At 38.0% G+C, this 144,179-nt stretch overlaps 3 protein-coding genes and 1 long non-coding RNA gene across 7 annotated transcripts; all 4 read right to left on the bottom strand.

Annotated features, from left to right (window-relative positions):
- Nucleotides 1-13,511: 13,511 nt before the first annotated feature.
- On the bottom strand, nucleotides 13,512-32,750 carry CCDC34 (coiled-coil domain containing 34). 2 transcript variants are annotated; one of them, XM_086895607.1, is made up of 6 exons: nucleotides 32,528-32,749; nucleotides 28,699-28,831; nucleotides 26,309-26,416; nucleotides 15,773-15,931; nucleotides 15,181-15,322; nucleotides 13,512-14,018 (listed from the first exon to the last, which is right to left on the bottom strand). In XM_086895607.1, exons 1-6 carry the CDS (start codon nucleotides 32,713-32,715, stop codon nucleotides 13,804-13,806), a joined length of 945 nt encoding a protein of 314 aa, XP_086751733.1. In that variant the 5' UTR covers nucleotides 32,716-32,749; the 3' UTR covers nucleotides 13,512-13,803. The 2 variants fall into 2 exon arrangements, with proteins under 2 accessions (XP_086751733.1, XP_086751732.1); XM_086895606.1 differs by having other exon boundaries at nucleotides 13,956-14,044; nucleotides 32,528-32,750.
- Nucleotides 32,751-39,292: 6,542 nt separating this feature from the next.
- On the bottom strand, nucleotides 39,293-111,133 carry LGR4 (leucine rich repeat containing G protein-coupled receptor 4). Of its 3 annotated transcripts, XM_023928501.2 has the most exons (19): nucleotides 95,653-95,736; nucleotides 94,777-94,854; nucleotides 79,145-79,216; nucleotides 65,643-65,714; nucleotides 64,094-64,165; nucleotides 54,674-54,889; nucleotides 53,977-54,048; nucleotides 52,497-52,565; nucleotides 51,838-51,909; nucleotides 51,680-51,751; nucleotides 50,927-50,995; nucleotides 50,447-50,518; nucleotides 49,260-49,325; nucleotides 48,591-48,662; nucleotides 47,659-47,730; nucleotides 47,245-47,370; nucleotides 45,926-46,047; nucleotides 45,291-45,365; nucleotides 39,293-42,272 (listed from the first exon to the last, which is right to left on the bottom strand). In XM_023928501.2, the coding sequence occupies exons 3-19, from the start codon at nucleotides 79,204-79,206 to the stop codon at nucleotides 40,996-40,998; spliced, it is 2,658 nt and encodes an 885-aa protein (XP_023784269.1). In that variant the 5' UTR covers nucleotides 79,207-79,216; nucleotides 94,777-94,854; nucleotides 95,653-95,736; the 3' UTR covers nucleotides 39,293-40,995. The 3 variants fall into 3 exon arrangements, with proteins under 3 accessions (XP_023784269.1, XP_086751730.1, XP_086751731.1); XM_086895604.1 differs by lacking the exons at nucleotides 94,777-94,854; nucleotides 95,653-95,736 and adding an exon at nucleotides 110,534-111,133; XM_086895605.1 differs by lacking the exons at nucleotides 94,777-94,854; nucleotides 95,653-95,736 and adding an exon at nucleotides 110,323-110,464.
- An 8,717-nt stretch (nucleotides 111,134-119,850) lies between these two features.
- On the bottom strand, nucleotides 119,851-122,514 carry LOC147652381 (uncharacterized). The gene is made up of 2 exons (XR_015288677.1): nucleotides 122,353-122,514; nucleotides 119,851-121,390 (listed from the first exon to the last, which is right to left on the bottom strand). It is a non-coding gene; the product is annotated as an uncharacterized LOC147652381 (long non-coding RNA).
- A 1,782-nt stretch (nucleotides 122,515-124,296) lies between these two features.
- On the bottom strand, nucleotides 124,297-138,025 carry LIN7C (lin-7 cell polarity scaffold C). The gene is made up of 5 exons (XM_086895602.1): nucleotides 137,867-138,025; nucleotides 131,985-132,103; nucleotides 130,830-130,901; nucleotides 130,263-130,472; nucleotides 124,297-127,751 (listed from the first exon to the last, which is right to left on the bottom strand). Exons 1-5 carry the CDS (start codon nucleotides 137,901-137,903, stop codon nucleotides 127,596-127,598), a joined length of 594 nt encoding a protein of 197 aa, XP_086751728.1. The 5' UTR covers nucleotides 137,904-138,025; the 3' UTR covers nucleotides 124,297-127,595.
- Between the last annotated feature and the right edge of the window lie 6,154 nt (nucleotides 138,026-144,179).

Raw genomic sequence — 144,179 nt, 5'->3', positions numbered from 1 at the left:
AGAAGCCAGGGCTGTAACAGTAGATGTATTACATTTTCTCTGTTGTGCTTTCCTCTGGAGCAGAAGTGTATTATGTTTAATTGTACTGTAGAAATTTTAAGATTAGTGCACAGAAAAAATAGCAAAGAAGTGAGATGTCTCAAAAAATTTATCCTTATTGTAAACATCATCATAATCATCACACACCCAAACTCCTGCAAGTATGATAAATCCACCATACCAAATTAATGCATTCCTTAATCAAATTTTAATTTGATTTAGAGTAACAGTGACAAAAGAGAAGAGTTTTGTGAAAAAAAAAGATGGGAAAATCTCAGCTCTTTATATTTTCATGTGTATTTAAGCACCAAAAGAGTAACTAAGTTAAGAATACACCTTTCCTATGGCATGAGCAACAAGTAGCCAAGGACATGTAGGAGACAGGGGAGAGGGATCCTCCCTAAAATCTTGTTCTGTAGCTTCTCACTGAGTATTTCAGTCTTCCATCAACACTGAAGTGCATCCCTGTGAGATAGAAACCAAAACCAACCACAAGTGTTGGGACTGCAGCATCAAACTACCCTTGAGCAGTTTATTTGCAGAGGCTGAAAAGTGTAATTAAATCCTGTCACATTCCCCAGTGTTTCCACATCCACAGTTCCTCAAACAACTGCATGTTCTCTGCATTTATGTGTATATAACACTACTTTTTATGACTTGCAAGAGTTCAGCACAGGTCTCCCTTGCCTTCTAATATTTCTACATCAGCAGCCTGAGTTTCTACCAATACACAGCTACACAAAATGTACTTCTTTCATTCCGGCATTTCATTCTATTTTCAAAAAACATTTTTAGGAATGAGTCCAAGATAAATAAATTTCCTCAAGGATTAAGCAGTTTCTGGTTTTAAAAATCTTACATTATTTGGATGGCCATCTATGAGCCCCTAGGCGAATTTTCAGTACTGTGAAACAGAGGAGACACACACTCCTTTCAGCACCAGAGGTATTTGATCATTTAAACAGCCATATACATTTTGAAATTAAGCCCTTGAAATTTTTACTCTGTCCTCAGGCGCTTTTTAAACAAAGGGTGCCTATATTTACTGAGTGAAAAGATGTTAGGAAAAACTTCTTACAGCAAAAACCACAGAGAGAAGAAAAACACCAGTTAAAATTTTGAGCTGGCAATCAAATGTCAGCATCTTCAGCAGAAGGGAATCCCTCTTCCACTCCTTATTTATCAAATTAATTACTGGACTTAAACAAGAGCACCATTTCTCCACTTTTGGTTTTGTTTGCCTCTCAATTCTTAGTAGTTTAGCAACAGCTGGTCTCAGCAAGAAAGTTACTCAGGGTTATTATGACCCAAAGTGCCCCTGTTTTCTCTGTGGCTCTTTTACCCAACAACCAACACCAAGCTCTGCTCTTTCCATTACCCAGAACTTAGGCACACTATATTTAGATTAAACAATCCCAGCCCTTGGAACAAGATGTTTAGGTCCTTTCAGTTACTCTAGTCTAAAAGCAATCACTGTCCTCAGCCTCTGTGCACTTTACAACTTGTTGGATTTTTCTTGAAATGTGTCTGATCTTAAAAGCCAAACCCATGGAAAAAAGAACTGAGACCAAATTCCAGGTGATCAGGCAACCAGGAGACAGGAGAGCCCAAAAATAACAGGAGAGATTCTGTGGTAATGTCTGGCCTTTTGAACCATGCACGTGGATTAAAACAAAACAGCTCATAATCACATCTTAGATGGGGCATACTACCAGTTTATCTGTACTTCAGAAGAACTCAGTTTACAGAGCCATGATTTCAAAACTTCATGGGCTTGCTTCAGACACCAGGATCTACTTTATAATTGGAACAAGCTTAAAAAAGGTCACAGTTGGACCTTTTTTTATTAGCTTATAATATTATATTTATATTTATATTTATAAAATTATATTATTATATATTTATATTTAAATATAATATAATATTTATATTTATATATAGATATTTATAATATTTATTGGCTTATAATATAATATTTTATTAGTTTATTAGCTTATATGGTCAAAAACAGTTAAGCAGGCAGTTTCAATGGCTGCAGATTATCTCTTACCATGCTTCCACCTCAAAAAGGAAGGTGCATGAGTGGATTTTCCTTTCTAAACCTCTTTAAACGTGGAGTTACTCAGGCTGACCTGAAACTAGCAGTTCAAAGATTTTTATTTAAGGCATACTGGCAACATAAATTCAACAAGAAGTTCCTTATAGAGGTGTTATCAGCCTCTTTATCTGCATCCAGCCCTTAACTCAAATAATAATGTTTATCAGTTACACTCCAATCATCCCTGTAGAAACTGAGCAATTGTAGTCCTGCTAACCAAATACACAGATTATGTTGCTGCTGACAAGGACATCAGAGCCCTTCATTTAGATCCATATATGCAGAGCATTTTGCCACCAGTGTACTCACCAACAAGAAATAGTAATTTTTGTGAAGATAAAGACCCCATGATAACAGATATGTACAGATATGATCAATAGCTGTTACTGCTATGAGCTGAGCTAAAATTCGGTACAAACTATTCAACCTAAATATTTGAGATGACCAGATACAAAATCAAACTGTACAAATGTCACCTACACTCCAGAGAAAGAATATTCAGGTTTTCTCAGGAATTAACAGAGGTATTTCCTGGGAAAGATTTGTAACAGGCTGTGCAACTGTGAATACCACCAAGAAAGGAAAAAACAGGGGAGAAAAACCCTGATCCCCTTGTAGCTGAAAATCCTTCCACAGCTGGCAGCAACCCAGACCAGATTTTCTTTATGAACAAACCTTTATTTAATTTAAAGGTTTCATTGGAATAAAGAGAGAAACATTACAAGAACTATGTAAGGTAGCTTTCTCTCTCACTTCTTCTAGAAGTACAGAATGTACTTATAGGTCTCCTGTAGCAGAAACTACCAAATATCTTGGCAGAGCTGGCCAAATCAATAGGTAAAAATAGGATAAATAATGTCTGAATTAATGTGTTTGATTCTTAAAAAATAAATGGAGTCTGAATGTTTTCAGTCTAATGACACATGTAAAAATTTAGATATGGAATCTGACATTTAATCTTCACCACACAGACTTAACACATAGAATACAATTTCTTGTATTTCACATGTATATCGACATAGAAAATAAAGCCAGCTCTTTTGCTAGATATTGAACTGCTCTCCTCAGGTGCTTTTAATTTTTGGAATCTCTTTCAAATATGTAGATTAGCTCTTTTGTAAATATTTTAGCCAGTCATAAACATTCAGCAATAGAAAGAACAGCAAGGTCAAGTTCTTGCTTTCCATAGCAGTTTAGTCTTTCCACAACACTTCATAAAATATTTTGTGATAATCAAGCCTCTAACAATGCAATTAAATAAAAGCTCTCTTTCTGCTTTTATGAGATTAAAACATACAGATTGAGATTTAAGCAACTGGTGAAAGGAACCCTCTGCAGTGTTTAAAAGTTGCCTCCTTAATCTGAAGAAACTTGGGAGTATTTTAAAGCACATATACCAACACAAACCTTTACACAGAATATCTACAGGAAGCATACCACTTCCCTGAGACTGGAATCTAAAGGAAGCCCACAGCAGTGTTGGTTATTTAAGCAGTTAAGACCATGCCAAACTAGTTGATATCTCAGAATTGATTGCATATTAATTGTTGCACCCCTGCCTTAAACTGGCCTAGTGACACAAGGAGAAAAGTCTTTTTTATTCCCTTGCCTTCCTGTAACCTGCCTGTGCTATCAAGACTTACCTGGAGGAGGAGAAATAGGAGATAAACAAAATATTATTAGGGGGTTAAGAACTCCAGGAGAGAAGGCCTGGAAGGTTTGAAGTGTGCTGTGCCCCAGAGATGAAACATTTGCATTCCAAAGCACTTGAGGAGAATGAGCTTCCAGCAGGAACAAGAGAACCTAGAGATGCATCAGGTCCCAGAATTAAACTAAATGAAAGAAAAATCTCATTCATTACTATCATATTTTTCATCTAAACAGAATAAATTGAAAGTGTCTTTTAGAGCCAAACTCCTTGCCATTTTCTTAATGCACTGGTTAAGTGATGTTTCAATTATTTTTTATTTTTTTAAAATTTTTATTATAAAATCTTTTTTCTTATTCAAATAAAGTTGAACAATTCTATATTGTAAAAAACTAAGGCTAATGGGAACAGTAACATTATTTTCCACTGTGTCAATAACTAGACAAACATCACAAAACTGCTGCTAGGATTGTTTTGTTTGACAGAATTGTTTTCAGATTCTAAAGGGCATCATCTAAAGGGCACCACCCCTTTTTAAAAAGCAAAATTAGTGCTATAGGGTATAATTATATCCTCATCACAGAAGGCAACAAGGAATGTACATTTTAGATACTTAAATCCAGAGAAGGTTCTCAAATAGAGGGCTGGAGGGAATGGGAGGTTTGCTAATTATAATTCCAAAAATATTGAAGAATCCAATTGTGTCATGTCTCCAGTTCTTTCTCAAGACTTAGTTTACCAAGAATTATACCATGTCCAGAATATAACAGAGCACTAAGACATCTAGTGAGTGAAAAACATATTGCAAGTAGAATTACTGCAGGTTATGTAAACTCAGCAGTGTTTGGTTTAATTATGAGATGTAAGAAATCCAAGGGATAATTGCTGCAGGTTAATTATCACCACATGATTTTTTTCACTGTACATTTACAATTCTTACAGTTCCCAGGGAATGACTCTGCATCAAAACCCACCTGGTGTGGGATCTCATTGCAATGCTCTGGCCTTTTATCAGGTTCTTGCTTTAGTAAAGACCTAGTATCATACAAACTCAGAAAAATCATGTTTACTGGCATTAAGTCCTACCCATTAAACACATACCAGGCATACTTATCACTGCAGACCACGTGTATTTAAATCACAGTTCAGAAACTGGGATGAATCACAAGCACAGGATGTCTAAACCATCCTTCCTAAAGGAAACACAAGTTTTCCACAACTTTATTGACATAAAGTATAACAAAAACCTGAAATTACTTAATTCCTCATTCAATAAAAAGATCAAACTAATTATTTTCCCTATGGCCTTGGAAAACACAGTTCAAAATAAAATTGCCATCATTAGCTTCAAATACATCAGAACTGCTTCTTGGAGCTCATAAAATAAGGAACATCAATTCAGAGCAGATCCCTTCATGTTCTGACAGGAAAGTGTGGAAAAAATATGTAGGAAAGATGTAATATCAAGACATGAAAAATGTTTGAGAAACAGAAATGTACTCCTTCAAACTCAAGTTGAAATTATCAAAGGATCACAACATAAAATTGGAGGGCAAAAAGAAATTGATCCATGTATTGTAACAGGTTAACTATAACTTGCAAGGTTTGGAAATTATAAGAAAAGTTCCAATTCCTTGAAATTGAAAATTTAGGTCAGATTCTTTACCAATTTCCCTTTTTTTCAACTTTTTTTAAAAAAAAGTATTACTTTTTTACACAATAAATAGCATATACTGCATATACACCACATCAACATTTCTTTCCTTTTCACTAAGAAAAATATATTCTATAAAATAGAAGCAATAGTACAAGGATTTCTTTTTCTTTCAAGAACTTCAGGGGAAAAATGTGTATTTTCCCTGTCTGCTGACATGACCTTGCATTACCCTTTGGCTGACAATTTTACTGGCCAGATGTTCTTGGTTTAGGACCCTGCTTAGGTTTTAATTGCTTATGTTTGACCTGGTATTTACAGATTTCTGGGTATGCAAACTTTACTTTTTGTGATGTTGTGAGAAAATTTTGGATTGAAAAGCATGGGAATCCCATAAATCTTGAGTTCAGACAGACTTCACTTATCTAAGAGAGTTTTCTTCCTCGCATTGATCAGGATTCCATCATTATTATTTGATACATTTTTATGTGTCAAATGACTTTTTCACAAATCTCTTGTATTACAATCCAGCCAGAAACTCCTTAACCACAATTTCTCAGAAATGTCTAAACATTTCACTAGTTGCAACATGTCTGTATTTTAAAAGGTGTTTGCACAGCTTCTGGAAAGCAGGAGAAAACAGTTAGGTAAACTAGAAGGATTAGTGAGTCACAGGTTTAGTGATAGTGAACACAAAATCAAAGGTTACTGGATATTAATACTGGATATTTCACTGTAATGAAAGAATATCTTTTTAAAGTACATAAATCAGATTTAATTTAGAAGATTCTGGGTTTTTTTTTCACACACCACAATCTCCAATACTGCAATATCATTACTACACTGTACTCTGAAAATATATGTATATCATCAACTACCTATCTCATCATTGTCTCAGCTCCACAAGCTTCAGAAGTCTCATACAGGTTTCTTCTCAAAATCATCTTCCAGACAATTTTCAGGGAGTTTAATTTAACAGAGTAAAATTTTAGGAGTATTATCTTTTGCTTTTCTTTGTTATGATACTTTTGTTGTGACAGGCAATGATGCTAGGGACCAGATGCACAACCCATACTGTCCACTGATTTCTGATCCATTTTGGTCCTGCTTAAGTGATACTGGAAACTCCTCAGGAACTAAGGATATTTATGCTCCTAGCGAGTCTTCTGTCCTACCCAAAACCTACATCACCACACAGACAAAATTTGTCTTTTTGACTTCCAAGACCTGCTTCTCAGTTTTCTCCATCTGGCTGTGAATTAAGTTTACTATGAAACACTAACAACTAAAATCTGACAGGGGCAATTTATGTCTTTAGGAACTGAAAGTCAAACAAATAGAAATTTAGTTTTGATTGGCCAATAGAGCTGCTTACAAAAAAGCACAATGAGCTGATTCTCAGTAAATTGCTGAAACATTAGTTTACAAATCACAGCAATAAACTTCCTTGATTTTCACAGTATCTTGAGATTTTGTTCTTTGCTTGTTTCTAATGAAGGTGGGATTCAATCCAGGATTGTAAGGAAAAAATAGCAAACGTAAGGCTCAGAATAAAGTTGTAACAGTGATAACAGACACAGTTGATCTCAAGACACAGCTCAGGGTATAAAAGCTTTGGGCTGAAAAGACACAGGTTGGACACCTAGGTCTGATGAAGACTCCCAAAAGAGAAAAAACCACACATTTCTGTAGTCTAATCTGCCTTTCTCAAAGGCCACTGCTGCCTAAGAATGCCAATATGTACTCACAGATATAAAAGAACATAGTGGGAGTAGTTTACAGGTTAGGGGTCTGAAGTGAACCCAAGTAACCTTCACTTTTCCTTTGCCTTCAATTACTTGAGAGAAATTTTAGGAAAGGCTTATCAGATTTACATTGCTGAACAAGTTCACAAAAATCTATCCATTTTGACACATATCATGAATGCATTACCTGAGAAAAAAAATAGTCTTTAAAACCACTCTTGAAAGTACAGAGCACTGCAACCAGTGCTTGATGTTACAAATCAGGCTACATTTGAAATCCATGACACAGACTCTCATCCCTGCCCTCCCTTCTCCAGCAACAGGGAGAACTCGTTTATCCAGAAAGCTGGATTATAAACTGTGCCTCCAGCTGCAGTGAGTCAAGGTTTCATATTAGATTGGTTGAGCTGCTGTTGCTTTTTTCTCCTATGGTTTTTGTTTTTGATTCCCCTAAAAAACTACTGAGGGAATCTGGGGTGGACTTAAAGTGCAGAAAAGTAATCTAAAAGTTATTTTTGATAACTGGGAGCAGAGAGGGAAACTTTAACTAAGTAATAACTTCTCTTTACATGTGTTTATTTGTGTGGTATTGCACACACATAATTAGTTATAATTTACTGCCAAGGTTTTTCTGGGGTTTTGTTTTTGAAAGGGCAATCACTTCTGGCTTTTAATGTTAGTTCCAGACATTGTTTGAAGTTGGTTTATGCTTTACCAGTAAGTTCTTATTATATTATTTTCAAAAGTTCACATTTCCAAAGTGGATTTAGTTGCCTAGCAGAGCATGCCTTTAATCATAATCAACAACAACAACAACACAGCAGCAAAGTAGGAAAAAAATTAAAACAAAGTCATGAAAAACATGTCATGATCTGGATTCTAGATAATATTTAATTGCACTTGCTCGAGACAGTGCCTTTTATAGTGATGTATCACTGGTGTAAGTTCAAGTTCTCCTTTACATGCCATTACCAAAAGCCAGACAATTGAAAGTCTCCCTTATCACTCAGCTATGTGGTGTAGCCCAGCCTCCTACACCCTGCTTCCTGTGTCTGCTCTTCACCTGGCAATCAAAAGTGCTAATTTATGAAAGCTAGCACCTTTCAGACATGCTGTAACTTTGGCAGAGAGGAGTTACTTAACATGTCCTTGATCTAGCAAAGATTCAGATATATAACTCGTGAATTTTAAATCAAGTTCTTTGATTTCATTACAAGGCAGCATTTTCTACCCATTATATATTGTCTCAATGTTAATTAAAGAGCATACTATGTAATTCTATGAACTATACACAGCTAGACAAGAATTCTTTTTTGAGAACATGATTCAAAAGCTCATAATTATTCAATTTACTTCCCTTTTGTGCTAAGAAACTGAAGCAATACTAAAACTTAGCCAAATGCTTTTCATATATTTAAAAACACACACATATATTAAGAGTATGAGAGAAGTATATATGAAATCTTTATGCAAATAAAAACATCATTTCATATATGTTTCTACTCATGAAAAAGTCCCAAGATAAAAGAGAACAAAAATGCTTCATAGTATTAGCAGAAAGGAGAAAACAAACCAATCCCCAGATAGACTTTGCAGATCTTATCATCAGCTCATGAGGTGTGTCTTTTGCTTACCAGAGATTTGGCCAACAAAGTCTAGATTGCAAATCCTTCTTGTATAGGACTTACACAAATTTTACAATGGAATACAAGCAAAATTAAAAGAAAGCAGTAGCACAGTATTGAACTGCATCCAAAACCAACCTTAAAACTTCCCATAGAGAGCAAAAGACTAAAATATTGTTCACTCAGCATTTTACATAAAATTTTTTTAAATCATAAATATGATTAAAAGATTTTTCACAGACCTTCTGAAAAGAAAATCAGAACACTATTTCTCAATAGTCAACTTATTATTTTCATTAATTTCTCCCATGGGTACTGAGGTGAGAGAATATCTTATCTTGAGCTGTTTAATCCTTCTGCTGAAAGTACTTTATTCTGCATATATAAATAAAAGTGGATCAGAGACTGGAACTCACACATCTCATTTTCTAGGCTACTGGCTCTGGAATTATTATTACCTGTAAGCTATTTTAGAAAAACCACAACCATTTCAAGAGGAACATGAAATGTTTCAAGATGTCAAATGTTTCAAGAGGAGAGAGGTCAAATTCTGTGAATTTATTGACATGGACAGTAAATGAACAACAAATCCTGGTCTAACTTAACTAGGCATGAAGTAGATTAACTTTTTAAGTGACTGCAGCAACCATTTGAACTGCTTTACAAGATGATTATGCTTTAAAAGTCTCAAAGGCTGAAAGGTAAGAGGCAATGACACTTTTCAACAGTTTAAAAGGCATAAAGTTGAAGCTTATTGTCTTTGCTCTTTAGCATTTTAATCCTGAAATTTTACACCTCTGAAGGAGTCTTAAAAGAGCCCTAACAATTTTATGTATGAGCAACACACCCAGACCACCTGAAATAACAAAAAAGTATGGAGATTTTTTTTCAAAGATTTGATTGTGTTTGAATCTCATGAAACATGATCAGCACATCCACTATATTCAGGAGATTACATAAAATATTTTCCATTTTTAAGCTGTTCAGCTGAACATGGAAGCAAAAATATGGTCAGCATTTAAACATGGACTATACAAATAAATCTATAATAACATCAGCCTAAAAACCCAGTTAACAAAAAAAATAAAATAAGAAAATTATAAAAAATCAGCATCAGCACCTAAATTCTAGAGTTTCTTCAAATTACATTTTCTGTTACATTTTGTATGACTAGCTGATTAAACCAGTATGAAAATACATTCCTTGCTAAATTCATTGGGGTTATATTACCCATTTTCCCCACACCAAGAATGCTGGTAGTTTTAACCTCCCATTTCCCTTCCAGAGAAGTAAAAGGATTTGGACATGAAACAAAACTAAGGTGTATAAACTTGAGTCTGAAGTACATACAAGGAAGTTTCATACAGCTTATGTCAGCTGCAATGGGCTGGAACCTTACAAACAAGTGCCAGCCAAAAACTTTAATGTTCAACCCTGTATCAGTGCAGCAGCTTTGGCACTTACCTTAATAAACATCATTGTCCAGATTCTACTGATGAGGGTACTTTAAGCTGTTGTCATGCATATTTGGCTTGGGACACCTCTGACAAACTGCAGAGTGGCACAGGAGAAAGTGCTGGATGGGCAAAATAACTTATTTTTCCCAGTTCAAGACTGCATAAATTCTGATACCATGTGAAATAAATAATGCAGCAGATGTATCATACTGTGCCCAGTCACAGCTGCCATCCATCCACCTTTCACCTTTGTTTCCTGCATCCTGGCAGTTACATTTGGTATGGAAATTGTCTTTGCAATTTTGTTTTCAACACCTTTCTAGCTGGCAGTCCAAAGCTCAGCACTGTGAAGACTGCAATGGGGAAATGAACTCCAGCTCAGCCAGACCCAACACACATATTATGTATATCTGTCATTGTCTAACTCAGTGTACTGTGAGCTATGCTCAACCCAGAACAGATATTAACAGATATATCCTAACAAAGAGAGAAACCACTTGTGATCACTGGAAATCAAGTAATTGGCATTAGCCCTTTAAATTAGTGCATCAGCAAGAACAACAGGGGAACTCCTTGGATCCATCCTCTACAACCTGATCAGTTTTGTTAGGGAAGGCTGGTATGTATTTTACCAGTACCTTTGAAGGGCTCTTCAATCTCAGGCATATCACAGCCATCCTTCTTTCCTCCTGGGTACTGATATTCTACATCTCTTCCAGGAACTGATATGTAAAGATGGATATTCTAATGTAAAGAGGAAATTGAAGAGTTTTCCCTGATTTACCAGAAAGGAGCTACACATTACAGATTTTGCACCTGTAAAACCACATATGTTGGTATTGTATAATAAAACCTGAAGGGGTTTTGTTGTTTCAGTCAGACTCAAATTACAGAGAAAACATTCTAACATCTATTAACATCTTGGCATTGCTGGATGAATTAACAACTTGTTGCCTTTGTCCCAAAAACACAAACCTTGCACTGTTTAAACAAATTACCTGCAAAAGTCAATGACCCATCTTCCACAGGACCTATACACAAAAGCACTTACATTTATCAAGCTGGGTTAAGGTACTTTCTGTTGTTTAGTGCTAATAATACTGAAATAATTTTAGTAGTAAGTCCTGTGAAAGAAACCAAAGCCTGAGTCCTTTGTAATGATATCATTAGCATCAATATAACTGAAATATAATTGAATGCACCCTTGCATCTGTCCACAGAAAAGTTCAATAGATTTTAAGAGCTCCAAGTCTATCACTTTCCAAATCCTGACAACTTTCTGTAAATCCATATTCGTCTGTGAATTAGATATTTGCAATTCCTGTTTCAGTCAGTAAACTGGACCAACCAAATATTTAAGTCCATATAACTGAGAAAAAACCTTCACATTTTCCAAAAATGTGCCTCCCTTAACTCCAATTTTATAGAATTGTCCAGTATACCGTTGTAAAATGAGTTGCACATATGAAAACAGAGACATGACCTTACATATGAAATGGAGGCTTTGGTAACTGAACAAGCTTTAGGTCAGAGGCCTCAAATCCCAGACATGTCTGCTTTAGCCCTTCTTTATCAATGATCTCCTCAACACATTTCAAGTTAACCAAGTATTCATGTGCTTTACTAGATCAGGGTGATCAGATTTCCTTTTTGGTATTGAATTTAAATGTGGCTCCTGATGTTGCCCAGGTAACAGCACTATGGAACACTCACCTTCGACCACAGCAGTAAAGGCTGAAGTCTTCCATATTTACTCACATAAATATCCCAGTGAAAGTCATATCAGAACTTGTGACTGCTCTTTCAGTTGACCTTTTAAAGGATATATTAATGAATTAATTTTACAACTTAACATTACACTGGCAAGGGCATGATTATAATCTGATGTTAATGGTTAATTAGTTCAGGTGAAGCCTTGGCTCCACAGCAGAACCAGTAAAAAAAACACCACCAGTAGAGTTGCATTGTGCTACATTAACCAGAAAACTTCCTACAAATGCAACCACAGCCACCTCTTACTCATGACAGGCTCTTTAGAACTTCTGATCTACTTTACTGCATGCAGACTTTCAACCCTGAGACAACTGCACGAAGATCTGCTGTCAGTCACTGGAAAGCCACTTCATTATGGAGCACCTACACAGTGATTTTCAAACCCAGAAGCTCACAGGAGATGTAATCCCTCACAGTGAGGTTGAGTGTGGCATTCTATTTATGACCAACAGATAGAAAAATGGAAAAGCTGTGAATCCTAGAAGGATGCATCAGTCATTATTTTGAAGTGGTCTATGAATTCTTACAACCAGAAGTTCTTATAAACTTTAAGTTCCTATATTTTAATTTGCACTCACCACCTCTTCTCCTTGCACTGGGCACTACTGAGAAGGGTCTGCTCTCTCTCTCCATCCATCAGGTATTTACACATTGTTCAGACATTACTGAACTTTCTCTCCTTCACACTGAACAGTCACAGCTCTCTCAGCTTCTGTCTGTCAGATGCTGAAATCCTTTAATCATCTTTGTGGCCCTTCACTGAGCTTACTCCAGGATATCATCAGTCTTTTACTGGCATGCCCAGAAATGGGCATAGCACCCCAAATGTGGTCTCAAATAATAATGGTACAAGGGACAGACTGCTTTCCTTTAGGGAATTCTCTTCCTCATGCAGCCCAGGAGGCTGCTGGCTGCACTTGTCACACTCAACATCTGTCTAGGTGACTGAGGTGAGGCTGACTACTGGCCTGTAGTTCTGCATATACACCCTTCTTGAAGACTGGGCTAACATTTGCTTTCTTCTAGTTCTCAGGAACCTCCCCTAATCACCAGACCTCTCAAAGATAATTGAAAGTATCCTTACAATGACATTTGCCACTTCCTCAGCATTCTCAGGTGCATCCTACCAAATCCCACAAGAGTCATGTGTGCCATTACTGACCCCAAACTTCACATCCCTGACCAGTTCTCCCTGGTTTGTACATATCAGGTCCAGCAAAAAGTCTGTGTTTCCCTAAAGAGCCTGCATCCATTCATTGCAGTACTCCAGCAATACAAACTATCCCACTGTATCTCTGTAATCCCAGTCACATGATAACCCTGGAACTGATGCAGGCCTTCAATTCCTTCCACATTAAGCCAAGAATTGTTTTAAAATCTGTTACAAATAGCATCTTTAAAATAACCTAGTTAACACTGTTGCCCAAAAGAATAATTACATGTACAAAAGAACTCCTTCAGCAACAAGCAAGGAAAGGAAGAAACAATCCTGTGAATTTATTCATATTGAGGTAATATTAAATAGTGATGTACAGTACAATTACAATTTATCTTTTCCTTTTTTTTTTTTTAATAAAATGCAATATAGAAAAAACATTAAAAGCCTGATTGGTCAGCTAGAAGTAAACACAAAACCTGCTCACAAAAATGGGAAAAATCAAAAAAAAGAAAGGCACAAAGCAATCTGCTTTGGACATATAACTACATAGAACTTCACATTTATGCCCCAGTTTGTTCAAGATTGTAACAACATTTTTTTCTGGACTATGACTTCTTTCTGCACAGGGATCCATTACAAGGGCTACTCTTGGGCTTGGAAATCACTGTTGGTAAAGATGAATGTGGTTGACAAGACACAGGTCTCTTACTCTTCTTCGTGGTAAGAACACTCTCTTCCTTTGGGAGAGGCACGTGTACCGGTTTCCAAGGAATGGGGTTACAGTATGCTGGAGCTGGATACAAAGTTCTATCAGCATTCCCTAAAACATTTAGAAAGCACACACAACTAAGAAAGAATATTTACACTACAAACTTTCCAATGCAAGCAGTTATAATAATTATCTGGACTAAATACAACATCTTCAGAGAAAGATGCACAGGCACATCACATAATTTAAGTGAAAATAATAAATATTCCACTTTTTTGTTTTTTAAACAGTAACTGGGATATTCTTCACCTCTACTTAAAATAATAAGCAGGCTGAATTCTCAGTCCTTTGTGTTCTTAAAAACTGTGAGTGTCTACAAATGGGCTACTTTATTTTACCCAACCACATGATGGATACACTTCAAAGTTTGTAAGACATTATACTGAATGACACGAGTAGACAAATATTTTTCAAAAGTCATTTAAATAAATGATTGCAGCTGTCAGAATGTAATGAAAGTGCAACCAAAACATAAAGGCAAGGTATATCACTATTTACAAATAAATGTAAGCAAAAGAGTAAAGGTTGTTCACCTACTCTATATATTTTCCTTAAACATTCAGAGACCAGAGTTTTGGTCTCAAAACTATTGCTGTTGCAAACTCAAATAGAAGTAACTATTTCAGTTGCATAGAAAAAGAACATGTTTTCAAACAAAAAAAGGAATATGATTACAGAAGCCAAGGAGGTGTGAAAAGCAAAACAGAAAGGAAATTTTAGTTCAGAATATAGGTTGATGCCCATCTCCATTTTCAGACAGGATTTCTGTCAGCTTCTAATGGCTCTTGTGTCAAAACCCCACATCTTTTCTACGGGGGATTCAAGTGTGCAAAGGTGACACAACTTCTGTAACATGAAAAGTAACTTTACAAGGATGCTGACATAATGAATTTGCTTCACAGGACCCAGTGATTTGCTCTAGTGATTCCTATGCTCAGTAAGAAAAATCAAATAAAATCATAATTTAGTACAACACACAATTATCTCAAATAATGTAATTTTCCTCCCAAGTAAAAAAAAAAAGTCCAAGAAAAATATACAAAAGGTCTCAATCTGTTTCCCTGACTTATATCATAGTATAGGTAATCATTCATATGTGCCAAAATTAGATACTAGATGAGTATCTTAAACAGACTTCATTTTACATTAAAATATTGGAAGGAAGGAACCACAAATCCAACTCACTACATATTTGTGTACTGTATGTACAAACCTTTAGAATTCCCATGTGGCAAACCATAACCATTTAAAGCAGGTTGTGGTTTATTTCTAGCATTTTGCAGCCATTCCTGAAAGATTTTCTCTGATCTTGTTTTCTTCTCCTGTAGCTCAGCCTCCCGTTCTTTTTCTTTTTCCTAAAAAAAATATAAATATTGAATGCACTCCTAGATAAAACCTTGTACAATATACACAAAATAGTAAATTTTATTTTTCAGATTTCCAGACTGCTGAATGTATTTCAAATATTTTTTCAAATACAAACACCTCTTCCCAACAATGGAAAAGATGCATTTTTTGGTTTAAATCTGACAAAAAACCAAACAACCCCCAACCTCCATGTTATTCCAGTTTTTCCCTGAGAAAAACATCAAAGGCTATTAACAAAAATGCATTAATATGCATCTTATTTTGCTGACCACACCACAGTGTCTTTAATGCACTAACACTTCAACTCTTGATTTTTTCTTCATGTGCAACACTGCCATTTGATGCCAATACATTCAACGTAAGATCTGAATATATCAAATCTTAATAAATTACAAATTAAGTAACTCCATCCAAATAAATGATCAGTTCATTAATACTTTCTCTTTTTTCTTCTTTTCTGCATCTTCAGCTATCTTCTTCTTTAACCATTCTTTGTACTTTATGTCAGCCTTTTCTTGTAACCGCAATTTTTCTAGCTCCCTTGTGGCTTTTTCTGCCATTTCTTTGGTCAGCTTTCGTTTCCTTTCTCTTCTTTCCTACATGAAACATATCAAAGAAACAGAATAGAATTTTTTAGTATATTTTAATGATCAATTCTTTTGAGGACTACAGTTAATTTCACTACACAATTACAAAGAAAATTATCATAAACCTGAAAAAATATGTGATATTGTAAGCTCTCTGAAGTCAGAACCTATTCATCACTAGATTCCAGGTATGATTGACATATAAACTTGTCAAAAAAGATTATAAAAATTTACTTTCAGCTCTCCTCAGGTTTACTACTGCTCTGTTTATTCAGAGATTTTCTTAAACACTTCAGACCCGTCTCAATATTTCTGAAATGAAATACATGTTGCAGTTCTCAACAATGGTGTGTTAGCTTTACTTGTCAGTGTATCTAGAGCAAACTACAATCCCAAATGTAAGTCAGGTAAACTGCCCTCCTCTAAGAGTCATTGAGATATGCAGATTGTTCAGTATACTTAAGCATAAATTAATAGGAAAAAAAAAATTTCACATAAAAATCCAGTTCATGTTTTGTGGTATTAAGTTTTTTATACTCTTTAGTTTATTCACATAGGGATTACTTCAATACATCAATCCACACATTTCTCCAAATTATGAAAGGGAAAATGAGAAAACACATTCTGTGGTAGGCAAAATGGTAACTTGAGTGTGAAGTGAAATTGCTGCCTGTATGATTTGGAAGACAGAGTACACCAGAGGTGTCATTCACTTCTACATTTTTCAGTGTGTGTATCCAACAACTGATCTTTCTCTAAGCAAACAACCACGTATCCACTGGCCTTTTGATCTGGAGAGGGAGGTATTTTCATTTGAAGAGTAACAAGAGCTGTCATTTATTTTCTTTGTAACCACTATGAAGCCTTTTTAATCTACTGATTTGATACTATTTCTGCTTAAATCACTTAGCTCTTAGGCAACTGCATATACATGCAGAAACAAAAATCTACCAGACAACCTGTGCACATGACTTGGAGGAGAGGCACAAGACTTAAGACCAGTTTCCTCTTAATAGAAAAGAGCTGTTGAAAACATATGTTGTTTTTCTTCTAAGAAATATTCTACTTATACCCTTCCCTGCACACTCCTCTTGGGTAATTTAGCAGAAAATATGCAATTAAGCAGAAACTTATACTGACTCAGAATTATTACAGCTGGCAGTATGGATATCAAATGCCTAGACTACAGCTGCAAAGTATAATAAATAAATGAAATATAAGAAAAACACATTCTCAAGAAAACCAGAAATACATTCCCGTTTCCATTTTCCCATTGTATATTACCATTTTTCCCATTAAAAAAACCAAAAAGGCAGAAAACTACAGCTACAAACTACAAACCACGTGTCCATTCCCCCCCACCTTTTTCCCAGGCTTACTGCACTTGTGGAAAATCCAATTATGCATAATGAATATGGTGGGGAGGGACCACCACCATTCCTTCAGTCTGGTCTAAACAGGATACCTGCTGGTTTGCTGCTTGTCCCCTCATACCAAAACTACCAGCAACCCAATAAAGTAGCACGTAGAGAATAAAAACTTCAGCTTACATTGCTCTGCAACACAAACAATTTCTGCCAGGAAAGAAGCCAGTTTACAGAGCCTCTTGAGTTAGTGTGTCCTGTTCTGTTTGCCAACACCAGAAGCATCACTACAATTTTAACATCAGCAGCTACACTACGCACTGTGGGACTTCCCACCCAAAATTTTACAAGCTATGCTTTATTAGCTCTATCTACCATAATCTCCAAGGTAGATGTTTCTTCATCTGAAATCATAAGGATACTTTCAATACTACTTCTCTGGTATACTCTTGCCAAATATTCTTATTTGACGAGACTCCTTTGTGTACACAATGCACACTATTTCACAAAACAATTGCAACTAGCTTTTTAGCTCTATTTTCTCCTTGATTTTTTTGTTGTTTGGTGGGGGTTTTTTTTCCATTTCACTTCTAATACATTCTAGCAAGTACCAGCTTGATCTGTTTTGTAGTTTAGGGAAAATAGTCAAATATCAATACACTCTAATTTCAATGCATATTCTGGAATGTAAAGCTACACAGAACTATAAAACAATTGGTCTTATTAATATGACTTCACAACAGTGAGGCCTGTACATGTGATAAAACTATTTGCAACAAAGACTAATGAAAATATATGTTTCATTCTGGGAACTAAAAAAAGTTGAGATTATGAACTATTTTTATGCTAATGAAGCATGGAAACGAGATCTTTCTTACCATGAAACAAACATTTCCATATTTTAAATTTTTGAAAAGAAAAAATAATGTATTTTTGGCAAATTATTCAGACATCACCTATCCATAACTGAGAGATGGGGTCATCTGAGTCGAGATCAGAAACCCATTTTATTGAGTATACAAGGTGTTTACATAGGGGTTTATTTGTATGGCACTTTTATAGGGTAACATTTTCACTAACAATCTCCTATTGAGTACACATTCTTCATGACATCACTTCACCTGGTAACATCACAGAGTTCCACAACGTGTTTCTTGGTCACTTATTGCCCAGGGAGCACTTAACTGTGTCTGTCTCTCCCATGGTTTCTGCTCCATCAGGTACCAGGCTCCTTTATCAGTTCCACTGTACTCTGTTTTATTTCCCAATATCACCTTCCTGAAAAAAACCAAATAACCAATTGTCTAAGCTTTCCCTCCTTCTTCATCTAAAATTCATCTCTATCTCTTTTATTCAGAGCTGCCTCTCTGTGTGTTCATTACTAAATACTCCCCAAATGCAGCAACAACTCCTGTTTTGAGACAATGGTTGTCTGGAACACATAAAAAGCATTAATGTAGATGAAATATATATATATGTGAAATCAGTGAGTTAAACTATGGGATAAGGTGATTTACAAAGATTTTGCACGTTTTGTTGTTCGCTGACTTATCTCTGATGTACATGAAAGATACAAAACTAAGGATAATCCAATACTATAAAAGAAAGGCAGGGAACCTTCTTAAATTATGTATCTTAAATAACAATACTTAGATGAGTTTAGCCATCTAGGCTGACTCAAAGTTAAATCAGGTCCTGTGTAAACAATAATATGCCATACACACTACCATGAAAGCCAGAGCTATTACTAAGTTTTACTTGCTGTGACTTTCCCTCCTTAAGACAAGGGAGACTCCCTGCAGAACTGCACTTTACACTGCCTAGAAATTCTTCTGCACACGAATCAGAAATGCTTCATCTTTCTCTCACAATTGGAGATTTTCCTTCCTAGTTAGTGCACACCACATTCCCAGCTGCTTTAGTAACCTGTTTCATGTCAAGTTTCTGTCACCCTGACCATCCCAGCTTTTCTCCCATCCTCGTTATAAAGGTCTATCAAAAATACTATGAATGTGCATAAATTATTAATGCATGTTCTTTACTCCTTCTTTAACTTTCCTTCCACATCTATGTGAGCAAAGAAATTATTTGTTTAAGCTTGGTGTTGTTTAGATTGGGTTTTAAAAATTCTCTTTGAACTCATATTCAAAACAATCATAACCTATTCACTAAACCACTTGTAAATTTACATACACTAAAATATGGCTGTGGGTATTACATAAATTAAGGTATTGATTGTAAAACATTCAATTACTCATTTCAAGAAAGGCTTGTTCTCCTGCCACCCTACCCAAGCACATAATTAAGGAGAAAGGATACAAATCTACCCTGAAGGTTCACTGCTCTGTGCTGTGATTCTATCAAGTCTCAGAACCAAAAGAAGTCTGGGTTAGGTTGGTACTTGGAAATCCCCCACCCAACACAAATCCATCTGTCCTACAAAGCAGTGATGGTGACTCTGTTAGCAGCATGTGTCTGACTGAGTCAGTACTAACTTTTCAAGAAAAATCAGACCTGTATGTATGTGGTGAATGGTCAAAGGATTTTAAAATTTGAAGAAATGCCCCACTTCCTTCCTGACAGAAGGCAGAAATATTAAATAATTTTCCACACAGGAAAAAAAAAATCAAGCTAACTGCTTTTGAAACAGAAGCACTATATCCAGCTGGAAGAAAACTACTAAAATACATATTTCTGTATTTTCACATGAATGACTAAATGAGAGGCTGGAATTTGTAAAGTGCAGAGGTGCTTTCTGTTGTGCATTTTCTATGTAGACTGTCACTGAGTAGAAATATTTCCAGAAACTAATGATGTGATTGATATTTTTAAGATACTTCTCAAAGCAATCCTTTCCATTTATAGTCTGCAGAATGTGAAATTTTTTTTTTCACATGTAAATGTTCTACTTCACAGCTATTTGCTGACAGCTTGCATATTCTAGCATCAGTTAATGCTGACTTACGGCAAAATATAGAAAAAGCCCACATTGCCAACATCAGAACATCCAGATTTACTTGTTCATCCTCATAATAATCATGGACATCAACCACTTTTAGCAGTCTTGGAAATCTGGGTCGTTCAAACAACTGTAATTATCTTTTCAATTTTGCACTACAACACAACTTAGTAGCCAAGGCTAGCCCATACAAATACTTCTTTAATCTCTTTAGAATTTCCAAGTGAAAACAAGAGGCCAGAAAGGAGGTCAAGAAAGGTCTGAGCTGCAGATGTCTCTTAACTTATATCAATTTACTGCTGAAGTTCACACAAAATCAGTGCATACCCCACTGCAGTCTGGGAGCTGGAGAATTACTGGATCTTTCTCCCAAGCTGTATTCCTTTCATGTGGGGACTCAGTGTATGTGACAAGCATGAAGTTTTGGTGTACTCCTGGAAGACTCTTGGGATCTTCAGAATAATCTGGACTCCATGAATGCTGCTGAAATACGTGAGCACTCATATTCACTGTCACACTGAATTCCTCTTCCAAAACTCTGTCTAAAACTCAGTCTAACACTCACCATGAGAAATTAGTTCATTCTACTTAGAGAAATCTAAAGGTAATTCAGACTCAGGTACAAACTAAAATTATAACCATGGCATCAGTCATGCGTGACATCACAGAAAAAACTTCAGTAAAAACTTTTCATGTCCAGAGAGTAAAAGGCCCACAATAAGAAAAATCTTAAGAAATTAAGCCCAGACTCAGAAAAACATTTAGATATGTAAAGACAGACTTAGGTATGTAAACAGAAAACTTTAATTCTTAATGCAGTTGGTTCTCATGACTGGAAAGCATTTCTATTAGAAACTTCCCTCACAAACACACTTCTTGAAAGGGTTCAGTCTTTTAAAAAATGGACATCTTAGCATCTCTTTCAAGTCTAAAGTGTCAGCAAAAACCATACTACATGTGGCTCTACATTAGCAACCAGTGCTTTGACTCAACAGCAGTTCAGCTGTAAGAACATTAACCTAAGACAGGGAAGATCTGGATTTTGTTACATTTCTGCCAGAGGAGATTCCAACTGACATGTCCCCAAGCTGCAGGCTGGGATGACAAGATTCTCCAGCCCTTCTGTGGTGGTGGTACCATTCCTCACAAAACTCACTGGATGAAAGAGAGCATGAGCGCAGCTTCTGAACTGGAAAGTCATGCTCCAGCTGTTGAACAATCTGTGCTCTGCATTAACCATGCTGACATAAAATACACATGAAACAAAAAGCCTTTGGTGTAAGAGCTGGCATTTAGGAGTCTCTTCTGGGGGGAATCAGCACACCAAGAAGGGCAGTCTGCTCCAAGAACACTGTCATTCATTACTATACACTGTGCTGGTTCTAGGCTTTCATGTACTTCTTACTGCTTTTTGCTTCTCACAAACCATCAGCCAACAGCACAGTAAATGGTAAGAACAAAATTTTCAGTGAATAAGTATTCAAACAGAACTTTTCCATCCTGTATCTAGTTTCCATTAAAAATTATATTTTTCAGTAAGTAAAGGGGACTTATTGAAAAGAAAAGAACTGTTGAACATTCAAATTTTATTTTTAATGCCTGCTTGGTGTTACAGAAATTTTGCCTTATTCTCTATTCAACAATTCAGAAAGTATAAGAAATGTTATAGTCAATTTTAGATTGGTATTAGAATAATTGTTTTTCTCCAATGGAAAACTGTAACTTCATTACTTGTGCTCTTACAACTTTGCTAGGTATCACATTATTACAGTATAAAGACTTACATGCAAAGACTAAAAACAAGGATGTTAACAAAATGAGTTTCAGAATTACAGTTATTTTGGAATGCAAATATTCCTCTTTGGGGATTTCTGTTACTTTTGCAAACATATGCATAACATATGTAGTGGGTTTGGATGTAGTTAATTTTCTTCATAGCAGCTCCTGTTGTGCTATGTTTGGATTTGTGAACAAAACAGTGTTTGTTGATAACAAGTTCTCACTAAGCAGGTGTCCTGGTTTAGGGCAAATTTGGGAGAGAACCTCTGAATGGGGTCCCTCCAGAAAGCAAATTCAAGCGGCTCCTCGCACAACTGGCTTGGGAAAAGATTTCCTTGGAGAAAAGTGGAAACAACTGTTTATTAACAAGCAAAGTACCCACTAGCATTAAAAACAAAAGAGTAATATTAAACAATAAAACCTCTTGCTGTTTGAAGAGATAGAAAATCCAAAAAGTCCTTGTTGTGGGGTGGAGCTGGGCTCACTCAGTCTCTTATCAGTTCCTTCTGTGCTGGAAAATGCCAAGGGCCAGGCCTCAGTGGGCCACAGGTGTGAGCTCCCAGGGTTTGTCTGGGTTTTCAGTCCAGAGCAGGTTTGAACAGAACCAAAAAAAAGGGAAAAAAAACAATCTGGAGAACTTCTCTGCCTCAGCTAGCTAAAAACTAACTAGCAGCAAAGGAGAGCTCTGTCATGCTGTCTGTCCATGCTGCAGACAGCACAGTCCAGAGCAGGATGTGGGGCAGTGAGTGCTGTTCTTGAACACAAACTGTGCTTCTTCTTTCCCCCCTTCACTCTCAGAGCCAGTCCTAAAGGTGCAGAACTTAATATCCAGCACAAACAGAACAGATGATTGGGGATACAAGCATCATAAAGTCACCCCAGGACAGCAGTGCTAACAAAGCTTCAAGATTTTTTCTGCTTCTCAGCCCATCCCACCATGCATAGTCTGGGGGTGCATAGGGACTTGGGACGGGCTCAGCCAGAACAACTGACCCCAACCAACCCAAGACCATCCTGCTCAGCAATAAAAGCTGGTGGGAGCAACTGAGGGGCTATGTGAGGTCTCAGATGCCCCCTGGGGCTAACCCACAACAATATATAATTTAAATATTTATATGAACACACAGGTATAAATAGGAATTGATTTCTAAGTTCTATTGACATTGTAAAAATGAAGTAGCTTTGCAGAGTCAGTACAGATAGATTAAATATGATTTGAAGATACCATATTATATTGAAAAGGTAGAGTGTACTGCATCAGAGTTGATTTTTTTAATATGCAATCAAAAAGCTATTGTCATCAGGCCTGACCTTTAATCCTAGTATTTTATTCAGCAATAATTCCTAAGAGGTTCTGACTATGATGACAGTGTTAAAGAATTAAACAGTAATGGCAGTTTACAGGCTCTTCACAGTTTATGCATTCACAATGCATTTCTCAAAAGCTTTTCGTACTTTGATTTGAAACCAGTACTTTGATTGAATCAGTAATTCCACAATTACACACTGTGTAAACACTTACTGAAGTGTTCAATCCCACAGCTGATGATAGGAATGAAAGAGACTTCACATTACAGGATCAGAAGTTCACATAAAACAGGAACTGAACGCCAAATTTACTTCATCAGCATTTATAATCACAACCACTTCATTTTTACACAGTAACTCAGAAATAAGAGTTTTAGTTACATAAAAAATCATGTTATGTTCATTTTTCTTCTGGAATCAAAAGCATTCTTAGAGTTAAAATATTTCAATTGATATTTGCTAAAAAGTCAACAGACAATTTACTGTTTGTCCAAAAATGGCTCAGCTTTAAGAGGGAGACTATTTTTGTCCAGGAGAGATCCAGTATCTTACTGAAAATTGTAAAGGCATTATTAGGTCCAAGATAGTGCCTAAAAATTGATTTTATTGAGCTTTTAATTTCTAGGGAGCTGAAAAACTTTGCCATGAACAAATATTTGCATAAACATATTTCATGGCTTAAAATGTTCTTTGATTGCTCATATTTCAAAATATTATTTCTAGTTCATTTACAACCTTTAAGAACCACAAAAGCTATTTACATAGAAGAATACTAAATAGCTAGGATTCCTTTACTTTCAAAAATAGTTTCTGTAAAATGTAAAATGATTATACAAACATTTTACTTCCAACATAAATGTCTCTAACATTCATATAGTATAAAGACTCTTCCAGCATATCTCCTGGTACTGGATGCTCAAGATGAAGAAGTTTTATGTATACTCAAGTGTGCCTTACTTTCTTTATCACTACAGGATTGAGCAATGGAAAAGGATATGGACTTGTGGAGATTACAAAGATCCCTGGAAGTACTGCCTCCTGCCAAATAAAGCATTTATTGCTTATTATCTGCACTCTACACACAGGGCTCAGATTCAATAATTAACTGAGTTTGAAAAAGGTGAGTGCTTAATGCAAATTTCAGTAAAAAGTACTGCAAGTTTTGCCTCAAGAAACCTCTTTTGATACTTCCAGAGTAAATGAAGTGTTTCTCAAACAGGAGATATATACACTCTTGCCAAAAAAATTATCTCAACTCTCAGTGCTCATGAGACTTACCCTAACTACAGGTGAAATCTTGATGCAATTTTAAACATCTTAGTCACTGAACTGACGTATTTATCCTTCAGTCTGTGTCCACATCCACAAATAATCTTGTGGAAACTTTAAGTGGGACAGTCTGTGCAGCACTAATGTTAACATTCTATAGACAGCTAAGATTTTAAGTTCACTTTATCCTTGATTTGAGTGTAGTTTATAGGAAAGACAAACCAATGAATCATCTGATTTAAATGAAAATCAGCTCACTTTTCTAAACGCTTGGGACATGCTCTAAGAATGACCCTATGCCTCCAAAACATAATATGATGAAGTCCAAACACAAGTATGTTTTTTTCTCTTGTCCTCTGGGCTGGTGTGATTACCATAATGAAGACCACCTAATCCCACTGACAACAGAATATAAGTTATTAACCAGTACATCCACAAAGTTCCAAGCAAAACCCAAATAAGTAATAATTTATGGAAATTGAAGTAGATGGTAGGAGAAGTGAGGAGGAGACAGAAGGAAAACTTCTGGTTTTGAATTGGAACTGTTTTAAGAGGCAGACTGACTTAGTCAGTTACAGACACTCAGAATTTAATTCTCATTTAAATTTCGTTCTGCAAGAGGGAAATGGAATTGTATGTGCTGAATAATATATCTACTTTTTCCTGTGTACTTTAATTAGTAATATGAATCATAAGAAATTAACAGAGCAGGATAGGTTCTGCAGTGGATTTCTGTCAATTATCCAACTAGCATTAAGACTAAGATTGATTAGATTAGATTAGATCCAAATATATGTTATTCTAGTGGTTCTGGGCTGAAAGAGTTCTAATAATCATGAAAACAAATGTATGAGGTCTGCCCATCCAACCCAGCTAGTGCAGTTGTGATATTTTCAGTGAATATTCATCTGATTTTATTCAGAAACAGAAGTACAGAACAATAAACAACTGGTATTTCTACAGATCATAAGATGATGAACACATGAGCCCATGAAGTGCCAGGGGCTGAACATGCCCTGGGTCTCCCCAGTGCTCCCATTCCTGCCATCCAGTGCATGTGGTCACTTGGTGTGACACAGCTACTACAGAGCTCCACTGAGATCATGATTCTGTCTGTTTCTGACCCTGGACTCGGGCACCCCCTCAAAAGAACTTAAAAAATTTTTGATCCCACCCAGAAATTAATTACTGACTGAAAGAATTCCCAATTACTAACTGTGGTCTACTGAGAATTCCCTCAGTCTGGCCCCATACCTCAATTATCCCTCTTAAACCATATCCTATAGCAAATACTCTTTGCCTGTTCGTGGTGATATTTAACTAAATCCTTCTTCTGGCTCACTTGGTGTACAAAACATTGCACACACACTTAACCAAAAATGTTTGGGCACTGAACCTGGGAAGTCTGGGTACCAGAAGGACCAAAACCCCAGCTATAACCAGCAGAAGGCTACTATACAATATGTACACCAATTGTCAGTTATCTGACTATTCAGAAAACAAATGCCTTTGTACCTGACAGAAAAAAAAAAAATTAGCCTTGAAAAAATGTTTAGCTGCTTTAGCATGTTTTTGTAATTTTCAATTCAAGCAGCCATTTACTCAGCAAACAGAAAACATGGATGTCCAAACAGACTGAGTAAATTTTACATAGGCTTACTCAAGCATGGCATGTACTGGAATATTTCCAGCCAAAGCAATATTTACCTCTTCCCTTTTCTTTTGGACCCATTCCTTGTGTTTCTCTTCAGCCATCCTTTTTCTTCTTTCATATTCTTCATTTTGCTTCATTTTCTCAAGCTGTTTATTCATTTCCTAATTACAGAAAAAGTATACATTTCAAATCTGTGGTGATCATTTGCAGCAATACTGGCAATAGTGCTGCAGTTAAAACAATGTAGGCATTAGATTTTGGTATTTTTCCCTCATTAAGATTTTGGAGAAGAATGGCAGTCAACACAGAAATACTATGTAATACAATCAATGAAAAATGTATAATTTTTAGAATATTACCTGGAAATATATATTTTAATTAGGCTTTGGAAGCAATTAAATGTATAAAATAATTCATTGGTTTATAAAAATGCATTTTTAGTCAGAAGACTCTTAATTTGCAGTAGTACTTTCCTACAATATTTAAAATTTACACTGTGTACTGCTCTGCACTGTGGAAGGTATCAAAAGCTAAGTGAAATATTATTCACCTGTGATTTTTAATACCAGAACTACTAGAACTTTAGGGCTTAAGGCAAGACTTACTAAAGCCAAAATTATTGCAGATTCTAGCAAATTTTGAAACAGGAGTTTTATTTTGAAGATGAGAAGAAATTTCAAAGTATACTTAAATGATATACAGTATATATGCAATCATTTGTATCTCTCCAGTGAAGTTAATAAAGAAAAAACATAACTAAGGAGACAATTTGAGATGTCTAGCTTCTCCAACAGTAGCATTAACACAAAGTGCTAATTTTCAATGAAAATTCATACCTTTAAACATAGACAGATGGAATTATTTCCATGAAACTAATTTTATGGTCCCTACACTGCAGTCAGTTTCAAAGAGAACCCCCTTTTCTTACACTGAATTCAGTTTGGTAGGACATCAACAGAAGCTTACAGAAAGCTCAAACACCCACAATAGTTTGAAAATACAGTTGTTGTTGTAGTGAGGCAAAGTTACAGCAAATAACATCTCCTCTGAGTTCCAAGGCACCTGTATTGCAGGGATTCTAGTTTCTGTAAAAGCTGATGGCACTGTAAGCACCCAAGAACACCCAGCCTAATTCCACTCCAAATGTTTATCCACATTTTTGACATTCAGGGCAGGCTTGGTACTAATGTCATCAAAAGAACTGGGACTTCCCAGGTGTTTCTCAGAGTATAAGTTTAGAATACTTTTAATATGCAAATGTAGCAATAATTTTTAATAGAAATATCACCTATTTCATTCTCTTTTGGCATCTTACAAAAATGTTGATTTTATTTTTCCCCCAAATATAAGCTTTTCACACTGTCTTGCTGCAGTTTAAAATCTAATGTTTTCAAAAACAAACTAAAAATATTTACCTATATGACTATTTTCTACATGGCTTTAAGTAATGCTTTTCTATGACTGTTCTTAATACTAAGTTGAGAGACATCTGCTAGCTTACACTTACATTTCCAATCCAGAATATAAATGGGAAGTCATGAAACATTTGGTGGATGTGGATTAACAGATCAAAGCACATTCCTCAAGTTTAACAAACTACTTTGGGGTACTGCTGACCTGTAAAATTCTGTTCCTGAACCTTCCAGTAGTAGGTGTTTTATAAACAACATGAGGTAGCCCACATAAAACAGCTGTATTCTATATTCACTTTACAGATAATCACAGAAAGGCTAGGAAAACATTCAAGGTCAAACAGTTAATCAGTAACTAAAGTGAGAAATTATCTGTGTTTGATGTGATTGTTCTAATCTCTACCCAATACTTCCCATTTGATTTTCAACAACAGTATAATTTAACCAGCTGCAACTACAGAGTAATCAAGAAAAGATAGAGTGCTCTCACTTAATTGTGTCCTAGCCCTTGTTCTCAAGAACTGTTCATCTGCAAGGGGGCAAAAGATAGAATGAGGGGAAAAAAAATGCTGTACAGGGATCCCTGTCCTGGGAAAGGACACCAAACAGTTGTAAAATTACATGCTAAGTGGTTAACAACACTGTGCCTCAAAACTAATCAAGTAGCTTGGCATACTTACAAATCAGCACACACCCTATTTTCTTCTACAACCAACATGCAGGAGTACATACCCATGATGACAATCAAGGCAGTAATTAAATAAATGTTTTAATCTTCTAACATCGAAGCATTACCTGACAGTTGGATAAACAAAATATTATACAGCACCAGTTCAGTGAAGCATAGCATAAAGCAAAAGAAAATGCACATAATATAAATCATGCCAGCACTGACAAACACTATGGAGGCTTAAGACACTAAAATAAAAAGGAAAAAAACAACTCCCCATGTTTCTACAACCAAGGAGAAGAAAATCCTGTGTTTGCTATCTTCTATTAAACTTAGAAGCAAAATAACTGGATGTAATCACCTCTGCAGCTCTAGCTCGTAAGCGGGCACGCAGCTCCTTCTCTTTGCTAACGAACCATTCTTCCCATGGTGAAAGGTTATCTTTCAAAGGTGACACTTCTCTCCTCCTTGCAATTTCAGAGTGTTCAGCTGTCCTGAATTAAAAGCAAGAAACATATTATTACTTATAATGTATTTGAAAAGTAGAACAATGTTACTTTCTCAAAAAAATACTTTTATGGCATAACGTGACAACAATTACATAATTTTTCTATTTGCTTCGTAATCTCCTTAATGGAGAAATGGCATTTATATTGCACCTCTGACCATCCCCCTTGCATTCCACATTTTACTAAATTCTAGCTTGTTAGTTATTCTAAACTGTGGAACAGATTCAAACATTACCTTTAAGGAACTAAACAAAAAGAATACCTTGAACATCAAAGTGCCACTTCTCAAATATGGAAGTCAAGGAAAAACAGAGATTTAACATTAACATCCTATCCTTGGTCACAAGAAGCTCCATGTATCAAGTGGCCTTTAGCAAAATCAAAGCAAAAGCAAGAATGTTATTTTCTTTGCTCAAGTCTAATACAAGTGGATTCATGGTACCAAGCAACCTCAGCATTAAGAATCCACCCATTCAATCCAAAAAGTTTTCCACCTTAAAACACTTTCACAGGAAATGTGCTTAAGAAATACAGCTAGCATACAATACTTGATGGCATTATACAAGGTTCTATTAGACATTTAATAGGATATTTTACGTAAGTTACTCATAACTTCTTTACTCATGAATAATGCAGCAATCCTAGCCCCAGGTCAGAAATATCTTTTATAATATTCTATATATGTACTGTTTCATAAGTAGCAGGGTACATTAGGGTCCAAGTCAGCAAAATCTGAAAACATGCCAAGACATTTCTTTAAAAGGTTTCTTGTCACAGAATTTTTTTCTTGAGAACAAAGCAGTGAAACTAGACTTCACTTTACTATTTCATATAGATGTACAGGCTCTGGGAAAACCTACCTACCTACATACTGCACTACAGTGAGGAGTTCTGTTTGCTGAATCTAAGCTACAGGAGAAGCATCCAACAAGCATATTATGTTAATGTTCCAGAAATCAATTTTTTAAATATAAGATATCTGGATTTTATCAATATAAAAGATCAACATATTCACAGGACACAGCAGTACTCCAATACTCAACTGCACATCATTTTCTGTCCCAGTCATCTTTAGAATACATTCCTGTGGTAGAAAGCATTTGGGGACAACATCAGTGCTATGGAGTTTTGTTCTACTCTTCACAGTTGTTTTACCCACATGTGTTTGTGCTAACAGGACTGTTTGCTGTTCAAGTCAGGGTAACTCATTTACACTGTAACCTACCCAGAACAGGTTTATTTTCCCAGACAAACCCACTTTTACAGTATGAAGTGCACAATAACAGAACTGACAGGGACACCCTGACACACAGACAATGCAAGGACCAAAGTAGCACCAAACAAAAACCCACAAACACAGCAGAATCCAACACATTCTGCTGCACTCTAGGGCTTTTATGCTACAGCATTAATAAACACCAAAAATTAAACAGAGACAGCTTTTAAACTCATATAATAAGAGATGCTGCTTAAGAATGCCTAATAGCACATCTTATAAGAAAATAAGTCTCTGAAAGTTTATTAAAGGATAAAAGTATTATACATTCACATTCAGGAAAAAACCCCATAACTTTGTACAGACTTGACATTTTGGGCAGGGATACTTCCTCAATACATTCTTTTGCTTTGCATGATTTGCATTATGGCATCTAGTGAAACACGACTAACAAATTAAACCAACCTCAGAAGAAGTACTAGGAAAATTAATAAATTAAGAAAAATGGTATTTATTACGTCTTCTATCAGCACTCATGAAATTCATACTGTCAACTTCTCAAAAATTGTTCACAGTAATAGATAAAAAAACTTACTGCAAATGAGTAAGAAATAACAGAAGATAAAGCTTTAAAAGCAGAAAACACAAGCTCAGTATTAAGACCTATTAGGAGAAACACTTCTCCATTAATGATTGAAAGCTCTCAGATTGCACCAGAACCCAGACTTTCTTGGTGTGCATTGCAGCCACCAGCCACACTCTCCCTGGCACACCAACCATGCATTTTAAACCACACAGACCCTGAATTTCACAGGACCATTTTCTGAAATTCTAGCAGTTATGAACGTCTTCAAAATAATTACAATAATAACCTTCTTGAAATACTCCGTTCTCAAGTGCACATTTATTTCTAAATAAGTATCTTAAATCAAACTACACACATTTGGCATTAGACCTGAAGCCTATTAATAGAAAGCAGTGATTATCATTTGCCATATATTCACTAAGGTTACACCATAAAACGTAACAATGGATCCACGATGAAAAGTATGAACATTAGTTCATACTAACATTTCTAACATACTAACACCACTAGCAAGGCCATGTTTTCACTCCTTCTCTTTTGAAAATATGGCATTTCCCACATTATCTGCCTCCAGCTAATTTTTGTGCAATTTTAAGAGGACAACAACAACAACAAGATTCAGAGTGCATGCGTACACGGAAGGCTATATAGTTTTTAGTGGTTTTTATTATTATACTTCTCAGATGTTGGCAGCTATACATAGAAGCTGCTATATGAACACTTAGTACAACACAGCAGCAGTGTTACTCAGAAGCAGTGTCTGCATCAGCAAAGCATGTATTTTTGCCCACAGTTTAATAAGACTGCCAACTCAGGCCCTAAAAGAGGTTGTCTTCAGCTACATCTTAGTGCTGCCAGAGAATATTGCAGCAACAGGCCCAAGAGTTGGGAGCTGTTCCAAGCAGCCTGTGAAGCTGCAAAGACATGTTGTAGCTTGAACAAACTGCAACAGAACTTCCAGGTGCATGAAAAAAATTGCTTATTGGGTAGATGTATATGGAGAGGTAAAAGAATAACTGAAGGAGAAAGGACCATAAACTGAATGATCTCCACTCGGAAGCTTCTGACTACACTTGAACACTTTCCTTAGACTTTTAGCACCTTTTTCAAGAAATGCTTTTAAGTAAAGTTCAGTGTGGTCCATATTCCTACACTGCTCTCCATGGAAATTAGAGAACCATGCTGGAAACCTGCACCCCCATGAAGCTCTGCTGCCCTTCCTTTAATCCAAATGGCACTTTTAGCTCAGTGCAGCCTAAATAGTTACATTCACCACCAGTTAATGCATAAGTCTGTGAAGTTTCCATCAGCAAGCTGTATTCCAGAGTAAGACAGCCTCTCCCTGCTCTTCCCCCTCTTGTTTTTAAGGAATTACTTATTCTCCTGTCAAGCCAGCAAGATCCCAAGTGAAAAGAATGCATATTATGGTTGCATATAATTGAAACTGAGTAAGATTAAGTCACTGGAGCAGGAGCTGTGCAATACACACAAACAAAACTGACTCTGGAGCAGCTATATAGGCTATACACACTACACAAAGCAGTGCTTTAGTCTGCAGGCACTTTTAAATTAAGGCAGGAAAGACTATAGCTTTTTATCACGCTTAGACCAACCGCATATAGACAATTTATGAGCTCATAAAGATATTCAGGTGTCCACTGAGAAGACTTTCCAATGCACTAAAAAAAAAAAAAAAAAAAAAAGAAAAAAAAAAAGGAACAAATCACGCTGAAAACGCTTATCAATAATGCAAACAAGCCTATTTTTATGTGACATGATGTTCCGTCCCCAAGGACTCCAGCGGAGTGAAGAGAGTGCAGGGGCCAACAAAGGGCAGCCCCGGGCCCAGCTCCAGCCCGGTCCCTGCCGCAGGGGTTACCTATCGCCCGGCGGGCTCCGGGAGGCCGCCTCCCGCTCCTCCTCCTCCTCCCAGCCCGGGGAGCTGGAGCGGGACGCGAGGGAGAGCGGCGAGCCTCGGGAGGGGCTGAGGGGCTCCAGGCCCCCAGCAGGCGGCGGGCTGAGGCGGCCGCTCCCGGCGGTCCCGGGGCGCCGGGCGCCACCGCTCATGGCGGGGCCACCGGCGGCCGTTACCGGGAGCGGCCCGGGCCGCGCTCCCAGCGGCCCCCGCGGCACCGGCCCCGGCCCTGCGCGCCCGGGCCCGCCCTGAGGCCGAGACTGGGCCTGGGAGGAGACATCGGGGGTCCCCGATCCGCTCTTGAGCAGGGAGTGGAGTCCTCCCTGCACACGGGATCTGACGGAGGCAGCCCCGCCCAGGAGAGGCAGCAGGCCCGGGACTGCCCTCTGGGCCCACGCCGTGTCCGGGGCGATCACTAACACGCGTATGCAAATCCATCGGAACTCTTCTTCACAGTCGTTCTTTCTTCCTTAACGCTTATGTACGTATACCAGTCCAATAAACTGGAAGCAGTAACCGTATCTGCAGGTGACAATCTCAACAAGTCAGAGGGCGGCATTTTAACATTTTCCAACAGCCAAGTCAAAATTTGTAATCCATGCTTGCATTAAATTGCAAAATCCCATTTCAGTCCTCACAATTACGGTCTTGTTTCTGATTCAAATTTCTAAAGACTTGGTTTTCATACACCTCTGCTAGAAAAACTGTGTCCTTTACCTTCTCCATCAGTTAATTCCCCACTGAGTTTACATCTGTGATAAATAGGTCAGAACATATACATCTATATATATTCCTATCCTTGTTTGCCACTACATTCTTTGTCAGCCTTCTATTTGAGTTCCAAATCCCAGGAACACAACCCCCGTTCATTGCTTATGCTTATACCCCCACACTTTTAGGCAAATCTTAAGCAGGATCAACACCAAACATTTGCATTACCAAAGCTTTTTATTACCCTCAAATTTCATCGGCCAAGTAGATGATTGCTGATCAGCAGTTGGTTCATTTTTATAAAAATTTGAGTAATTTTCTTATGGCTGACTAAGCAGAAGTATTTTAGTAAGCATATTAATACAAGACGCAGAATTTTGAAAATGACTGTAAATTTGGCTGCTATATTAATTGTTCTTGTGAAGATTCTTCAGGTGTGCTTAACAAGAATTTTTTTTAATTTTTTAATTGGATAGGCAAGTTGAAAAATAAGAAACTATTAATGCTTTGTCTTAATCAGGAAAGTCAGTTCGTCTGAGGTAACTGACTTGCCATATAAATTGAATTTCAGTGACTGAATGATACAAAAAGGTTGTCAAATCTATACAACCATTATGTATGTGTACCTAGACAAAAATGAGTGCAGTGAGGCAGGAGATATCCCATTAACAGCTCTAAAAGATGACTAAAATTATCGTATTTGAAAATTTTAAGATGGGGTGTTTGGTGCTTGTGCTGCACTGACAAGCACCCAAATTTCTCTGACAAACAGGCTGCATCTATCTCTCAGGAGCATGTACTTCTCCCTCCCTCTTGCTCATTGGAACCTTCACTGACCCACAAAACCTTACTAAAGTGGTAGAAAAATACTTGTCCAAACAACCTGTGGTCTGAGCAAGCTAAAGCTCAGGGATGTACCAGACTGCTGAGGCCAAAACCAGGCAAGCAATGGGAATACACAGCCACAAAATAAGAGGGAGAGGTAGAGGTGAGGTGTAAGGGATTTGGGATTTCCCCCTTTCAGTGCTGGAGCTTCTGCATTTGGCTTACCATTTCACAAGGAACTGCAGTTTTGACAGGTTGGTATGACAGTATTTGACAGTGTGGTTCCTGTAAAAAAAATAAAATCCAAATGTTATTGCATTGCTGATCACCAGATGATTGTACAGAACTGTTTTGCAGCAAGCTGAAAAACACAAAAAAGGCCTGAATACATCTTTGATCTAAGTACCCCCAGAATACTGAATGCATCACTATGCAAATTGATGTTCATGATGCTTAAATAACTCCATCCACTCGTGGTAGATTATCGAGCTGAATATCATAAAATAGTCAATTATGATTAGCCACAGTATCTAATAAACAAATTACACCTGTTGAAATAATTTGATGATTCAAGCATTGGAGACAACAGAATATCACTAGAATCTAAATTTCACGCCAAGTAAAGTTACAAGTAGAAGAAAATATCAAATTGGTTTGAATTCTTAGGATACAAGTTACACAATCCATTGCCTCTGCTTTGTTCCAACACAAACCACCAGTGGTTTCACAGGAACTTCTGTATACATGCTGCATTCAGCTAAGAAATAAAAGCAGCATACAAGTTGTTCACTCCATGGCTACCCAAGCACTGTGAGCAAAGCTTCACGTCATGGCAAGCAGGAAAACTCCAAGTATTTCAACAGGCTGAAGACCAAGGTAATTTCAAAATGTCTCAAGAAGGCTTGAAAACCTTCCCTGACCTTAAAGCCCATCTCATAGTCAAGACTGGCAACAGTCATAAATAAATATTTATTGAAAATAAATCTATTTATAGATATTTATTTCAATATTTATATTTCAATAGATATTTATCTATAAATATCTATTGAAAAGTTCCATGTTGTCTCAGTAAATTGAGGCTGGAGCTCACTGCACTGGGCATCTCTCACTTCTAGTGGAGGCCCCTGTCACCTGGAATGGTGAGTAACTATGAAACCCATGTCTCAGGGTGATGCAGCAGCACTTTCACCAAACACAGACATTTGAGCTTGTCTATTCCCTTCCTATCCCATCCTGCAGAATATGAGAATTTGTCAGGATGCAGGAGCAGGTATTTGGAAATAGTTTATATTAACAAACCAGCAGAGTTTATGCATCACGATTGCCCGTACAGAGGGTGGCAAAAGCCAGTTCATCTTTTGGGAAATTAAAGCATTGTTGCTGGAACAGCAGAAGCATTCCAACTTTGAAGAGATGTCAAAACATAATACTGTTACTATCCCTCTTACCATTCTGCTCAACTTGTCAAGCCAGCTCCACCAGCCACTGTGCCCTAGTTAACACAGGAAAAGTATAAGCCCAAATAATGTAATTTTGTAAAAAAGCATTGAAACAGAAGTCCTGCAGGTTCAGGTACACAACTCCCATGGCCACAGAAGGACTAACAAGATAAATGGCATATTGCAAGGATGGCAAAACCTTAATTCTATGAACTGAATGCCAGAAGAAGCTGCCCTGGCAAGAATTACATGCCAACACTGCAAAAACCCATAGGCAAAATCAAACTGCCACAATGAAGTACAGAAGTTGCCACAAACAACAGAACGTAGTGCATAAATATATACACACACCTATGGTTGATACCAGGGTGAAAAATCATCCTAATTTCTCACTAAAGAAACTACAAAAACTACATTTAGTCCTTCAGTGCTAGCTCACAGTCATAGACTATAGAATAAGCACTTAAACCTATCTAGCAACAGAGAGAGAGTAAAATTCAGAGTAAAAATAGCACAATGTGTATACTTTCTGTCTGCATGGTCATGCCAATCAGCGTGTCTGAACAACCAAATGCTCATGACAAATTTCTCAGAAATATTCCCTAATAGCCACCCACAGCATTTTAAAAAAAAATTACACATAAAATACCAAGAAAGCAATACCTTAGGTAACAGACAGAAAATATTTAAATTCTAGACACAAATCAACCAGTCTCAATCTCTAAGCACCTTGATTTGCCAACTCTTGTTTATGAAATTGTTCAGTTTTAGAAATACAACTGTAATCTGATGAACTCAGTCTCTGAAAACACAAGAGTCAGCAGAAAGAAACTTCTCACTTCAGCTTGATGAATATTAGCCAGAATTAATGAAAAGAATGAGATCAGATTGCTTGCAGATGTCATGTCTAATTCCCCAACAGACATTAAGGAACACAGAAATATACAAATAATCACATGGAAAAAAAACCTATTAAATTTAGGGAGAAACAGAGGCTTAGACATCAAGCTTTAAGCTTGAAGAAAAGACTATTTTACTTGCAGCATTGAAAAAAGTAGAAATTTTGAACCAAATATAGTTGAATTAAAGTTCTCTTGAGTCTTCAGATTTTCCAGCATAAGGAAAAATAGTGTGGAAGGCACGGGAGCAAGGGAGAAAGCTACTTGGCTCACACTCCATGTCAGAGCTCAAGCAACACTGCCTGTACTTGTCTACTGGCTATTTTTGTGCCTGAATGTGTAGTTCTGCTTGATTAGAGGCTGTGAAACCTGAGAGGTCCTGGATTGCTTCACTTTCCTTCATGGTATGATGTATTCTCATCCTTGCAGTATACACTGCTAGCCCCAGCCCAGATTCTGCTGACTGCAGATGTGGAACCATCTGCTTTAAAGGGATAGGGCCTCCAGATGAGAATTTCTCTCATCTGGGGAAATGTGCAAGAACTCTATGGAACATATGTAGTTTAAAACCACATCTTTGTGAATCACTCAACCTAGCTCTTTTATGTTAGTTGAAGATCACAGCCCTCCTATTTTGAACAGCCTTTGCTTCTTTAGCTAGTTTATAGTTCTGCATAAAGTCTTTCTCTTTTTAAGCATTAGATAGTAATAGATTTACTTGCTCATTTTTGGGCTGGAATTTTCAGAACACAGGTTATGCTTTTGTTACTGGAAACCAGTGAGACACTTCATATTTCGTTACCCTCAAATCAAAATTAGTTCCCTATAGCAAATACCACAGTGACCACAAACCAGTATTTCTTACTTAAAACCTAAACAATGTTACTTTATATTGGAGTAGTGCCAGAAGTGCAACATATGAAATAGTTCTTACAGTATACAAAGATACAGAAAACAGCAATCTGTGACACATTATATCCCATTTCAGAGTTAATTTCCTTTTTTATTGAATCATTTTCAACTGGAGTCTAGTGTTAAATCAGACTCTATAGTACCATATGTGAAAGGTAATATTGAAAAACACTTCCTGCTAAGAAAATAAACTTATGCCAACAGTAAAAGATCAAAAGCATTGATGTAATTAAAAACCATTGAGAGTACATATAAAACAAACCCTTCATTGTGCTTTTAATTAAAAATATTACCCTGTAAATTGAACTGTAAGGCTTAAAAACAGTAATCAAAATGAAAAGAATTATTGAAGTATCTTTGTGTAAGTCTGAAATTTCTGAGTAAATTCATGAATAAACAGGAAATTCTATTGGAAAGAAATGAAAACAGGCAAAAGGCATCTAGATCAAAAAGCTGCAAAGCAGATGCATAATTTTTATGAGAGAATGAAAAAGCTCAGTTTCAAATGAAGAGCTCTCACCAGCATAATGGCACAGAGCAGGCTAATATCCATCTGTAAGAAATTACTCTTAATGGAGGAAAGAGAGGGAATACCTTTGGCAATTTTATTTGTGACCATCTCCCTGGAAAAAGGTGCTTCCTGACAACAGCAGAAGGAACAAAAACAACAACAAAATGCTCTCCTTGCCATATGTTTTTCATTTGAAGTCAACAGCAAAGCCTTTTTTTCCCTTCAATAAATCCTTAAAGTATTTATTTTCTGTGGCTACCCCAGAAGGGTGTAACTTGTGGTTTCACTTGTTTCAGTTTCAAAACTGAAATCAGGAAGCTTTACCTAGCTGAAGAGACTGCTGAGGTGTCAGCTCAGAAAGCCACTGGTACTTAGGTAACAAAAATCCCACATGTTGCTAACTCAAAACAGCTTTAAGGCTAGCTGTCCCCATGTATTTGACATTGCTTTTGGAGTGGCAGCAAATTCTCAGTGGATAAAAACATCTGAACATGCCACTGTGCCCTGGCCTGAGAAGATGCAGCAAAAGTTGGCTTTAAGTACCTGATGGCTGGATTTATCTGGATTCTCCTTATGTGCTCGTCCATGGGTGCCACACACCTGGTCATGTTGAGAGAGGCAGGTTTTGCAGCATTGCTTCGTAACAGGCTGGTTTCAGTAGCTGCTCATATTCCTTCCCCTCTACCAGCAGCAGACAGAACCAGTGTGTGCTAGAAGACACTGGGCTGACTGCATTAAAGAGTTAATTGCTAGTATAACTGAACTCCAAAACCATACTGAGATACAGTGAAATACTAGAACTTCAAATGGATCACATCTGACCTTTTTAAACAGCATGGCACAAAGACTCACTTGTAAAACAGAAGAAATAAATCCATATGCAAGAACATTGAAAATATTACAGCCTTTCTGGAAGCTTCATGGCTGGATTTCCTTCCCTACTGATTATAAATGGCAGCTGACATTTACAGTCCTTTTTGAGAAGCATTCTTATTACCCTTAACAGGTTGGCCAACAGAGGGAATGTGGGACAAGCTGTGACTCTTATACAACGATGGCTTAAAAATCCCCCAAAATTTTCAACATAAAGAAGTATCAATATGAAAATTATAATTTGTATGATCATTCAAAACATACTAAAACATTTCCACTCAAACACAATACATAGCACCTTTAACCAAGAGATGGCTTCATACGAGGGCTAACACTTCTCTTAAGGTTTTTAACCTATTGCATGCCAAGAGTCATCATTATTCTGAAATCATAAATCCATTTGTAAACTGGCAACTTTCTTGTTTTTCTGGCAATTCTTTCCTGAAACTTTCACTACATGTAGCCAAGGAGCAGATGGGACATAATTTATGCTCAATAATTCTACATGTGCACAGTTCTCAGCTTGAACTTTTGAAAAACAGAGATAAATAACCATAGGTATTCATGTACCCTTTATTTGCTTTCAGTGTAACATTTCATGCTAATTGCAGATGTAATATTCATGAGTGTAAATATAAGAATTACCAACTCTTGGATGGTTTTCTTCCCTTTTTACACTTGAATAGTCTGGCTTACAAAATTAACAGCATACAGTAAATATTCCTCCCATACTTTGTACAAACTACATGATTTTGATATACAATGATCCTGTTTTTATTATAGTGACAATATACAACCACATCTATTTACAATGAAAAAAAGTACATAAACCACATTTTAAACATTCTGCTACTGGCAGCCACTATTGTTTAGGAGGTAGCTTTAATTAACAAAATGAACTGAAGCCACATTTCCCATCATGGGTTCTATCAAATAACTTACAATACAAAGATAAAAATTCATTGTATGAACAGTATGTACAGTTTAATTCTCAAAACAGCAATCTAGCTTTAGATCTTAACAAGAATTTCTCCAGAGTAACTGGGATGGCAGTGGATTTGTTCTTATCTAGTGTATTGTCCAAAAACCTTACATAATTACTTAATCATGTATTAATAACTTTGTATTGTTCATATTTCAAACTAAACATTAAAAAATTGATCATTGGTTGTACTTAAATCATTTGGGTCTCAGAACTTTAATGCTTTAAACAGATTGCACTGATTTATGTGAAAATCAGTGACTTTGCACCGTGTACTTCACTGTCAGTAACGTAATTGGAAAAATGCCTTTTTTTTTTTTGCTGCCCAATTGTGTTGCATTTCCCCTCCATTTCATAAAATCTCAGTCTATCCATAGGTATTACTGGAGTGCTGTAACATTTAACAGGCTGCAGAGTATTAGCCAGTCTTATTGCTAAGACATGAGCTGTGTACAGTGACAGCTCTGCTAACACCCCAGGAACACCAACATTCCTTCCAAGGGTATGACTCGACTGCATAATACTGAAGAAACTTGCTGTGGTTCACCTGAAGTAATGCGTCATCGCTGGAAAAATGTGTTTAACCCTATTATTCCTAACAGCTGTTAAAAATTATTCCAATAAATCTACAGAATATTGCAGATTACAAGTATTTTACTGCAACAAACCATTTTGTTTAATTGAACATTAGCTAAAATATGAAACAAACACATTATTCTGATATTGCTGTCACAGTTACGTATGGGAGAATAAATCCCTTTTTTGGCCCTGCAATAAAATGCATCCTGAGATTCAATGCTGAATATACTATACAAAGCTAGCAATAGATTTTTTTGCTTAATTATAGAAAAGTCACATTTAAAAATAATTTCTGTAATATTAAACAGCTGTCCTTTATATTGTGCTTTTGCAGGGGGGAAAAAATAAAAATCAATAGAACTTACCTCACCACCAGATGAAGGAAAGTACAACTGCAATATGATGTGGTAACACACCATTAGCATGTAAAAACTGTATTAAAGAAACCACTATTGTGTGAAAAGAGTAAAAATATTGGGTAACAATTTTGGTTTACCAATTATTTACAGTCAGGGCAATTGATTTATTTAATTTTTTTTTTTAAAATGTATGGCTCAAGAAATTACTGCCCACTTCCCTTCTTTACAAATGACACTAAATAACGATTACAAAAGTGCTTCCTGCTTGAAAAGTCAAAACAGGCAACAGTCTGCGAAACATTATACCTCTTTATTGGAACAGCTGATGGCAGAAAGCCCTTTTCAGTCTTTAATTCTTGGTATGTTGTAGGCATAACGAACCAAAGGGAACCCTCTGCTTTGGTAGAAACACGCACGGCCGCAGGCCTGCACTTGGTCCGAGCTGTCTGACACAAAGGAGTCGTCCTCGTCCGCGTAGTCAGAGTGGGCTGACTGCGTGCCACAGTCTGACCAGTAGCCATCTGGTCTTTGGCAAGGCACCACTGCCAGTGCAGGACAGCTGTGGGATTTTATTAAATGTTTACAGGGCATGGGCTTGGATAAAAGGAGTGATTCGCAACATTCACACAGAGCAACGCTACCCTGCAGGTGGGTGTAAACGCCGCAGTCGTAGTAAAAATCCTGCGTCACGCGGCCCCCTTGAGCACTGACAGCAATTGCTACTGCTCCGTTCTTCCTGGTCAGCTGGCGCCTGAGCAACTTCCAGTCTTCCTTGAACTTTGGGTTGAAGAATACGTACAGGACTGGATTCAGGCAAGCAGGCAATGGGAAAAATATCAAAGTAACAGACTTCATGATTTCAGGGCTGATAGAAATTGCAGTGATCAACGGTGCAAATGAGAAAAACGCAACAGGACAGAAAAAGATGCAGTTCGTGAAGATTAGCCAAGCAACATGCTTAATCGTGCTGGACTGTGAGTTTTCGGAGAGATCCTCTTTTTCCAAGTTGCAATAGAGTTTAGTGTAGATAATGGCCATTAGCAAAAATGCTAATGAATTCAGTAGCACTAAAGTTACCGTGAAACCTAACAAAGGTGTTTCTCCAGTAGGGAAGGGCAAGCAAAGGGGTGATGCCGAGTACTCTGCTTTATAAAAAAGTGGTAAGCATCCCGCTACCAGAGCACACAGGAAAGCAAAAAATGCTGCAATTTGAAATTGTTTTTGGCGATTGCTTTTCCCCTTTTTAATGAACTCCTTTGCAGAGAAGCTCCGTTCAACAGCAGCCAACATCAGGAAAAAAATGGCACTTTCTGATGAAAAAACTGCAAGAAACCCAGCAATTCTGCAACCACTGCCAGTCTCCCACCATATGCCAAATTCAGCAAATCTTCCCCAAGATACAGCATCCAAGAATGTTAAAATACCGGTATAGACTCCCATAAATAAGTTAGAGACAGAAATCAGGCTTATAAACAGCTTGGAAGATGGCAATGTAGTACAGGATGCAAATATTGTTAACATGACAAGCAGGTTGAAGAACAAAGCAACCAAAAAAATAAACCAGACAGTAAGGCGAATCATCCAGCTGCCCAATAAATATTCACAAGGCTTAAAAGCACCTAGAAGAAAACAAAAAACAAACAGAAGGACAACAAATTTAGGAAAAAAAATCTGCCTTAGTAAGTAAGATTTTGAAAAGGTCTTAAAAGCATACTCCTCATTAATTCATGAATAGAATACACACCTGAACTGCTAAATAGGTCAGCTGAAAGTAAACTATTCTGCTGAAGTTATTCACTAATTAATTATGTCTGAAATAACTACTGCAGTGAATGGTCACTTGAGAACATTTTGTATAAACAAGCTAGCTAAACAAACTTAATTACCTTTTAGCTATTCAAAATAGCTTTTATTAGTGCCACCTTAATACTTTATTTTATGTAGATTTCATACTTCATAAAAAAGTTTGGCAAAAAATATAAAAGTGAATGTTCACAATCTCCTTGTAAGGGAAGAGAATTCTTTAGAAAGAACACGTTCTCTCAAAAAATTATTCACAAACCTTATGCCTTGTGGACTAATTTTTGGTCACAAGGAAGTATCTGTAGAACAGCAGACAAATTCAGTTTAATCAGCTTTAACAGGGACAGGCATTTACCACAAGCCCAGTCCCCCAGCCTTGCCACTAAAAGGCACTGTGAGCTTGAAAAGTCATATGAGAAAAATATTTTTTCCTCTTCTTTTGCCACTTAAAGCACTTTATATAATAAAACAATCCAACAAACAAAATAATAGGAGACAAGAAAAAAAGGTCACTACTATTGCTTACCCTTCTAATCCCCCCAACTGCTATTTATTCCATAGGGAAATCCTACTGATTTTAAGGAACAATCAGAAGAATTTAACCTCTCCTATTCCCCCATTAGGCACTGCTAATTGTCCTAAGCACAGTAGCCCAGGATCCCTCCCTGCAATTGAGGACCACTCAGGGAGCTCAAGAAAAATTCCCAACTATAAAGGCTGGAGCTTCTGAGCTGGATTCAGCCTGTGACCCTGGCTCTGAGCAGCACATGCCCTTCCTTTAGGCAGGGGAAAGGTAATGCAGGCAGGAACAGAACTGCCAAGAATGATTAAATGTCAGGGCAAAAATCCCCCAAGGCCTAAAGCAACTTCCAGAAATTAATGAACTGCCAAGCAAAAAAAAAAAATAAAAATAACATTTTTGTTTATTTAAATGATCAAGCTTTGTTTCTGACCACAAAATAATGGAGCCTACTGGATCATCAGGAAATCAGGAGTAAAACCCCTTTTTAGCAGGTATTCCCAAGTAAATCATCAATGACAGAATAATTAACTTTACAATACATTCATGTGACACAGCAATACCTGCTAAGATGATCTACTTAAAAATAAAAACAACTTCCTACTTTTTAAATTTTAAAATGTCAATTCTGTGCTTCCAAAAACTGATTTGAAGCCATTTTTCTAGTTGCTGTGCTTTAGACAAAAGCCACCACCCTTTCCTGTCTTTCTCCCAAAGTCTAGCTATCCTTGGAGTTAAAAGTTACCCTCCTCTCTCACTGATATTCCCAGCCCATGCTGGGAGGGTGCAAAAATTCGTGCTCAGAAGGGTGTTTCAGTGAACTTGAGCTACTTGAGCACCACTGTTCAACAATCCATTCTTTAGATCCACTTTTAGATCCACTTTTCACTTTCTTTAGGCAAAGTGAAAAGTGGATCTACAGGCTGAGCAATGATTCAGAATTTACATGGTGGGTGGAGTATCTTATGACCAGATGGCAGCATGGCATAGAAACTTGTTAGTATGAGAGGGACTAGTGAAAAACAAGGCAAATTGTGAACTTGTAGAACAAGCTCTTTCTTTTAGACCTATTGCAGCATTTCTGGCATGGACAAAAAGAAAGAGCTAAAGACTTTAACCCATGTAACACACCATCTCAATTCTCATTCTGTAAACAGGAGATCAAAATCAAGTAAGCACCTTTAGCAAATTAACTTTCAGATTATATACAATTACATTAATAATATATTTGACTTTCTGACTACAGTTTTTTTTGGCTGTGATCAAGAAATCCTTGTGATATTCTGGATATTACAGCCAAAGCTAGCTCAAAAGATAGACAGATTTTCATAACATAAAATAGTAGTTAGGAGAAGAGAAAGAAATAAGACTTGGAAAATTCCTGCTCATACAGAAGTAAATTCATTGGAAGCATACTGTTCCCCCTTCTGCATGCTCCTGTTTATGCAGACAAAAGGGTACAAGGTGTATGGAAGGAATCCTCTGGAAAGGCTGTGGCAAAGGCAAGAAAGTAAGAGACACCACAGCAATTCCTTTATGAGTTGGGTGGAATAGTGTACAGAAATTTGCAGTTAGAGTAAGAGAAAAAGGGCAGAAACAAAGCTACCTAGAATGAAAATATTGCAAGATCAAAGACATTCAATACTCCTGGACTATTCATGCCTAAATTGGAGCAAATCTGGTATGCCAATAAGAGTGTTCACTGCACAAGTGTGTTTAGCAGTTTAAGATGCTACTGCCTACTCCAGCTACCTGTAACAGCCCTTTGCTCACAGTTACTGAGGCTACAGCAGGGCTGGGGAACAGATCACACCAGTGCTCCTTGTCCTCTCTCCTGGAAAGACATTAAGCTTCATTAAAACCACCAATGATAGCAGTTTGAGTTTTTAGTTAATTTTTGAGTTAAGCTTTTAAAGCACAGGCTGAACTTTCACTGGAACAGATGATACAGTCTGCTCCACAGATATCTCCTTGGCAAAAATAAGGTAGAATTAGGAGGCAGTGCATTAAACACAGTAGACTCCAATTATGAGCATTACAGTCTTGATTATTCTGCTTATGGAAATAAATTTTGGTATTTTTCCTAGCATAGTTCTCCAATAAAGGGCTATGTGTCTAAAGCTGAGTCAAATCTTTGTGATTGCTCATCCAAAACAACACTGACATCAAATCAAGTTTTAACAAAAGCATTGGAGGATTTAATCTTCTGTGTACAGAATGACTACCAGGAATGAAAGATGTAATTCTGCATTCAACTCTTCGCATAACACCATGCCTGAAGTTCAGTGTGGCTAAAGCACATTTTAAGATTTACCTGTTGCTGGTGTACAGTGAATAATAGTCTGTCCCAATTCCTCATTTTTCCCATTTCTTGGCATATCTGCATTAGCTGTAGAAGTGAAAAACATGTTAGTTGCAGGAAGAAAAATAAGTGAAATGGCAGTGAAGCTGCCCAGGATGGAAGTAGCTCACTGACACCTGAGCCTTTTGACAAGTGAAGTTGTTCTGGTTTGCCACATAAGGTCAGATGCTCAGTACTGAAATTGCTGCTCATGTGGCTTTGTAACAAAGCAACATTTTTGATCACTGGGGGAAGATCTAGGGAGCCTGAATTAGACAGTGGAAGGACAAGTCCTGTCTGAATAGAAAGGCTGAAACACTGAGAATAAAACTATGACAGAAGAAATACTTGCAGTTTGAATTTTTTTTAATTTTTTTTTTTTTTTCCAGACAGGCAAGTCTTTCAGTGTTCAGCATATCTTTCAACTGTTTAGAAGGAACATGGCACTGCTGATTTGTAAGCAATTGTAAAGCACTTTCAGAAACTGCTTTTCTATCCCTACAAAGACTTATATTTTTCATATTCCCTCAATCAAAGGCAACACACACTACTACTATTCTAGTCTGGTACAAAACAATACTGCTGGTTAAGTATGATGAAACATTTACCCTTCTCATGATCCATCAGGGCACCTTGATCTTGGTGACTAGAATCTTCAGCATTAGAGCTTAGATAAGAATCACAACCCCAAAATGCACAGCACTGATAAGCATATGGTACAGAGAGTGACCTGAAATACAGGCAGAACAAGGAAGACCATTAAACTTTGTAATGAAAGTTACAATTACCACCTATTAAAAATATTTAAGTAGCACACTTCAGTGCTAAACTCAAATCTTCTTTTTCCTTACAGTGGCTGATAAAAACTATTTCAAACTGGATCAGGTATAACCATTTCTAATGAACTCCTGCACCGAGATAAAGGACAGGTGATGTATACAAGTGAGAAGTACAAAGATGATATTTTGATATTTAGTTCTGTACTATTCTTTCCACTCCATATATACAAACCAAATTCTGATCATGGTTAGTTTGTAGCATTGCTGTAGAAATTAAAATGAAAACTAATTAGATGAGCTAATTAAAGAGTAATTGTTTTCTAAGAAAGATAATTCCCAGATGACCACAACCTTGGGTTACATATATCCTTCTAACTCTTCATTCTCTGATACCAAAATAAGATTTTTATTTTTTCTATGTTTGGCAGAAATGATACATACTATTATACTATACATGGCAGAAATGGTACACACTGTACTGCTATTCTGGCAGAGAAGAAGTACATTTTCAGAGAGTTCTAAAAAAACCACATAAACAAACAATGAGGGGATGGACCAGAATCTATTTTTTTTCACTCAGGACTACAATATCAACTATCCTGAATTCTCTTCTTGAAAATATTTAGGAGGAACAGCAGACTGCTTCTTCTAAATGTGCAGAAAGGTCTTTGTAAAATGTAAAACAGTTCATCACTGTCTGATCCATCTCCCACAAAAATCAATTACAGGTTTCCATGCCAATGATTATTTTTATTCTTATAATTTGCCTCCAAGAAAATATTTATAAAGCATGGTGATTATGTAATCAGACACCTGTGTGTCAGCTCCTGTTTTCCACACTGTGAAAGACAGATGTGCTCAGTTCAGTAACAAATAGAAATCTACCCAAAGCACTACTCTCAAGTCAGATGATATCTTGCCTGAAAAGCTGTGGAGGAAAAACAAAAAAAATCCCAAGAAAATTATCTGCAACTGGCTTTTACACCAGAGCAGTCAGATGCCCTTTATGCAGACCAACACTGAGACACTAGAGGACTCAGCAAAGGGCCTGATCATTTGTAAATGAGTACTAACATACTTATTTATGAACATTTAGTAACACATTGCTTGGTACTGCAAGCACTCTGTGCTGTTATTTACCAACATACCGGAGTTTTGCGAAGTTCTTTGCTGCCAAAGCTTCTTTCAATTCAGAATTGCCTGTGAGTTTAAGCTGGTTCAGTCCACTCAATCCTTCAACTGGAACAGAACTGAGCTCGTTGAAACTTAGGTCTCTGAAATGTGAATATAAAGACCATGTTACAAAGTAAGTTTGAAGATCCTCTGGTGAACATTTCATTAAAGTAGGGAAGGACTTTATCGTATGAGGCTGTGGTCTGGAAATGCCTGTCAGTGCAGGAGGCACTCTAAACAAGTGTGCCATGCATATATTGAGCTAGCAAGAGCCTTCCTGATTCACAGATATTAAACAAATTATGAACACATCACTTTTAAGCTAAAAGTATTTATTATTTCAGCGGTTTGATGATAGAGGAGGTGACTGCACAGAACAGCCTACTTACAGGTTAAGAAGAGCTCCAACAGTGATGAAAGCTCCCTTGTGGATCTGATGGATCTGATTTCTACTGAGGTCCCTGCAATGAATTCCAAAGGAGATTATTTTGGCAGTTTCACCAAATGTAACAGCCAATGTACTGAGGGAAAAAAGCTTAGGTGACAAATATACCCATCTTTTATCAGAAAAGCAGAATATATCCCTTCTCTTCCCATTCAGCCAGGTGTAACAGCAGCCATATTCCTTGGTAGGGCAGCTGTATCCTGCTTCATCACTGAAGTAGAATCCATCTCCCATTCCTGCTCACTTTCCCTTTCTTTCTGACACAGCCAGCACAACCTGTGCACCCAAGGCAGAGGCTGGCTCTGGCATCACCTATTCCCAGCTTGAAGGTGCCAGGATGACCTCTTTGGTGACAACTGCATCTGTAGCAGGATATGTTGGCAGAGATGGGGGAAGGCAACAGAAGAACACGCAGAGGAGCAAAATCTACTCTGCTTTCAAATCCAGCTCCAGCTCTGCTGGACCACCATGACTTCACATAACATTCTTCTTAAAATACCTGTCTATTTATGGATTGTTTTTCCTGCTAACTTAATATAGCTTGAGTTGCAAGGGGAGAAGATAATTTTGTTTGCTTATCTGCTTCCCCTGAGGAAAATAGATAGGATCTCTCCAACAAATATTATATAATGAAATAATATAGTTACAATGCCAAATACTGGACCACTGACAAAATCTCATTTTTAGACTTCATATTTATAAAAATATTTTTATAGGCTAGAAAAATAAGATGGAGAATAGAAGGAACAGGGCTGAAACTGGCTGCTGGCCTTTTGCCATCAATCAAATTTTTAACACCAAACCCTGCCATCAGTTTACATGGGAATCAAAGACATGATCTTGTTTTACTCAGTATGCAGCTATATATGCACTTACAGGACACGAAGGGAGGATAGTCCTTGAAAGGTGTCCTCTGCAATTTCATGGATTTGATTATGCTGTAAGGAACTGCAAAGAGAAGAAGCAGAAACAGAACTTTATTAGCTGATTTCAAATGAAAGGATAGCTTGGTGTCTGCTAATGGATGGCTTCAGCCTTATCAATCACAAGATTTTACTCATTTCCACTTGCAGACAGACTGTCAAGTATTTTGCATCAGCTATGTTAATACAAAGCATTTTCATGGCACCTCTGCCCAATCCCAGTTCACAACTCAGTTTAATTTAGAAGAGACTATTAAGTGTGGACTGAATTAATTTCAAGCTAAAAATAACACTTTGTGAACACTGAAGAGTCATACTGAAATTTCAAACAACACTCCATTCTGCATGGAGTCTTTAAGCATACTCATTCCATTTATGTACATAGCAATACTACTATGAAATGCAGGATTAAGCTGTGTCTTTCATTTCTTTTGTGCCACAGGAATAATTAAGTATTAGCTAATTAAGGAAGACACAAGCAATCTCATATGAGATCGTATTATCTCTCTCTGTCCTTCATTTTCAAAAACTAAGATCAAACATGAAACAAAAAAGTCTCTAGAGATGTGGAGTCAGAATACTAAGGGGTTTATAAAAATAAACAACACTTATTTCTACTTACATTTCTTCCAAGGTGTGGCAGCCCTTAAAACTTGGGAGGTCCTTTATATTGTTGTAAGACAAGTCCCTTCAAAACAGAAAATGGGAGAAGAGTGCTTAGTTCAACTCCTTTCTACTTGAAACATCTCATCACTTGTAACTATTAAGTAGATTGACAGAAAAATCATCCCATTAGTATCATTATGCTGAGAAACAAAGAGCAGTTTAGAGAAAATGACAGAGGGAATCACAGGTGTGAACTCTACATCTTAGTATACACATACCCTAAAAAACATTTAAAACTTGCTCCCTGAATTCTGAGAGTTATAATCTAAAATATTTATTCAGAAACTGCTTTTTTAGAATAAACAAGGTAAATTGTATGTAAAGCACAAATTTGGTGCCAATTTTGTTTAGAGTGCTGGTAATTGCTTAAGCAAAGCTAGGAAAACTCAGAATGCTCTGTGAAACAATGCAGCAAAAAAAGAAACAGAAAAAAAAGACTAGAAACAAACAATCTTAAAATTTCTATTTAAAAGGTAAATGGCTGTTTGAAAATAAATCCCACCTCACCATTTTTTCTCCCCTGCTTTTCTTCTATCAAACAGAACGTATTTTTTCTCCTCCCTTTTCCAGGATTTGCTTTTGTTCCACATTTTCCTGTGTGTATCCTTTGCAAACATGTTTTGTTCCCCATCCTCCTAATGGCTTCAGTTACCAGCCTGGGGTTTTTTGCATTAATTTTAATTTTTTAATTAATTTAATAATTTTAACACATCCTCACTGCTTTTTATGTCTAGCCTTTGTATTGCTATTTCTCATCTCCATTTCTTTTGGTTCCTGATCCTCTCTCCTCTGTCCCTGAACACAAAAAGTCAAAGCACTATAGCTAAACTCTTCTTTAACCTCTAAACACAGATAACATTGTGCTAAGAATGAATGGTGGCAGAACAAATCTGAAGATAAGCACCACCTTACATATCTCTCATAATGCATGAAAGAAATATCCCTATAAAGGGGACTCTGTTTAAGGAATGTAAGGCATTACATCAAATCTGCCAAAAATCTTAATTGGAACAATCAAGAAACCACATTTCCAACTTTGCTAGAACTACTAGGATGAAAAATTCAAACCAACACTTTAAATTAGATTTCAGTTTCTTTCAAAAGATTCTGATGTATGAAGAGGGGCACAATATGTATACTTACAAAGTTCGAAGCACCTTTTGCTCTTGGCATAAATTAACAGGAATACTGCTTATCTTGGTCCCTGTAAGAGTTCTGTGGGGAAAAAATCCCAACAAACCCACACATATAAATGCTTGTTTTGGTTATGACAGATGGCATAACAAGGATACATAAGAATAGAATGCTATTGGGGTGCTAGATACACCCACCAAAATTTTTTTGTTTCTTTCTTTTTTTGGAAGAGGACAATTTTTCTGTTTTTCAGTTCTGGGAGAAGGGGTTAGTATCAATGGCCTTTTTCATAGTCTTTTCTGTTCTTCCCCTACTTAAAAAAAACCCCATTAAGTGGCACCCAGGTATCCCAGGGAGTAAAACCTTATCATCGAATTTATTGACAGAGGACCAGAAGATACATGTGTTTGCTCTCCAGATCCACTAATCATATTTCAATTACTTCAAAAGAGGAAAACCCAAGAATTTATTTCTGCAGAAGACACTTACAAGCTCTCCAGATTTACAGTTCCTGTCAAATTAGGAAACCACTGCACCATGCTGGCACCCCGAATGACCCTAAAACAAAATTCCCCATAAAAATTAGCTGTGAGCAATTATGGCATTGAATTGTGACATTCAGTCTTATTATCAGGTAGATATTTACACCAAGGAGACATTCTAACATTCTTACTGCTTTAAAATTTTACACTTGAATAATGGGTGAAAAATAAGTCTTTTCACTGCTTCTTATACTACTCATTTGCTTAATAAATTACTCCTCCATGAGCAAACAACTGGAATTCATCAAACTGGAAAGAGTGCTATCAATACATGTATGAAAAGTGTAGTTTGTAGCTCAAAGTCACACTCCATTTTGCTTATTATTCATTATCCCCAGAAGTGATATCTTTTAAGAGTATACATGCACTAACCTGAAAAACATTCTCACAATGTACATCCCTGGCTCAAAAAACCACCAAGGACACATTGCAGATTGTTTAATTGAGAATCTGAGCATTTGGCCTTGGGTTATGTATCTTATGAAAGGTAATTTTTTAAAAAAAAAAGTTGGACAGCGTATTTAATAGACCTTAAGAAACTAGCTATTCCCAACAGTAACAATATTTATTAAAACTTACTGAATAAAAAACAGAAAAAACTTCTAATGTAAGAGGGAGTCAGAAAATTTATTTATTTTGAGTCCTTAGCCACAACATTTCATACCCATTTATTGTATGGTATTGTCAAGAAGGTACTTACAGGGAATGCAGATCTGACAGATTCTGAAATGCTGAGTTCCCCACAAAAGACAAAGGATTATCATACAAATGTCTGGGAAATGAAAAACATGTTTCAGTGGTTGTTCTTACAATCACTGACTGCTAAAGGCTAAAAATAGATGGATGAAAATTACTTACATAGTTCTTAGAAGGGGGTTTCCTGCAAATGCACCATCAGGAATTATGGAAATGTAGTTACTGTGAAATCCCCTAAAGATATTAGCAAAGAAAAACCCAACATTTAAAACTATACTGCCAGCAGAATCAACCAGTAGTCATCTTCATCGTATCTACCCAATTCCCAATCCTGCCACAACAAGGATTGCAACAGGACTAAGTCAATCTGTAGGAGTAACTTTAAAGGTATTATTTCTGTCTACTGCACATCAGCTAAACTGAAAATATTTCATTAGAAAGAAATTATTTTGACCAAACATGATGCTGTACTTTCACTTTTCTTACTCATCTCTTAAGGAGGGGACAAGTAAAATGTGTGTCATCAATGATTACCTAATCTGCTACTGGAGGCCAAAACCATCTCATGATTAAGATCTATGCTAATGGTTCTCCTGAATAAATTGCCTGCTTATGTAACTCCAAAACAATTTTCAACACATGCCCTCTTCTAGATGATGATTATATTTTCTTTTAATTGTAGCTTCAAATAGCATAACTTAACATAATTTAGGCTCCTGCACAATGAGACAAGTATTCCTAAATCCAGGAATTTTTTTTCTCTTTTTGTTTATGAAAAGAAGAAAGAAAACTGGTAAAAAGGGAGAATAAGTAATACTCACAACTCCTTTAGATTTGGAAGTGCTTTTATGGCTTCAGGGAACTCTACCATGTTATTATAATTTAAATCCCTAGAAGAAACAAAGCAAGAACATTATAAAATTTTTAACAGTAGCCATGAATTGTCAAAATAATTTTTGCTTAAGACAGTCCAACGAAAAAGAAAAGTTCTCAGAACACCTTTAACTAGACCATAGGATAACTTCAACTTGGATTCAGTCTTCTAATGTTTCACATGCTTATAACCAGCTAATAACTTAGGTAAGATATTTAATATTACCCAGAAGATTATTCATATTTAGTCAAATAATATTTCCTTACAGCAAAGCTCAGTATTTGTCAATACCTCATAGATTTTTTTTAGAATTTACACAGAAATGAACTATGATTTCAAAGATCTTTTTTTTAAAAAAAGTAGATACAAATGACTACTTTTTATTATCATCTTACTAAGAATACTTTTGTCAAGGTTTTATAAAACAAACAGTAAATAAGCCATAATGTAAAAGCAGATCTTGCAGCAAAACTAATTATAAATACTGATTAGAAGCACAGAAAAACCTTATGACAGATGGGTGATGTTGAATTCTTGGTTAACTTGTCACTATTCTAGCAGTAATGTCAGGACCTCTGCAAAAGGGATTCCTTATAAATGGCAGAAATATTCAGTGTCTTATATCAGCTGTATCTATTTACACAGCACCTCATTACTTAATTGAGGTTGTAAGAGATGAAATAAGATGAAATAAGCAGCATTTCTGGACTCATCCAAGCTCCTCGTGTTAACAGAGGTTGTCACTGGCTTGTCCTTGCCCTCCTTCATTAGTTTTGCTTATTTAGCATTCTCCAAAGCATAAAAAAAAAAAAAAGGCACTGCTGAGGGAGATATTGCTTATTAGACATTCACAGAGTGAGCTGAAAGGAAATGGGAAATGTAACCCAAGCAGCTGAAAGCCATTCCTTGCCAATGAAGCACTCAGGAGGTTTAGGACAGGGAACAGTGGAGCAACAGCCCTCTGAGATCCTCTCAGAAAGCTCCTATTGTCACACAATAGCTTTGGCAATATATCCTATATATGTTTAACCTTACAGGAAATCTGAGAAACAAATATTTGTCCTTTATCACTCATGGGGCCACTCAGAACACTTGTGATCTATCCACCTGACTCAGCAGAGTGCTATGCAAAGACACACCAGCTAGACCAGGGCTAGGAACATTAGAGCCACATCATCCAGCATGACATTTCACCCAGGCTAACATTTACTTGCTTCTCAAAGCAGTTCATTCGTTTTTGGTGGAGCAGTGCACTGATACCAGCCTTTAGCTCCAAAACTTGAGTTGGACCTAAGTGTCAGTGGCACGTGTTGCACAGTGCACATACACCTGATTTGAAAAACTTTCACCATACCACTATGGCAACCTCGATTAAGCTGAGATTGAGACTAACACTGACCACAAATTATTTTAAGAAACATACTTACAATGTTTCAAGGTTGTCTAATCCATCAAAACAGTGCTTTCCTATAGTTTTTATTTTATTATTATGAAGATGTCTGAAAAGCAAAACCAAAACAAGTGAATTATTTCATATAAGCTAACAAATCAGCAGACATTTCTATGAAATCAAGAGTTAAGCAGTTTAGTAAAAAACACTGCAAAAGAATATCTTTAAGTTCCAGACAAAATATTTCATCCTCATAGGGAAAAAAATAGATAGTTTGCAGTCAAGACAACTATTTTAAATCTTTAATCCCTATTCAGAAATGTGATAAAAATATGACATAAACACAGAAATCCAACTATTTTTTCATACTACTCCATGGAGATTTTTAAGACTACAGTGAAACAGGTTTTATATAAAAAGAGATAATTTTTTTCTTCTTCTAGTATCCCTGAAAGCTTTCTCTGACAACCACTGCTTTGAAATATTCATTATATAATGAGATGTCAGAAACCAAATCTCACTACCCACAGTCCATTTTTGACTAGGAGAAAGTCTTTAGCAAACCTTCAGCAGGTTCTCTAACATACATGGTATCATCTCATGTCAGCAGTATAGGTTGTTACTAGTCAACTGAGCTAAAACATAGCAAAATAACCATTTTCAGTGCCACCCTAAATTAACAAAACCATGACTGAAGAGAAAGGCAAAGTGACCTATGAAACACAAATACTCACAGGACAACAAGACTTGAAAGGTTTGTAAATGCATGGTCAGGAATGTGTGTTATTTTGTTGAGAGCCAGTGTTAAGGCTTGCAGAGAGGGGAGATTGCTGAGTGGATAGATGGGAACTTCTGTTAAACTGTTGTCATCCAGCCAAAGGTGACGAAGCTGCACAAGACCCTCAAAACTGTCCTCTGGTATGGCAGTAATGTGGTTAGCATCTAAACGCCTGTATTAAAACAGAAAGAATTCATGTAAAAAACTCACAAGCTACAGATCAGCAAAAATACCAGCTGAAATCCTACTATTCATGAACATTTTTTTTCAAGCTTACGTACCTTTCACTGAAATAATTCAATATTGCAAAGCTTGAAGTTTTATTGAAAGATGTGTGAAAAACTTTTCAAGGCAAACGAAGAGCCCGTAAAAAAAAAGTTTCATAATAAACTTTTCAAACATTTTAAATAAAACATTTGAACAAACTGATATGCTTATAATCAGCTAACCAAAATTAATTAATAACTCTATAAGGTATTTCCCACAAAATCCCTGGATTCTAACACTGCAACAAATCTTTAAAACAGCAGCTTGACAGCATTTCTAAGATTGCAGAGGCATTTACTCATTTGAATGGATTATCCCTACATCTACCTCGTTGACAGCATTGTATAGTGTTGTATGCTTTGTTTTGTGGTAATGCTATACAGCAACAAAGCAACTACTTTAGAAAACAAAACTATTAAAAGCTGTTTGTGAACAGAGTTGAATTATCCCAACAAATGAAACATTTCAACTAAAACTGTTTGCTCTCTGGCACCTGATATTTTCTAACATTCTCCACAAAAAAATGCAAAACAGCACATCAGCACTATTAACTATCATACATCACTGGATTTGCCATACTTTTTCCCTAGATGAATGCCAATTGCAGAATTAAATATAGTAACTGTCCTGGTTCCAGCCACAACAGCGTTAATTTTTGCAGTAACTAAGAGAGGACAAGGGACATACCTAGGACCCAGAGTTTTTCAATATCCTGGGAAGAAACAAAACATTAATAAAGTAGTGATAGTCCCTGGACCTTAATGGGTCTGAGAAGGCATAGAGCAGAGAGCACTTGGCAATATTTGATGGCCCTCTGACCTAAAGGCTCTCTCCTTTAGGTCAATAGACAGCTGAACCATGGTGACTTCGCTGACAACACAAAAGAAAGCACCTTGCACAACTGATTTGAAATGACTGCTGCACCAACCATGCTGCACTGTGCTGCTGTGCAGGGAGACAGAACACATTCACCCTCCTCCATCAACATGGATGCTCATTAAGATACAAATCAGCACAGCTCTGGAATTAGGTTAGCACTCTCTGGTTTCTAAAGCCATAAGATATGCTCTTGAAAGTCTAGCTGGGTTAGTTTCAGAAGTAATTTCCTCCAGCCATTCATCCTTGTCCTTCTCTGGGCAGGCAGCGTGGACCAAGTGACTTTACTGCATTTGTCCCCAGGCAGATCTGGACCCAACACTTAAAGCACATGCAGAATTCAAAGGGAGAAGTCTACTAATTAACTAAGAATTAATGCAGAAGGCAAGCCTGATCACAAATTTAACACACTTCATCTTTTTCCTTAAAACAGAGGTTTGTTGTTGCAATGCATGCAGTTTGGATATTTCAAATTATTAAAAAAAAAAGTGATCAGCTGAATTTTCATGTAATAAAAAGTCCAAATATACATCAAATTAAGCAACAAATATACTATTACAAGTGGGAACTTAGAAAATTGTCCACAAAGTTCTCTCCTAAGATGAGTGAGGTGTCATTAGCTCTGAAGCTGTACATCAAAGAGATGATTCCTATGGTTCACATACTGGCATCCCCTTATCATTTGCCCCATGATCCAACAGGTGTGCATGATATTCTATTTGAATGCTCTTAGACTGCACAGACACTAGAACATTTCAGAGAAACTGAAGTTTGATGATAATAAAGGAGGAAAACAAAGAGGTTGGGGGGGGGAGAGGAAAAAAGCCTGAGGCTCTGCTTCAGAAAAAAAAGCAACTAGAAATTACCTGTCTTTCTTCTCTCCTGAATTTACACAGCTCCCTGAAGATCAAAGAATTATTTCCCAATGGAATAAACATATCCAAGTCTTCTAACTTCTCCCTACCCCTCCCCCTGCCTTTTTTTTTTTTTTTTTTTTTTAGTTTTTTGGTTGGTTGGTTTGTGATTCTTTTTGTTGGGGGAAGGGGTTGGTTTGAGTTTTTTTAAGAGAAGCAGCGTACTCAAGAGACAGGCCTCAGTCATTGTCCCTGTTCATCAACTCCATTTGTACTTCCACTGGTGCCTTGCTAAATTCCATTTATGCTAGGAGACTTTGGAAAACAAAGGCACACAAGAAAGGCACACCTCCTGCTCCTCCTCTCCCATCCTTAAAGAAGGAGGTGAGCAAACGAAGGATGGATGCACACACTGAGGGAGGGAGCTGAACTCAGCCAGGGAGAACAAAGATGGTCCTGGAGATGATGCTGGACCTTGAATTTTTAGTTTGATTTGCTAAAAAACCTCTGTCCCCCAGAACAGCCGGATCAAGTGCCCAAGTAACCAGACTTTAAACTAATGACTGTCTACAGCCATTCAATCTGTTGTGTTCATTTTCTCCAGCCCACAGCAAGAAGGAAAAGGGGGGAAAGAATACCACCACCACCCACCACTGACATTGAAAAGGGAGGTTTAGAAACTGGAAAGAGATATTTTTGAGTTATTTGGCCTCATCCACAATTTTTCACATTCCTTCATCTCTTCTAAGAGCCTAATATGCCATGGTTATTTTTTTTTCTCTTCCTAACAGTCAAAGTTTATCCACATGATACTGAATGCACAAAAGACAGCTGAAACACTCCCATTTAGTGTGAAATGCACATAATAAAGCATTTAGTGAAACAACTGCAAAGTAAACCTAAAATATTTGACAACCTTCACAAAATATTAACAATTAAGGACCACAACTTTTCTTTAAGGTAGATAAGGGAATATTCCCTAGCTCCAATAATTAACAAAGAACAAAAAATATTCTTTGCTTGAACTGGACTTCGCACAAGACTGTCTTCTTCCATTATATTGTTAAAGATGTGAGTATATTCTTCAAATTAGAGTTTGCAGCATGTATCTTAATCTTTGAGAAGCTACTCCAATTCCAGCTTTCTTTTTTATGCACTGGCTTGTGAAAGACCTTTTATATTTCAGTCTATAAATTAAGAGTTCAGCTGTGGAGCTGTCATCTTCAGTTTTATTCCTCTCATGTTCCCTCCTCCCACAAACACCAACTCCAGAAGAAGAAAAGAGCAGGAAGATGATAGAAACCTAAACATTCAGCAGCTCTTACATCAGTATTTGCTGTATTGTTAAAACAGGACATAACAAGGTCTTCAAACAATTGGCTGTGCTTTAAGGAAACCAGAACAAGTAAGAATGCTTCAATTCAGATGAATACAAGTTGCAAATCTAAGACACACATATAAATGAAATTTTACATACGAATGTACACTCACTGCTTAGGACAACTGCCCTACAGCCTGTACCCCCTATAGGTAACACTGGAGAGGCCTCCAGGACCAGCCTCACAGCCTCACTAGCTCTCATCTGTGACCACAGGCAGTCTTCCAGGCTTCAGCAAGGAAATTTTAACAGCCTTGTATTAACAGCCTAATTAACAGCCTTGTACAGCAGGAGTTTACTGCTGATGTTAATAAAAGGCAAATCACTCCCAGCTCTTGTGTTAAACCACTTCTGCTCAATGGCAATCATTAAAGAACATTGCTCTTTAAAGTGCTCCTTCAAAAACCACAAAGAAATCACTCCAATAACAGTGGAGTAGATTTTTAGGTCTTGAAGTTGAGTAGCGATAAGCCCGGTACCTCGGAAATCCTGCTACAATGGGAGGCAACAACCCGTGTTAACAGAGCTACTTTAAAACACTCTGGAGAGTTTGCTCACTGTATCAAGCAGTGGCTCTCTGTGCATTACATGTTGAGAACATCAATATAAGGATTTGCTTTATTCAAAGACAAATTTACAGCAGCCCTCAAACTAATGATACGTGCTGGTTCCAATCACCAGTACTGATGTGCCAGGACATCTGTTTCTTCCATCTCAATGTTTAGCTGGTACCAGTCAGAGGTCACAGTTTGCTGCAAAGTACCCACAGAGGATTCAGCTAATTTTGCCTACATGCAATTTAACTTTCACCATCTCATTAAAGTTTCTGATCATTCAATTTTTAAATAATTCCCTGATTTTATTTAAACTTAGCAATTCCGTAAGCAAGGCCAGACAGTTAAAAAAAATTAAGCTACAATAATCCCAGAAATTCCTGAAGCTCTCAAGAAACCATACCTCACTTGAAGAAAACTAGAACACCTTCTAAAGGTAAAGATGGCATATAAAAATATGTGAAATATACAAAGAAGCGTATTTCAAGATTTTTCAGCATAATCAGATATGCTCAGAAGAGCTCTTACACATTCTTAACTAAACATTCCAGACAGGAAAACATATTCAGTGTATTTAAATCTGTATTGGTTTTGCAGGTTGAAGAGAAAATGTGTCAATTTTTTCCATTCCCACTCTGATTAATTCCATATTCTAACACAGACTAAATCTGAGGGCTGATGCCCTTTAACCCCTTAATAACAGCAAAGCAGGAAACGAGAAAACCTCTGGAGACAAACAATTAAAAGTTGCTTAGCTGGAAAGACACCTGTCACAGTTAGGGGTGCATACTATATATAAAAAAACATTTAAAGCTTCTTAGCTTCATCTAGTCACTGCTGTTGATGAACACCTTCCACAGCCTCCCAGACACTATTTTCCCCTATAGATACATCCTTCCAAACCCTATAATCCAGAACCACAAAATTATCAACAGGAGCCCTAAGGCACTCTTTAAGAAGAAAATCACAGAATTAGAAGAGAACTGTATATTTTTTGATATAAAATTATGTTTGCATTGTTATCGCCAAATTCAGGGATCTTCCCTTCTGACACACATTTTGCATTTATGGTTTACATTACAGAAATCGTCAACAACATGAACTGTGGCTTAAAATTGGGCAGTTTCATTAACCACAGAAAGTTTCTAGATTTCACTTTTTTTAATAAATACAGATTTTAACTTGATCTGTATAAGGAATCCTTCCTAAAATACAAAAAGCTAGAAATGCAGCTGATACGTGCTACAGCACATATTTTAAATGTGTCCTGACTGAAATATGCCTCCATTCTCTGTTCCCATGCTTTTACCATACATTTTTACCCTGCAAAGCATGATTTTACTCTCAAACCTTTCAGTTCTGCATAAGGACCCTAGTCTTTCCTACCTGGGCTAAGATGTTTCCCACTCCCAGAAAACATTATCCAATCCCAGTTCAGCACATGAATGCCTTATCCTGCCTCAAGCCTGCTCCAGCCTCCTAACACAGGAAAGCAGACTGAAAAACTGGTTATGATCCTGCTGTGAGCAGATCTGGCTGTTCAGGGAGCCAGAACTGCCACCAGGTACTGCAGAAAATGACTGCTGACCACATGCATGAAGACATTTGCCCGTGCAGCTCAGGTGAACACCCACACAACAAGAAAGGCAGGAGCTATCACAGTTGAGTATCACACTGGCACCATCCCAAATCCCACAGTTTGGGAATCTGGCAGAACAGCTAAGCTGCAGTGCTTTGAACTGTTGCTGCAGAATGCTCTAATATTCCCTGCATGTGGACAAGTGTGCACATGTGCTGAGACAGTAGAACTACAATTATAATAAATCATACCCAATACATTAGCAGATATTGACAGGCTTTCAAAAGACTCCTAGATTTGATGGCAAATGCACAGTGGCAATTAGGTTTGTGGGTTTTTAATTCAAGTGAAATAAAGTTTTCCTTTGTAAAGCATCTGAGAAGCTTTGTTTAAATAGTGTAATTTCAATATTTGTCACACACTGGGGATAGCACTAGAATATTTCAACTAGTCCTGTGTAGCTGAGTTTCCATGGTCACTCAGAGCAAGCCTAAAAACTGCTGCAGTTTACAGACCCATTTTACAAATCCCCAGATTCTGGGTCAAAGATCAGAATAAATAGCTGTGCTGGCTTTCAAACTGGCAAACCTAAACCACTACACTAGTGTTACCAAAAGAAGTCATCACAGTCAAATATGCCAAGGCAGTTAAAGGAGTGACTTTCTTCAATGGTTTCTCTGTCATTCCCAGGTACAGCTGTGCTGCTGCACCTTTTGCTCTCTGTATGACCCCTGGATTGCCCAAAAACCTCACCAAGAGGTTTCCAGATCTAAAATACAAAGTATACAACTTCATGGCCATGTAATAACAAAAACATGCTGTTGATGCTTTGCAGTAATCAAAATGCATCAAGACTATTGTTTACATTTGTGAAGCTCTTTGTCAGGTTTTTCTGCTACTAGAAGAGGCAGGAACAAGCTGGACAACCAGTGGCTTCTCCCTTGGTAGAGCTGTCCCACCTATCACAGCATCTTCCAATGTCAGCCTACATCCTGCCAGTTAAACTTTTCTGGGGTGCTACAAAGCAAGCTTTCACTCAGTAAAACTCCTTAATATTGCTAAATTTCACCTCCATCTAAAGAATCCTATTCTAACTCTCTTTTGGAGGCCAGATATGGGGGAAAATATTCAATGCAAACAGAAAATAAGAGTTGTCATTTAGTATTCTGAACCAGGCTGGCTACTCACCTGCTGTGATATAAACCCTACAGATCACGAAGCTCCTATAACCATCTCCTTTATTTCCACCCAGGTATGTTTACTGGGTTTATTAATACATACCACATTGTGGCAACTGCCTTCCTATGAAGCTAAAAACTGGAGTACATTAAGACAGAAAACAGCTGTAAATGTGTTTCAAATGAAATTATTATCAATATATTATAAAGTTTTATAAGGAAGTAATTTATGCCTTCACCAAGGAAAGAATACCACTGAAGCATACTTCAGAGCAAACAGGGGAAATGCCAAAAGAGAGACAGTTCAGTAATGTTTAAACTTGCATGTTTGGGATGGAGATTTGTGTAACAGTAGAAGCACTTTTTCTAACATGTATTCTACTATGAGTTATTTGTTTTAAAAGAAGCTCACATCAACTCGGGAGTTTCAAATTTACAAAAAATTCTTAGGGAGGGGAATAAATCACTTTTTCCCCCCTTTTTTTTTATACAATAAAGAAGGATACTGACATTTATGTTTCCACGTTCAGATGTAAAATTCAGAGGACCACTCTTACATTCCTTTGCCAGAAGGTGCTATGTGCATTACTAGGGGATATGTGTGATGAGTGTAACTATGCATTAGTAATGCTAACAAAGTTTTCCTGAAGTTCATTAAAATCAGAGAAATGCATTCTGGTGAAGTAAGGAAATTGCATAGAAAAAATGCTTGACATCTCTCACTACACTTGTCTCAAAACCCAATTTATTCTCAAATTCCTACCCATTCTAACAAATTACAGTGGTCTTGTAATGCAGGCAGATATTCTAAGGCATAGAGAGGGACAAACAAAAGGCTGAGTCACATCAGTGGATGGGAAAAAAAAAAGCCAATGATAAAATCTTCCTGAGCTTCAGATTAGTTCAGCTGGTTAGAGCATGGTGCTGCTAACAACAAGACCATGGGTTCAGTCCCTCTGTGACCCATTCAGGAGAGCTGGATCCAGTGATCCATCCAGCTCAGAATTATCTGTGGTTCTGATACCAGTCACTTCCAGACTGGATTTGCCCACCATATTTTCAACAGTTATCTGGAAATCTCAATTTGGTTTTCCTCAGAAAAAGAAGTAACAACCAGCTTGCTACTACTTACTAACCTAATTTCTTCCTTTTTCACCATCCTAAAACTGAAATAGTTTATCATTTGCCCTTGAACATGAAGCTCCTAGAAAGGGAAATCTCACCACATTTTAAATGGTTACTATTATATTTTAATTGTAAGGATGTTTTGGTCAAGTGGCTATAATGATTATATTATACAGTCTTACATAATCATCCTATTATTTTTTTCAAAACTGTTTGCTTTTATAAAAATAGCTCTAACATAGTAATTTTTTTCAAAAGGAGAGATGATGGCTTAATTTATGCATTTGTTACTTTTCTTTTAAATTTTGTTCCTTCCCTTTTGCACATAAAATTATTATCAAATTATTATCTCCAGCAACTGCAGATTTAGTATTTTAAACTTAGAGAACAAACATTACTGTAAATATGTATAGAAAAAAGAAAGTTCACTGAAAATTAAATGGATTATTTGTAGACAGTTTCACTAAAGCAGTTTCTCTTTTTGGCATCAAAGAAATGCTCCAAGCCAGGAAGAAGCTTTTGTTTTGCTTTAAATTAAAATAAAGGTTTATTCATATCATGCAATTTGAAGGACTTTTATTACAATGCATAATATTTGCACCAAGACCAAGGTATTTTCTCTTTTACACACACTCCAAATCAAGCAAATGTGGACATTGAATTCACTGCTTACTGGAATATGAAGGCAGCTACAGGTAGGGCCAAGATCCAAGCTTAGGGAATGCAGAAAATTACCCTTGCAAAAGTCGTGCAATAGTTTGCAAATCTATTTTGCAAAGCTATATTTTTTTTTTTTAAAAAAAAATCCGTAATCTGAAAGTAACATGGTCTTGGGCCAGAAACCTGAACTTTGGCACAGAGAGAATAGATAATTTACACTCTTTCTTCCCATCTCTTTCTCTCTGGAGGTAAGCGGGAAGGAGGAAAAATTTTGCAGCCCCTCCCATCTCCTCCTCCTCACTGTGATAGGCATCTACCACCTAGAGAGCTGTAACTAACTATTAAGGTCAGATTAAGATGCGTTATAAAACATAATAAGCCATGAGATAATATAAACACATATGAAATACCTTATGTGCAACTGGCAAGAATGGCTCAGACATTCATAACTGTCTGAGAGATTTCAACACCTTCCCATAAAACCAGTACTATGCAAGTGTCAAGTAGTACTTCTTCCCAGAAATCCCTTTTCCTGCTCTGGATACAAAAGACTTGGGCACCATTCATTTTTACACAACATTTAAGAATTGCTTAAATACTTCAGGATGTACAAGAGGGTTTAGTTTAACTGCATCACCACTGCATTCATCTTGTACCTGGTGTTTGAGTTTTGAAAGAGTTTGCATTTGGGTCACTCCACCAAAGATGACAAATAGAATTCCTTATGAATTTTAATTATGAAACTTTGTTCCAGTTGCAATTGCACTTTCAGAAACTCCAGGTACATTATTACACATACATTATTATACTTCATAACTCTATAAAATGAAGCAAAGGTGAGCAGAGTGACTTAAAGTGGAACCTGGAGAACAATCCAAAACCAAAAACAAAGTAAGGAAACTTACAAGGACTGCAAGCCACTTAATCCTCTGATGGCCTCGTTAGGTACAGTCTTCAGCTGATTGTTCTGTAAGGTTCTGTAAAAATCTACTGTGTTAATAAAGTAGAATTTGACAATCATCTTTATCAAAGATAGAGGTAACAGAAAAGCCCATAGTCCTGTTATGGTTGCCCAGATTTCTAGGGTAAGTAAATGCATGTAGAATTAGCAAGACCAGATACCCAAAGGCAACAATGAAACAAGAAAATGGTCTATTTCAGTTTAATTTACAACTCATTCATTAACAGCATTAATTTGCAGAGAACAAGCTCTGACACAATATGCTAAAATTCCCTTGGGAACTCACTGAGGAGATTAAACAACAGTAGGACAAATTTGCTACAAGAGATATTTTATTGTTTTCTTGTAGAATTATCATATACATGCTAGAAAAGAAACACACCTCTAATTTTTCCTGAAGTTGCATCAATACCCAATGCATTAACAATCCAATTTACAAAGTGTGCTCACAAGAAAGCACCACTGGGCCAAACTGAATTAAGCCATACTGTTGTAGGTTTCTTAAAAATTCTCTTATAGGAGAATGTATATCATGTGAATTCTTTTATAAAGAGAATATAAATAACTTTATAAAGTTTTACTTGGCTTTGGCACATACTGGGGGGTAAAAATTCAAGTAGACAAAAAAGTTAACTGTTAATTAACACCTATGTCCCACATTTTTCCAAGAACTGCTAGAATTTCAGGCAGCTCCAGTGTTAGTATTGCAATGGATATGTCTTCAAGACATTGACACTTTGCATTCAATTTACAAAATATCATATTAAATAGTACTGCAAATGGGCAATTCCCTAATCTCTACCCTGGCAATAGTGTCTGTGTTTTTTTCTTTAGAACCTCAAGGTCTGCTTTTTTTTTTTTTAAATATGTCTGTAATTAACTACCTATTACCCTGCTAGCATTTAGAAGTATTTACATCATCAGATATGCCACAGTTTTCAAATAGAGATTTTTAAAACCTTAAACAACAGAAAGCTTTTTTTATCCTTAGCTATGGAAAACCAGCTGCCATAAGAATTCTTATGGCAGAAATAAAAACAAAAGATCTTTTTAATAGTAAGCCACTTTCACCTACAGAAGCATCAAACTATAGCAAATTTTTCCACTGCCAGTAGGGAATAATTTAAACAGCATATTAAATCTCTAAGTAATAGTACTACCTGATAATGTCAGGGCACCTGAGAGAGTATGCTGAATGGGTAGAGAACAACAAAAGCTTACATGTCCATTTTAGGATTTTTTCTGATTCTTCTGCTACAAAATATACTTCATAAACAAATAAGTGTAATAAAATGCAATAATTATAGTTTAGTCAAGTTCATCACTGCCATCTTAACCACATCCAGCAGGCTTTGTAAAGAAAAAAAAGGAGGAGAGCTATACTTAAGGAAGACAGAGGGCAAAATATTTCCTCCAGCCTACCAGTAAACAGTCTGGCTATGCAGTAAAAAAGCATACAGCTAGCTATGAAGTGCTAAAACCCAATTACTTACAGAACTTTGAGTTCTTTCAACCCAGACAAGGCCTTTGGATGGATGAAAGTAAGGTCATTGCCAGCCAGTCGCCTGGAAAAAAATTGTAATAATAATTTCAGTCACAAAATACAGTACTTCTACAACCATCTAACAAGGAAAATTACTCCTGTATCAAGTCTTGCAAGCAATTATGCATTTTGCATTCAATTACGTTACATTCACAATCTTCTAAGTTTGTAACAGTTATTTTACTTACAGCACATTTTTAACAATGAGAATGCATTGCCCAGCCTTGTGGATATTCTTTTGCCAATGTGCTAGAAAAAACACACCCTAGAATGATGAAGAACCTTCTTATGGTACTAGGTTTGAAAGTGCATTTACCAACACAAACCCTCTGGCTTTTAGCATTGCTCCACTGAAGCACATGCTCTGGTACCCACATACCTTTAACCTGTAAAGCAGTTTCTAAAGAAAGTATGAAGTTAAGTAAAGACAGCTAGATGCTACAGAAAAGCAGCAGAAGTCTCTAGGAGAATCCCAAATATGAAAACAAAATTCACAAGCAAGTGGTATGTTCACCCAGTGCTGACAGTTGACTTGCTAATATGACCAAGACATAATATTGGTAATATTTCATCTTTTTGGACAGTTATTTGGAGGAACTTTTCAAGAAAGGAAACTCTCTTGGGGCAGAGAAAAATGGAACAGGAGTCTCAGCCATACACACTCTCTCTCAAAATGGTCAAATTTGTGACTGCTAGACATTAACACAAAATAAATTAAGATAATCACTGTGATATTAAAAGTATTAAAGACAGGAGATGCTGCAGAATACAAAGCAGGAAAGCAGAAACAGCAGTCAAAACAGCTGCTTCCAAACAGCTCATTCCCCCTTCCCCCCCTCTTTTTTTTTTTCTTCAATATTTTACCTCTCCCCTGACCCGCAGATCCTGTGCAGTCCAGCCTTGGGGGAGCTGCTAATAGCTATATTTTATCAAGGGTAAAGACAATAATGCAAAACACCTGGTAATCCATAACTGACAAAAGATGCAAAAGTTTCAGCCAAAGTATTTGCTTTTAGACTTGGGTTTCATGTCCAAGCTAAGCAAAAGCAATGCTGGACAAGGTTGTGCAATAAAATAATCTGTGGAAATACTATGTACAATCCAATAAGTGTTAATAATTAAAAAACAAGCAGTGTGTTTTAACAAAGGTTACAGAATATCACAACCCACCTCTGCTGTTACAAGGCACTGTGAAGCAAGCCAGACACAGTAAAGAGAAAATAGTATTTCAAAGAGGCAAACAAAGGAAATAAGAGCAACATCTAAAGTATCAGCTTGCCAGAACACAGCAGTGTTATTACATTTTTATCTTCTTCTTGAACTACATAAAAGAGATTACCAAAGCACTTTATGCTTACATAAATCTGCTTGCAACAGAATTAGTGACTTAATAAAATGCTGCCTGATAGAGAGAGGATGCTAGTTATCTTTATCAAATCCATTCCTCAAATGCAAATGGCTATATTTATAAACCAAGGGAGAAGAGGACAAGAATACCTTCATGAACAAGAAGGTGACAACAGAAGATTCTACCTGTTCTTAAAAAACTCTCTTACTCTTGCATGTTAATGCAGACAGTTTTTAGTCCTGGTATTTTCACACATCCCCCACTTGCTATGGTTTTGAAAACTACAAGCATGTTTCTTCTGACTTGAGAAAAGTTTGCCTGTATGGCTTGAGTATGATCAAACAGCTCTGAAACTAAAAGAAAAATAAGAAGAATCTATGTATATTTATTCTTGAAATTGTCTGTCTGCATGCAACCTCAGAATTTCAGAGCTGGGACATGATTTTTCAAATACTTAGAATTTTTAACATAAATGGAAATTTCCAGATGGCAACTAAACATTCCCCTAAAATTCATTTTGTTGTCAGCAGCTGTCCAAATCAACGTGATTAACTTTATCTGGGGGCATGTGGAGGTAGTTTGCAATATTTCATGTCTTTCTTTCTAACAATTTCTTAAGAAGTTCATTGTAAACAGAAAGAAGTACTGATGAAACATGCTGGGTGTCTAAAGCAGAGAGCCAGTAATCTGCAAACAACATGTTTGGGTTAAAATGTGTTTGAAACAGCGTAATACAAATCCCTAAATCAAACAGAATTTAACTGAGGCTGTAGTACCTAATCATTTTGCATACAAACTCGACTATGATTACATATTACACAATTCAAGGAGTGGCAGCCCTGGTAAATGTGTGAGGCAGCTCTGGCTGCAGCTCAGCCAAGGTTCCCCATTACTCTGGTGTGTGTGAAGTTTGGCATGCATCTGCTCCCTCTCCTAAAGAGACTGGGGATTATTACTTTAGCTTTAAAAAAGCTAAACTAAATACAGCTGAATAGTCTCCCTCAACCTGAAATGTCACTAACAACAACCTAAAGAGCACTGGAAACAAATTGCAGCTGAGCCAGAGCAAGACTTGTGTGACTTCAAACAGTAGGACTTTGCCTGCTTGAGATCTGCAATTGGAACCTCCTCAAGAGCAGCTCCCCACGGCTAGGATGTGAATGATAAATGGATATTTGGCAAACTGATTAGTAAAGCCTTTGCACTCTTCCTGGAACACTGCCAGATAGTGGAGAAATGGAAATGTAATCGATCACAAGGGTTGGGTTTTTTTATGTTGGTTGGAAAAAAACCTGAAAAAGTAGGAGTTGCCTTGAGGAAAGCAAAGATCAGTGTATCACACACTGCTCTCAACATGCAGCAGCTAGAAGGATGGAAATGTTTCTCTTTACATAACCAGGTTCATTTTAAAGGGAGAATTGAAAAATTAATAGCATACAGTATAGCACACATACAGCATTATAAATTGGGATGTCATTGAAATCATCCAGTCAGGTTTTCCATGTTACCTTCTTTCAAAAAGTCTTACAAAAAACAGACAATTGTAAAGTGTCCTGCCATGCTAGAAGGCCACAGAAAACTTCATTTTCTCTTACTTCTCAAAGCACAGACACAGCAGCAGGCATCATCTGAAGTAGGATGTGAGTGTGTATCATACCGACCATGGGTTTTTCTGCTAACTCAGTCCTGACTCCCTTTTTTTGGAGACCTGGCCAAGGACTGCAGGTGTCTGGAATTAGTGGAATTAGTATCCAAGTTAAACCTTGGAGGTTTCTCCAGTGGAGTCACAACTGTAATGTACAGTCATAGTAGGTATCTATCATTCTTGTAATTGCTTAGCTTGAATGTTGTAGTCTTCTATTTTTACTTTAAAAATAGAATTTGAGTGTTTTAATAGTAAATTTGGACAAATTCAAATTTACAGAATCAATTTCAACACAGCAGGATAACAAAGGACACAGAGAACAAAAACCTTCTGCTAGCCTGTCATACCGAGGTGAGCAATATCCTTTAATCATTATTTTAAGTGACACAGTAAATAATCTCCAGATGTGGAGGACACCTTACTGTTATTATAGACATCAGAGTACAATGTAGCTGAAGATTAGCCTTTCATGGTGTATCATTCTCAGAGTACACAGCAAGCCTTGTTTCTTGCACTGAAACTGCAGCTAATATTGCTTTTTCTCTTTTGGGAAATTAAAACTTTTGCAATTATGAGTCTGGCAACCCAGCTGCATGTTAACCAAGCCAAGTTAATCACTGGTGTCACTCCAAAAGTCAGGGAGGGTGTTCCAAGGATACATTTTTGCCTGTAACAATTAAAAACATCACTCTTATTATGACAGGATGCAATAAAACCTCTTGGAAACCTCTCTCCTTGTCTTGCATCCCAGATGTGGTGAATCTTAGGACATTTGAGCAGAGTTTCATCTCCTTCTGTCCATCTGAAGGTCTTTCCTCATACAGAAAATGTTTTTGCTGTGGATTTTGGGTTGCTTTTTCTTTTCCTCTTGGTGGTAGGCTCCTAAACTTTTGTCTATCTTGTCTCTGATAAAAATATAAAGGCTAGTTTCTCCACAGATCAAATTCAAATAGTGACACAGACTGCAATTCTGACATGTCATAATGAAACACATGATTTATTATTTTTACATCTACATTAGCTGTTTTGTGGTAAGATCCAAGACTCCTATTTCAAGGTTTAGTCGACCCTGAACCTTCCATATCTATCACTGTTCTGCCAATATCTACTTTTAGCTATCCAACTTCTACCTTGCTATTTTCATCCCAATGGAAAATACTACACTGCTTCTCCACTGGTATTTTTGCAAACTCTACTTTTTGTTCTGACTTACATTGAACTATTCTGCTATCTTTACATGCCTGTCCCTAACTTCCACTTTTTCTGGGTTCTCTCTGTTTTCCACATACAAACTTGAATTTCACTTTAACTTCTCCCACAACAAAAGTAATCTTTGAAATAGATAGATTTAATCCATGATGCCCACCAAGTGTTTCCTCAAACCTAAAAAAGAGCTTTCCATCTTTTTGGCATTGTTGGCACAGTTTCCATATGTGCCAAAATAGCAGACACTTTGGAACAGAATTTTGTTTTTCTAAACAGACGATGCCTATTTATGTACCACAATTTACTAATCAAGGTTTAAAGCTCTACAGGAGAGGTTCAATCATTTGCAGGAAAATACAGGCGCAAGGAAAATCCCTTGTGCAGGTGCCCTGCCTGGTGAGGGCCTCTGCAGAGAGCTCCTACCCAAGATGGGCAGCTGCAGAAAGGGAGGAGGTGGTAAATGGAAGCTGTCTCCACACTAAACTTGCCTTTATCTGAGTAGCAAAGGGCTGCTTTGGGACTTTTGTCAGCTGCAGCCTGCTGGATTGCTGGGAAGCCAATTATTGCCTACAGGTTACTCCAAATTCCTCCATACCAATTTAACAAAACTGGATACTTTATTTCACTGCTGCTAATAGAAAATGCATTTGTCTCCTCCTTTTCTTGCAGTAGTTTTAGCATTATACAACCTCAACCCTTCTTTATAAAATTGTGAGTATATACACCAAGACACTTCATGACTGAGGAAAGGGGACTGTAACAACAACAGCACTGAAACTGCACTCCACTTCTTGTCATGATTCCCTTTCCAGCATTTACAGCTTTCTCAAAGTTATACTGAGCTTTAAGGTAATTGCTTGCTTTCAAAATGCATTTCTGGTTTAAAAAGCTAAAATATCCAAGTAAACAAAACTGACTGATTAGAAAGTTTAAACCTCACTTGTAAGTTCTATGGTTAAATTATCAGCAAGAGTCACCAGCATCTACCACAAGACAAAATATGCTCTATGGTAATGCTTTTCATGAGCTACCAAAAACAGAAAAATACATTACAATGGATTTTCAGGAAAGCAAGCATTTACAATCATTCAGAATATGCTCTATCCTTTCATTTTCAAGCAGAATCTGTATTTGGGCAAGACCTTGAAGTAGAACCCACAGGCTGCAACACATGCACCGAAACAAATAATGTAACATAAAACAATTATTATACACTATGACATGTTGAAACAAGTGGTCTTTGTAATCTCAACTAGTACTCTGCAGCAAAAAAAACTCAGAAGTTTACATAAATTTTTCATCACAGACATGTATGTCATAAACATAAGCAACAATACCATGGTGTCTTGAAAACTGGTTAACACCTAGTCTACAGCAGAAATGCTGAGTTCTTGAAGAAAGCTATTTTGATTCCTCTCACCTCCAAAGCAAAATGCAGAATATATTTTATATAATACACTCTCTTCTCCCTACTTGCCTTTGCACATCTTGTACCATATTGTGGTAACTTTCCCTTGCTTTAGCACAGGCCAGATAGACCTTTCCTGATATCTCAACACCCAGGTAATAATGCATTTCACTTACCCAGTCTGCACAGCAGAGACACAGAGATGAAAGCCACCATGTTTGGTAATTAATCAATTAATTGAATTGTTGCATTTCAAATAACTACGCATTTGTGCTTTTAGCAGATAGTGCTATTTGGATGCTCAGAAGGTTTCCAAGATCATGAAATATGTTAATGGTCAGACATGAGAGGGTGAAGAAACTGCTGCTGATATAGTAAATCCTCAAAGTTGCTTCTGTCTGTTCATACAGCCTTGTCTCTTGTCCTGGCATTTATTGCCTATCCATGCATGGGCTCTTTGAGTGACCATGCATCTAGCAAGTGACACCTGAAAATGGGGAAGTAGATTAGGCCTACATATATTTGGCAATTTAACTTCTGTTACTGGTTTTCTAACCACTTCAGATGCATTTTGGGTAAATGCAAGACCCAAGTTCTGCAGACACCTTCAGAATGAACGACCTTAGAGAAATGCAGGTAATTTTCAGTATTATTCTTTGATTCAGTTTAGGTTGATCGTTAGCTGTTTTCCAGCTGAAATAAAAGCCAATATTTTAATAGAATCATTTGGAGTTTTATATAAGAAGGGCAGGAAAAAGAACTTTATAGGAGTCTGATTACTATTTCTGTGCCAGGACATCTGCCAAAGCTAATTAGCCAATAGTACCTCTGTACTAATGAAAAAATACAAGAATACAAACATCTGAGCAGAGGGGAGAAAAGGAGGTAAAAGAATGACTTCCATGTCTTCTTATAGTAACATACAGCATCATACTATGAAATTATGACAGTATATGTTAAATTATTTTCTCAGAGGAGAAGGCATTTACCTTCAACATACAGGATTTATTTTTTCTCCTTTTTTGCCTAAGGTTTTCATTGAGCTCATTTGATGGCTATTGAGACCCCAGCCTCAAATTGGCTACCTGATCACTCACACACATGTATCTTTTGTTCCACACTCCAATTTCTGAAACTGAAAGGTGAAGGAGGGAGGACTGCATGGTACAAGCACTATTTGGAGAATTGTACTTGGAGAGACACAGCTTAAGAGCTTCTCAAGTTACTGCTCAGCCTCCAGAAGTTTCTTATCTGGTTTATACCATCAGACAGCCCCAACCTGGCAACTCAGGTAGCATAATAAATAAGGCTTGTAAGACTGGTCTTGAAGTGTAACACCATGAAGTTCAGCCTTCAGGCCATTTAGCTAAGACAGCTTCTGTGTGTGTGCAGGTGAGCAGAACACTGAAACTCAAAAAAACACAACAGATAAGGGAAAAGTTTTGTTGTCCTCTAAAAGTACTTGCCACAGAATAACTAGTCTTGGGATCGTTATACACAACCATGTCAACTTTGGGAATTAACATGTAGAAACAGAAACTGGAAAGAGAGAAACTTCCTTGTCTTCTAAAAAACAATGGAATTTACTCAACCTACTAGCATCTATCCCCACAAACAGGAAAAAACATGCAGCTGTCAAGCAGAGCAAGAATCTTCTACACTACAGAAATATTCTTGTATCAGCATGATTAAAACTCATCCAGAATCAACTTGATTTAGGACTCAAAGAGATAAGAAAACACTAATTAAACACAGGTTGGCCAACATGTTTTGAAACATCATTTAGTATTTAATGCAGACCAAGTAAGTGATGTTTAAAAATATCTTAGCTGACTGTGGTTAATTCTACTTGGGAGTCTTTGCCTAAAGGTTTGTCTTGACTAGAATTTGAAGGTGCAAGTTACAACATGCTGATGGTTTTCTAAAGCTCTGGTGCACACAAGGCAGCAAGCGTTTCTAATGTGAGCTGGCTGGTCAAGTTGTTAGGCTTTTGACTTGCTACCACACGAGAAACCTACCCTTCACATTTTTTTCATTAAAATGTTACCTCTTGGAATTCAGGCTGGATCAACAGAGGAAATCACCTCCTCCATCTGTTCAAATATTCTGAGCTGGCCGATCAATGAAGGGCACTCATTGACTTCCAACTCAATGTCATATGGCTATTTTTGAGGAGCCAACAGCTGGTATCTACACTGGCTGCCTTTGTAAAAAAGCAGGTGAAGAAAGATCTCTGCCTGTTCATCAGACTTCACTGTCTCTTGTTTTACAAGAGAATGTTTAACCACAGTATTAGTTATCACATGTGAGTGAACACAAGGCATCAAGACACGAAGGACAATTCATTCTTACCTTTTCAACTCAAAACAAGTCCATCATCTCCAGTTTCTAAGTATAAACCTTGGGATTTCTCACATATATGAAAGAGAACCATGCAACATCTCTTCAACATTTTCACACTACCTTGAAAATACTGCTCTTAAAAGACCTTGCACAGAAGGACAAGGCAAGTCTTTCCATCAAGTGTTCCAAAGCCAGGTGAGGAAAGACACAGCATCCTAAACTAACAGCCCAGCCTTGGCATAACTCCAAGACATGTCATATTCATAAAACTCAGGTAATAAAAATGACACAATAATCCCTCTCCCTGCCCAAGGGTAATACAACTTGGTGCTGATGAAGAAATTAGGAGGAAGGGCACCATCTCAATTACACTGAAACAGATACTACAAAACAAGCAGCTGTGGCATTTCAGCCAGGTGGTCATTTTCAGCTGCAGTCAAGAGGGAAAATAACTAGACATCTCCCTTGAAGATACTTCCTGATTACAACCTCATGGCAAAAACCCACCTCATTTTCACTGCTAGTATACATTTTAATTACTCCTTATGTTCCCAAAATATACTTTGCCAATTAAAAGCCATGATCAGAGACTCTGGATGGGGAGGGGAAGTGAGGAGATATTTAAGACCTCATAAGACTTGTAACCAACATGGATATAATTAAATAGTCAAGCAAATACTCAGTCACACTATTTATTTTCTTGCAAAAATTAGTTGCGCGTCTGTGGTCTCTTGTTCACTGTTTATTTATCTCTCAAAAAGCAGATTAGCATTGTGTTTCAGAAAAGAGAAAACTTTTGTTGATCTAACTCTTCTTTTTATTACTTTATTTCCCCAACCTTAAATAAGGAAGTTTTGCCCTTGCCTGATAAAATGAACAGTATCTGAAGGTAGTGTCACAGGAGAGAGACTATTTCATACCATGTATGAGCAAAAAACACAACAGATCTTGGTACCAGTACACACCTGGAAGTTAATCAAGCACTCGTGCCTCTTGGTGCTTTGAAAGATTATTCTCCATGCAGTATTACTGAGTGTGATATGGTTTTTATACCCAACAGTCAAAGAGAGAACCCTCCCTAACCCTTGCTGAAGAAGGTGAGGGCCCTGCCCTGAGGCTGACTGGCTGGGAAATTACCTGTGCTCCCCCTTCAGACAATCACATGCCTCTATCAAAAGTGACCTACAGATAGACATGAAACAGATTGCAGTATTCTGCTTCTCACATGGACCAGCAGCCAAACAGCTAAAAGCTTACCATCTAAATGTTGCCCATAAGCACAGGGCAAATAACATGACAATGTCCTAAAGGGTTAAGAGTGAAAATCAAAACAAGCTCAAAAGGTCATTAAGTCAAAGATACTTCTGCTTTATTGGAGGGGTTCAAGTTTCTGAAGACAGATTGGAAAACTGGCCAAGAATAAAGATAATTTTGATTTTGCCTTCCTCAATAAGAGACTGCCTTTTAAATTAACCTAGGAGGTCATTCACAAATAGAGTGTAAAATCCTTCAAACTACTTTAGGTAACTTTACATATTAGAAGGGACTGACACCTTTTAAAAAGGCCATCAAAACATAACACAACCTGGATATTCTAGTTAAAAATTCACACTGGAAAATGGTTTCTACTTTCTAAAGACACTGCATTATCTAGTTATATTTTCTTCTTCTAGCTTTCTATAAATACTTTAGGTGTGGTTAGAAAACCATGGCCAAGTTCTTCAAGAATTTTTAGTTTCCATATCATGTTTAAGGCTGTAGCATATTTATGTTAGCATTTTCTGAAGAATACACATCATTAACTGCTAAGGCAAAACCCTTGGTGGTCTGCTTCTCCCTGACTCTGACCATTGCCATTTCAATAGCTTGCAAATTACTTCCAGATGGGTATCAGTTACACACACATAGAGGATTTTTATAACATTTATAAATAGTGTTAGAATCCTGCTCACATATGGTAAGGGTGCTATACAGTGACATATATGATGAGGCTGTCAGTGAGGGCACACAGAGCACTCAACCCAATGGGCAGATTCTGCCCATGGACAACTCAAAATCCCTCTGCTTGCACCTGTGAGTAACACTCCAATAGGACATTATCACAAAGTTACAAAACCCCAGATTATTTCAGCAAAATTGATTCTTTGCTGCAGAGTCAGTTGCATAACCATGGCCATTTAGTGGCATTTCAGATGTCCTCTTCCACCTGGCCCCAAAAGTGCCATTCACAGCACCCATCAGTTTCCCATCTGTGTCAGACCCGTCAGTCTGGGGCAGGTGTCTTGGAAAATCCAGAACATCTAAGCCTGGGATGCATAATTGAAGCACCTGGATTGCTTCCTCTTTGGTGATGCAGAAGGCACTTCTGAATTGAACAGCCAGCTTTTCCAAGTCTGGTACTCTGCTTCTTCTACTAGTGTTCGTTTTAGGATTCGGAAAATGATTCTCTGAAGTCTCTGCAGACTACCAAATAATTAATTTCAATGAAGAAATGACAACCCCCATTTCAAATGGCTCCTGCTGCACTTTTTAATCTCAGCCTCTCCATACATTCAGTTGCCTAAATAATACATTCTAATTGCCTCCAATTTCCATTCCATTAAATTCTATTATACTATTTTGCAACATTAATTAGCAAACTCTGCCCAGGGCAAATCAAACACAGCATTTGACAACGGCAGGGCTATGGCATGGAATGAAGATAAAAGTGTCTGGGGCTGTCTATTTGATGGAGACCCACCAGACTACATGCTGGTGTGGGTACTTATTGCATTCCCATTAGTTTGTGGGATTTTCATTTTCTTCAGTGTAATTCTTGGGAGAACTTCTCAATGAAAAGTCACTTCTAGCACAGATTCCAACACCACTTCAAGTCTTTTATTTAAATTACTTTTCTTTGGCGTGGACACTAACTCCCAGGTTTGCATGCTGAAAAAGCAACTTTGCTAGGGCCTGGCAGTCAGAATTTGGATCTGTTCAACTATAAATAAAAGCCAGGAAGAAACTTTGACAATCATAGAAAGGAAAAATTGTGGTTGTACACTAGGAAGTATTAGAGTTCAGTTTTTCCTGTTCATAACCAGCAAAAATCAAGAATTAAATATTTTTGTACCCTGTCCCATAGCATAAAAGGAACAGGGAGAACAAAGCAGAAGGGTACCTGATCTGGTGCTGGTCATTTCTGTTAAGCAGGAAAGCTGCTTTTGTTTGAGTCTACTTTATTATATTCCCATTTAAGAGTAACTTGAACTGAAACAAGGGAATCTGCAGTTGACTCGTGGTTTTGTTTTGGACTTTTTTTCACAGAAGTTGCTTTAACACACTAAGTAAGCTTCTGTAAATGTTTTCCACTCTTTTCTTAAATGCTAAACTACCATACATGCTAAGAATGATTTAAAGTTTCTAGGTGTTCATACATAATTCTGAGCTTAATGATAGCCTTTTTTTTTTTTTTTAAATGAAAACCTGAAAGAGTTAAGGGGACAATGAGGTACATGTAGAAAATGACTCTTAGGCAACAAGCACAACAGATGATGGCTGAAGGCTCTGCCTTTCCTCTTTATCTCCTGACACACCCCAAGGTTTATGAAGTTACACAATATGCACACCCACCCATTAGGTTTTATTGCTTAATTACTTATTGGAGGAAAAAATGAAGTCTCCCACAGTCATCTAAGTTGGAAAACTGGAATTGTTTGGGTTTTTCAAATTCTGGTGTGAAATATGCCTATGAAGAATTAAAATTTAGAAAAAGAGTTACAAATATAGTCTAACAAAACATACAGACATACAGAAGCACATATGGAATGTCAGCTAGTATATATTCTGAACCCAACCAAGCCTTCCTAGGCCACATTTTTTCCCCCCCAATTGACAACTCATGCCATAGAGCCTTTCTTAAATTCTGTCAACTACACAAATGCACCATCTGAAAACCTATTCTTCTTCATAAAGCATTCTTGACTATATCACGGATTTAAGCAATACCTAAAATCAGAGGGAATAAACCAGAACCTGTTAAACATGAGCTATCACACACAATTTATCTGACATAAACCAACTCAACTGCATTTCATAGTTGTACTGACCTGAGTCAAAACTATTTAAGAACCAAGTAAAATGGAGTTAATTTAAGCACATTAGTAATGGTAGCTGCTACATTATCAGGATATAAGAGAGATCAAAATTCTAAGGAGCAGTGGAACACCTTTTTAGAGCAATCAGTGAGGCTGAGGTGCAAAGAAGCAGCTTTCAGGAACCCAATTATTTCTTCAGAAGCAAGCAATCCATCTCTTATCAATTTCTCAGTATCTTTGTTCCAGTGAGGTGCGTGGTTGTACTGGTTATAACAGATAACCAGAGTCAAAGGGTTCACAGCTTTATCTACAGTTTTGCTACAGGGTTCATTTATCCTTTTGCCCTTTACAAATGGTTTCCATTCTTTGCTTGTTTCCTCATTGGTAAAGTCAGAACACTTCCCTGTCTCGTAAGGGTGGTCTCTTCAAGGAAACAAGCTATTCTTTCCTTAAGGTGATTTACTGAAAAATCTCTCAATGTGGCATTCATAGTCCTATGAAAGTCACAAGTACAGACATAGCTCTAATTTGTACTTTAAATGCTTTTTAATACAAGAAATCTGACTTTGTCAGTGAAAATGTAAGAGAGGCAAAGCAAATTGCAGGGGTTTTGTCTTATCTATTGCTTAGTACTGGAAGTTCTCAAAGCTCTCTTGAAAAGGTTGAACCATTACCCTTACCCTTTCTTCACAGATAAGGAAACTATAAGGCACACATAAAGCACTTGTCACATAACAGTACTTAAAGTAGTAAGTGAATGTCAAACCTGCCTCCCCTGTTTACTGACTCTGAAACCCAACTTAATTAGAGGACTGTGCTGTTGAAAGCATGCTTCAGCTTTGCAAAGGCATCTTAGTTAAGATTTCAGCATGATACCGAGCACATGAGATCCAGGATTCAGAAATCCAAGTATCAGTTAAGTAAAACATAAAAGAAAGCTAAAATGAGAGTAGGACAAAAGGGAGGTGGGAAGTGAGAAAAAAATTTCTGCCAGAGAAATTAAGAAAAAGAAGCCCTGTACCACAGAATTTCTGATATAGGTCAGAATGGGTTTGTGAGCATTGCATTTGCAGCCTACAAGGACAACGGAAGCCAGTAAATGAAGCAAGATCTATTTTATGGAACTTAAGCAACACCTATACTGTAGCTCCTTCAGAAACAATGGTAATTACACAACTCTTGTGTTATCTTTGGATAACACTGTAATTAGTATGTGTCATCACTCTAGCCATGATTAAAATAATTACCGTAAAAAGTCCCTTGTAAGTAGCATTTACTGTCCTGGTTTCAAAACTTATACAAGATTACATTTTTTAAGTATATTTTTATGTTCACAGCTCAACCTAACAATGTTTCTCCGCCCACCTTCCACATCATACAGCCATATGATATTGTAGCAAAACTTTAACATGTGTAAAATACTTACAGCTCTTCCAAGTAGGGAAAGTTCTTGAAGGCATCTTCTGGTAGTCTTGTGATGTTATTCATGCTGATATCTCTGGAAAAGAACAAATGCAGATTTATCAATAAGTGGGAAAGGATTTTTACACTCTATGAAAAGGATAAGAAAAAGAAAGCCTCATCAGATAGTATGGTAACAGAAAAAAAATATTCTAGTATCACACAGTAACATCTCTTTCTAGAAATTTGCAAGTCACTTTCAAGTCACTGCAATTTGAAAATCTGGTTGCAGCAAAGACCTTTAAAATGGGAAGTTGGCAAAATAAAAGTTTTCCAACACCTCTAAACAAAAATAATTACTGTGAAACTACAGGGAAGGCATACATGGAAGAGGCTCTACAGTACTGTTATGCCCAGTACTAATTTTTACCAACTTACATACAGTTTTAACTCAGATGATTAACATTACTCCAAAACCACAAGCATATGAAAAAAAAAATAAAATATTGTGACCACCCACCACGCAAATTTTCATCCCACAGTGTTTAAAAAAAAAAAATAAAAAATACATGCATTAGGACTTAATAAATAGCTTCTGGCAAACAAGGCTTCTGGAACAACTGGCAAGAATAGCAGAAACAAGTCCTAGCTCTACCAAAGTCTTTTTTTGCTTTGTTTTGTTTTCCTTCTACAAAACCTATAAAGTCCTGGAGGTAAGAGTTTTAAGCAGATTTCATTCTCGGTCCATGAGCAGAGGGAAGCTGGCAGCAAGTGCTTACATGATAGGTATGCAGACTGCTCAGCATTTTCTTTACAAAGCAGCAGTAAGTGGCAAACTTGGTGCCATCACCTCAGTTCACACCTACACAACGATCACAGATAATCCAGTCCTAAAGCAAGTTATTACTCAATGCGAATAAATGCAGCATGAAAACAATTTGGTTTGATAATTAAACTAACTGCGTAACTATTTGTGACATAATCCCAAGTTCTTACTTTCCACTTGGATACTGGTTTGGGTTTTTTTTTTTAGTATGTAATGTTATTACATATTACAATTATTAATGTAAACTTAATAAGCAATTCAGTAACACTTGTTAGTAGAGCCTTCCCTGCTTGCTCTCTTCCACTTGTTTTTCTCTAGTGTCTATATGCCACCTCCCTACATAATTCAGATAAAAAACAAACAAACAAAGCCAAACTCTCCTTTTTATCTCAGTAATGGCCAACAAGAACCACTGAAGCTCATCCACGACATTTAAAAGTAACTGGTGACTGATCTGCTGCAACACCTGTGCAGCACAGACCCTCAGGCACTGCCAGTGTTAAAACTGCTCTTACACTAAATCTAGAGGCAACCATTTCTCTAAAATAAATGTTAATTAAATAGTAGTCCCAAAACTTCATTTCTCATTTCCCAGAATAAACTAAGAAAGTTACTCCTCAGCAGCTGCTATTAGTATACTGAAGAGCAAAGACAGCAAAATAAGGCTCAGCATATACAAAACAAACCCAACTGTGACAAGAGCCAAAAAAAATCCACTGTGGTACAAAAGACTCCTTCACTAAGCTCCAGAAGGAGCTGAACTCAGATGCTTTTTCCCCAGACTCTACAGCCTGCATGCTTTAAGCAGTGTTTTTTGCCTTGGCAGCAGCATGGTCACAGTACAGTGCTGCTGTTGAGGACGTTTTTCTTCTAGTGCAGCAAAGGAAATAAATGTATCAGGTACATGAACTGTCATCTGTCTGCTCCACAGGAGACTGCAATTTCTATTTTCACACATTTTTTCAAACTGATATAGGTATGCTGGGAAGCATTTATGAATAGGGCAGAAGAGTAAGAAGGGAGTAGAGACCCTAATCTTAAGAAATCTGTGCAAGAAAATCACAAGTCTGAAAAAACTGTCCAGGTGATATAAAACCTTACTGTCACATGCACCATAATAAACAGTGGTAGTAAAAATAAGTCTACAGTTCAGAGCATCAGAAAGCACTGTATGAATGCTTATGCATCACTTTGGCAAAGATTTTGGCTGCACCCACATTTGTTGCACTACATGGTAGCTCTTTTTGACAGCTGAGGTAAGGAAATCACATCCACCTGAAAGCAATGATACTGAAATTTCCACAGCTATAAATGCCCAAGTTTAGAAGTGCACTGTGGAAGCCTAAATAAAGTCAATGGAAACCATGCTAATGCATAGAATGGCTGACATCCAAATTCAAAGCAATTTTGGCTTTCTCTGGGATCTGAAATTAACTAAAAATGTTTTTTTTCGCCTGTAGCTCCAAGTATTAGGCTTTACAGCTTTAATTTGGGAAGTAGATTATTTGGATGGAAGCATGAAACAGATCACCTAATAGTGAGGACTTGAGAACCATTACTGATAGTCTCAAATTCTACTGAAATCTGTTTTCAGTGAAGCAGAATTTTTAACAAAGCCAGACAGAAATATACACTGTGATTGTCTTTATCATGTGAATCTTCAGGGACTGCTTATCACGATGCCTTGATAAAAAGATGACATTTTTATGAAGTTTCTGCATTTGCCTTCATTACATGCAATAGTAACTCTTAGTAAATAAATAAGTCAATCTTTATAGCACTGATTTGCAAACTTTGGGGAATATCAAAGCACCAACTCTGAAAGTTTCCTTATGATCATCATACAAGTCTTAAAACAATTCTTGTTTAATTAAGAACATTATGTAAAAGCAGCTTTGCTGATATATATATACATAAAGACATCCATACATAAAATAGTGTACTATTCACTCTACAGAATCTCCTCAAAGAATGAGTTCATAGGCACTATGTACTGGTAATAAAATACTAAGTAGTTAATGAGCAAGAATTTACAAACAATATTAGGAACACCCATGATACTAAAATTAGATTACCTAATAACTAGTCTCTGTAAATTTTACTTAGTAGATTTGGAAAGATACTCTTAACACATAATTAATAAAAGAATTGGTGGAGCACAATATACTATGATAAAATAATGACAGATAATCCCCACAGTCTAAAACAAAAATAACCCTTGCTAAGTTTTTTACTGTTTGTATTATAGAAATAGTCATTTTACTACTCCTAAACTTAAAAAAAAAGGATCAAACCATGCAGTATCAAGAAGGCTGTCTATTTAATAAAAACAAATATTAGTATGCCCCTTGACATGTCAAATCAATCTCCACTGAGAAGCTACCATATACCATCTGTTTCTCTACTAAAAAGCCCTCAGGCCTGTAAACCCAGAAATCATTTAGGGAGCTAATATTAAAAAAAAAAGTTCTAAGAATGAATAAAAGAATATTAATAGTACTAGCCTAACCTCAGTAGTGTTCATGGGAATGATGCTATCATGCAAGAGAAGGATCATGTCAGCAGTTGCCTAAATCCCCTTTTCAGCAGGACTAAGCTAGAAGACCTACTATGGATTGGGTTATTACATCCAGATATAGGTTCCCCTAAAAGCAGCACAGCACCTGGAAACCTTTGAATTGCCACCAAACACATGTGCACACAGAACTCCCAACAAACAAAACACCAAAATCTTCATATGTTTGCCCTAAATTTTATTGATAAACTGAAGTTCAGATTCAGTATCTAACATCTAATTTTCTTGTTCTTCCAGCAAGTCCCCAGTGTGTCTGTCAGCCCAGCAAACTACACCTCTGACAAGTTCAGACCCACATTTATAGTTGGGATATTTTCCCCAGAAAGTGCAAAACAGACGTAACAGCTCTAAAAGATATAAGATTATGGTAATGCCATGGGTTTACACTGCATATTCATCAGGGAAAAGGAGAAACCAGGTTAGACCTGCATCTTTCAGCAGGTAGCCATTAACTAGATTTAGCTGTACTAAACAGCCAGGCTAACTCTTTGCTCACTGACCAATATTAACCAAGGCAGAGGTTGCAGATGCCCCATTCCTGGAAACACTGAAGGGCGTGATGGGGCAAGAAACTGGCATTGAAACTACAATGATGGCCAAGAAGCTGGAACTGAAACTAAAATATGAGCTGCCAAAGGTGGTAACCTCTTTAGCAAGAGGCTGCATCTCAGGGGATAACATGAATCACAGCCTTATAATTACAATTAGTTTCACCATTTCAGGCAGGAGAGATGTAACACACAAAATAAACAAAACTACACTCCCTCCTAGTGCCATGGCTGTATTCCTTTTACTGAATGATAAATAAGGCTTCTTACACTCTGCCAGAAGCTTTGTCCTTCTTCCAAGAAGGTTCTACAGAAAAGAATAAACTAAAATTAGTAGTTTGTAACTATAAATATTCTTTTGCCATCTCAGGTAATGCAGAGATTATTTTTTACAGGCAAAAGGTGAAAAGTCAAGCCACAGTACTCCAGCACTCATTTGCTGTCTCCAGCCTGCTCAAATAGATCCTTTCAGCTTACTCTGACAACTACTTGAATATTCATTTCCAGCAGAGTTTAGGAAAGTTTCCTACTTTCGCTTAACACAGAAACACTTTAAAGTCATTAAAGATACTTATTCTAACTGGCAACGATAGTAAAAGCAATGAAAACCTCCCTCTGTTGAAAACAGGCATCAAATGAGATTTTTGTGTGCTTGTGAATATGAAACAGTTGGGTTTTCCCCAGTGAAAGCTGTTGTGTCCATTTTCCTTGGAAGAGGAAAGCAGCTTCATTGGACACAGTAAAAAACTCACAGCACCACATCTCATCTTGCATAATGCTGGATATTCAATCAGTTTTCAATCAACCAGCACTGGAGACTTCAGAACACTTAACAAGAAAACATAATGCACTTAAAATTTTTATTATACTCCTGCAAGAAATCCAGTTCCTGATGTGAGGTTTTAGTTATTTGGATTTTAGTGTTTTTACCACTAACCAAAGTCAAACATCCCCAGGCTTCAGGATGAGCAGAAATACTTTGTCTCTTGGATGGCAACTTGCTAATTCTCTCATATTTTAAAAACAAACTCTCATCTTTAAATAGTGGCTTCAATCACAGCTTTCTTAAGTGGCATCACACAAAAAACAATTAGATGCAATGCACAGAGTATCACAGTGTCTCCTGCAGGCACAAGTAGCCTTCTCTATCATTTTAAAGTACTGCCTCCACCATAAAGGAGCCTGAACCTTGCTCAATTTCTCTCTTACCAATTGCCAGAGCATGATTCTGGCTAGAGACTAGAGATCATGGAAAGGGAGGAGTACACAATAACTCTTGTGTGAGAAGAAAAGCTGCAACAACAAAAAGGGACCACAAAATGGGAAGTATAGCCTTCCTGTAGGACAGAAAGGACAACAAAATGATAGATAAATTAGCCCAAGATACAAGCACAGAATAAAAGCAAGTGACCCAAAATAACTGATAGATATTGAAAAGGAAAACAATGCCAGTCTCTGTGACCTGAGGGACATTTAGCTGCAAGCCGTTTTTTTTAATGACAATACCTATCATTCCTAACTGCATCTCCCCAAAATATGTGCACATTTTAGGAAAAAAACTTTCCTCACAGCCCTTGTGCATTGGAAAAACCCACAGGAAATGCCAGTGTTACACTTTCTGTCCTAGCTCAATCTCCTCTCTCAACACTTTGGATCTGCACTGAACTGGGGGCACACACAGTTTCCACCACATTCATGCACTGCATCTGAATATATGCTAATCACCTAAAACACACCACTTTGTAAAAAAAATCCAAAACATTAAATACCTAGCTACAGAAAAGCAAAATGAAATCTCAACAAAACCAAATTGAGATTGGCTGTTTAAAACAAGATCAAAATACACCCCTGTGCTTCCCAGCACTTTATTAATAGCTATCTACTTTTTGCCTTTTTGACTGTCAGGTAGAGAAAAGAAGAGAGAAAATGAAGGAGTGAGATAGAAAAAGAGAAGGGAGCCTTGGCTGAAGGAAAGAAGATCATGTTTCAACAAGGCACCTTTAAATTCCTATAAAGTACTGCCTCTGAGCAAGCTTAACCTGTTTGTTGATAGATAATAGCATGTAATACTGTAGGCTCCATTCAGTCTTTTCCAATGTCTGGGCCATCTGCCACTGAGTTATTTAATTATAACACATAGAAAATTACGTAGGCAGAGCTATTTATTTGAATAAAGCCCTCCTACCTACCTTTACAAAACCATTAGGTAATAGGTCTTAGTCTTATATAAAATTGCCCAAGTAGTAACCATGATCCAGTTTCAGCAGTACTAGGAAAAGCTGAGGCTGTTAATGTTTTTAGAAATTACATTAAATAAGCCAGGATATTGCAAATGCACCTCAACATGATGCTGGGAAGCACCCAGCAACAATCAGTCATCTGTTACCATCTGGACCACTGAGAACATGGACATGGACCTATTTACATTAAAACTGGTGAGGATAAAGACAAAGCAAGATAAATTATTCTTAGCATAGGAGACCAAGGGTTCTTCACCAATTAGCAAAACCAAAAAAAACCAGCAAGAACAAAAAACCCACAAATAAACAAAAAGGACTGATTATACAGCTGCATGGCAAATGGTCAGTACTTCAAGGTATTTCCAGGTCATTTCTGTGTTAACCAAGAGAACTTCCTGGTGTTGTGGCAGTAGGGAGAGGCAGAGACACTGGAGTGGGCAGCAGGAGACAAGAAATCAGAGAAATTCAAGGTTAGAGTAATATTAAGCTGTACTACAATGCTACAGTCCCCAACTCCTTGTAGGAACATGTTCACATGATGAAAAACAATGTGATTTTTGTCCAAATCACGCCCCTCGGCAGCCAGTCTCATGGGAGAAAAGGAACTGAACTACATCCCTTGTTTAAATCTTCTTTCCCATTTATCCAGTTCCTTCAGGAACAGGTGATAAAACCACTAAGGGACTGAATAAATGAGTCTGCATTAATACTGTCCCATATCTTAATTGTATTCAGTATGTAATGAAATCATGGAAAGCCTAGAGGATCAGCAAGAAATTTTCAAGTCAATTAAAAAGAAACAAATTTGGTAGTAGAGGTTTGTTTTATTGTATCTTCCTGATGACAAGAAGCAAACAATTCTCTTCCAGAAGCACCAGGTAACAACTACAGCTTGGAATGCTGACTGTCTGCACTATGGATCCAAAGAGCACAGCTAAAATCCAAGGATATGTTACATGCAGACATTTCAACCCCAACAATGAGAAATCATGAACAGGAAGAAAAGAAATAGGCAAAGATGATGTTTACAGAGGAACCTGCACTTGGAAAGTGTTTGAGTTCAAAATAAAATTTAAATAACATGCTGAGAAATTAATTTCTTACCTTTAATATATTACCTACATCTATTACTGCAAGGTAGTAGTATAATAGTACAATACCTAACTATTAGCTAACATGTCTGTGGTGATAAGACCTCAATGTCAGACTGGCAATACAACTGGCATTGCATGTAGAGTTTGCATTCTCTCCATTTCTGACAATCACAACTACCAGTGCCCATCTTCCAGTTGGAAGGGCTCACTGGGTATTCCAACAGTCAGAACTCTGTATTATTAACCATCCCTTATCTCCAATCCTTGCTGCCATGTCCCAATATATTTCCTCCTGATATGTGTCTACCATTCCTTTTAACATAGACAAAGCTGTTAATGACAGAAAGAGAAGATTTAAAACCAACTTTTGCATTAATATAGATTTTTCTTCTTGCTATTCCATCTCTCCCCAGCAATCTTAAGCATGCTTCTACTGCCTCTGATATGATCACAGAGACCTCTGAAGCTTAAAAGCACAGAAACCTGTTCTGTACTTCTAAGCCATTCTGGAGTAACAGAAAGCAAATGAAACATAACATTTTTTCACTTACAAGCATGCTTTATTTTCCAATTCTTCTAGAAAAACACTCTCACAATAAAGGAAATATCCAAATATTTAAAGCCTTAGTCAATACCTGCTGTGATTGCCTAAGTAAGACACAGGTTGCATTCCCACCCAGCAAATACTTGCCATTTCCTAAGTATCCATGCTATCTCACTAATGAGCACAAGGTCTTATCATCTGTTGTTTGTATTGCAAGGAGGAGCCGAGGGCCCTGTTCAACACTGGCAGATTGGAGCTGTACAAATACACAGCTGGAGACACTACTCACCTAGAGGAGTTTGCTGTGTAAATGCACTAAACAAACAGCATGGCAAGGAAAACAAGTATGCAAAGGTATGTGAAGTAAGCTCCAAAATCACCAGCAGAGCCTGAAGTGCCCTCCAGTTGACCAGGGCTACTCCCATGTTCTATGCTCAGCTACCACCTTTCCTAAACAAATTAATTAACTTTCTTTCCCTGTCCCTTTGTTTGTTTAGCAGGGAAACAGGACAGGAGATTGTTCTGACAATTTCTTGTTTGCTAGATATGCAGGTTCTCTCCATTTGGTAGCAGCAGAAAGAAATTATGCTCTAACTTATATGCAACATTTCCATTCACTTTTATGTGGCTCTAACTGGGAGCTATGTGACAGCTCACTCGGGGATGAAGCACTTGACCTGATTTTTCATGGAAACAATCAAACTTCAGATCATCCACTGACCCTGGCTATTAAAGGTTTTGATTATCAGAAGTTTTAGTAAATAGTAGTAAACAAAGCATTTTTTAAAAAAAAAATTCTTTTTTTAAAGCAGCATATAAATCCTGTAGATTTCAGTAAGCTTTTTGCATTTTGCTGAAGTAGGACCTACAACATTTTCACTGGCAGCAACAGAAAACCTGCAAAACTTCAGGCAGGCCTGTTCCTGCAAGAGAAGTAACATCTCCCTCTTTCTCCCACCATACCTCTTATTAAGTTATTTCTCCTGCCTCCTCCTTCGTGTGTCACATCAACCTGTTGTTGGTTTTTTTCTTCCAGTATGGTGCTTTAGCATTCTTACAGACACAGTAACTAGCTCTAATGTACCCTATTCATGTGCCAATCAAGCCATCATCAATATCTTAGAGAGAACAATACCTATATGCAAAGCCTTATTTTGAACTGGTATTTGAGTCACTGCAGGCCAGCTATTAAGCAATCACACATACAGTTAATGGCTTATGTTGACACATGGTAGGGAATTAACCTAGAAAAAATTTCCACTGCATTATTATGAAAGTGATCCCATCCCAGAATTGGAATATAGTGCAAATTAACATGGTCATCAGTTAATTTTTAAGAGCCACACTTTGGGTGCAGATTAGAGCCTAAAGGAAGGGCTTATTGTAAACTGGAGGAAGAAACAAAATGTGTTTCAGTGCAGGAGTATTTCTTTTACACAGAGATTTACACAGTTAGAGATTATTTATAGCAGAGAGTAAAATTATGTATTATTCACTGTTTCATAGTTATTTACTCTGTATAATACAGTAATGCCAGGGAATTGAGTACATAAAAAATCAAACCATTTGAAAGGCACACTAGTCAAGCAATCTGAGGTCAAGTCTGTACCAAGATACTCCTCCTGTACCTATGAGTATTCATCACAAAACGTGAATAACCAATACGACCACAAAGAGGTCCATGAACAAAACCAGGTGGGAACTCAGACCATACACATCCCTGATCTATAATCAATTTGTACACCCTGCTATCACCCAAACTCCTGATAGAAAAGCTTTCAGCATAGTTACATCACAGCTGCCCTCTGACTTGAGACATTTTTAAAATAATTTATACAGTTTATACAAAGTAAGATCATCTTAGCTCAAAACATGTACATCTAAAACCACGCACTACAACCATCATTTTTGGCAAGATTATCTGTGAAAGGCAGTAAAAGAAAGCAGAAATATTTCTATTTCTTTTAATCCACAAATCTCCACACAGAGGGAAAAGGGGAATGCAGCAACAGGTTACACACTTAAAGAGTTCAACCAACTATACCCTGGCAATATATTTCTGTGCTTTTTCTTTTTGTAATCATATGGTGTTAGCTGTCTTTCATGGAGCAGCAGACTCCTATGATAGTAGGAGAGAAAAGTACTGAAGAAGACAGTGGGAACTTCACACAGGAAGAGGAAAATGTCACATGTAGCTCATGCCTATAATAAAATCAATACCAGAAAACCTAAAGGAGTTTTATGGAAGGGTATTTGTTATGTTCTAAGTAAATAAAGTTGAACTCTACACCTGCAACTAAATTAAAATAGGGTAGCATTGCCAGCTGCATCAACTGTCCTTACCATAATGGAATCATATTGAATCATCATCACTGAGGTTAACTATGCCATTTTTAACAGCTCTGATTTCTCTTTATTGAGTTGTCAGTTCCAGGTTTAAGACATACCCATATTTTAAGTTGAAACATATTGCAAAACTCGACACCAACACTTCACACATGACCAAGCCCCAGTTTTGTTCATTACTACAGAGGAAGTTCTCAAGCACTTTTCCCTTATCAAAAATCTTCCTGAACAACCATTGCTGAAACACCAGGAACATCACTGAAATATGTACTCTAACCAGTTTACTGAGATTTGGGTCCTGTCCGTCCCACCCCCATCCCACTCTGCCACCACTCCAGTCTCAGGTTTCTGCTGTATAACCACCAATATCTACAAGGCAAGTTTCATTCCTTTAACAGCTCCAAGGGCAATTCCATAAAACTTAAACTGCCTTAATAGGAACACCGGGAGTCACAGTCACCCTTTGAACTCCAAGGACATTACAGCCCTCTCCACCTAGCAACACTGTATTTAAAACAACAAATGTTTCATACCATAAACTCCCAGTTACAGCTCTGGACACAGAGCCAGTGAGCTTCAGCGCCTTGCCTTGCTCCAGCAGAGACATTATTTCGTGGGTTGACAGGTTGCTTTCCTTCCCAAGTCTTGGGTTCAAAGGAGAATATTTCTGCATCTCTATGAGGTAGGAGGAGGGAGGCTAAAGCTACCCATGTTTCTGAGCTGTCCAGGCAGAGCTTTAAATCTGTTTACCAATAAAAAAGCAGTGATATCAATTCACACATATATTCATATAAAAAAATCTTCTGTTGCAGTTTCACTGTGTGTTTTTGCTCTGCTGCATAAACAGCTGTAAATCCAATTTCATAAAAATGCCAACTTTAGTAACTGTAACTACTTTGAATTTTATTCATTTTCTTCTGGTTTATTTTGGTCTTCTAGTCTGTCCCACCCACTGTTTAGAAAGCAACCAGAGCCTCAAAAGTCTGGGCAAGACCTACATTTTTAGAAGGCTAAAAACCAAAAACAGCAAAACAAAACTGGTGTATGAACACAGTCACTGATACAGTGAAGCCAGATAACAAAATCTGAATGTCACGATTAGTCCAAACCTATATACAACAGCTTCAGCATTCAAGAATTCTTTTCAGTCACATATTTGGATGTAGCTAAAAACTATTTCTGGCAAAAAACACTCAAAATATCTATGCTGTGGGAAAACTAAAAGTACATAGTACAACTTCCTAGTGCCAAAACCAACTTCATGGCAGCACCTGGAAGGGCTTTTTTAGAACCAAACATGCTTTTATGTAGTAATTTTCAAGGTATCTCAAACTGGTGAAGAACAACCAATTTTGATAAGATGTAAAACTTAAGTTTTGAAAAATTTTGGTTATCAATTATTGCATAACATTTTAACATAGGAGTAATTTCTACTTTATGACATTTAAAGGATTAAAGTCTGCCTAAAGTTTCCCATGTGGCAGAGTTCATGTGTGCTAACACATAACCCTTGTGTTTCTCTCAGGAAACTGTACCTTCAACAAATGGCAAAGTTGCTGCCTACTGACAAGGAATGTATATTCTGTATTCTGAATACAAGAATCCAAACAGCCTCATCAGCCTTCCTGATCTGTAGAGTTATGATGGTTTCAGCTACATTTCTTCTTTCGATTTGATATTGGTGTCCAGGTTCCTACCAGATACATATGAAAACATGGGTTAAACATCCACCTTAGCTTCCAGTGAACCTTAGACATGAATTAAAATGAAAGTTGCCCAAATCATCTGCCAGGACACTCTCAGAGCTAAGAGCTGCAGGTTCAGCTTCTACTTCAATAGTACAGGACTGAACAAGGGACATGAAGGGAAGTATTCAAACCCAATTTTATTTCTTCTCATACACAGTGACAGGAATTATTATCTGCTAATTATTTTGTTTCAGGAAGCCAAATTCACGCATGCTTTTTGTCTTGTGCAAAAACACACAACTCTTCTTTGGTTACTTCCCTGAGAGCCAGGCTGCTTGTCCAATCCCTCTGAGAGGTGAGCCCAGCTCCAGGCCCAGGAGAGTCACCCTCACCACTGACAATTTGCACAGCCCCACACATGTACACGTCTCTTGTTCTCAGGACTTTGGCAGAGGCACAAGCCCTACAGCTGACACTGGCCCACAAATGACAAGTGCCTCAAAGTCACATCCTCTAAGGATTCAAGAGCCTCAGACAATGCTGCCTGCACCATGCTAAGCTCATGAGGGCACAACTAACTTCAATCAGTGTGGGTTAGCAACAGTAGAATCTGGCAGGAGCAGTCTGGTGTATGGGTAATAGGCAATTCCACAAAAATAAAAATCTATGAAGGAAATAATCAGTCGGGATGAAGGGAAACCAAATGAAAGCATAAAAACTCCTCTTTATTCGCCAAGAGATGAAGGAGGAATGTACTCAGCATTTCCACTTCCAGAGGTCTGAGGACAAAAGGCAGATTCTCCTCTCACCTGTAGCAGAAAGCTGTGTAAGTTAGGGAACATCACCTGAGTCCTTTTAATACTGTTATTGTGAACTATGCCTAAATGCAAAGAGGCTACCACAGGCAGCCCACCTCAACCACTGGCAGGCCTAATGAGCAGCTAACATAACAAGAAGTCTTCTAGTGTAATAAAGGTGGATCAATTTGCCCTTGCTCAAAATTTTCCCTTAACCAAAAGAGACTTCTCCAGAGTCCCAATAGTCAGAGAACTTTGTTCTTAGTCAACTGTGTCTCTTTACATAGTTAAACTACAACTACTGAAACAAAGAAAATTTGCAGGGAAAAGACTATGTTTTTAATTTTAAAAGGAAGAGTTTGAGGAAAATATTTTTATAATATACTGGACCAAGCAATAAAGATGTGGCAAAAGGGGTGACAGCTTTCAGGCAAAGAGACACTTTCTGGGGTCCTTAACAGTATGCTGATGTGTTTTGCTGTTGTAGGGCTTCCCACTAACCTGCAGAGGTTGTTCCTCTATCATTACTGCATACAAAGGAGCCAGCACAACTGGCAAGTCAGAAGAGAGTTAAATCCACATTGCACACCCATTAGAAAAACTCTACAGTTAAAATCAACTGAAATTCCAAGGTAAAAAAGAAAGAGGATAAAAATAAATTTTAAAAGCCTCACTTATTTCACACACACAGAAAAAGCTGAGTACACTGTTAGCATGGGGAATCCAGTCCCTCACACGTTCCCATTCCCTGCCAACATATTCACAGTAGTTTTCAATAAACATCTACACAAGTCACTGTAAGGCAAAAAAAAGAGATCTGTTTTCTTTCATACAATCACACAAAAATAACTGTCATAACAACCATCCTTGTGGTAGAAGAGTCCATATTTTCCTGCAGTGAAATCCTCTGCAGCTGCCCTGTGGAAAAGACAGCCAATAATTGGCTTCTTTCACCTCTGTTAACCATGAACAAAAGTGTCATTCAGCTCCCAAAAGGATAGAAGGCACCAATGGATGGTCAGCTCTCTGAGCCAATGGGCTGGAATAACAATAACCCTGTAGCATTTTCTTTTTCCTTTTGTTTAGTCTTTCAAAGCCCTTAATTAAGTCCCTCACAAAGCACCCCTACAGGCTTCTTTCAATGAGGCATTACACGCCTGTTTTCTTGTATTGAAAGAAGAAAAGTAACAGGGATTTCTGAGCAGTACACACAATTTCCACGTATTCACAACTGAAATACTGTTACATTTTAGTTTTTAAATATTATTATCAATAACAAGAAGTTCAAGCATCCTATGCTCACTCTATGCTAAAGACAGGTAGTCATAAAACTAGCCTATGTGCAACAGCTCATTCAAACCCATCACAAGACAGCAACTCCCAAAATGAAAGCAGGTGGAACAATGCAGGTTGATGAAACATCCCTGGTCATCCTGAAGCAGACAGCTGAGAAAGGACCGGGTACCCTTGACACTGCACATGACGCATCAGCATTGTCTGAAAATAGAGCTGGTGAAGGCTAAAGTATAAACCCTGCTATGTAATTGGCCTCTCATACAATTTAATACCTACTTGCATTTCATATAATGAAGGCAATCTCCACTATTTAGGACCAAACTGATGTAATACTGATTACTGTGTATCAAACAAGACATTTGAGGATTACATTTTTCAGCAGTGTAGGCAGATTCTGTTTGACAGAAATGCTATAGAAACTTGTAATATTTGAGCCACAAACATGAAACAAAACAATTTTAATAAAACACCTTTGAAATACCATCCTCACAGATGCAGGCTGGCTGGAGGAAACCTAGTCATCTGATCCCTTCCCACTCCAAACCAGTCAAAGCAGCAGACTAATGTGGTCACTGTTTTTTGAGAGGCATCCAGTGTATGTGGTGAAGGGCTCCGGGGTGGGTAGGTAGTACCAGGTACAAGCACCACTTGAAGCCATCACCTGCCCAGCCATGGTCCAAGCCCCACAGCGTGCTGCTGGCCTCACTCCATTATCCTGTAAATGCCCTTGTCCTGTGAATTCAAGCAGCTTTCCCGCAGATCAGCCCGGCTAGTCCAGTCAGAAACTACCAGAATCATTACCAAAGAATATTTTTCATATCAAAGAACCACTGAGGTTGGGACTCTGATAATCTCTAAAACACCTTCTCCCCTGAAAGAAAACTGGAATAGCCCTTTTGAAATTGACAGAAACCCCTAAAACATGAGGAACAGACAAAAACATTTATTACAAACACCAATCTGAGCGAATGCAAAAAGTGATGTTGTAAAATCCTCTCTACACCATCTACATATCAGGCAGGCACTCTTTAATAAGCACCTCAAGATATAAAGAAAACTGTGTGTCTAGGCAAAACCTGGGATTGTTCAACTTGGTAAAGAGAAGGATTTGGGGTGGCCTAATTGCAGTCTCCCAGTGGAGACTAAGGAAGCCTAAAAAATAAATAGAGAAAGACTATTTACAAGAGCATGTAGTGGCAGAACAACAGGGAATGGCATCACACTGAAAGACAAGCAGGCTTACATTAGATATCAGAGATTCATTACTGTAAGGGTGGTGAGACACTGGAACAAGCTGTAAAGAGAAGTTATGTGTGCCCCCTCCCTGGAACATCCCCTGCTCAAGGCCAAGTTGGATGGGAGTCTATGCAACATGGTCTAGTTGGTGTCGCTGCCCACGGCAGGAAGGCTGGAACCAGGTGATCTTCAGTCCCTTCCAACCCAAACCATTCTATGGTTCTATGAAAATGCAACTGGGTACAAATCAACACAGATATTTTTATAATTTTTTTTTATAATAAAACACGTTTTTGTATTTTTTTTTAAATACACCAAAGAGTCAGCTGCTTGTAACTCTGTTCACATAATCAAAGAACCAGCTTTCCTTTCAGCAATGGTAATCGAATGGTACTCAGTGATTTTACTTTTCAAATACAGGATGGCCTACTTAGGTATTATACAACAAAATCTCTTTCTAGTCTTACCTTACACCACTGAATTAAGGCCACAACAAATAATACATGATGACCACCTGTCCTACACGGTGTTCAGGTTTCCTCCTCCTACAAGAAAATGTGATGTAACTATACAGAAAAAAAAATAAGGAGGAAAAAAACCACAGCAATGTCTGCATGGCTTGGTTAGAAGACCTAACTCTAAGCACGAATTTTTGGAAAGCCTATTTGCCAGCCTTTACCAGAATGTCTTGTATCACTGACCTTAATAGAGTTCAACATAGATAAAGGAGGAATTTGCACTCAAGTTCTGTTACACTATTGACAATTTCTGTGATTATTTATCATAGATGATCAGGAGGAACTCTTCTCTAGCAGCAAAGAGCAAGAAAAGTAATTTACATCTAAAACCAATCATGAAAGCTCATCCTAAGTGCATCCTGTGAAGTGCATCAACTACAATCCAAATTTTTATCAAGATGATGAAAATAATTCTAGAATATCTGATAAAACTGCAATATAATGTGAGAATATGCCATTGCAATATAATATAAAAAAGCATAACAAGCATCCATCCTCTGCATCCCAAGGCCCACACGAAGGTGAGGCTTTGCCTCTCATTAGTTGCATGGCTCAGTCAATCTGCTGTTGTCAAAAAACAAACAACCCTTCCCCCCCCACAAAGAACAACAAAACCAGCAAAAATCCTGAAAGAAACAAAAACCAAAACAAAGACAACCAACCAAACCAAGTAAATATGTCCATGAACTAAAACACAGGAAGTTTGAGGTAGCAACATGAGGAAATGCTTCTTTACATAGAGGGTGGCAGAGCAATAGAAGAGGCTCCCCAAGAAATATATTGAGTCTCCCTCCAGAGACATTCAGACCCCACCTGGACACACACCTGTGTCACCTGCTCCAGGTGACCCTGCCTTGGCAGGGGTGTTAGCCTGGATGATCTCCACAAGTCCCTCCAACACTAACAATTCTGTGAAAAGAAATGAAACCAAAGAAACACCCCATACCACTCAGACATCAGAAGCACTCATAAACGTGACTATTGGTTAGGAACTGCATCCCAAACCGCATAGTTGTGCTAACCAAATTTTGTAGGACAGCTCTGGACTTCTAGATTCTGCCCTAACATGAATAAAATTGGTCATATTTATTATTGCTGACCCAAAAATATAAGCCAATAAAAACATAGCATATTTTCTAATTTTTATGGAAAATGTATACAAACATTTCAAATGTTTCACAGAAATTCTCAGCCAAAAAGAACTGATAGCCATCACTTGCAATTGTAAAAAAGAAGTCAAAGAAGCACTAATTCCTAGTGATTTTCTTGAAAAAGTTAAGCTAGCTCTTCAGTTTAACTTTGTTCTCAGTATTTAAATGACTTATTTAAAACTGGTAAGATTTTAGTCACTAAACTGTCAAGAAAAAAGCAGCTTACTTAATCCAAACACAAAATTTCAAGCATTCACACGAAAAACAAAGATCTACTTGGTCTACATTAACGACCTGACCCACACTCTTTGAAACAGAGATTAAGGCTTTTCAACTTTGATCATGTACACAGAATCAATTTTTACACAAACACATCTAATTCATGTGTGATCGAAAAGCAAGCAACCCACAGAAGGCAATCAAGTAATCTATATTTATTTCTAGCTTGCTTATAGACAGAAATAGTATGTACATTTTCCCAGCAGTATGCATTTTAAAGATGAACTCCAACAAAAACACTTGGCTTATGAACACTTGTCTCCTTGGTTATCTCCACATGACAAACATGGATTTACTTTTACACCACCATAGCTATTCTGTAGGCAAGGGACATACACTCTAGCTCTTACCTAAAGGCCACTGATCAATGTAAATTCACATTATGACAACTACAATGGATACATGGTGGACAAAACATATCCTTCCCAGGCTCCATTAATTACATGATCTGGTTTATCTTGTTCTTGATTATTTTGAAGAAGTCTACCTTGAAAGATTATGAATTTTACTGGATCAGTAAGCCAAGGCCAGTAAAACTTGCCACACAGCTTGAAACCTGCTCCTAATACAGACACCTTTAAGCTACTGACACCCTGTTTCCTCATTACCAATTTAATCATTTACTTCCATTAACACACCCATTTTTCCCATTTATCACCAGCAAAACTATAAAGATAACATTAAAAAAAAATTAATGCCATGAAAGTTCACAGCGTGAAAAAGGTTTCTACTGAAACTGGCAAACTATTTTTAATGCAACAAATGAAATAATGCTCTGCAATTACAGTGTCAGATTCCACAATAAATAACAGTATCTTACCCAACCTGAAAAGCGTAAAGCAGATGCAGTGATTTATTTTAAATTTTAGTTGAGGGACAAGTGATCAAATTAGAGGTTTAAGAGTACCTATGGAGATAAGGTGAGGAAACATGCAAAACACAATCATTTTTTGTCTGTTTTGAAGAAACACCAGGGTATAGTGAAGAAGATAATTTTATTTAAAAACATACATAGCTTTGTCAAGTTAAAGCAGTTTATTTTTTCCACATACACAATGAAAGTCAACTTTATAAATATTTACTGTGTCATAACAGTAGAGTTAAAGAATTATCCCATCTTAATAAGAACACTAAATATTCAAAGATTCAAGACAAATGGAACCTTTTGCTACTTTTCATTGTATTTACCACAAAACTGTTACATATAAGGACTATTTATAGTAAACATAGAAGAGTGAAGCAACCCATCCCTGACATATCTGACCTTATTTTGTACGGTATATAGATTAATAAATGTTGCAAACAAAACAGCTTTTAGAACTGTTTTTGTACCACCCAGTTCAAAAAATTATTTCTTCTAACTACCACTGAATTAAAATAAAAACAGTTTTAAGAAAGAATGTATGCACTTTATCCCTGCAGGTCTTTACTGTATTTTCTTTCATCCATACTATGTACTACGAAGGTCATCATGGACAGCAAACAGAAGGATATAATCATGAGATATTTCCACAAGATTAAATATGCATTTCTTTGCTACCACAGGAGCAATGTGTCTGGCAGCATTGCACCACATTCATCTTATAAATACATTTTAATACTGTATGACTAACCAGCTGCCAGTAGAAAGAAATGGTTGAATTAATGGATGTTATTAGGTAACTTGAATGTTCCAGTAGAGTACTGAAGGGCAGTGTGAACTGGTGCTTTCCTGCTGAACTCATAGGGCCTTTAGTTAAGGCAGAAATGTTTAGAGCTTGCTAATTCAGTACATCTAGTAGTTTACTTTCTGCAAAGTGAAGCTTAACATGCTATTTAAGAGGTATAATTTATGTTTCCAAGACAGCTCCAGGCACTGCCTTGTTTGGAGTTGCTTACCAAGCAACTATGTTTCTCCAAACAAACTAATGTTTAGAAGGGTAAAGGGCAGTAAAAGTAATTATTGGAAGGAAGTATCTCCCTAGGCCAGAAAAGAATAACTAAATTTGTGTGTGTTAAATCACATGGGGAAATGAGCACTGAAATAATTGAGAGTAAGTGATAGCAAGACCTATTTACAATCTTCTTGGAAAGAAATTAAGGAAGGGATAATATAAAGTGGGAGTGTGTAGGCAACATAAAGGAAATATCCCCAAACTTCATTCACAGCTCTTTGTATAAATGTTCACATTTTCTCATACACAAACCCCCTCATTGCAGAGAAAACCTTCAATAACCCAGGAATTACATGAGTGTGCTGAAACCTAAAGTAGTTAAACTGCATTCTGTAATCCTGGATTCAACACAGTTTACTCATTGTTCATTAATCTCTCCACAGATGTTATCTTTTTAACAGCTAAAAAAGCTTAAAATATGACCAAGATTTTCAATGTTTAAGATGCCTCTTGTGCTTCATTCACCACCTTGTCTAAATGCATGCAACATATGGCAGTAAGTGCGCTGAGTTTCTAGTCTAGTCCTTCCCCAAAAGCCTTGGGCTATTGTGTGAAAACAATGAAAGCTATTTGCACTGAAAAGCTGGTAAAGAAAAGCTGTAACAGAATCTCCTCCTTCCGAGTTGCACACCTGGAGAAAAGAGTCCAAGACACCAGCAGTGCCTTGCTGCTGCTGAAAAGATGGCAGCACAACAGGGCCTGTTTGTGTTTTTATCTGCACATGCAGTGATTATTTGCTGAAGCTTCTTGGGTGATCTGCATATATTCTCTGAAATTACACTATGTGTTAACAGCTTTTAAAATAAAAAGCAAATAGGGAGCAATATCCTGTATTTCTAACATCCTATGGACTTCAGGGAGACATAAACCAAAGACCAACTATTTCATAGTGACAGGTTAAGAAGTAATCCCATTTAAGGTATGCTTGTATGTTTGAGCTCCCAAAGGAGTTAAGCAACATCTATAACATTGACAGATCTTAAGGCTTTCCCAACAGTTCTGCAGATATGAATTGTTAAGATACCTGTTGTCAGCCTCAAAAGAAGCATCTGCTAGCACTGTTATGCTGCAGGAACCTGTCTCCTTTACCAAACTTGAAAATTTTGTAAGTCACCCTTAACTCTTTTAACAAAGCCCTTAGATTAAGTTGCTAGGCCAGATATCTATCTGTATGTTCCTGCAGATTTACACAGATGTACAGTAGAAGTCACTGCTATCATACATAAAGCTTCTACTTAAACACAAACATGAGCAGGGCTCAAATCCCTGGGCAGGGTGATACTACCCAATGGTTTTTCTTTCTTTAAATTAGAGATGCAAAAGACTTGGAAGACTGAAAATGGTCATATGCAAAACTACCTCTGCACTTTGCCTGTTGATTCACACAGAGATGCATAAGTTCTCTTAAGAAACTACTTTTCAATTTAATAGTTCAAGGAAGGCACCAACAATTAAAACTTATTTAGCATATGGGATGACAGTAGGCACTACGTAACAGCACAATGCAACTAATGTATCATCTTCTAAAAGAAGTGGATTTTTTTGAAATACATACATATATCATGAACACTGTAGAATCCTCAGTTTCTCCAGTACCTCTAAAGTGTATCTCCTGATGAGCACTTGCAGGCCAGAGATGAAACAGAAGCTGCCTATGCCCATTGAAAATACCAAAGGACAAACTGGTGGGAAAGTCAATTTGCAAAGTAAAGTGGCCAGCAATATCAATATTGACCTTTTTATAATAAAATAAATCAGATCTGGCACCAAATTCACTGAGGCAAGTTCAATGAAAAATGGCATGAGGGACAAATTTCTTATTATGTTTACATTATTATTTCACTATTCTCTGTTCTTGATGGCACTGAATGAACTCAGACCAGGTGATGCACTTTGCCTGAAGGACACAGGGAATATATCTGGTGAGGCAAATACCAAGGGTATTTGAATATTTACCTGATGCTTGTTAGAGAATTTCTACCATTCATGCTAGTAGGGGAAAAATTGTTTTTCTAAGTGAAGATACAATCACAGTGCAAGCATTCCTACTCTTCAGTGGGATTTCAGATATATTATTGTTTTCATGCTAGTCTTTTTTGAATACATAGACTTGCTTTACTGGCATAATTACTCAGGAGAGTTGAAGAGTTTTAAGGAGGAAAAACCGGTCTTGTTGCAATACTGCAAAGTATTCTGCTGAAGAAGTAAACAACTGCCATTTATTATCCCAAAAACAAATTAAATCCCTGCTTAATCCTCTTGAACATTGAGATATTGTATGTTTTTCGTCTGAAAACTAGAAACCTGCCTTTGCAGCAAGCAGATTAAAGAAAAACAATATGAAAACAAACTAGCTGAAATTTTTGAAAAAAATATCAAGCTAGAGCAAGTAAATACTAAATAAATTACTGACCTGAAACTGAAGAGATACAATGCCTCTAGTAAACACTTATCCATAGTAATACAGAACCAGGTTTGCCCTTGCAAAAGACATGGATTTTCTACACCCAGCAAGACTCACACTAGGTTCTGTCAAATATTAACAGTTTGGTCAATATTAGCCCTTCTACTTCCATTGTTTTTTTAACCCAAATGTTAAAACCTACAGCAGTAAAATATTACCAAAAGGCAAAAGCCTGTGCAGGCCCAAACCATCAGTAACTATATTCTCAGAGTAGGACTCTTTACAATGGACCATTTCCTTTTCTCTCTCCATCTAATTCCAGAAAGGCCACCAAAACCCCAAGAGAACACCCAGCACAGTGAGCATTTCAAGTCTCAAGAGAGCAGCTACTTGAGTGAAACTGTAAATAAAGGAGATGAACAAGAAATATGTAGGTTGCTACTGACAATGGTTTTGCAAAACTCCCTTAAAGAATTTTGTAAATGTAAGTCTGGCAAATATCTTCCAAACAGTGCAGGACTCCTTTCAGTAGGTTAAAGGACTCCTAATTTGTAGAAGCAGCTCACAGAACTGCTGAGAGGCCTACTACTACAGGCACGTCCCCCAGTCTGGGAAAGGTTTCCCCCAGTTAAAAAAATCCAACATATTTCTAGGGCTTCCAACCATACCACCTGAAAAAGACGACAACCTCTTCACAGCTTCTACACGCACAAGTGGAGTGGTCAGATCCACTGGTTCTGCCACATGAATAACACCAGGTATGTTGCTACACAGAATGACCCACTGCACCAGAGATAGAGGTCTGCACTCCAAAATCACAGTTTTCACAGTCTCTTCACTTTTCCAGATGAACAAACTACATCTGCTACTAATCTGGATCAGCATTTAGAAAACAGCAAGGAAACTTCTCAAGTAAGAGATTTTTTAAAATAACATGAGACAAAGTTTTAAAAAAGACAGTCAGGATATCCCGTATTTCAAATTCTAGTAACAAAGAAAGGACTGACACTATACACCAGCGACTCCTGACAGTCAAGGAGCAGCAAGCTTTCCCAAACATCCTTTCCTGACCATCATCCCCTCCTCCAGCAACAGATGCAAACTGTCCTGCTTTCCTGCCACAACCCTAAAGCCTTGAGAGCAGGAAAAACAAATTCTCACTTTACAAGCTAACACACTGCCATGTCCTTGGATAGAAGGGAACAGCAGATGCCATTTCATGCTCTGAAAGGGGAAGCAATGGGCACAAGAGAAAACAACCCCCAGGTACATCCCAGCAGGACCCGTATCTGCGCTCATGTCTTTTGCTTCTCCTGAACACCAAATACCAACCACCACAGTGCCCAAATGGTTGAGAAAAAACCCTGTATAATATCATATACAAAAGAATGAAACACAACCACAGTAAACAGTACTGCACAGTCTCTGCAATACTTTTGCAATACAGTGCATTTCTGCAATGCCAAAACACCACTGATCTGGGGTTCTTGTACCACCACAAAGCATTTTGATTGCTCACAGCAAACTTTATGGCTAGCTTACCAATCAACTGTGAAGTTTGAAGCCCCCAGCCCTTGCAGCCCCATACATGGCTTTCAAAGATGGGAATGAAATATTCCATATGTTTCCACTGTCAGTGACATGCCTATTGAAAGCACAGCCATGCTGCTCTCCCCACTGGGGCACTGGGTCAGGCTATTAATCTGCAACCATGCAGATGTCAAGAAGGCAATGGCAAGACTTCCAAATTAAAACACATTTTCAGAGAGCAGCCTTATAAAATACACAACTGCATCTGCAGCATTATTAAGCTAAACTAAACAGGTTTAGGTCTTCCCTGTGTACCTCTGAAATTGCACATTTATTTATGATTCACTACTAATCATGTAACTGTTTAGAAGCCCAGATACATTTGCTTAAAAGTTTTAGGGTGAAAAAAGTCCTTGGAAGACCTAACATTTCACCACAATTGGCTGGAGAAAGAAAAGGAGACACATCACTTTAGAAGAAAAGAAAAAAAAAAAAGCCTTTATATTTTAGTAAGAAAATGCTCAAATAAGAGCTGCAAAGATGGCAGTTTCCCCTCCAAGGACCTGACTTCTGAGGGTGCTCTCCACAGTCCTCTCAACAACTTCACCTGACTGTGGATTTTTAACTCATTTTGGTGGGTTTCTTTATTTCAAGGTAAATAATTAGCACTTGCTCTCTTGGAAAGAAGATCTTTTTTTCTGCCCCAGAGACAGAACCTTCTGTGTAACTTAAATCCCATCTTCCAGACCATAATGATTTGAGGCTCCACCTTCATTTTTAGTGCAAAGCATGCACGAATTAGTTACTACATTTGAAAAAAAAATAAAAAATCCAATGGTGTTCCTAGTTTTTGCAACAATTTTCCTAGTCCTAAGTAAAAAGTTAACTTTCATAATTTTTAAACTTTAATTTTGGATCAGAAACAAAACAAAAGAAATTCTGACTCAGAAATTACTTCAAGTGTATCTTTTCTGTGAAAAATCTTGAGGCTGAGTTGTCAAAAATCACAAACCACTGTCTCAATTACCCAAAGGTGACCAGGTAATAAATGAAGATTTTTAGTTACATGTATTTATCAATATTAGATTTGAACATTAACAAAAAAACCCCAATACTAATGCACACTAAACATCAAATTTCATCAACAAATATGTTCTATTATTATCTGACATTATACCAACAAACATCTAATACATTTAAAACTGCTATGACTTGAGAAACACAAGAAACTTTTTTCAATTTTGATGAAGATATCACTTATCTTCTACACACTCATTACTTCATATGTATCCTTAATTTATTAAGACTGTATCTGATTATATTATCAGATAAAAATTAAAAAAACCACACAAAGGAAACCTAAGGAATTAATTTTTATTTCTGCCATGCTACGGAGATCATTCTTCCTTTGAGATGACATTAAATTAAACAAAATATATTTAATAATATACCCTTTAGTAGGTTTTAAAAACAAAATAATGTTCAAAACTTAGTCAAAGTTTTACTAACTCCTAAGCATACAGTATGACTGAAACAGGCCACTACAGAAAAACATTACTTCCTTTCAGCTAAGTAAATAGCAAATATAAAAAACACATGAGGAAAAGGAGGTTGATAAAAACTCCTGAAGTGATATTCTTATTTCCCAAAATCAAACATATCCCTCACAGATGTCAGACCACATTCCACCAGGAAATATGTATCAACATCACCTGTTCAAAAATAGCTATCTGTATGTTTTAAAACATTGGCTGACATTATGCAGAATGCCATCAGTTGGCTATTACCCATTCAAATTCAACATCAGTTTTCAGACACCAACTTTAAACTGTTCTTTTTGAGATCACTACAGTCCTCTCTGTGGTTTTGTAAGAGATGTGTAATATCATTGTGCCTTCAAATTCGTGGTGAAGCTGAAATACAGATTTCCCTTTACTCTTTCAGGAGTGTTTCTGGGAAGCAGAAAGTGCTGACCTTGTCACAATCCTGTAACAGTTGAATAATTCAAGAGTAAAATCAAATTGATTCTGCTAGGTCATTTTAAAGCAAATGACATACAATTTTAAAATACTGGATACTTTCAACTTCAGTGAAACTCACTGACAGGAACAGGAACTCAGCACTTGAAAAAATAAAAGAAGGCAAAAAGGTCAACTGTTTTGCAGGTACATCACAGGTCATATTTTCATTATTTAATTATACTTTCCAGGTACCTAATATCTACTGCTGCATGTTTCCAATTTGTACATACCAACTTTATTTGGAACAAAAGGGAATGAATCTAGGCCTGATTCTGAAAGAAAAGCTCTTAGACATATTTATAGTGAGGACAGTGTTTATATAGCAACACCAAGATCTTCCTCTCCTCTGTGTGAGCTCCTGTGACAACCATCACTGCAATTCTGCAACAACGAAACCATTTTCCCACACATCAGCAAAGGAAATATCAATAGCTACCTCCACTTTTTCAGCAAGGTTGTGCAGGGCAAGCTAGTGGTGGGAATGCACTCAGAACCAACATCACATGACCAGAAATTTCTTTTCAGACCAAAGTTTGAGAACATCTTATCAAAAACTGCAACAATACCTGAAAGGCAGATATGAAAAACTACAGAAGAGTATTTCTCTGTAGCAAAATCCTAGGTCACTGTTGAAGCAGATGGTGAATCTACCAGGTGGGATGACCTCTAATCCGTGACATACTATTGGCATCTCTGTAAGCAAAGGTTTTGTAACATTTAAAACTCTGTTGCTTCAATATACAAGTTTCTTCCAATAGGAATGGCTGCTTCTGCTCTTATGCATCTTCTCCTACCTCTGCCTCCTATTTTTAGGATCATGCAAATCTCTTAAATTCCTCCTCAAGCTATTTTTGACTTTCTGCTTCTTCCATAGAGAGACCCAAAACCACAGTCTGGCAGCACAGAGCTGCTGCCTGAAACACATTCACCCCTTCACAGAGTAACTGCTGGCCATCAAGTTTCATGCAGCCTTGCTGAAGCAAACCAGTTCCATCCATTTCATTCCCTTGCCTGTTTGTAAAACAAGGAGCAGGCAAACACGGGCTGTTGGCAAATCCCCCAGAACATGAACAGAATATTAGCTCCTACCCATTCCCAACAAGAGGCTCATATTTAGGAAGAAGCTGTTAGGAAAAGCTCAAGGGCAGCTGAGAGGAAGATCTCTGACATTCAGAGATACTCCCAGAGCCCCACAGCTACCATGCTCTCTAAAATGTGATATGGGTGCTCAGCCCTTCGGAAATCTAGGCCAGTAATTTTCTCTGGGTAAATAAGAGCTTGTGTTCTGCAAAAATTACTGGCTTAGATGTAGAATACAAAACAAACAAAGTTCCATGCAGAGGAGGTTTTTTTTAGTTTTGTTTTGTTTTTTAGTCCTTATATTACAGCTTCCATATTTTCCCTCTCAAGTAGATAGATACTAGAAAATTCCTCTCAAGAACTGAAATGGTAATTATTTATTAGCAAAAACTTGCTTACACTGTAGTCCAACTTTATTCCATGCTGCAGACTTATCTTAGTATTTATCAATTCGTTATTTATATACCAAAATCTTACAAAAACACTTACAAACCTCTGCCTTCAAACAAAAAATTACATAATGCTGATACAAATGAGCTCAGTGTACAAAATAAATGCCAAATACCTGAGAATTGCATGCTATGGCAGAATGTTGGGGTTTTTGAGGGGAGGGATAAAAGGTAAAGAGGAAAACACCAAGTTTGATACCAACAAAAACATAAAGGCAAAAATATTTAATAAAACTCTGAAACACCAACAGCTTCTCTTTGTGTACATTACCTAAAAGCATCTACTTTTTTACAAGACCGACAGATAAATTGGCCAGCTTAAATGAAGACTCCAATCCTTGGGTGATATATCCTGGAAAGACTGTTGCTAGAATCACTGAATGTTCACCAAACTGGAATACTCCTCCAGGCTTTACAAATGTAACATTTCTGCTGACTTATAGGAATATTCAAGTTGAAATTACATGACCATGTCTTTCTAAAACAAGTATGGAATTACTACTTGCCATCACATCACCAGTATATGGCACAGGCAAGTGAAAAACGAAATGGTTTACCTGTTAAACCTTCAAACCTCTAATTAGATAAGGCTTTTCTATCTCAGGAGAATTGCAATTATGCTACATTTTCCAGACTCAAGGTCACATCAGGACATCTTCACTTTTCACCATAGCAACTCTACCAAACAGCATTAACAAAACTCAGCTAGGTCTTTACTATACTTAGATATCTGACCATAGCAGTACACTAAATATCTCCATCTCTGCACCAAATGTATCAGAAGAAGACACCTCACACCTCCCCACTACATTCTATCACCATCTTACAAAAAAATAATAGAGATAAAAAGACCAAAACAATGGACAAGCTCTGCTCAGTCCAAACAGAACCACATCATTCTGCCATTTATACATAAATAGGGCAAGGCATCTCACTCAATCATGACAACATGTAGCTACTTCCACATTGCACATATAATAAAATACAGATTGCCAACTCTCCGTGATTGCTGAAGCAACCTGTGATAAAAAACAAGTGAAAAATGGATCTCCACTGTCACAACTTGACCTCCTAAAGCTAGTGAATAACAGCACACAGAAAGACAGCACTATTAGGTTAAATGAACAATAAAACCTGAAAGATCAAAATGACGATTTCATCCTGAAGGTCTATGCCCTAGTCTAGGACAGAGCTCTCAAGTCCCCTACACCTTTCACAACTCAAAGAAAATAAAATTAAAGCAAGGGACTCTACTGTTCCCTGAAAATACACACAAGAAGCACTAGAATGAAAACTATCTGTATTGTTTTCTTATTTCAAGTGCCTAAAATATAATAGCAGGCACTGAGAAGGGGCTATATTCTTCATGGTTGTCAGGCAAGACCTAGGTCAGCTAGGCCCTTGGAAGATCTCTCTAAAAGTATTTATCTAGAATTACTCGTTTTTAATCTCCTGCGCAAGATTCATACAAGTATTAAACCCTCCAAACTGGAATTTGAATTTTCAAACTGACATCCATGAGAAGCACAAGCACATGTATGCCTTACAACAATTTCCTCTCACTAGCATGAAGTTTTCTAGAATGTGGTATGTGAAACATCATAGCAAAAATCAGGAGCATTCAGCATTGAAAAAAAACATTTTTATATTCTAGCACAGGCACCATTTGCACAGACAACAGTTATTTTGCAACCAAACAAACTGAACCTTCATAAACAGAAAAACTAGCAGATGGTAATTAAGAGTTACATAAACACCTACCTAAATTATACAGAACAAACAGTTGCCTACAGTAAAAGTATCAAGCAATTATCCTTGGTCATGTCATCCCAACTCCCTCTGAGTTCCTCCCCATCCATCCCATCCCCTCCAAAAGTTCCAATCTAGTGCTGTCACGTGTCTTTTCTGAGCACTGGTACATTTCCCAATAATCTCTTCACTGAGATGACCACATGGGACAGCTTTATTCAAATTCCACCTCTCAAAGTTCACCAATGAACTCAAGTAGTGAGCTCTCTTTTGAGAGACTCCAAAGTAGTGACCAGATATGCCATCTTCTCAAGCTGCTCCATCTGATAGAATTACCCTCAAGAGACTTCACCATACTTTAGTAATCATACACCCCTCCACTATCACACCAGCCCATCTCTCCCTGCTTTCAAACCACCACAGTAAGCAAGAAATGAGCAGAGGATTAGTCAAGAGCTGAATAAACAGAAATAAGGAATGTGACTGGCATTCTGTAAGGATACGCCTCTTAAGGCTCTACAGAAACCCCTGGCTGACCATTCATGGCAGCACCTGGGAAGTTAGGCTAAATTATTAGACTTACTGCAAAGAATTTAAGACTTCAGGAAAACAGAACTAGTGAAAAATTAAATACCAGTTTCCTTCTGTAATTCTCAGCTGCCTTAGAATTCATTCACTGCCAACTTTAATTGTGAGCAACTTTTCTTCAGTTGTTCTCTCATGGCCAAAGCAAAAACCTAGGTATACCTCTGCTTTAGTACCACAGAACATCACCTGTAGCACTCTTTCAGCCATGTCTACGCTACAGGCTCTCTGCTGCCATGGCTATAATCAAAATCTAGCCCTGTAGCAATGCTAAGGGGCTTTCCTGACATCATTAAGGTGCCTGACATAGAGCACAGAAAAGTTTTCTTCACATAGCTCAGGTGCTTTGCCATGAGACAAACATGTCACAAAGGAGTGTGATTTTATTTTCATGTCTTCTTCCACACTAAGCAACTCAGCATCTCTGGCAAAACCATATATTCTCCAGTTCAAGCAGGTAAGAAGTGAGTTTTTTATTTACTCCAAAACTACCTTCTACATACCCTAAACTCCTAGTGGCCCCACTACAAGAGAGGCTTTAGTTAACCTCAGAAGTATCAAGAAGTCATCAATTTTTTTCCTTCTGTAAATAAGGAAGCAGGAACTATAAACAAATGGGAATCAAGAGTGTCCTATACTGCCACAGAACCAGACAGATTCTTCTCAAGTTCAATAAAGTTTCTGCTCAAGTTTAAACAGCATAAAATCAAAAGCTACAAAAACTCATTCCAAAACACACTGAAGTGTGTGCAGGTGTCCTCTCACTTTAGCTGTGTCACATTGGCTGTGTGGCATTTACCTGCACAGTAAAGAGAAACTTATAAACTGAAACTCTTTGGCAGTCTTATCTCTAATGGGTGTTGGCTATGGCAACCTGTGCCCATTAGACAACTTATGTCGTGTTGCAGACACTCAGAGATGTACCAGTCTATTTTACAAGACAGCCAGACAATGTAGGAGCCATAAAATCTTATGCTTAAATGCAGCTTTTACCAGAGACATCTTATTAATTTGGGTAACTTCCCTGTTTTATCTGTGGAGGAAAAAGAAAACTGTTTAACAGTAGGTCCAAGGGTTCATAATGGCAGTGCCTAACTCCCTACCCCAAACACTCAGAAACCACCATTTCTGCCACAGGAAAAACACCACAAAGTGAGGTCCCACTTAACACCTTATGAGAACAAAAAAAGGAAAATATTTAAGCACAGGTAACAACTGAGACCTGCAACTTCTACTATTCATCAAATACTACACAAGAAAAAAGGCCCAGTAATCTTTCTCCACCCAGCCTGAACAATTAAAAGAAACAATCCAAATATGTAGGAGAAACTGGAAACCTTCTCAGTAAACTAAACATCCAGTAACTAAGAATCAGACTCCTTTTGCATATTAAGTGTAGGCAAACAAAGAGAAAGAATAAAAGTGCAATTTTCGAAGGCATACACCACTGCTGTATTCTGACAAAACAGCAATTCAGTACTGATCTGAAACTACGCACCATGATTTGCCGTAGTGTGCTGAATTATATGTTGTAAACACGGCAAAGCTTTAGTAATACCAGACTTGACCACTGGCCCATACTAGACCTTGCTCCACCCTGTGAAATCTGCGCTGAGAAGTGGGGCAAGACTGACAGGTTTTATTGTGAAACTTAACAGGTTTGTGGATTAGCAAAGCTACCGTATTGAAAGCTGCAAATCCCTCCCCGGTCATGTCTCTACAGAACAGTGTTCATTCCTCAATTAAAATATTATTAAAGTTACCAAAACTCCACGCAAGATCTACCAGTTTCTGCCTGCTTTCCAACGTTATCACAGAATAAGGGATAAAATGTTTCGAGAGTTTATGTTTTTCTCCATTCACGAGCAAAACTCGATAAACCTTCGATGTTTAGTTATGCTGGCTTTTTTCAAGGTTCTCCTGTACTTTACCATAGCGAAGATTTTGTAAAAGCTAAGGCACGGTATTTAACGAGACTTATGCGATCTTTGGACTGAAAATGCCTTAACTTTTGGGAGGAAACTGGCTAGCCTGGCAACTGGTTTCTAGAGAAAAACTAGGAGAAAGGCGGTTCAGGGCGAGGACATCACGCTGAGGCACACACATGTGAAGGCAGCAGCTCCCCCCCGGCTCAGGACGGCACCGGGATTGACTCGGGCCCCATCGAACCTCCCGAAACACCACCCCCCCCGCCTTTCACTACAGGATCCGAGCAGTTTCCTCCCAGCCTTTTAAACCTCTAAGGCCGATCCCTTCGGGGTCGGCTGGCTCACGTCCTCCCACCGGTGCCGCCTCAGGCCCTGCCAAGCTCACCTGCCCCAGCGCTCCGGGCCCTGTGTACGGCCCGGAGGCCCCACCGCGGGCTCGGCCGGGGGAGCGCGGCGGCCTCGCAGTCGGCCGCGTTACACCCGCAGCAACAACAACCACCACACCCCCACAGCTGTCGGGGGTACCCGCCGCAGGTACCTCCCCGCCGCGGTTACCTGCCCGCCCGGCCCCAGCCCGGCCCCACGCCCCGACTCACAGGGCGTGCGTGAAGGCGCTGAGTCCCGGAGGCACGGCCGCAAGCCCCCGCCCGGAGCAGTCCACGCCGCGGTCGCCGTCGCAGCTGCAAGGGACCGGGCAAGGCGGGGGGGACGCTCCGCCGCTGTGTCCGGCCCAGCTCCCCAGGCCCCAGGCGACGAGGCCAAGCAGAGCGAAGCACCGCATCGCCGACCTCGCCGGCCGCCGGCCGCCCAGCCCCCCCGGCCCGGCCCGGCCCGGCTCGGCCTGCGGCTCTCCGCTAGCGCCCTCCGCCTACCGAGCCCGGCCGGCTGCCGGGAAAATGTATAAGAACCCACCAAAAACAACAACGACAAAAAAAAAAAATCAAAATAAAGAGGCTCCTCCGTCCGGCGCGGCTCTGGGGCTGCCTTAGCGGGAAGTCAGCCCTCCGCCGCCCGCCTGCCCCGTGCACAGCCCGCAGCGCTGCTCGCCACCGCTCATCTCAGCCCGGCAGGCAGCGCGAGGCGGAGGCCGTGGCGGCGGCGGTGCCGAGCCGTGCGGCCCCGGTGCCTCGGCGGCTCCGCTGGGCGCAGCCGCCCCTCCCGAGCCTCGGTCCCGCAGCCGCGGCGGCTCCGCGCCCAGGGCAGAGGTGCGTATGCTAATGAGGCAGCCGCACCCGCTCGCCCATTGGTGCAGAGCTGGCGCGGGGTGGTGAATATGCAAAATAGAGCTCGGCCGCAACCAACGGCCGCGAGGGGCGGGGCCGGCGGCGGGGGCAGCCCCTCCTCCCGCGCGCCCCCCGGGCCGCTCCGTGACGGCGCCTGGACCCCCGGGACCCCCAGGCCCCTGGTCCCGGTGCCCACGGAAACGGGACCGAATGAGCCGAGTAGCCGCGGGGCCGGGGCCAGGCTGGCCTGCGAATGAGGGCAGCGCCGGGCCCCGTGACCTCAGGACACCATTTCCAGCTCCAGCATTGCCGCGGTAGGAGCGCGATAGCGCCTGGGCCCACATCCCCTCGCAGCCGGTAACGAGGTCCCAACAAGGCCCCAACAATGCAGCGGGAGGAGATAAAGGCAGCCCCGTTCGGGGTCCGGTACTAGAGGATTCCAGCTGGCGTGGTACCCCCATCCCTTGGGAATGAGAGCAGGGGGCCGTGCCGTCCTTCTGCCTCTGGGACACAAAAGCATTTCACACTCCTGTTCCCAAAGCAGCAGGAGCTCTTCTCAAAACCGGTTTGCTTTGAAGGAGCTTCCCACACAAAACACTGCCACGGTACCTGGCTTTCATACAACACAACATGGCAACCAAACCTGTGCCAGTCTGGGTCCTTTTCTCCTAACTACCTAAAAAAGAGTACTAAACAAAACTGAAACTCTATTTATCCTTGTCGTTAGTGTCCTCCATCATCTAATTCTTTTTTTTAATGCTTTCTTTTGGATGCTTCCAACCTGCAGCCACCAGTAAGAGTAAGCCTGCTGTATTGGCTTAGCTGACTCATGCATCGTGCTCCACGCAATCGCCACATCTCACTGGGGATGTCACAGCAATATTTGGGTAACCTCTCACTGCTGAGCCTCTCTGGCCAGACCCCATGAGAGGCTCTGAGCCAACAGACCTGGCTGAAGAAAGCACAGCAAAGTCACGGGATCTTGTCCTGGTGCACACCCATACCACCTATTTTACATGTTTGGTTGGGATGCTCTGAGCTCGCCTGGGGAGTTGCCTGCCCTGCTGCACTGCTGGCACAGCCTGAGTCACACCCAGGCAGCTGTCTGTGCAGCCCAGTCTGGCACACAAACACCCACAGAGCCCACAACAGACCCGCACAGGTAGGCAGGTACCCTTCTGTCCATTCTGTAGATCAATGACAGAGAAGCACAGAAAGTGGTCAGTAGCTGACAACCTGCCTGTGCCACAGGGGGAAATGGGATGAACCACACCACCACATACACTCAGAGCTCCACCAACTTCCCTAAATCCAGGAGCAGATTCACAGTGGTGACTGAGCCCTTAATCCAAAGTAAAAGCAACTGTGCAAGGATATCACACAGCCTGGTGGCACTTACTTCAAGTTCCTGCAACTGCACATGAAAAATTCTAAGTACCTGCAAATAACATGGTAAGGCAAACAGGTGAGGGATGAGGCAGGCCTGCTTTCAGCAGACACACAGTGAAGAGACTGTTCACAGCAGCCCTGACCTGGCACTGGTGCTCTGATCACATGCTGGTCAGCCAGGAGTTGAGGAGCTCATACATTACACTACCTTCCAAGGACTGCCTGTAATAACACTGACATCCCAGAGGACACCCCATGTGGGGCTGAGGCCTCTACTAATCACACCTTTCTTGAGCTGACTGAAATGGGGGGGGAAATAAAAAATCAAAAGTCTTTGCTTAAAAAATGGTCACTTGGTGAAAATTAAAAATCAGGCATGTAAATATTGGAGACCTGGAGATTTAAAATCATCTGTGCCCAAGAAAGTAGAGTGCACAGTGAGGACCCCAGAAATACAGATCCTCCAGCCACCACCATCTCCATCTCCTACATTTCTCCTCATCATTTTTCAACTTTTAACTCCCTTCTAAAAGTGGTAACATTATTTTATTTAGTTGCAAAAAATGTTATTTTCTTGCACTCAGGAATTCTATTCCTGATGCACTGGTTTTATGTGAACATCATCACTTATCAGTGAAAAAGTAAGGTCATTTTAATAACAGGCTGTGTGCTTGTCCTGTACCTTGTGAGAAATATGAAGTTCTCAAAGTTTAATCTATGTATGCTAAAACTTTGCTGTAAAAGGACAGACACATTTGGTTATCTTTTGTCCTCCTTGGCTGATCTTGGCAGGGAATTGCTGGTGTCAAAGCCATGTTGTTTTAAGAAATGTCAGGGTGAAAGGCTCCATGCATTCATGTCACTTTCTGTGCCTGTGCTCAGGGACAGCAGTGGAGGACCAGCAACCAGAATAGAAGGGGAAAAAATATAAAGGAGTTCTCTCAACTTACTTCAACAAAACAGATCCCAAAAAAAAACCATTAGAAAAAGTGACCTTTTTCTACTACTACTGGTGAAGTAAAATAACAAAGTACTTATACTCACTCTGCAAATAGTTTCACTTCACTAACCAAAGATAATAGGAACAGAAATGACCCTCAGTGCCTGCTCAAATTTTGGAAGACAAATAGTAGCATGGAGGTTACTTTGTACAGCAGCAGTGGTACCCTATAATGTCCCCAGAAGTTCTCTGGACAAAAGGACAAAAGATCCCTAGTAAAAGCAGAATAGCAGAGTTTTGGTTTGTTTTTTTTTCCTGTATGCTTTGAAACTCTGGAATAGTTTAGCTTTTCCTCTCAATCCTTGCCTAATTTCAATCTTTCTGTTTCTTTTACCAGCATCACTTCAGATATTTTTTTCCTTAGTGCAGCTCTCTGAAGTCTCCATATTTGAAACTCTTGTCCTAGGAGCAATCCACTTCCCCTTTTTATGCAGTCAATACTCCTTTGCTGCTTCCAATTAGTCTGTAATTTGTCTTGGCAAATTAATATTTTCCTTAGTTTTCAGCCTCTGCCTCTCCTTTGCTAGTACCAACACATCACTGTTCTCTCCTCTCCATCAACAACTCCCATTTCTCTCACTTTCTGTTTAGGCAGACACCTGCTTGCAGGCATTTATTGATTTTATTTTCCTTTATAAATAAAACCCTAACATTTTCTCTGAAGCTCATTTATGTAAAACAAAGATCTACATACTAAGATGTTTTTAAGCTGAAGAAATATGGCCATATTTTACTAAGTGACCTATTTAACTAAAAATTATACTGTTGATTTTGAAATTACTGTTGTTTAAAAATCTAGTCTGAAGCAATCCTTAATATCACAAATTCCAAGAAGCATCCCCCAAAATACAGCATAAGGCAGCAATTAGCATATTTAATAAAAAAACCCCCACAAACTGCAAAAGAGAGAAAAAACCTGAGGTGTGCTTTAAACCAGGTGAAGAAGATGAGGGTCAAATTATTAAGTAAATAAAAAAGAGTAGATAAAACTAGCTCATTTTGGTTGCTGTGTGTTCTTCAGGGAAAATAGGAAGCACCATAAACTGATCTATCACTGCATAAGATCTTCAGGATTTAGTGCCTGATGCATAGGCAAATAGTTTTGAAACTTTTGTCAGTTTTTGGTGAAAAAACATTTGGAAAGCTTGAGAGATACAGGGGGAAAATACAAAAGTATGGACATTGGATTTTTTCTTTTATTGCTACAAAACTGTCCAGCAACATACCCACTTCTGATAAAAATCCCTCTTCTGAGGCATGAATTAATTTGGATTTAATGGGAGTTTGGTGTGGAAGAGTATGCAGATTAAGACCTGAAGCATGGACACAAAAATAAACACAAAGTGAAGGTAGACTGGAGCATCAGAACTCCTTGATGCTAGAGCTGTGCCATGAGAGGATGGCAGGTGAATGGGAATGTAAAGATCATAGTCATGATAAAAACTTTGTTTTCTTTTAAGAATTTGTTAGACTTTACAGAAAAAAAATGGGTCTTACATGGAGGTTTTAATTTATAAATTGGGGTAAAAATGCAATGTGTTTATTCTGCAAGACGAGCTGTTTCATCCTGGTTTCCATCACCACTGGTTTCACACATCCAAATTATCTTCCATCAGAAATGCTAATGTGGCAGGATGTGCCCCAAGGGCTGTTCCCCTCCCTAAGGATTGCCCAGACCCAGTTCAGCATGCATATGTAAACACAGAAATGTATGCAGTTTCGAAGAGCTTTAAATTTTATCTCTGTCTAGTGATAAAAATAAGCTTTACACTGCAATGGGCTAGAAATGGACCTGAAGGATTCATCCAAAGCTTACTGTGAAGAAGCATCACGTGCAAAAGCTGCTGCTGCTATTTAGCCCCACTGGGAAATTCAATTAACACTCGGATTCTAGTTACACGGTGCACTGGGTTTAGCTGGCTGCTGGCTGGGGCTAAACCACGACACAAGGAAATTCAAGTTCTGCTGGAGAACATGACATAGAGCTGCTGTGTGTGGAAAAAGAACAGTCTGGAATATCTGCACTGACAAAGCAAGTTCTCTTTAAAATGGAAGTATACTTCTTCCCACAAAAAAGGCTGCAACTTTTACTCAGTTGAAGTAAAGCTGGAAGTCCCTTCAGGAAACAAGAAAGGCTCAGCCAAGTTCAATTCTTTGTTATGAAAATGAAGGCAAAGATCCAAACCTTTGTATAGCAGAAATACAGAAACAATTTAAAACTTCAGAAAAATGATTGAAAAAAAAATTATTTTGGTAGGGGCAAAAGTTTTCCCGGAAAATTTGTTTCCTAATATCTACTTTATGCCTCTGTAAAACAAGAAAAACTAATGAGGACAAGCAAGACCACTAAGATCCATAGTTTAGAAACAGCACATGGAGAGTGAAAGAATAAATATACAAGTTAAATATTAAATAGAAACCTGAGAGAAAATTAATTTTAAAGTTGCTTATGATTAAATATCACCATTATATGTAAACAATGCTTAACTTCCAATGGTGCAGTGTCTCTACCACCTGTTCCTGTGTATGCATTACCTCGATGATCCAGAGCATAATATATTTTACAGCTTGGCCTGGTGATGATATCCTTGCTCAATTATTCCAAAAGATGCCTCTGAAATGCAGTGGGCTGGGCTGCAAGCAGAAATGAGATGTAGCATAGCTAAAAGAGAATGACTGCAGGCAGTTTATTCCAACACCTTCTGTGAACTGGATAGGGCAAAGCCAAACAAGAGGGCAGCTCATAAAAGTGTGTGTGGAGTGTTGTTATTTTTATTATTTTCTTCTTTTATTTTTGTTTGGCTTTTTCAGCCTAGATGTGTCAGGTCTTCTGCTGTCTAGAATTAAATCTGGAGTTCCTCCAGTACTACAGGATCCCCTTGAAAAAAAAGGGACACCATAATAGCATCATAACAAATTAATTTTGTCTTGTCACTCTAACCCAGTCATCAGCTGAAATTAGGTAGCTATACAGGAATTAAAAAGCAATTTAGGACAAAATTACTGGAAATGAAATTCAGGGTTTAGTCCAATATTCTTATCAGTCTGTATTCTAGCTAGAGAGTTTTTATAATAAAAGAACAGTCTTTAATTTGTATTTTGCAACTTTTAGAGGCAGCCCACTGTAAATAGACAGTACAAAACATCTCTGTCTTACTGTATGAAAGTATGTGTAAGGCAGAAAGCATCAAATCCCTGTCTCTTGGGTACCTTCCCCTGCTTCCCACACCCACCCAACCCCGAGCAGCAATGGGCAGCTTGATCATAGGTTTGGTTTGGAAGGAATCTTAAAGATCATCCAGTTCCAGTCCCCCTGCCATGGGCAGGGATGCCTTCCACTAGACCAGGTTGCTCCAAGCCCCATCCAACCTGGCCTTGAACCATTCCAGGACTGGGACAGCCACAGCTTCTCTGGCTGCCTGTGCCAGTGAGTCATCACTCCCCCGGTCAGAATCTGAGCTTCTCCCACTTTCAGGTGAAACCCCTGCCCACCCCAAACTGCAGGCCTTTGGCACAACACCACCACATCTCACTACTTGCCTCCTGGTTTAGATTTCAGCATCACTTTGTAGGCACTCTGCAGTAACTCAATGTATTTTTAAGGAAGACAGAGCTAATGAACCCTCCTTCATTTGAAAGGAATTGGAATGCCTGGTGCTAAAATGCAGATCATTTAAGGATAAATTTTCTTCTATGGAATGTTCATTAGAAACACAGCACAATAAAGATTTTCTACAGACATTCTAGAGTGAAATACTTTAAACATTAAGACAAATCAAAGGGTAACTGAAATGAAATCGGCTCATGGCTGGGGCAGTTTATATGTGCTGAAAAAATACTTCACAGGAAAGGAGTTAAAAAGAAATATGTAGAATTTAGTGAAGTCAGAGCCACTACGTAGGGAAACAACCTGCAAGAACAAAGCTGAGCAGATCAAAGCCAAGCCTGGTCACTGAGTCAATGCATAAAAATGCAGCATCCATATCCACCAAAATACGTTCTATTCATTTTGGCACATTTCACCATATATGACCAGTTGAGAAGCAGCAGTAAGAGCACTTTGAATGGGGAGTGGGCAGGAGCAGACAGGAGCTCTCCAGCAGCATCTGGAGTGGGCTCAGCCATCCAGAGCAGCCTTACCCCTTTCCCTGAGATCCTCCACAGGAAACAAGAAGAGTCACATCTTTTAAGTTGTACAACCTCATTTTTTTTATAAGCCACCAAGATGCTGACCAGTATAAAACTGAAAGCAAGACATACACCAGGGATTAAAAATATAAATAAAGCAGTGTTTCAAGGGTGAAATCTGCCTATGCAGAGGATCAGCTTAAGGAATACATAGGTCTGAATTCTATTTAAACCCTATTTTAAAGAATTATAGTAGAGACCAAGTCATGTAAAGGAGTAAACTTATCTTCAGATGCTTTGGAAAAAGAAATGCACATGAAGAAATACTGGGGATCTTATAAGGAAACAATTATTCATAATGTAATAATTTGGTAATGAAGAATTTTCAGTGTAGTGGTAACAAATTGTTTCTTTTTAATATCACGATTGTGAAAAATGAGGTTCACCTTTTTGGTATAATTTTAAAAATTTAATAAAAAGGCGATTAGGAGACAGAAATAAAGCAAAATGAACAAATATGGGCAGGTGCCTCAGCGTTCAGCCAAGAGTATACCTTACTAACAAAGGATTGTCCCTTAAAAACACAAATCTCTTGCATATTCATAAATTCTTATGCATGATTCAAACATTCTTCTTAAGTTTTAGATGGTTCTTTGTTTAGCTTCAATTCCCCCCTCCCCAACAGATCAATCTTCCTGGCTCTCTTGAGTCTCTCACTCCCTGATAACAGAGGTTCAATAAATTCCTCCCTTGGAACTCCAGTCACCTCTGTCTTCATCTGGATAAAATAATCTAAGAATGCAGGGGGTGGGTTCTGACTATCTTTTCATTCTCTGGGTTATATGAACAAAAGCAGTCTTTATTTTAATACCATACTACAGCCTAAATATATATATATATATGTATTACACCACTATTTCTAAGTTTCATACAGCGAAGTTTTCTTCCAACATTATACATATAACATTCATTTTACTATTTGCAAAAAGCCAATAATATGATATGTATCTAGAACAATGATGAAGAGTCTGGGGATGCACACCTCCTAAGTTTTGGGTAGAATTTATAGTATAAATTAGCCCATTAACATCCTGGATGCAATGAGCTGACTTTAAATCATGTTGCACCTATGCCAGATAGCTTTTTTTGGCACATCCTCTGAAATTACTAGGTCACTGCATGAAATCAATTTCTTCCTGTACATGGAGCTTTAAAGGTGAACAGAAGTGTTGTGTTTGCTTTGTTTTAGTACACAATTCCTCAGCACTAACACTTTATGTTGTTCTCTGTCTCTCAAATGCTGCAGCGGAGCAAAAATTCGTATTTTTATTATTTTGAAGGAATATAGACATTACTGATCTACGGGTGCCATAGTTTCAGTAGAATTGACTTTAAATTGTACTTTTAAAAATCTCTTCTAATTAAAAGGCAACTGGCTCAATAGGCTCTGGCAGAGTCCTTGTTACTGGAGTAAGTGAGGAATCCCAGCTTTATTTTAACCAGTTTATATCTCCGGAGGAAGAAGGGAAAGCACATTAACTGATTAGAATTTATCATCAGGTTGATCTATCATTTACCAAGTCTTGGAGTTTAGGATTTTTTCCTTTTGTTTCTTTCTCTCATGGAATTTTGTCTCTTCTGTTGATAAGAAACCATAACGACATACCTATACTTAAGAGAGAAAAGAAGTTGCTTTGCTCAGGGGAAGTAGTAAATGGATAGGGTGATGCAGGCTGCTGTGAATGTTTGATGTTGTAAGGTTGAAAGAAGTTCTGCTAAGATCTGGTGTTTTTCATCTAAGTTTTGGAACGTTACCATTGGGAAAGCCAAAGCAAGGACTGCACAGAAGAAGGAGGAGCTGGGTCAGAAGAGCGACATATGCAGAGTGTAGGGCAGGTCAGCCTAACATCACCAGCAGCTCAGACATGCTGTACACATGGATGTTGTCTACCTGTATGTCAGCAAAGCATTTGACACTTCCTCTCATGACATTCTCCTGGAAAAGCTGTCAGCCCACAGCTTGGACAGGTGCACTCTTTCCTGGCTGGATGGCCAGGCCCAGAGAGCTGTGGTGAATGGTGCCACATCCAGTTGGCAGCCAGTCACCAATGGTGTCTGTTACAGATTCAGGAGGATGTCCACGCACAAAAAAACTCAAGACACAGTCAAAATAGCAAAGCAAATCAATTTAATTAGTTGAGTTAGCAATAAATACATACTGACCCCTGGATGTTGGAGAAGCTGACAAGCAGGAGAAGGAGATAGAGCATGGCTCCCTGAGCAGGAGAGGCAGGAGGGCAGAACACCTTCAGGGTGTCCTCTGGATGAACACGGTGTGCATCATGTCATCCTCTCTCCTCCACCCTGGAACCACACCTTATATCTCTTCCTCAGGAGTGGCCAGTTTCAACATCATCTCACATGGGGCCAACGCATGAGATGAGGTCACAGCGGCCCTTGATCACACCTCCATGCCAACAAGGGCTTTATGGCATATTATTATTCCCCTTTCACAGGATAAATCCCACCAGGTGACCAATACATAGCTTCATTTCTGAAGGTTAGTCCTACCAGCTAACAATAAGTTCTTCCACATTATCTTGTTGACGTGCACAATCGTGGACCAAATATGTCAGGGCTCAGACCTGTCTTTGGTCCCTGACAGTCTGATCCTCCAGGGACCAGTGTTGGGCCTAGTCACATTTAATATCTCTATTAATGATCTGGATGATGGAATTGAGCCTGCCATTAGCAATCTCACAGATAACACCGTGTTGGGTCAGTGTTGATCTGCTGGAGGGCAGGAAGGCCCTGCAGAAGGACCTGGACAGGCTGGATTGATGGGGCAAGGCCAATGGAGGAGGTTCAGCAAGACCCAAGTGCTGGGTCCTGTACTCTGGCCACAAAAACCCCCTGCAGTGCTACAGGCCAGGAGCAGTGCCTGGGAAACAGCCCAGCAGAAAAGGATTTAGGGGTGCTGGTCAGCAGCGACTGAACACGAGCCAGCACCTGCCCAGGTGGCCAAGAAGGCCAGTGGCATCCTGGTGTCTACCAGAAATGGTGTGGCCAGCAGGATCAGGACAGTGATTCTTCCCCTGTACCTCGAGTCCTGTGTGCAGTTCTGGGCCCCTGAATTCAGGAATTTGGAGCTGCTGGAGCAGGTCCAGACAAGGGCAACGAAGCTCATGAAGGGCGTGGAGTGCATGACTTGTGAGGAGCGACTGAGGGAGCTGGGGCTGTTTAGCCTGGAGAAGAGGAGGCTCACGGCTGCCCTAAATGCTCTCAGCAGCTCCCTGAAGGGAGGCTGGAGCCAGCTGAGTGTCAGTCTTTTCTCCAAGACAACCAACAACAGGACAAGGTGACAGTCTTAAGATGTGCCAGGGGAGGTTCAGGTTGGAGTCAAGAAGAATTTCTTCACAGAATTGGTGATTGGGCATGGAATGGGCTGCCCAGGGGGGTGGTGGAGTCACCTGCAGGTATTTACTGCAGATGGATGTGGCACACAGTGCCATGGTCTGGTTGACAAGGTAGCTGGTCATAGGCTGGACTCGACCTCAGAAGTCTTTTGGATTAGCCTAATGGATTCTGTGATTCTATAATCCTTTTGTGAAGCAGCAAGACAAATACAACTTCACAGGCATCCACATTTATCATAGAGATGACTGAAAAAACTCATGGCTACTGCAGGCTTCAGTAAGGTTACAGTCAGGAGCCTGCCAAAGAAATAACAAGTTTTAATAAATATACCAAGAGTTTTGCACCTTAAGCTGTTTGCTCATGCTGAGGGACAGCTCACTTTTGGACTTCCTGAAGGAAAAAAAAATAAATAAATTGCCTCAAATAAAATCGCACAGAAAACTGTAAAAACACGTATTTCATTTTCTTCTAGTGTATTTTTCCCACTTCTCAAAAACATTTATGATGCCAGCTATAAAAACTACAATTTCTTAGCAATAGATTGAGGCCTTCTGGAAACAAACTATTTGTTCTGTTTTTGCAAAATACAATAGAATACAAATATTTAAGAGGATTAGGGGAGGTTGTGGACTGCTCTAAAACCCCTCTATGAGGATTTTGCAGAAAGATCCTCAAATACTCATCAAAATTAATATTTGCTTTAGTTTCATTGTATGTCTAATTATGTGTGATGACCAATGCCTAATGTGCACAATGCAAGTCCACAACAATCCAAATTAGCATTCTGCAGTAAGGAAAAAGGTCTAAGGTCTAAAAATGCCTGAGCCTCAGATGGCTCTGAATGTTCTTTACTTGTGTATTTTAATTACACTTTTTGACACTGCTTGGATGTTCTGACCATTGCTTTCCATATTTTTGTAATGTCAGGGGAAAGCAAAGTGGGCCACTATATTTCACTGTCATTTACAAGAATGGAAGGTAATACATGCTCAGTAAACAGTTGGCATTTTCAAACTAAAATTCAAACCCAGGACTTCTATATGCTACTGCAATTCCAGGAATGCAATAAATTCCTAACTTTTGCCTTTTGCTTACAGCCACTTGAAGGAGGTGGAACACCTGATGACTTATTTCCCTGCTTTAAGCTATCTACTCTCCAGCACTGATTAGATTTTATTCAGACAATGCTACTCTACTGCTCAGGCAGAGAAGCAGAGTTGCAATTAGGTAAGAACCAAATACAGGTGGTTTTACTTACTTTTAGAATTAGATGACTCAGTCTTGCATTGTCCAGGAAGATGACTTTTTGGTGAGATTGGGAGGGAAGTGCTTGGCTGTTTTAATTTTCTGCCCTCTACAGATCTATCTTCTAGAAAGCCAGGGAGAAATCAGAGTTACAGAAGAATGTATGTCTGAGTACCTGAAACAGGTTATGATGGAAAAAAAATATTCATTAACTTCACACAAAACCCTGAATAACACTTAGAGCCACGTTTGCTTTGTATTCAATCAAATGAGATCAACCAGACAGGAAAATACTCTATTTTATATTTTCTAATCTAAAAAATTGTGTGTAGGAGAGGGGAACACAACATGGAAGTTTACTTTAGATGGAGGAAACAATTGTTTCAGTATCTCTAGTTCTCCACAGGGCACCATTTCCATGTAAGGCTTTAAAAGACTGAACAGAGACATCCAGAAATACTGTAATGTACCCATCTTACTCCAGCTTTTATATTAACAGAAGCCATTCTTTGGACAAGATTTATCAATATATCAAATGATAAAATTAAACAGATACAGAAGTCACACAGAATCAATCTGAGGATTGCTCATTTTGGAATGTAAGCCAGTTTCTTAAGCCTTACAATGTGTGACAAGGCTTTTGGTTCTTTTTTTGTTTGGTTTAGTTTGGGTTTTTTTTGAGGAGTGGGAAAGAAATTATCAGCATGTGTCTGTGCAGATTTATTTTAAACCTTTGGTTACCAATAAAATGCTCAATTTACTCACCCCAGCCCCCAAAAATCCCGAACAACCACACAATTAAAGCCAACAAAGGTGAGGGATACAGAGCTTGTTTTACTTTTCATGGTTTTGTCACTTGAAACCTGACATGTCTCTAAAGGAACAAGAATCAGTAACACATCAAAACTTCAAATTATTTCTAACCTGTTTTTAAAGGGCAGTTTTATTGGGGTTTTTTGTTTGGTTTTAATTAAAACTAGTAATAAATTTTATCCTGAGGCCCACTTCTGAATCTCAGATGTCTTCTGTTGAGTTTGCCATCTTAAGACTCTCCAAACTACAGAAATCTTTCTGTAAAACACTGCAACACGCACTTTGCTGTGAAACCAGCTTCTCATCAGGATTTTGAAAGACAAAGAATCACAGAAACTCAAACTGCACCGTATCTGTGATTTCCCTGTAATTCCAATATTCACATACCAACCATGCTCTCACCCTTTCCTTGTATCAATTCAATTCCAACTTTGCTTTTTGACTTCCTTCAATGTCGTAAGAAAGGTCATGGAAATGATTTGGTTTTTAAATAAAACTGAAAACGTGTTTTTATTTCCAGTTCAAGTGTTATCTTGTTATCACATCAAATTTTCACATAATATTTCTCCATGTATTTTCAGTTCACAGTCCAGCCTACTTAAATTTAAAAAAAAACAACAAATAACAAAACCCCAACTTATTTTACATTCTAAACTGAAGCATTTTCTCCTATGTTAATCTCAGTTCCTAACTCTAGAAACATTTTACTAACAAACTTACAAGTTGTCCTTTGAAGGACTTAAGAGAAATTCAGTATCTTATTACTTGAGATACTTGATTCAACAGTTAAAAGATCTGACTCAGAATGAGACACTTGATTCAAACAACTAAAAGATAATATCTGACTCAGAGTAATATGCATCTTTGAGTTTATGTAGCTGACTTCTCAAAAATGGAAAAGGCTCAAACTACTATAGATACTTTATAGCACTTGTTTTCTCCAGCAAATCACAGCGTAGACAAGGGAAGATTCAAAAGCAACCAGTAGACAAACTAATCACAGATTTAAAGCTTCTCTCTTCGAATGCCCACACACATGCAGGTGTTTATGTTATGCCCTAGAGACTATAAACAGCCAATTAAAGCAGTCTGTAACCTGTACTCAAAATGGAAAGTCGGAAGAAAAACACACAAACACAATGTGTGCGAGACTGAATTTTTATTTTTCTGTTGATAAAACCCAAAGATCCTTCACAGCAGCAACAGATGCAGAAGTTACTTGCAGAAATGATACCTCTTAATCTGTTTGTATACCCAAATATGAGAAGTGTGTAGGGGCTGCATATTAACACAGTACAGGCACTGCTCAGTAGTAACAGAGATCAAGTTTCTTGCAGTATTTTAATCGACCCTTTTCTTCTTATTAAAGGATTCTCATAGTATCAAATATGATTATTAATTAGTTGACTGTTATTTTTGTGTTACTGCAATTTAAAAACTTTTATCCAATTCTACACATACTATTTATATGCCCAGATACACCTCTCCACATTTTGTAGTTGATAAACCATAACCAAATGCTACAATCCATAATGAAAATGCTACTGCATTTAGCAGCTCTAGCTGCAGTAAAGTATTTCATTAGAATAACAAAACACACCTCTTGTTCAGTAATACAAGGACACAGTTCGTAAAATGAACATTCCTATCTTGTATCCACACCTTTCTGTAATATATTTATATATATATATTTATATATGGCTCTAAAATGTATCTCTACTAATTAACAATTAAATTAAAACACATCCACAATTGGTCTAACTAGTGATTTTGGTCTCAGTACTTTAAACATTAGTTGTTCCATAAAAATATACAATTCCACAACATGGTTGTATCAGTAACATGAGACCTTTAGAAAGAGGCCTATGACATAAAACCAACCATGCAATTCAGTGCTCAATGTCATCTAACTGATAAATATTTATACTGCATTTTCAAATTACCAGTATCTCCCAAACTTCTCTTTGCAGGCTTCCCATGCTTACAAACGTGCAGAAAGCAATCACATTTCTCACTTGCTCATAGCAACCATTATTTTTTTCAAATAGATCAACTGACAAAGCACAAGCCTCAAGCTGTGATTTTTAGATTATTAACCTTTTCCTTTCTTTCACATACTGCTTCATGTGAAATAAGACTAGGGATTAGCCACACAGCAAGAACTGCACTTTTCAGTTTAAGCCTCTAAAAATCAAATTACTAACAGTCAATTAGGATGTACTCATAGCTGCCATACAAGTGAACTGATGCCCAGTAGACAATGAAATTAATTCTTCAAAAGGTGAAGCTTAAAAAACCCAACCCCAAACCCAAAACCTAAACTACACAAGTACAGCATCAAACCTGGGAGATTCCAAGAAGTGGATCCATGTCCAGAAATTTTCAAAATGGTACACAAAACCCATGCCACCATCAAGAACACATGAGATAAGACAGTAATTGTTTACAGATGGAGATGTCCTTATTTAGCAGTTGTGATGTAGTACTTCTGTAGTACAAACAAGAATCCCCCAAGTTAGGAGCAGTCAGTAATAAAACCCCAGACAAGTTCACATGTCACAGTAACCTGGCATATAAGACTCAGATCATTTTACTCTTAGTAACAATCAGTAATTTAGGTACTAATAATTTCAGAACCAATACATTCAATACGTAAATAAGACTACAGTAAATGATACTAAAAAGACAACAATGGTATGACAATTAAGATGAATAATTCTTTTACACAGCAAAAAGTCAGGGAAACATCTGGAATTCTGTTGCACTGCATTTATATATCTTCTGTTTCTCAATATAAAAATACATCTAGAGAGTCAATCCAGAACTACATACAGCAATCATGTTTTTCCCCACAACTGCTTCAAAATTAGTACAAAATAATGTAAATTGCAGGAATGATTGTTGTAAATTTGTAAATGTTGGCTATTACAACATCATTATATAAGAACACCAACTGTAAATTATTTACAGGAGAGGTAATACAATTTCCAGAATGGTGAATTATAATTTAGCAGAAGTGTAAAAACAATGTACTTACCAAAAACATTACAAAATCTGGTATCATTATCAGCTACACAGTAGATTGTGATTACATTTTGTAGTTGACATACAACATATTCTTAAGAAAAGTGCGAAAATACTGCTACATAAGAATCTTCTTTTTTTTAAAAAATCAGCTAGCAAAAACCCCAGCAGATTCTATGCTAAGAAATGTCAAAAGAAAAGAGGAAAAAAAAGGATGCTGATTGTATGTCTTATTAAATGCTTTTGAAAAATCTGTAAATTCACTTTCTGGCTTTGAAGTCTGACAAAAGTCTTATTAAAAATATCAACAGAAATATTACCATATATGCATTTCCAGGGCATTTTAGACCATTCTAAACCTACACATTCCTTCTAAACTGTGAAACAGAAGGAGACTGAAAACATTCTGAAGCTGGCTGAACTGCAGATTGTTGTGAACAGTGGCAGAACGCCCTGCTGGATGCCCATCACCACCAATGCACCCCAGAGCCTGTACTGGGGTCCCCAATTTGTACAAACAGCCCAGGGGATGGGACAGACCACACTCTCAGTGAACCATTCAAAGGGACCTCAGCAGGCTGGAGAAATGGGCAAAGGAGAGTCTCAAAGAGTTCAGCAAAGAAAAGTGCAAAGTCCTACACTGAGGGGGAACAATCCACAGACTGGGGGATTGAGCAACTGCAAAGCAGCCTTGCAGAGAACAGTAGCAAGCCCCGAGCCACCGTGTGCCCTTGCAGCAAAGAAGTCTCCTGGTCTACACTGGAAAGAGCATTGCCAGCAAGCTGAGGGAGGGGATTCTTCCACTCTGCTCAGTCCTTGTGAGATGCAGCTCAAATGCTGGGTCCAGTTTTGGGCTCCCCAGTTTAAAACAGAAATGGGCAAGAGTGTATCCAGTTAAGGGCCACAAAGCTGATTAAGTGATTGGAGTATCTTACAAGGAGATGTTGGGAGAATTGGGATTGTCTCTCTCGCCTGGAGAAGAGAAGGCTTGGGTGATCTTACCAACCTGTGTAAATGCCTGAAAGGGAGGATAAAGGAAGAGCCTAACTCCTCCCAGTAAATCTAGCGACTGGACAAGAGGAAGTGGGTGCAAGTGGAAATATCAGAAGCTCTACTTAAACATAGGAATGGATTTTCATAGTGTAAGGGAGAGCAGAACACTAGAACAGACTGTCCAGAGATCTTCTGGAGTCTCCACCCTTAGAGATGGTTAATACTCCTGCTTTCACACTCCTGAGCAACCTGCTCCAGCTGGCCCTCCTTTGAGATGGGCAATGGGGAATGGACTACATCTAGAGCCTCCAACCTCAACTGTTCCATGATTCTACAAAAATGACAGGCATTGGATCAACTGAGTCACAAGAAACTATAAAATGTAAAAGGGATATATATTTTCTCTTTAAGTTATTGCACACAGTGTTAATTTTGCTGCCTTCGTTTTGCTGATCTCATTTTTTCAAATCTTGACTCCATTTCTTCAAGGACTTTTGGTGTGTATCGCACAACTAATTTAACCTTTCCTTGAGCTGCCTTCAGCAGTTCTACTGCTTTTTCATGGTGTTCACCTTCAACACTCTGTGAAGTATAAAACATTCAGTATTAGTAAAGGCACAAACTGAAAACAGATTTTTTTATTTTGTTTTTTGTACAATTCTATATAAACAATTATATTCATGTATTTATATGTACTCTATTTTCAAGACTGTGTAAGGACAATGTAATTCAATTTCAAGACTTATGTTTCAAAAAACCAAGTGAGGGGATGATAAAAATGCTAATTAGTATTAACAAAAGAATAGTGCAAAAATCTTGTTTAGATTTATGTCGGACAATTAAATTCTGCAATGATAACCTTAGTCAATTATGAAATTACACTTAAAAATCAAAAGCTTCAGGAGAATACTTACTTAAAATTTAATATTATTTTTCTTCTTTTGCATGCATTTTAAATTTAGCAGTCAATTTGCTTAATAAATTGCCAAAGATAGCTGCCTTCTTGATGTTACCCTGTATCATAACAAGGCAAAACGGTGCATACTGGGTACTTGCAATGGAGCAACTAACACGTAGTGTGCTGCTCATCTTAGTGCTCCACGTGTCCCTCAGTAAACCCAAGACATTCAATTTCATTTCCTCTAAACTGATTTTCAACAGCCTCACCCAACTCAGGAAGACCAGAATAAAAACGCTTTCCTAAAACAACTCTCAGAATTTCTTAGAATTATACGAGATTCATCTAATTACAATTTTTAAGCAATGGCTCTTAAAAACTACATCCAATTATACATTCCTGGGCAGTACACATTTTATCAGCAAAACTTATTTCTCCCAAACTTATTAAACACAATGACGGGACTACTCCAAGCCTACCTCCCACTGGTGCTATTAGAAGCTAGAAGGCAGGTGATGTACCTGTTGATTGGAGGGTTTCCCCGTTACTATAAAGTTACTTACAGAAAGAAAAACAACAGTTAAAAAAAAAACCCAAGTTATTTCTCTTCTATCAGACTTAGACAACACATACATTTGAATGTTTTCATTTTTGTTATTCAAGTGGATGTGTAGGCTGTTCAGTTTAAAACTGATAATAAAAGGTTTGTTGAGTTCTGTTTAATTCTATAAAAACACCCAAAATTCTGGAGTGCACTCAAGATCTCCCACCTGAAAAAAATAAACTTGTTTTTCAGTCATATTCCCTGCAGTCTTTGCAGCAGCATTTTTTTATTGTTACTGAAGTATAAATTACAATCACAAGAAAATGCCTGTTGTGTATTATGATGACAGGATTCCATCTGTAAATATCAGATGACAATGATTTTTCTGAGACTACATTAGTGTTCTTAACAGCAATTTATGCACTCATTTTTGTATTCTTACAACAGCTATATGTATTTATACATGTGCAGGCACACACAGAGTCACTGTTAGCTGTACTAACTGCCTGATGATCAGGTTCACTTTTGGGTGGAGTGGTGGTTTTGTTGTCTTTAAGAGTCTGTGGGTGAGGAAGGACTCATTTCAGGAGAATTTTGCACCAGTCCCTCAACGTTTCCTAATAACAGAAGGCCAAGGCAAGGACAATTGCATCCCTACAGCTATGATTTCTGTTATGTCTCTTGAAAAGGACAGCTGCACTCCCAGGTAATAGTCAGGAATCGAGTATGTCAGAGATTTGTGCTAGCCAGAAGGCCTTACAGTACAGATATACAGCGTCTGTACTCAGTCACTATTCCTTTCAAAAGTCAAAAACCCCCAGAATCTAGCTTGACCCTCAGTCCTAAAATAAAATTTGGTTTACAGACGCAATGATGAGAATATTAATTTTAAGCCTGCATACAGCCTCTCTGTAAATAAAAGCAAGTGTTTGGGAGATATTTACATGCATTTGACTGAAAGCTGTCTCAAGTCAAAGCCTGCCCATAACCTTTTCTTTCCAGTTTTACTTTTTGTATTGTTAATACTTCAGAAGAAGATACTTACTAAAATAAAAGAAAAATCCACGTCAGCACTTAAGACATACAGTACATAAGTAAATACAGTAAAAAGTCTGCTTCTGAAGCTCAGTATAGTTAAGTGGAACGAAAAAAAAATACCATACAAGGTAACATTACTTTATAGTTCCATCTCATTACAGTTTTCATCATGTGAAAATGCAGTAGCATTTTTACTGGGAAAAAATGAGAATCTGGTCAGCCAAAAGCAACACAGCATAATTTACTACCTACCTTAGCAGGTGCAGAAAACTCTGTTAGTAAAAATCTGCATCATGAAACTTTGATGAAAAAGGAAGGCAGTTTGTATTTTACAAAATTCTTTGACTACATCTATATAACCCCTTGGAATATGAAATACTGAGATATATGGTACAGTTCCTTTTTGAGACAGATAACCAAAGCATAACCCTAAAACTCTCAATGCACACAAGTCTACAGAAGCCTAAGCAAATTTGTTTTGTGAGAACAAAAAGAAAGTATTTTGCCAAGATTAGAAGACACAACGAGCTTGTGCCATGTGTATTCTCGGTGCCCCCTCAAGTGGAAACAAGCAGTTACTGCTACACAAAGAAAAGAGGAAACCGGTTCCTACCACTCCGTTTACAGAAAGCAGCTGGTCTCCACGTTTCAGGCCTCCGTGTCTGTCAGCTATACCTCCAGGGATAATTCGAGAGATATAAATTGGAGAGTTTTGTTCTTTGCCTCCCATAATGTTGAAGCCAAGACCTTCTTCAGTTTTGGGTAGTTCAACCACTCTGGGATGAGAATGACCTTCACTAGCAGCAAATGCAGCTACTGTGGCCTGTGAGAAACAAGATTTGCTCATTTATTAGAAATTAAACAGTTCCTTCAGCTAGACACAGTGGGCAGGCTGAAAATGTATTTTATCTCAAAGTACATAAATGTTAAGACAAATGAGACAATTAATTCCTTATGTCAGGAAATTACACACCAACACTAGCATGAAAAATTCAGAAGTCCAAGAATAAAACGGAAATTGAAGAAATTTTAAAACAAGTCTCACTACAGCTTTGAATAACCTGTTAAGCTTATCCATTTTATCAGACATCTAGATAATATCCTTTTGAATTTTATATAATCCTCTGCTTCTGAAGTAATAAACTACTGTGTTTTTTGCAAGTTATAGTTTGGCTTTTACCTTTGCTGTTGCATTAGCTCTAACTTCTGGGCTACTGCTGATATCCACAGTTTCATATACGTGTTCATACACCTTTAGAGACAAAACAGTTTCAGGATGAATAAAACAGATATTTTTCTGCCTAGGTAATGTAACAAAATATCAGGTGCAACTCAAAACTGTGTAAATTAAAAGTACACACCTCTAGTGTTACTCCCTGATTCACAACAAGAACAGGCAATCTAACGTTCTATGAAGAAACAAATCTCTCAGCATTTTTATTGCTCAGTCTCAACCAAAGTCTTCCCCCTTTCCACAGTACTCAGACTTCACCAGACTTTGGAAATACTTATGGCTAGGCTTGCATGCCTGACTCATTTTCTCTTGCTTGATTCAAGCTGGAACTCTTTAATATGGATGCACACAAAATCACTTAAGGGCAGCTCTTCAAGGCTTTGCTGACCCAAATCATCCAAACCCATCCCTCCCCACAAACTCCCAAATTTTCCTTCAACTTTAGCAACTAATTGAATATTTAAAGAAAAAATAGGATTGAAAACACAGGGACAATAAGAATACTAATGCTAAGGAGGTGCTTGCACTGAAGGCTAAGCCACATCATCTCCTTGACAACCATTTGTACTTGCTAAGCAATAAGTACAGTGTCCTCAACAGGATGAAAACATCAAGATGAAACCTGTGTCTACAAACAGATTTTTTAAATCATTCCAGCTGTTATCATTAGTATTAACATAAGTAACACCAATAGCACATCCAATCACCTGAAAGTCTCCAAAAGAATACCTGGAATGAAGATGAGGTGGCACAAGACTCCACCTAAAGATGACATAGATTTGGCTTAAAAATAACATAGGCAATTGGTACTTTGTCTGTTCTTACATGCCAGCTGGATAACACCCTGCTAGCTGCCAGTAAGGACAGACTCTCAAAAGAACCTTTAAGAAGTGATCTGCTACTAAGCCATTATTTTACACACCTATGGTGTCCCAAATTGGTTTATTTTCAAATTACTTTAAAATAAGGTTTGTTCTATTAAGCTCTGTAAATTAAATACAGCTTTATGAAGTTCAAAATCAGTTTACTGCACTGAGCATAAAAAGGAAAAGGTAAATCATACTGGTCTTTAACTGAAGCTAACTGCTTACATCAACTTACCTCTCTCACAGCATTACAGAATTCACTTTGAAGGACTCTTTGCAATGCCTGTAGCTTTTGTGGTGGCACTTCTCCACTTCTCTGTAATTTTTCCAGCAACTCAATTGCTCTGCAGATGTCTAAAAAAAAAAAAAAATAAAGCACGAGTAATGACAAATGCCTGAGGAATTTCAAGGTATTTTTGGGGGTAGTATTTTTCAAAAATTAAGTTAATGGAGCTGTCTGTGTGTGTGCACTTGCATACCCTTTAAAACTATGCTTTAAGTTACCCATAACACTATGTATTTACAAAATGAAATCTATGCTACAATGAAACACTGTACTTTCATCCTTTTATAAACCAACCATGTCAACAACCCTGTAACAGACCTGGAGCTATCACTGACATGAATATTGTAAATACAATCCAATTTTTCCTCAAAGGACTGAAATATTGGTATGTGTATTAAAGTACTGGTAGTGTATACTTCATAATCTTCTATAGACAGCATTTTGTTAACACCAGCTATAATATTATCAAATATGCTAACATTCCTTTTATATTCCAAAATTAGTTCAGTAAGGTACACTCAATACTTCCCATAGAAGAGGGCTGAGAACTATCTAGCCTATTTCTTTTCCCTCCTTAAGTGCTTTTAAAACCAACAGAACTCTTTTTGATATTCTCAGCTGAGTGACAGTATCTCCAGTCTAGAGTACTGAACCCCAAACCTCTTTCAGTTCCTTGAAACTTTTTCCTAAGAGTTCATGATGTCCATTTCCTCATAAATGCTGCTTTGTGAAACTGAACTCTGTGAAGGATTTGATTCCAGACCATTATGACTCAAGACAGGCATCAAATGCAATATGACATTCTCTTGGCAGTGCCAGAGAGCAGACTACATTCACATCCCTCACTTGTATTTCCAAATTCTTACATTAGTGGTTATTCTGAAACACCCAAGTTCTTGAACAGATCTAGAACAATCTCTTAGAAAAGCGGATCGAAAGGATTACTTTCATTATCACAAAGACAAAAAAGCAGTGATTAATCTACTATATAAAATAACACATGGATCATTTTAGAACAGGATGAAGTCTGGGACATTGCTATGTCCCAAATGCATTACTTAATTTTTTCTGTAATTAACCTCTAGGTACTCATTTTTCATGTGAATGCACCCAGTGGTATCACGTCAGCACAGAGGATGTGCAATAGCCATGAACTTGTAAAATAGGAGTGAATAAAGAGAGCACTTATGTAACAGGATGAAAATGTAGTAGGGTTCAGGTTCTGAAATTAGGGTGAAGTGCACTGGCAAGACACAGCCCACGGCAGTGTTCTGTCCACTCACATGAACTATCACACACACTTTACAAACTACTAGATGGAGACCAGGTTGTGCAGTTGATTAAACAAGGTATAACTTAAGCACACAGACTGGAAACAAATCCTCCGCTCAAGTACTACAGCTGTGAGACTCGTATTACTTCTGATCATAGTTAATGTTTCCATGTGCCATGAGAACTTAGTGTTTTCTGGCAAGCATTTCCAAGCTTTACAAGCATCAGTTATCTAAAGCAAAGCTGTATCAAAACCCAAATTCTCTACTAATAATCCCAAGTTTTACAGAGAAGATTTTTACACAGGCATGAATATTTGCTATTTGTAGAATTGCAAAATGAAAAAAATCAAAAATCAACTACTTTTAAAAATATTTCCTAATACATATTTTGTATTTAATTTAAATTCAAAATAGTTGGTGAAATTAAAAATATTCTAAATGATGCAAAATCACCAAAGTTCTTAGTAATCCCATGTGTTCAGCAATAGCAGAACTGACTAATGTACTACTGTCTTGGGTTGCAATGAAAGATGTAACCAGAAGTTTGTATTCTATTACTGTGTTGAAACCAGCTGGGGCAGTGTTCTTTATCTCTTCCATGACCCAGCCCTCATACCTGGGGGATATCTTCTGTTCATGGGCCACTGAGTCTCACTGCAGGACTGATAAAATTACATCATCCCATTGGGAGATGCTCCACCCAGGGGAGGAGCCAAGCACCTCAATCTGTGAATCTTTGGAGATTTGCAACACCACAGCAGCCTCTGTCCACTGAATTCCCAGAAGAGAGAGACCAGACCCATCTACACCACAGGACCTTCAGAGGAAAACTCATCCTTCTACAGGATCATTGCTTCAACAGAACCACATCTGTCACTCCAGGAGGATTGCAGCCATCATTTAACTGGACTGCTACCAACACCCTGCCCAACAGGGTGCCAGGCTGTGTTCTGACTCTGTCAGTGGGTTGGTTTTTTGTTGGTTTTCTTTTTTTGTACTTCTTCATCTTGATTTTAATTTTCCTAGTGAAGAACTGTTATTCCTATTCCCATATCTTTGCCTGAGAGCCCCTGGATTTCAAGATTATAATAAATCAGGCGGGGGTTGGTTTACATTTTTCCATTTCAAGGGAGGTTTGTGCCTTCCTTAGCAGACACCTGTCTTTTCAAACCAAGACAAGTATTTAATTCATGAAGTAGCCCACTGATCAACTTGAAGTATGATCAAATGGCAATTGCAGCAATCCAACATATTAATGAGAAATGTCTAGCAAATCTAGAAATTACAACATCGCTACCGTTTAAACACTCGCAGATGTTTTCAGACAAATGATTATTACATGCACATAAAGACTATGTAGTTTTTATGTGCCTGTAATAATCCAAGTTGCCATTCTTGAGCCTGTGGCCTATGAACTGTGTTGAGATGTAAGGTGTACAAACTTGTTATCAGTTTGATTAGGATTCTGCAAGGAATTTTAAATTATGACAACGAAGTACTGATACAAGGAGTAGCTGTAGAAACTAAGACACCAGAATTCCATGTGATAATTTCTCTTTTTTTACATTCATGTTTTGTCATTAAATTAGATATGCTTCCTACCTGTATTTCTTAACAGACATTGAATGATGCAGCACTTTTTACCCTAAGGTAAAATTGGTTTGTTTGGGAACCAGACATGTCCTTCATTAACTACAGACTAAGAACACAGAATCAGCTTTTCAAAAAGTGATTAGGATACACTGAACTGGATTAATTTTAGGTGAAACTAAAGCAGAGGACATGCTTTTATAAAAAAGTGTTTCCAGATCAAAGGACAAGACTATTGCTATAAAGTAAAAACCCAGAGCAGTCAGACACAGCATGAAAGTTAGATCCTCAGTACTCAGTAAATCTTTTATCACACCACACTTCTTACTCAGGTAGATAGAGACAATACATCCCATCAGCAGGACACTTTGTTCCCAGCAGCTTTGTTGTGTTATTGAGAGGATCCCATTATACCAGTGTGGAAGTGCAACTGAGCACAACTTTCTTCTACTGAACTGCATTGCACACTGTAAGTCAAAAGCTGAATATTCAATCTATCCCAGCAATATTGCTTTAGGAAAAAGAGTTTTGCCGAGAACTTTTTCTTTCATTTTTCAAGAAAAGCTTGCTGACTACTGTGCTGATGCAATTTGTTTCCTCCTGAATTACTAGCTGGAATATGATCAGCTGAAAGCTGTCTTCCTCACAATATAAACATTATAGCTTAGCCAACTGTTCAGCACCACAGACCAAAATGAATAGTACAGAAGCGTTCCAATGATGGATTTCAACAAGGATCAATGTAGATACAACTCCAGAGATGGGCAATTAAAAAATCCCAAACCGTAAAACCAACCGTAAAAACAAATCCATACATAACAGAAAAATTGCTTTTCTTTTCACCTTTTCTTCCTTTTAATACCAAATTGCTAGTTCTTCACAAATATTTTTTTTGTGATCATAGATACTAGACTGCAATGCTGAAAAAAAGAAACATTTAAACTAAAAGAATGGGGAGGGGAAAAGCCAGCAAGATGCTACCACTCCAAGCGTGACCAAAACATATAGAAAAAACACAGCATCCTGATAGATACTACTGATTAACCACCTCCACTGTTTCTGTTCAAGTATTCTGGATTCATAAGCTGTATGTAGAGTTAGCACATGTCACCACTAAACTGTAAGAATAATCAAAATGCTAACTGTTGTTTCATTCCTGCCCTCTAGTGAATTTGGGTGGAGGTGTTTGCAATGGAGCTTGGACGAGAAAAGACACAAAAATTGCCAACTGCCCTGGTGGTAAGCATAAAGTAACTTTTTGAAGTTTAAGAAGCTTTTAAATCAGCTCATTTTCTACACTATTCTCTCTTTTCTCATGCTATATGCCAACAACATTAGTGACTTTCACTTTGAAGCTAATTACGATTCATCATCAGGCTACGTACAGTCAACCCCATACAATTAACACTTATTTCTGTAAATAAGGATTTGCTTTTGTAGGTCCATTATAAAGTGCTCTCTTTTTCTTCTTTTCTTAAAAAGACCAATATGCTTGAAGACCAAACAGCTCCTTTGTTTCACTGAGCCCTAAGTAACTCTGCAGATTTGTTTGTTTTCATGGACAGACTGTAGTGGCAGGGTAGTGAAGTGAGGGACAGGACCTGAACCTTAAGTCTGCAGACCTTCCAAGTACAACTAATCCACTGCTGAAGCAGCTGCCCTAATTAACAAGCTTTGGAGCAGAGAGAGTAGATGAGCTGTGGATTGTGAAGAAAAGACCTTACATAACTCACTGTTTACAGGCCAACTCACACATTACAAGTGGTTCCCTTGTGGAATGGAAAGCAGGGCTAGCAAGACAAGAAAAAACTGAGTTCTTCAGTAGGTAAGGTGATAATACCATAAAAATAAAGTGGGCACAGTGTGTTATACACCTATAAAAATAAATCTAGCATCATAAGGAAAAGTCCTAGTGGGAATGGCAGTGCAGAAAGTCAGATTAATCACCTATAATTCACATACTTGTTTTCCTTTTCAAAAACATGATTTCTAAATATCAGTAATTATTTCCCGTGTAAATTTCATTTCCCAATCCCTACTGTCCTAAATGCATACCAGTAAACCAATCATCTATATTGTTATATAGGCATCTGTGGACATTACACAGTACCGGATAAACACACTGAAGGAAATTTGCAGTTGTTTCTTAAAAACTGTGGATAAATGTCACAAACATACTACACAAAAATACCCAACTAGTTCTATATTTTATCTGTTTTGCTATTAATTTCAGTTACACACTGCGTGTATTAACAATATAAATTGAGACTACATACTGGAAAAACAGGGGTGAAAACATAAATATGAGAGAGTAAGAAAGAGCAATCATGAACAAGTGTAGAGGGACCCCTGCATGTGTCAGCTGTCTTCTATAAAATAAGTAAATTATTATTCTTAACACACAACTAACAGACTGAACTTAAAATACTAAGAATTCTGCTGTGTTCAAGATGATCCCATGAGAGAAACAGAAACCAAGCGATGGCAGGCTGGGTAAGAGCTGGCTGAAGCGTTAACAGCGGCGAAGGCAGAGCAGACACAGCTACAGAAGGCCTTAGACGAGTGCACCCACGGAAACTCAGCCGCAAAATGAAACGCGACAAAAACCTCCGGGGACTGTATAAAAGTAAAGTCGAAGAGGTCGGTCCCAGCGACGCGCCTGAAAGAGCCAGAAGCGACGGAAACCTGTTCAAATCAGATCAGCTGTTCAAATCGGTTGCGGCTGCGCCCGGCGGAGAGGAGTGGCTGAGCTCCTGCGGGAGGGCGACAAGGGAAGAGCGGCATAGCTGCTGCTGCCTCTGCCGCCGCCCCGCGGCCTCGGGCCGGCCGACGGGGGTGGCCGCCCAGGGGCTCGGCACGGGCTGCGGCTGCGTGACGGGAGCCGGGCCGGGCCGGGGGCTCCACCGCCGCCGGCCGCCCGCAGCAGAGAGCGGCAGGAGCGCCCGTCCGGGCCGCGGCCGCGCTCACCTCGCTCCAGCCGCACCGGCTCGCCCAGCGCCGCCATCTCGTCCTGCCCGGCCCGGCGGAAGTGACGTGGCGCCGCCGGAAGGGCGCGGCGGCCGGGCCGTGACGCGGCGGTGTCGCCGCTGCTGAGGGGCGGGCGAGCTCGGCCCGGGTGTTCCCTCAGCGCCGGCCGGGCGGGCGAGCTCGGCCCGGGTGTTCCCTCAGCGCCGGCCGGCCGGGCGAGCTCGGCCCGGGTGTTCCCTCAGCGCCGGCCGGCCGGGCGAGCTCGGCCCGGGTGTTCCCTCAGCGCCGGCCGGGTGTTCCCTCAGTACCGGCCGGGCGAGCCCTGAGTGCCCGCCAGTGCACCGGGACGTCATTCCTCCGGAGTGTGCGATGCCCATGTCCTGATGGGAATTGCATTAGAAAATGTCCTCTCCGGTTTTTTTCCCCCTCATCCTTAGCGTGATTGAGGACTGTTTACGTGCTAAAAACACCACACTGTGAAGGCAGATCTTCTGTGCACCCGGAGTGCCCCTGGACATGGGATATGTACATGGGTTAGATATGTAAATAATGTTAAATATACGTACATATACATACTCATGTAGAGAGAAATGTTGTCTGCCCAGAGTTCAGTAAGGTTTTTGGCACTGTGCAGAAAAGCTGGTGTCCACAAATGAGACAGAAGAGTCCTGCAACTTCATTAAAATAAAAGAGACCCCAGTAGGCCACTGGATCTCTCTCCATTTATTCGGGTAAAGTTGCGGGACTCCTCTGTGTCCCTTGTGGACACTGGCTTTTCACAGCGTGGTTTTCTGCACGACTGTCTCCCGTGACATCCTTGTGTGTTAGCTCAGGAAATGTGGGTTAGAGGAATGAGAGTGAAGCAGATCAAGAACCAGCAGAGCTGAGAGGATTGTGATGAGTGGAGCAGAATCCGGTTGGAGGCCTGTACTCAGGGGCATTCCCCAGGGATCAGTTCTGGCTCCAGACAGCAGCCTGTTTATCAATGGCCTGCATCAAGGGGTAGAATGCACCCCAAACGAGTTTTATGATACAAAACTGGGGAGTGGCTGATGCACCTGTGGGCTGTGCTCCCCTTCAGGGGGACCTTGACAGGCTGCAGAGTTGGGCAGAGAGAAGCCCAGTGAAGCAAGTGTAGGGGTCTGGAGCATCTATTATGAGAAAGACACTGGGAGCTGGGCCTGTGAGGTCTAGGGAAGACTGAGAGGTGATTTCATCAATGCATTTAAATATGCAGGTGTGTGGAGGGTGGTGCCAGATTTTTCAGTGGTGGCCGGTGACCAGACAAGGAGCAATGGCCATAAACTAAACCACAGAAAGTTCCACCTCAACATGAGGAAGAACTTCTTTGTGTTAAGGGTGGCAGAACACTGCAATAGATTGCCCTTGGAGTCTCCCTCTGGAGACATTCAAAAGCCACTTGGACAAGTTCCTATGTAACCTATTCTAGGTGATCCTGTTTCGAAACACTTTTTTTTTTTCCACCCATTATTCAGATTTTATTAAAAACAGGCTCCCTACAGTACAGGAACACACATTTCTGTATGTGTTTACATTAATGTTAATGCATGTTGTTTACCATAATGTTTAACTGTTGTATGACAAATTTTCAGTAACTTTCTCGTAGTGATCGAGTTTAAATAAGTTAATTTCTGTTAAGTTCGATTTCTGTTTAGTTTCAGTAATGTTAACTTTAAGGGTTGGCTTTGGGGTTTTTTGTTTGTTTGGGGTTTTTTTCTGCTGTTTTTGTTTTCACCCACTACTCAAATTTTATTAAAAACAGGCTCCCAACAGTACAGAAACACACTGTGCTGCAGTATCCTAGATTATCAATTATACATGTTATAATGGTTACAATAATATGGATTATAATTATAATGGTTACAATTATATTATGGATTTAGACTGGATGATCCCCAGTTGTCCCTTCCAGCCTCAGCTATTCTGTTATTCTATGATTATTATGCTTTATGTTATGCATTATATATTATAATATTGTATTATATAATAAATAATAATATATAAAGTAATATAAAATATATAATAATATATGGTGAAAAGTATATTTATATTATGTATACTAAATACATTTTTATATTTATCTCTATATATTCATATAATCATTGTTCTGCCTGTGTGAAATGTGAGACATGCTTTATATTTCCTGTTTGGCACCAGTTTAATCTCTTTGCCGGGCTAATGTATTGAATTTACCATCTGTATTAAATCACTGCAAGTACAACCATGACATACTTACTGTGTGAGTTTCTTCTGAAAAAGAGTAGGAGACTACTTCAGAACATGTATTTATATGCTCTTAATTTATTCTGAGGGTATAACTCTTCCCATTTGGCTTTGATTTTGCCTGCATTTTGTATTTTTTGCTTTGAAAGAGAATAGTTCTCAACAGGTCTCAAAGTGTCCGCAGATGTGGCAGTGATGTACTCACTTCTTTCTGTGATTTATTTTAATGTCAGTTCCTCTCAGTTTGAGGGCTGCTGCATGTGCATTTCAATGAAAAGGTCATACAAATGGAATTTTGCAGGTGAACAAAATAAAATCCTCATAGACTAGTTTCCGGCGAGAAAAAGTGTTTTAGCAGCCGGAATTGTAGAATGCTTCTGGAATAAAATCCAGATGTTTCTATCAGTGGTGCAGGAACTACCATTCTGTTTGAAGTGATTGAAATTTTAAATAACCCACTCAGACTTTGGACAGATTAGCCTATGGAGAAAAATGAGTGTTCAGCAATATTTCATAAATCCTAAGACTTTTCCAAAGGACATTCACAAGGATGCATGTTCAAACATATCTTTAAAGTGCTGTTATTCTGACTTCAGTAAAGACTAAAGTTTCAGAAGTTAAAGCGGCTGCTTTAAATTTCCTGCCGACCCAGTGAACTGGTCAATGCCATTACAAGAATAAGAAAATCTGAAAATCAAACTTTAAGTACTGCTGCCACTGTCTACTTGATAGCGTTCTCCAGCTTAAACCATATCACTCCAGCAATTTGCACTGATTTATAGCTGCAGGAAAAAAACAGCAAAACAAACAAACCCAAACCAGAACAAAGTTTGGGTTCCTAGGCTGTGATCTGAAGAATATTGACAATGTAATAGTTAGCAGGAGACAGGCTCCAAATTCCAGTTGAAGAAGTGGAATGCCAATGCAGGACTACAATGGAGGGAAGAAAAATAGGGCTACAAGTTATACAGAAAAAGTCATGCATACACACTTGCTTTTTCCTTTTTGAAGTAACATTTGAGCATGCTGTTGCATTTTTACAGAACTGCCTGATTTTTGCAGAGGTGTCTTAAGTTACAAAGGTAGACAATGCTATAGTTGAGTGTGGTTTTTAATCTTCAAATAAAAAAAAATGTACTTAAAGAAATAGCCACTGTGTAAGTTACAAGTCTATCTTGATGCACTAGAAGAGAATGAACTGCTGAGTCTATAGCATGTTGTATTTTTCTCAAGAAAAATTCAATCCATAAATGGATGCTGACAGATTAACATGACAAACTGTTTGTGCCATTTTAGTCAGGAAATGCCTATGCTGGCAAGTGTTTGGAGGAAAAAAAAGGTCTCAGAAGCAATTCCCAAAGAGTGGGGTATGCATTTCTTGAATTAGTAGGTAAATAGCTTTGTATTTGCACACTAGTAGCTGAGAAGTATGAAAGAGCTAAGCATTAAACTTTAATTGATGTATTTTGCTAACTATAATGAAATGATTAATTTTGACCATTTTGTTTGTCTCACTCAAGCTTGTGATGTTTTTACCAGTGTTACTTTACTTGTATCATGAATCAAGTGATATAGCCTGTGTTGTCATTGGAAAATAGTTGCATTCCCAGTCCAAGAGAAAGTGGAAATCTCAAGTGTAAGCTAATTTAAAATGATGGTATAGTTTGCTTAAGGTGAGAAGTCTTGGTGTGTAAGAAGTTAATCCATAACTAAGAAGATGAGCATTCTTTATAAATTAATTTGTAAGGTATATTTCTATAATAGTGTCTTACCAGGCAGCCAAAAACTTGGCCCTTTTTTTCCTAGATGTTAGACACAGGTGAATGCAAACATGACAGGATATAGTCTGTTATTACCTTCACAAAATGCAGGTAGAAAAATGGTTCAAGAAACTTTGTTCACTTTCCTTCAGGCTTTGCCTTGAGTACAAGATCTAGACCCAAGCTTTTCATGAGAAAGGGACACTCTTTAAAGCTGTGCAAGCAGTCATTCTCATGAACGTCTCTCCTGTGAACACCAAAATCATCATCATCATCCTATGAGAAGAATATCAGAAGAGTAAGAAAATCACAGGAGTTGTGACTAGCTTTGTTTCCATATAATTCTGTCTGTATACAAACTTTCATCTTAGTTCTATTGGAAACTAGAACTTCCCCTCTCTTTGGACCTATAATGTGTATTGCTGTATATTTTTGTATTAACAGGACTAATCCATAGTGGTCTTGTAGCTATCTTCCTTCACATCCAGCTGACATGAATTTAGTTGCAAGGATGGTCTATAAGATCCTTTAGATGCTAAAGAAGACATTGGAACACAGTTTTCTAAAATTTCATCATTCCAATAACAACTTTAGAAATGTAACAGTGCTAATCAATGCATTAGTTTAATGCATAGATAATACAAATCACACCCCCACAGCATTTATTACATATATGTTTTCACACACATTCAAAGCACTTTCAACATTTTTAGGCAAGTATTAAGTCCAAAAGGAATTTTATTTATGTTATTACTTAAATAATTAACTAGCTAATTGCTGTAGAAGGTATGTATGTACACAGTTACCTCTCAGGAGGAAATGGCAATTTGGTAACACAGTACACCAATGTGAAAAAAAATAAAAATAAAAGATTGACTTGTAATGGGTATCAGGATATGTGCTTATAAAAATTGCAGAGGAGCCTACTATCCATGGAGAACAGTGTCTCCTCAGAAAACCTGAAAGGCTGAATTAACCATGATAGGACTTTTATTTATGATTCATGTCAGAGAAGAGAGTGCAAATTCAATTTTTAGGTTATCAAGACATCTCTTTTTCACAGGACTATGATGTTGGTAGAATTTTGTTGCATTAATACTGTTTAATTTAATATCTTTAAATCACTAACATTTTCAATTTTAGCAATATTTTGATTCACTGACCTAGTCCAGGGTGAGTTTGATGATCTGCCACACACTGTGATTGATTGCTATTGTCCCTGTCAAAGTTCAGGGACAAAGTTTGTATCTATAGGACTTGGTACCTTTTTGGTCATGCAGATACTAACAATTTTTTCTGTCTTCATATGACAGAAGATATTTTTGCCCTGTTATGTGTCTCAGAATATGCATTTTGATAAATCTCAGAGATTGATTAACATGTAGAAAGAGTTCAGCATTTTATAAGTGTTACCTAATCTCCATGAAAATTATTTTTTCCACGTAAAATTTGACTATGTGAGTTGTCTCTGAATTTTTCTAGTCACTCCTGGTGAATATGAGAGCATGTAGCAGATATATAGAGAGCTCTGCCTGTTAAATTTTTTTTTTTTAATCTTGTCAGTGTCAAACCCTGCCCACCCCCAGCCTTTTCTATAGATGAAAATGCTGTTTGCTTATGACAGGACTGACAGAAGGAGCAAAGTCAAAAAAAAACCAAACTGTAAAGTCAGTGATGCATCTAAGTGCTAATTACAATTAATACTCTGAAATAATTAAACGCATCTGCTTTGTTTCAGAGGAAGATAGTTGATCTTAAAAATTTTCTTTTTTAATAAGATACACAGTATCTGTGAAAGACCTCATACACATAAGACTTGATGCATCACCTCCAAGGTTTTCACCAACCTAGTTGATTCTGTGAGACATACCTTACTGTATGATGTAATAAATGTGCACTGTAGTACTGCTCTGCAGGAATCACTTCACTGTTAAGTTTTAAAGGAGAGCAAGCTTCTATTTACAAAACAGGATACCATTATATATTAATAATATTAATATATTATTATACATTAATAGTATTATCAAATAGTATAGTATTCCATAAAGAACCAAAATCTACTTGCCACAATTAATTTTGCAAAATTTACCATTTTCCATATGTAAGTGGTCATAATGCAATAATTAAGCTGGCACAGTTCTTACCCATAAGCACATTTTCCTTGGTACAAAATTCAAATTATTTAGGGAATGACATTGTATTAACTGGTGAATTTCAGAAGAAACAGAGAATGTTTCATTTCACCTTGAATAGGATAGGAATATTTGTAAGTTGTGTCTTTCTGTAGAGTCACAGAGATAAGTTAATAT

The sequence above is a fragment of the Cyanistes caeruleus genome, chromosome 6 (assembly GCF_971803275.1).
Source record: "Cyanistes caeruleus chromosome 6, bCyaCae1.hap1.1, whole genome shotgun sequence".
Classification (NCBI taxonomy): domain Eukaryota; kingdom Metazoa; phylum Chordata; class Aves; order Passeriformes; family Paridae; genus Cyanistes; species Cyanistes caeruleus.
The sequence above is the reverse complement of the archived record's forward strand: the minus strand, read 5'-3'. Positions and strand labels throughout refer to the sequence as shown.

What these genes read in the sequence shown, in the direction of transcription:
- LGR4 (XM_086895604.1), bottom strand. Translation starts at nt 110,718, where the DNA reads ATGCGGTGCTTCGCTCTGCTTGGCCTCGTCGCCTGGGGCCTGGGGAGC. An exon ending in TTGAAAGAACTCAAAGTTCT is followed by an intron (nt 64,166 to 65,642) that starts GTAAGTAATTGG and finishes AGATTTTTACAG; the next exon opens with AACCTTACAGAACAATCAGC. An exon ending in TTAAGTGGCTTGCAGTCCTT is followed by an intron (nt 54,890 to 64,093) that starts GTAAGTTTCCTT and finishes GTTTTAATACAG; the next exon opens with GCGTTTAGATGCTAACCACA.
- LIN7C (XM_086895602.1), bottom strand. Translation starts at nt 137,903, where the DNA reads ATGGCGGCGCTGGGCGAGCCGGTGCGGCTGGAGCGAG. An exon ending in GCCGGTGCGGCTGGAGCGAG is followed by an intron (nt 132,104 to 137,866) that starts GTGAGCGCGGCC and finishes TTTTTTTTTTAG; the next exon opens with ACATCTGCAGAGCAATTGAG. An exon ending in TGCTTTCTGTAAACGGAGTG is followed by an intron (nt 127,752 to 130,262) that starts GTAGGAACCGGT and finishes TATACTTCACAG; the next exon opens with AGTGTTGAAGGTGAACACCA.
- CCDC34 (XM_086895607.1), bottom strand. Translation starts at nt 32,715, where the DNA reads ATGAGCGGTGGCGCCCGGCGCCCCGGGACCGCCGGGAGCGGCCGCCTC. An exon ending in AAAAGAAGAAAAAAGAGAAA is followed by an intron (nt 15,323 to 15,772) that starts GTATTAATGAAC and finishes TATTTTTTTTAG; the next exon opens with GAAAAAGAAAAAGAACGGGA. An exon ending in GCCACATGGGAATTCTAAAG is followed by an intron (nt 14,019 to 15,180) that starts GTTTGTACATAC and finishes TAAATGTTTTAG; the next exon opens with GGAATGCTGATAGAACTTTG.